General features: G+C 47.4%; 2 protein-coding genes across 5 annotated transcripts; one reads left to right on the forward strand and one right to left on the reverse strand.

Annotated features, from left to right (window-relative positions):
- Positions 1-25,521: 25,521 nt before the first annotated feature.
- On the reverse strand, positions 25,522-31,286 carry LOC147716766 (uncharacterized). Its single transcript, XM_086923717.1, has 3 exons — positions 31,179-31,286; positions 30,440-30,694; positions 25,522-28,825 (listed from the first exon to the last, which is right to left on the reverse strand). The coding sequence occupies exons 1-3, from the start codon at positions 31,198-31,200 to the stop codon at positions 28,800-28,802; spliced, it is 303 nt and encodes a 100-aa protein (XP_086779843.1). The 5' UTR covers positions 31,201-31,286; the 3' UTR covers positions 25,522-28,799.
- Positions 31,287-36,907: 5,621 nt separating this feature from the next.
- Positions 36,908-106,135, forward strand: NGDN (neuroguidin). Of its 4 annotated transcripts, none has more exons than XM_086923719.1 (11): positions 36,908-37,001; positions 80,084-80,137; positions 80,223-80,294; positions 80,737-80,874; positions 96,545-96,629; positions 100,360-100,412; positions 100,808-100,916; positions 101,302-101,470; positions 102,644-102,800; positions 105,554-105,614; positions 106,006-106,135. In XM_086923719.1, the coding sequence occupies exons 2-11, from the start codon at positions 80,087-80,089 to the stop codon at positions 106,023-106,025; spliced, it is 915 nt and encodes a 304-aa protein (XP_086779845.1). In that variant the 5' UTR covers positions 36,908-37,001; positions 80,084-80,086; the 3' UTR covers positions 106,026-106,135. The 4 variants fall into 4 exon arrangements, with proteins under 4 accessions (XP_086779845.1, XP_086779846.1, XP_086779844.1 ...); XM_086923720.1 differs by having other exon boundaries at positions 36,939-37,079; XM_086923718.1 differs by having other exon boundaries at positions 36,939-37,075.
- Positions 106,136-144,179: the final 38,044 nt, after the last annotated feature.

Here is a 144,179-nt window from a genome sequence, read left to right on the forward strand (position 1 = left end):
CCTTAAAGATCCACTGTGGGATCCACACCGGCAGTGTTCGAAAATAATAAAGCAGTCGTGGAAGCGCCACCATCTTCAACAGTGCCACTCGTCCCAATACCGACAGAGGGAGAGAGGCCCAAAATGCCATGCTGCCCTTCAGTGCACGAATGCAACGCCCTATGTTCCCCTACAAGAGGTCTGCCGCCTCGTGATAAATGCGCACCCCTAGGTAGGTGAAGCCAGAGGGCTCCCACACTACCTCCCTCGCTAGTGGGGGACAGAGCGTCCCCGCCCGCAATGGGAATATACAGGTCTTAGTCCAATTCACCTTAAGGCCTGACAACCGACCGATTCCAGCCAGCATATCCACTGCTCCCTCCAGGGACCGTTCAGCGTCTGCTAAGTACAGCAGCAAATCATCAGCATATAACGATGTATAATGCGACTCCGGCCCTTGCGCGATCCCACTGTACATGGTGCCTGACCTCGCCTGTGCCGCTAGCGGCTCCATCACCAACACGAACAGCAGGGGGGACAATGAGCAGCCCTGTCTTGTCCCTCTACAAACAGGGTAGGCCGAAGATACCAGTGGCCCCAGGCGCACCCTTGCCCTAGCCGACGTGTAAAGCACCCTTGTCCATCTCCGGAACCCTTCCCCGACTCCGAATTTCAGCAGCACCTCATCTAGATACTCCCACTCGAGGCTATCGAAAGCTTTTTCGACATCGACTGCCAACACCACGGAGTCAAGAGCCAAAGTCCCGGCACCATCCAAAATTCAGACCAGCCGTCGTATATTCATGGAGGTATTCCTAGTCGGGATAAACCCCGCTTGGTCTCTATGCACTAGTGTGGTCATGTGCGGCAGTAACCTGGTGGCCAGGATGCGACTCAAGATCTTATAGTCCACCGTCAGCATCGATAAGGGTCGGTAAGATGTCACATTCAACGCATCTTTGCCTGGCTTCAACAGTGGTATTACTAGCGCCTCCCTCATTGACTCAGGCAGGTAACCCAATTGCTTGGCCTCCGAATACACCACCAATAGTTTTGGTGCTAGGGTGTCAACAAATTTGGCATAGAACTCTATCGGTAAGCAGTCCACCCCTGGGGTTTTATTTCGAGCCATCTGTTTAATAGCCACTCTCACCTCTGCTAGCGTTATGGGACCTCCCAGTTCCTTAGCCTCCTCGCTGTCCAGCACCGGTAGTGGGATCAAGGCCAAGTGGTCGCCTATCTCAGCCCCCTACGCCTCCAGGTGGCATTTATACAGTTCCGTATAATAGGACTGAAAGCACGCCAGCACTGCTGATTGCGAGTAGACTACCTCCCCCCCTCTGTTCTTATACTCATGATCGGACACCCCCTAGGCTCCGGATCTGCAAGCTTGGCAAGGAGTGCACCCACTTTATCACGTTCCTCATGCACCTTGATGTTGTACAACTTATAGTCATAGCACCGCAGCCGTTCAGTCTCAGTCGCCACTACCTCCTTAGCCTCCACCAATCTCTCCTGTAGATCTGGCCGTTCAGGCCTCTGTCGTTCCAGGCCCCGCAACTCCACTTCCGCTTTCGCCAGATCATTCAGGACAGCCGTCCGCGCATTCGAGAATCTACCCATGCACACGCCTCTCACCACCACTTTCATTGCATCCCACTCTACTGACCGTGACCTAGCAGAGCCCTCATTCTCCGCAAAGTAGCGGTCAATGCCCTGTTGAACCGTGTCACTGAACACCAGATCTTCTAGTGTTTCAGGCCTCAGCCGCCATGACGGGACCGCCGACCTAGCCTGTTGCCACTGCACTGACACCAATAAGGGGTTATGATCTGATATGGTCCTGGTCAGGTATTCAGTATGAGTCACCACAGTCGCCAAAGTGCCACTACACAGCACTGCATCTAGTCTAACATGCAGTTCGTGTATTGTAGAAAAGTAGGAGTAATCCCTTATCTCAGGATGCTGCTCCCTCCACACATCAAGCAGTCCCCACTTCTCCTGCCAATCTTTCCTGTGAGCTGCCAGCCTGCGCACTGGGGAGTCGACTAATGGTGGATGCGACCTATCCAGTACCACATCAGTGATCGAGTTAAAGTCGCCCCCTAATAAGACAGGACCAGCCAGAAAATAGGCCAGCGAACTCGTTAAGCCGTCAAAAAAGCGGGCCTGATCGGAATTGGGGGCATACACACTACACAAGACCACCTCCCTACCGTAAAGTCGTCCCTCAACTGCTACATATCTACCCTCGGTATCAACCCGCTGTGTCGTGACTTGGAATGGTGTCCCCGCTCTTACCCATATTAGGGCCTGTGAGAAGTTGGCCCGATATGCAACGTTCGCTATTCTAGCGACCGCTATGTATCGTTCCAACGACCCTTATGGTGTTTGGTTGTAAGTCAACCTATAGACCAGCTATCCTAGTAGCGTGGATACGAGCAGTCTAAGGCTAAAGACTCGAGAGGGCGCGTTAAGCCAGCTGTTTACCACACATGTACCCCTTGAACACCCAGTGAAAGGACACCACACAAGTGTTATGAAAATAAACAGTATATTTATTAAGAATCACAACAGCCCTGTACTCTTTATGAGGACAGGGTACTTAGCACAAACCAAATCTCTTTAGCAAATACTTTAAGTGCACAGTTAAAACAAGTGTCCGAGGACACGGAAAGATTAAGGTCTCGGGCGGACCCGATAAGGCAAGTCGGAAGCGAGGGACTCAGGACCCTAGAGTAAGGAGGCTATGCAGGCACCGAAATGCCGAGTTACCTAGCCACGAGGGCTGCGGCTGCACAAGTCTTACAGGCGTCGGGGTCTTCGCTGACGAGCCAGGAGCCGGAAGAAAAGGAGTTGCTGGCCGGCGACCAGTGCTGAATAGTTCGTAGAGATCCAAGCCTGGATCGGAGATTGATGAAACCTGAAAGCAGAGGGGACCAAGTTCGTACTACTAGCCAGTAGTCAGAGGGTACCAGGAAGGCACCGGTTGGCCGTCACCTCGACCAGGTGAGTGGGCGACGCTAGGCTCTGCAGTCTCACGGACCAGGAGGCGTTGTCGACGACCACGGGGGAGGTGCGAGCTGTCCCACGAAGGATGATGCTGTCGGCGTCGCTGGGCCCAGGATGGGGCAACAAGCCTTGGCAGATCTCAGGGCCACGTGGTGGGCCTAAGATGGCGTCTTGAGTGGACCAGGAGGGTCCGGGGTGCTTCTCGCAAAGGTGGAAGCAAGGGCCAGTCTGGAGCAACCAGACCAGCAGTGATGATTCTCGGATGTCGTCACAGAAGGGCACAAGCCAGCGGCTAGTGACCAGACAACGTGCTGAGCAGCGAGCAGAAGGGCCCCACGCAGATCGTGGAGATGCTGGGAGACTGCACTTCGGTGCTGGAGCGGCTCAGGGTCGGGGCTTCTCGGACCCCAGAGCACTCACCAGAGAGTTACCTCGATGGTCGTGCTGGTTTTAAGAGCGTGCAGGTTCTGATGATGGCCGGTCCCTCGAGGTCTCGTCGCACCCACAGATCACAGCTGAGCTGATGACGTGGGTAGAGGTCAGAGGTGCCAGGGAAGCCGGTTCTCGTCGAGCTGGGCCGTCGGATTCCTTGAGGAAGGACTTACAGCAAACCGCAGAGTTCTTAGTTGGTGCCCGCTGATGCAGGGTGACTACTCCTTAGTCACAAGGGAGAAATCTTGAGAAGAGTCTTGAATGTCCTTTCGTAGAAAGTAGTTCTTGAATCAAAGATGATCTAATTTGGAAGGGTCCCCGCTCCGGTCTTTATTCTAAAGAAAGGGGTGGGTACATGACTAGGTTCTGCCCTAAGGGTGGGACCAGGAAGGGGGGTAGTTACACCCCTCTCCCCTGCCGGACTTTCCCCAGGCCAGGGCTGTCGCCCCTGGAACTGGTTCTAACCGGCAGATGCATAGTGAGCACCGGGGTGCCACTCCGCAGTCACCTTCTCGCCAAAGCCCTACCTACCTACCCAGAATACACAAACCCTGTCTGGGACGGTGCGAACACCGCCCTCGACAGGAAACCCTTTGTCCGAGCGCTCCTCGCTGGAAGGACTCCCAGCAGCAGGAGGCCAGACTCGTGTCTGTGGTGGCAGCATCCATTTTGTGGAGCTGAGGCTTCAGTTAACTTTAACCGGGGTTCACAGTTACGTACATGTCGTGTCCCTCTAGAAGGGTGGAATGCTAACCTCGTCGCCAGCATTGGTGAGAGGGCAGCACCCCGATTCGTATGACACCTTACTCGACATGCCTTGATAACGCGACACCGGAGTTACCGATATGGTACGCGTTATCATGGAACAGCTATTGGGTCTTGATTCCGCAAGCTGCAACCGGGCTCGGCTCGGGCCTGAACCTAGCTCACACGAGCCCACGCACTCTGCCTTCAGGATCGTTAAGGCCTGCCATAGGAGTGACTGATAGGAACTCGGGTGTCCATTGTATGGTTAGATATAGAGCTACTATACCTAAAGCGAAGGGTGGTTACACGTCTTCGCCCCAGCTGTCGTGCAGCCAGTTGTGTCAAATTTAGGAGGCCAGCCAGGGGTGGCATAATACATGCTTCAGCCCCTGGCGGCCCTGGGTACACCTATGCCCTGCGTTACGGGGTCTGATAAGGTGGCCCAGTACCAATTGGTAAATGCACCTAGGGTACATATCATAATTTAGAACAGCCAGGCTGTGGGTCTGATTAGCAAGCCCACAGCCAGAGAAAGTCGTAAACCAGTGAAACAAAAGCAAACAAGCATTAGAAATGCAATAGGTCTCGCAGCATTAGAGTTAGTGCTTTTAGAATTGTTAATGGTTTTTTTTGTAAATCTTTAGCATGAGGTTGAGGGTGAGTGAGGGTGAGGGTGAGTGAGGGTGAGTGAGGGTGAGTGAGGGTGGGTGAGTGTGAGTGAGGGTGAGTGGGGGTGAGTGTGAGTGGGGGTGAGTGTGGGTGAGTGTGGGTGAGGGTGAGGGTGAGGGGTTGAGGGTGAGTGAGGGTGAGGGGGTGAGGGGTTGAGGGTGAGTGGGGTTGAGGGTGAATGAGGGTGAGGGAGGGTGAGGGGTTGAGGGTGAGTGGGGGTGAGTGAGGGTGAGGGGTTGAAGGTGAGTGAGGGTGAAGGTGAGTGAAGGTGAGTGAGGGTGAGTGTGGGTGAGTGTGGGTGAGGGATTGAATCGTACGGAAATACAGTTTGCAAGAAGTCTTTATCTGAACTCCCCAAAACATTCCATACATGTTGATAAAGTGTAAGCGCGGAGATGTGGTTTTCACGAGGTCCAATGTTCACTGAACTCCCAACGTGTATCAAAGCCTATCTAGCAGGAAGTGCGACACCGCAGCATTCCTCACTGATGACTCACTCAAGCGGAATGTAAAATCTCGGTCATACGGTAATCTATCCGGGGAATTGACCTTTATAGTAAACAAAATGCACAATGTGGCAAATTCTGAAGTCACTCAGTGGTGCTCACCATGCAGGCTTTTAGGAGGAATGTGAGTCTTTGTAAATAATTTAGGCACAGGAAGAGAGAGGGGTAGAACTGAGCAAAAGAACAAGACGGACGGAGGAGAGGGGAGGGGGAGGAGTAATACGACACGGCGGGAAGGGGAGGGGGCGGAGCGGGTACGGCGCTGGTGATAGTGCTGTAAGCTGTTGGGGTGAGTAAGACTCGTAATTACAGTTTTCGGGGTTCTTTTAATGTTAAATTCGTTGCGAAACGTCTCCGAAACTCACCTCAGGGAGATGGCGGGTTCAAAGGCTTGTAGTAGGAGCAATGTGAGTCTTTGTAAATAATTTAGGCACAGGAAGAGTTACAACAACAAATGTGTGAGACAGCAACAGGGAGCGTTGCGAGTGGCATACAAGCCGGAGGGAAGAGAGGGGAGGGGGGAGGAGAAATGCGACACGGCGGGAAGGGGGCAGACATGGCGGGGAGGGGGCGGAGCGGGGGAGAGGGTGTGTGTGTGTTGTTAGGAGACGGAAGATTCCTGCAGGACTAATCTCAGCAAAGAAAGAAAAAAATCGGAGGAACGGCTCCATCATAACAACATACGATAACACTTCCATGGAGATACCTTGCTACCGCCCCGTTTACCCGCGTGACACGGGGCTGAAATATGCAGTCAAGATTTTTCTTTGTAACTCCCAGTTTCCGTACCAGCATGTCAAACTAGCAATTTACTTGCATTCACTTTCTGAAACTGATAAAATCGTACGGAAATACAGTTTGCAAGAAGTCTTTATCTGAACTCCCCAAAACATTCCATACATGTTGATAAAGTGTAAGCGCGGAGATGTGGTTTTCACGAGGTCCAATGTTCACTGAACTCCCAACGTGTATCAAAGCCTATCTAGCAGGAAGTGCGACACCGCAGCATTCCTCACTGATGACTCACTCAAGCGGAATGTAAAATCTCGGTCATACGGTAATCTATCCGGGAAATTGACCTTTATAGTAAACAAAATGCACAATGTGGCAAATTCTGAAGTCACTCAGTGGTGCTCACCATGCAGGCTTTTAGGAGGAATGTGAGTCTTTGTAAATAATTTAGACACAGGAAGAGAGAGGGGTAGAACTGAGCAAAAGAACAAGACGGAGGAGAGGGGAGGGGGAGGAGTAATACGACACGGCGGGAAGGGGAGGGGGCGGAGCGGGTACGGCGCTGGTGATAGTGCTGTAAGCTGTTGGGGTGAGTAAGACTCGTAATTAGTTTTCGGGGTTCTTTTAATTTTAAATTCGTTGCGAAACGTCTCCGAAACTCACCTCAGGGAGATGGCGGGTTCAAAGGCTTGTAGTAGGAGCAATGTGAGTCTTTGTAAATAATTTAGGCACAGGAAGAGTTACAACAACAAATGTGTGAGACAGCAACAGGGAGCGTTGCGAGTGGCATACAAGCCGGAGGGAAGAGAGGGGAGGGGGGAGGAGAAATGCGACACGGCGGGAAGGGGGCAGACATGGCGGGGAGGGGGCGGAGCGGGGGAGAGGGTGTGTGTGTGTTGTTAGGAGACGGACGTGCACGCGCACGCGCTTTTAAGGTCAATGCGCATGCGCATAAGCTCAATGCGCATGCGCATTGACCTTAAAAGTCACGGGCACTGCAAGGAATCGCCACGATTCCTTGCAGTGTGGATAAAGAGTGGATAACTCGCAATAGTCTCGCTTGCTCGATGCGCATGCGCATCGACAGGCGAGACCTAAAAATCTGGGTGATCATAGGATTGCAGACCCTACTCTCCTACAGGGCCCCTCTGGCAAATGCTGAATAGGTTGTGCCAAACACCTGACCCCGCCACCTCCTTTGTAAGGCTCCGCATTCTTTCCTAGTTAAATGAGTCTCTTGAAGCATTGCTATCTGCACTCCCCGCCTCACCAAGTATGCATGCACCTTATGGCGTTTCACCATTGTCTGAAGTCCGCGGACATTCCATGTAATACATTTCACATTAGGTAACGACCCCATTATAGACGTTTCTGTACAGTATCACCATCAAACAGTTGTTCCCCGCATTGCAGCAGTTGAGTTTCCCGTCCCAACCCCCCCCACAAAACACCCCAAACCCCACTCCCCAGGACAGGATCTAATAACCCAGCTTCAGCCCCGTTCCAAACCATCAAAACCACACACTTACACTAATCTGTGGTCGTCACCACAGAAGGCCTTAAGGGCCACAAGAGGGTGATAGAGCACCGATCCAGGGTAGGCAGAGCTCCCACCCCGCGCCCTCAGTCCCATGCTGCCTTCGCAGCCCCGTACCTGATAGCAAACCAAAAGTCTGGAGAGTCTGTCCCAACAGGTACCCCGGAGTTACTGGGTTCACCGAAACGTTACTCATTAAACAGTCCATCCGAAGTCTGTGGGGTAACCACTGATCCCTTCGCACTCTCTGTTTCCGATTCATCGCCTCCAGATTTCTCTCCTTCCTCCTCCGAGGCCGACCCCTCCGACGTTCTTCCCTGCTGTGATCCTGTAATGCTTGCCGTTGCAGCCACTGCCCCTTTCTTGTCATCCACCATCTGGGCGTCTCGCATGGCCCGCTGGAGTTTGTTCCGTGAGCGAATGCGCTGCGACTTCCTAATCCGGATCGGTTTTGGCCTTTCCCTTCCGCTTTTATTCGTGCGGTCCGTTCCAGCACGGTACAGTTCCAGCCATGACCAAGCTTCGTCCGGAGTCTGGAAGAAGTGTGTCCTGCCATCAAGGATAACCCTTAGTTTGGCAGGGAAGAGTAAGGAGTACTGAATCCCCCCTTCACAGCTGTATGCCACCATCAGGGACCCAGGCCACCCTCCAATTCCAGCCGCCCGGGTCAGCAGCGCCTCCCCAAGCAAGGAGGCGGGCACCCCCCGGAGCCGATCGCGCCGGCCGCCCGACCCAGTATATTGCTGCAGGTCAGTAGTGCAGGCTCACGTGTGCCCCACCTCCGCACTTGCAGTGGTCCAGGTGGGTGGTGTCCGCCGATACAGCAAGCCCCCGTGATCCCCACCGGTGTGCAGGGCGCCTCACACTCCCAGCTGCTCACAGATGTTGCTCTGCCCCCCCGATGACCAGGGTCCCTAGCTGTGCGTGTTCCGATCCTGTTTCCACTGCGGCTTCAGAGTCCGCCGCCTGCCCGCATTATCTGTTCCTTGGGCGGCCGGGTCTGCCCGCTCGTGCGGCCCCCTCCAGATGACCCAGGCCAGCGCTCCGTGCGCGCGCCTGCCGCCTGTTGCAGGCGCCGTAGCCCTAGATCCGCCCGTCCTGCACCAGCCTCCAGGTCGGGGAGCGGGGGTGGAGGGGGAGGGTAAGAGGGAGCCGCACTCACCACTATCCGGGGTACGATGTCTTCAGCCCCCTCGTTCGGTGCCGAAGGTGCCCTCAGGCGCGCCTCCGCTCCCCTCGCTCTGCCCGGCAGCCATCGGAACACCAGTTTCAAGCGCTCTCCGTCTCCGAGTCTCTCCGGAGCTTCATGCCGCCATCTTGTCTTTGTTCTCGGCCCGGCTCCTCCGGGTTCCGGGACTCAATCTCCGCTCGTCCCCCGAGGTCCCGCCAGCAGCCAGACTCTCTGCTCCGTTCAACATTCACCTCAGGTGGGGAATCCGTACCCCCAGAGGCACTACAGGTGGCAACAACAGGATAAATATCGGGACTCGGCGCGGAGCTGCACGCTCACATGGCCATCCCGGTCGGCGCTCAAACCACGCCCCCGCTGTTTCCTTCCCTTGATCACTTTTCCCCTATTTTCAAGGAATCTTTCCTTGCTCTGTTCAGAAAGGTCAAGTCAGGCTCCCCCACCGACTGTGGCCCGGCACATATCTTGAGGGAGTTGTTTTCCGGTTGCCCTGATCCTCCCCTGTCCCTTCTTAACGCTTCCATCTCTCAGGGCATAGTCCCGGCTTCTTTCAAATCGGCTACAGTCATCCCCATTCTAAAAAAAACTGGTACTGACCCCACTCTCCCTGTCAATTTTAGGCCCATTTCTTTGCTCCCTTCTGCAGAGCCATATCACTTCCTGTCTCTCGGCTTACATCGAGGCCAACCATCTCCTGGCCTCCCATCAAGCGGGCTTTCGTCCGGCCCACTCGACAGAATCTGTGGTCCTTTCCGTCCTGGACGAGCTGAAGAGCAAGGCAGACTAACTCTCCCCAAGCCTTGGTACTTCTTGATCTGTCCGCTGCTTTCGACAAGGTCGACCATTCCCTTCTCCTCGACCGTGTCAGAGCAGCGGGCATCCGGGGGACCGCTCTCACTTGGCTCGCCTCATTTCTTCAAGTCCGGATGCAGGCGGTCCAACTTTCGGGCTTTACCGCCCCTACCCGCCTGGTGCCTTGTGGGATTCCCCAAGGCTCTTCCCTTCCCCTCTTCTTTTTATTCTTTACATCCATCCACTTATTGTTTCTCTGCTCAACATGGAGGTTTCTGTATTTAATTATGCGGACGATCTCGAGCTTGTTTTTGATCTCTCCTCCTCCCCGGATTCCGTCCTTAAATTTCAAACTACACTTATCGTTATTTCTGATTGGATAAATCAAAATCATCTTAAACTTAATCCAGACAAAACGGAGTTGGTCCTGACTGGCGGCCCTACCAGCCCCTGGACCAGTGCCTTCTGGCCCTCCATTCTTGGCTCTCCCCCGGTTTCTTCTGCTTCAGTTAAAACCTTGGGAATCAAAATCAGCCAGAACTTCTCCATGCGTCCTCAGATTAGCTCTGTTGTCTCGTCGTGTTTTCTGTCCCTTAGAATTATCCGTAAGACCTCCCGTTTTTTCCCCTCGATACCCTCAAACTTTTTCATTTTTTTATTTATTTATGCAAAAAACACATGAGTCGGTTGGTACAGCACCAAAGAAAAAGCAAATAAGGGAGACATTTTTTTGTCGAGCAAATACAAATCCAGATCATATCATTTTGATACAAACAATACAGGGATATAAAAAGGAATTAAACAAACACCAGAAAAAGATACCAGTTGTTAAATATACATTTCATTAGGGCAGTCACAATATTGATCAAACCAGCCCCTCAAATCTCGCCTTACGTCTCAAGGTAATTAGTGACTAATCCCCAGATCTGTTCCCATTCCCATTCCTTGCAGCATACAGGCATAGTAATAAAAAGTAAAGTCTGGTACCGACCAGCCCCCACATTTCTTGGCAGAATCATAAAGCGTCTGGCCCTTCGTGCTTTCCCTCCAGACCACATATAGCGCATACATATTGCCTGTAATTGTTCTAAACTAATCTTAGGAATTTCTAAAGGTATACATCGGAAAAAAATATAAAATTTGAGCATTTTTAGTAGGTTACAACGTCCCACTAATGAGAGGTATAAGCATTCTGCCTGATCTAATTTTTACATTATTTTTGTAGGATGTTGGGGCATGGGCCACTGCCCATTTCCTGGCATATTAAATGAATTTGAATAGGATTAGAGAAGGCTGGCATAATGATTTCTTGCCCATGTGGGCACTCCCTGACAAATGTGGGTGGCCAGTCTCGTTCAGCTAGAAGAATGTCATAACCTTTAGAAAGTATCTCCCAAACGAGTGCTTTCAGGAGTGTTATTTCATATAACCTATGTGGATAGCTAACCCTAGTGCCTGCAGTTTCAACTTGAATTAATTCATTCAAGTCCACTGTCTCCAGAAGACCCTTCAGGTTCTGGCTATTGTGACTTCTGCTGCGCTGTCTAACACTGTCTGAGCCCATTCTCCGTTCTTGAGTTATGTCCTCAAGATCCTCGGCATGTCTGATTTTTAGACCTGCTACCTTCTTTTTGGTGAATTGAAGTTTCTTATTTTTCTGAACGTGTTGATCGTCATTGGACATTACACGTTCTTCCCTGTTTTCTGACTGTCCTCTTCTTTCAGATTTCTGTGACAAAGTCTGAAAGGTACGAGAGGAACGTGTATCAGTATCTTGATATCTATCAAGTTTTCTCAAATTATCCCTATTCCTGAGGGTATACCTCCTTTCGGAGAGTTCCTTTTTAGGAGAACTGCCTCTGGATTGAGAAAGCTTCTCTTTAGAAGTTTGTTTGCTATTTTCCCACTTCTTTTTAGAAGAGGTAGGAGTGTTTTTAGTAAAGACATGTTCAGGACTTTCAGACAGTGGGAGTTTAACTGTATAATTCTACTAATTTTGTATATTACTAAGTAATTCATCGCCCGACATTGCTTCAATTTCAGGGTCAGGTGTGTAGCCGGCTATTGCCTTCCATGTTGCTCCCGGTCTACCTAGTGGACAGAGCCTGGTAATGTGATTTAAATGTTTTAGGGCGCCTTTAAACCAGAGGTCATGCTCCTGGTATGTGAGTGGAATTTCAATATCCTCGAAAGGAATATATTCCTCTAGTGGTTCATCTTCTTTGTAGAAGTGAAACAAATGTGTTACTGGATTTGCTTCTAGGAAGATCATCCATGAATAGAATACCTCTGTCTGGTGATATTCATGTGCCTCTAACATAAAAACTGCCCTATCACCTATCAATGTTAGGCCATGTTTTATAGGTTTTATAGAGATGGCTTTCCTAAAATTAGGAGGAATGATTATAGCAATCTCATCGGTTTCTTGAAAACCTGTATAGTTAAAAGCTGCATCAGCTTGAACAGCCGTAGCTCCACCAGCTCCGGTGTTGTTATCCCCGTTTAGGGACATTTTATTTATTTTTAATGAAAACTGCAGAGCAAGTTTCAAGGAAATAAAGATAGGGTGCACAATATTTTGAAACACTGTATCCTTCAACGTTGATCAAACCAAAAAGCTAATACATAGGATTTTTCGCCCTACTCAGCTATGGCGGATATTATCCTTTACCCACTCCAGACGTCTATTGGAGTATTATGAGTAAAGGGTCTTTGAAAATAGCACAACTGAGTTACTTCAGTATCTAGCGTTAAATTAGTGACTTACCAAACGTTGGGCGCCATGTAGTGTAGTTCCTATATTCCCAATAGGCTCTGCGCATTGGAATAATATACACTATAGATTTGACATAGGACTGAGGTGAGTATGTCTCTATCGAGTATACTAAACTTAATTGTGTGTGTGTCAGCTAACTCAGAGGTCACTAGAAACTTTCTCGAATAAACAAGAAGGGATTAGTCTCTGACAACTCATAAACATGACAACTTTGTTTCCCCTAGGACCGGAACAATAGTCAGTCAGTCAATCGTGCATGCTTCGTTTCTACAGAGTTACAGAGAAATAGAGAGACGGGCTTTTCAATAAAAGGGTTTATTGAACATTCTTATTTCTCATGCGAGAGATATGAACTGCTACAATCTTTAGACAGATTAAGAAGTATAATGCGTACAGCGTCAACAGTAATATAAAATAATACTGTAATAGCATTGTCTGTTGCTATGACATATATAAAAATACATACATAAATAAATAACACAGGCTAAAATACTCAACTGTTTTTTCTAAAATACCCCCTACCCCAATGTACCTAACCTAGGTCTAGTACCAGGGAAGAAGAAGGTGCTGTTTAGCATAAGTTTTAGTTCTGCCAAGAATTCCCAAAGGTTTCTCTAGGTTCTAATCAACTCTATACCTTAGAATGAGAGAGGTTGGCATCTCTTTCACAGGACTCGATTTCCCAATACCCCACAAGAGGAGTCAGAAACACTGGAGCTGGATTCTCGGCAGAAGGATGTCAGCGTCCTGCCAGGGCATCAAGTGGAGAGTTGGCTTCACGCGGCACTTGCTGTAGCGAGCTGCCTCGTGCAAGTAGGTAGTCGAACTGCACCGAACCACACTGTGCTTTGCCATAGCAAGTGAAGGTATATTTATACCTTGAAGGTGTTTAGGAATGCCAGTATTGACATAAAAGTAGGGATATGTACATCATGAATGAACCCCTAAGGAATAGTTGTTCATGCATAATAATGAGTTTCTTGGAGAAATCAATTACCCGGCAAGGGGAAGTCCCTAACTGCTTACGAGTCTGGTTTTCCAAGAAATCATTTGTGACGTAGATGAATGGATGGAAGTAGCCATGCCTGTATTTAGGTAGCATGGGCTATGCCTAAATAAGGACTGGATTTCAATGCTCTGACGGATACAAGATCCAAAGAAAGGACCGCCCACACAGCCCAGGAGGAGGACTGGTCATTGCACACAAGACCCCCCTCCGACTCTCCACATCCAACACGAGAAACTTCCTCTCCAACACAGAGCACCTCCATTTCTAGATCCAGACTTGCCCCAGGACCACGCTACACGGCACCGTCATCTACAGGCCACCAGGACCTCGCACACCCCACGCAACCACATCGCCGAGCCCGCCACACCTCACACTATTACCTCTATGGACTATATTCTACTAGGGGACCTGAACTTCCACCTCGACAACAGCAACGACCCCGACTCCACCACGCTTCTCGACAACCTTGGACTGAAGCAGCTCGTCAACTCACCCACCCACAGAGCAGGTCACACCCTCAACCCCATCATTGCAGGAGGAACGAACATCTGCTTCTGCCCCACCACCCAGCCCCACTGGACGTACCACCACTGCATCCATTTGACTTTCAACACCACCACCGCACCCAAACCCGCCCGCGCCCACCACCACCACTGCAAATCAGTCTGACCCTGTGCCTCATGGGAACAGTCCAGCCATGTCTGAACTGGGGTGGCAGAGTGGGCTAAAGAACGGTGATGGATTAAACCCAGATATTTTGACTGGGTGTGAGTGTTTGATTGGTTCAGATGCTTCATCCATTACCACCCCCTTTTGTACCGCTTTTGGCCGCCATAAGTGTGGGAGGGTATGCTCAGACGTGAGTCCCTTGCTCACTTTGCCACTGGATTCAAGCAAGCCGGGCTGAAGATGGCTGGAATGCCAGAACATGTCCTCTGAAGCTTGTTCTGCTTCCAGGGAAGGCATGGCTTGGCAGTTCGGGCTGGACTGTTCCTATGAGGCACAGGGTCAGACTGATTTGCATATAGCCATGTCTGAACTGGGGTGGCAGAGTGGGCTAAAGAACGGTGATGGATTAAACCCAGATCTTTTGACTGAGTATGAGTGTTTGATTGGTTCAGATGCTCCGTCCATTACCACCCCCTTTTGTACCGCTTTGTAAATCAGAGCAGGGGTGTGAGTCATTTGCTTATCCAAAGATCTTTCGTGGTGGGAGGCACTATTCAGGACATAACAGAATAACGTATGGGAAGGCTTTTACAGTCGCCACGCATCTAAATTGCTTTCTTGCACACTTCCACACTTGCGGATTCCTATTTCATTGACCTTGGACAGACCTTAAGACCAATCAGAAATGCGGAGATTGGCAACTGCTTCCCCAGTACAGACGTTGTCAGCTTTGGCCCTAACTCCGGTTTACACATGTTCCAGGAGAGACTTGTTTATTTATTTTATGCGTTTTTATATAGCGCGGACTTTACCCGAAGGTGTCAGAGCGCTTCACAATAGGAACAGTAATGATACATGAGGAGAAAATTACAAGTGAACAAATTACAAAAGCAAACGTTAAATTACATGAGGCACATACGACAATTGTGAGCAAACAAAATACAAGAGGTAGCAAACGATACATTACAGGAGGAAAAAGTGATATGTGTTCAGGTTACAAAAGGATACAAAGTACAAGTAGAGGTATAGTACTGCAATAAATGGCAGACACTCCAGCACAAGAACAAACGTTACATGAGGCAATGGTGGCACTTGCGCAAGTATCTAAAGCAAGCAAACTGTAAGAGGTAGAAAACAGTATGTTACAAGAGAAAAGTGACATGTGCATGTTACAATAGAGAACCAGAACTGGACAGATGGCTCAGAGGGCTGTAGGCCACCGGTTCGATTTAAGGCAGGCTGTTGCAGCATGTAATCCCTAGGCGGTTGATAAAATGCATGCAGATTTCGTGCATGCAACCGTGGCACGCTAACCCCGCCCCTTGTTCCCCCTTAGCCCTGCCCTAAACTCCGCCCACTGCTCCTTTTGGCGAGTACCTGCACTTATTTTTTTCCATTTAAAGCACTAGGGCAAATCGCTTAATGTCCCTTTGCCTACCAAATAACGAATGTATCCGTGCATAACGTAACTAATGCCAATGCAAATAGCTCCAATACCTTCGATTTAAGTTCGCGCTATATAAAAAACTGCCCAAAAAAATAAAAAGAGAGATATGAAGCAGAGAGCTGGGTCCATATGCTCACGTCGAGAATTCAAAGACCAATCCGTCGCTCCCTATTATGACTGGGTGCCAAATCCGTGCTGTCCCTCCTTCCTTTTCAAAATAGCAGGCGGCAGCAGTACACCCTTGCCTGTCCAACCCTTGACAGATAGTCACAGTTTCTGTTCCCAACTAACAGAGCTCCAGCTCTTCAACGTGAGCGAAACCCTTAGTAAACTTAGGCTGGCTGAATGAGACAAAGGCACGTGCTGACACTACAGCCTCTGATCCTTTCCCTCACCAAAGACCCCAACACCGCCAAAAGGAATCTTCACGAAGGCATGAAAGAAGTAGCCGTATGGATGAAAAACAGCCACCTAAAACTTAACTCAGACAAAACGGAAGTGCTCATCCTAGGTTCATCCCCCTCTGCCTGGGACGACTGATGGTGGCCTTCGGATCTGGGCTCAGCACCCATTCCCACAGACCACGCACGTAACCTTGGTTTCATCCTAGACTCCTCACTCTCGATGACCAGACAAGTCAAGGCCGTCTCATCCTCCTGCTTCAACGTACTTCGTATGCTCAAAAAAATCTTCCATTGGATCCCCGCCGAAACAAGAAAGACGGTCACCCACGCACTGGTCACCAGCCTACTGGACTATGGAAACACCCTCTACGCCGGAATCACAGCCAAATTACAGAAAAACTCCAACGCATCCAAAACGAATCAGCGAGACTCATTTTGGACATCCCTCGCCAAGATCACATTACCGGCCACCTGCAAGACCTCCATTGGCTTCCCGTCAACAAGAGAATAACATTCCGTCTCCTCACCCACGCACACAAGGCCCTCTACAAACTAGGACCCCAATGCCTCAACACTCTACTATCCTTCTACACACCCACCCGCCAAATAAGATCCTCCAATCAAGGCCTCGCCGCAGTTCCACATATCCAAAGATCCACGATGGGAGGTAGATCCTTCTCCTACTTGGCGGCCAAGACCTGGAACTCACTCCCCACTCACCTCCGCCTTACACAGAACCACATCTCCTTCAGAAAAGAACTTAAAACCTGGCTATTCAAAAAATAATAATTCTCTCCCCTCTTCTGGTTCCTGGAGCTATCCCCCAGATTGCCACCCATGGCAGGTAGCGGCGGGGACGGTGGGGGGGATCTGGGGAGAAATGAAGGCGAGCAGCAGGGGTGGATTGGCAGAGTTTAACTTACAATGCCACTCTCTACTCCACTGCATAAGAAAGGGGGTGAAACTGTAGAGTAGGTGTAGAGCAAACCTCGAAGGTCAAGTCTCAGTTGATGAAGGCCCACCAGCACTAACATGGTAGCTAAACGCATAAGTAAATGTATCCCTTCCTCTTCTTTACACCACTCCAAACTTAACTGCTGCAACAAGACCACAGCGGCAAAACCACCCGCTAGACATCAAGCACAACACCTAAACAACTCCCACATAGGTCACACTCTACACACTCTGTACACCACCAGAGCAGAAAAAACACTTTTACACCCTAAGCAATGCTATTAGGAGTGGGGGAAGAAGGCTGGACGCCTTCTGGCCTTGCAAGCTCACCAACAGGAAGTATCCTGTGCTATACTGGCTATCCTCCACACAGACAGAACTCCCTGAACGCACCCACTGGACTTCTTGCAGGCCTTCCGCTCTTACTATGCAATCCTCTACACCTCAGAAACCGTTATTCCTACTACTGTCATCGAACACTTTTTGACATGTTCTACCTAATCTTTCCCCGACGCAACAGTCACAACTCAATCTCCTCATGAATGATGACACGGTCAGGGAAGTTACAAGGGGGAAGCCATACAAGAAGGCATTACAACATGCAGGCATAGGGCCCACTTTTCTAGCATGGGTGCAGAAGCTCTATATTCAGTCTGCAGCAAGGGTGACGTGTAATGGTCACGTATCTCCACCCTTCACTGCCCATAGGGGGACATGACAAGAGTGCTCCCTCTTCCCATTGCTGTTTATCATAGCTTTAGAACCCCTGGCAATTGCTATCCGTAATTCCAGCAACTTTCATGGCATAATGACGCAGGGTGGGATACACGAAGTATAATTGTATGCGGAAGACATCCTGGTTACCCTCTCAAACCTGACATCATCGCTTGATGCCATGACTTCACTGATAGATTTGCAGGCCTCTCTAGCTACAAGATGAACTGGAACAAATGCAAAGTTTTCGTGGACACTCGATTCATTGAAGTACCTGAGTATTATGACATCACTAGGGCTGACTAACATGGTTGAAAACAATCTGTGGCCCATTACACTCCTGCATCAAAGCAGACTTTCAGCGGTGCACTCATCTTAATCAATCCTTATGGGATAAGACCCAGTTACTCAAAATTAATGTTTTACCCAGACTCAACTACCACTTGCTGATGATCCCTCTCCAGATTCCCACTAAAATAATGCAGGCCATTAAAAAAAAAAACTTGCAACCTTTCATTGGGTGGACACAAGCCCGACGGAGGTTTGCTAAACTGCACACCTCAGTCGCTAGTGGTGTGATGGGTAGCATTGCAGACTATACTTTGGCCTTGCAACTCACACCCCTTAGGTATGTACTCATACCTCCCTAGACACTCCATGGTGAATCCACATGGAGGTGGAGCTGGCTGACTGCCTTGCAGTCCCCAGGAAATTATACACTAGCGACCCGAACCACTTCCTCTCCTCTCACCCAGTTCTAGTCACTATGATCTATGCCTGGAAAAGAGGCCATGTGCTTCTGAATGTCCACCATACACTTCACTCTCAAGCACCTCTATGGTGCAATGTCTCACTGTTAATAGATGGCAAAAAGCCCCTGTGGAATGCATTCAAATCAAAGGCTTATGCTCCCTTTCATTTGCCTCAAGCAAATATCCTTGATTGTAATGGAATGAGAACTAGACATATTGTGGTACAAATTAATGTATCATCTGAGCAAAGTGATAATCAGTATGCTACCCTAAGTGTAATTACAAGTGTCACAAAAAAACGACCTTAAAAGAAGGGTTACTAAGGCACTTATGGAAAACAAGGTTTACTATATTTTCATTGGCTGTATCTCCATCTACCATGATGTAAACATCATCACAAACTAAAATGTTTTGATCTTTTCTGGTTAAAAAAGCCAATTGCCTTTATACCCACCAAATGAGGAAACAGATTGCAGTTTGTGTGGCAGCTCATTTCTAGTAATAAAAAAAGTAATGTTGAAACTTTAGGTAGACTAAAATTATGGCTAAGTTGATTATTGGCCTCAGAAAGGGTGATCGTGTTTTGTAGCTTCGTTATCCCATCACTGGTTGAAAGTTGAAGCCTGGAACACCTTAAAGTGGCTGTGATTAGTTCAAAACTGAATGTGTGAACTGCTCTTCCCGTATCTTTAACACAAATTGACTTTGTCAAACACCAAGATTCGTTCTCTCATCTTTCACAGACGTATCTTGCCTGCCACTTGTCTGTGATCCAAACTCTCAGCACAACCACATAAAAAATCAAATCCTCTCATCAAAAATAGATTATCTTCTGGAAATACTATTCTCTTAACTCTTGGCAAACACTTACCTTTCATTCACCCCACACACGAAAGATTGTGTTCAGTACTAGAGGTGTTCTAGCATATAGCTGGACTAGATTAAATCTTTTAATGTATTCAGCTATCTATGATCCCAAGACATTGAGAGAAATGATTCATTAGTAAGAGGCATGGTAACAGTGACCTGAAGTGTAGCTACACTTAGCTGGATTAATACTGTGAGGAAAGCTCACCCACTTTGAAGTGTTTAAGTAGGTAGGTGGTACCATAATGTGCAACGATTTCTTCTGCCCAGGGGAAGCCATCAATGGTGAAATAGTCGTTAAAGACCAGTTCTAAAAGTTTAAAGGCAGAGGGAAAATGTCCTTGAAAGGGCATGAATTTCATGATTAAGAGCCAGATCTCATAGAAGATATCATGGAGCTACCTAAAGAAGTGAAGGTTGTCAGAATAGAAACTGAATTCTATGTTTGAAAGACAGCTGAGGGAGTCAGACAAAGGAATTGGAGAAAAGGTGGACCAGTCTGAAGCAGAATGAGAACTAGAAAGGTGAATTAGGGACGTGGGGGTAAGCTATGTTCTGAGGCTTTTTTAGGTGTTTTCTAAGGGGTTGGAAAATATCTTTCCTCTGAAATGTGATTTAGGCAAAGAGATGGAGTTATGTGGGTATTACATCAGCTCTAACTTAAATATGCTTTCTGAATGTCTAAAGGCAACGTTACCTTAGCTGTGACTCTCGCTGACAATTAGAACTAACTGCACAATTCATATGGAACTAGGCTAAAATGGCACCTAGAAGTGCTGAAATACGGCTGTTTGTGCAACTGTAGCCGCCCAAATAGAATAGCTACAAAAACAGAGCAATTTCCAAGGAAGGAATGGGAGCAGTGTGGAGGAAGGGGAGCCAGAGTAAGGGTCATGACAATAGGCAGTGTGAAGGAAATGATTGGGAAAAACAGTGTGAAGGAAATGATTGGGAAAAATTGGCAGACTGGGTCTTAGAAGGGGGCAGGCAGTGGCACAGATAGGAGACAGGGCAGGAGCCTGGCGCATCTATGTGTAGATAGATGGTAAGGGTGGGGACAGGGAGAAAGTTGGAATCAGTGTACTGGGAAAGGAAATAGTGGATAATTTGTAATTGTATTTATATAGCACTTAGTACCTCACACTAAAAGTTAATCTTACGAGTTTCAGTTTTCAGCTCCATAGTGGACAAAGAATGGGGACATGAGAGGCCAGTGACACTACTCTACCATATGAAGAAATGCATACAGAGAGCTCCAGTATTGAACCCCATAACACCACCTTAGTCAGATCAGATGCCCTAGCCAGGATCACTATTAATCATTTCAATGACGGTGCTCGCCCTTTATAATCCTTTACAAAGTTTAAGCATCGACAGGAGTGAATTTGATAATTACGCACACATATCGTCTTTGGTCTTATCCTCACACTCTATTCTTGTTGTAGCAACTTTCATACCCACTCACTATCAATCAATCAATCAATCAATCAGAGCATTTATATAGTGCACTACTCACCCAGAGGGTCTCAAGGCGGTAGGGGAGGGGGGTCCGCTACTGCTCGAACAGCCAGGTCTTGAGCTGCTTCCTGAAGGCGAGGTGGTCCTGGGTCAGGCGGAGGTGGGTCGGGAGGGAGTTCCATGTCTTGGCGGCGAGGTAGGAGAAGGACCGTCCCCCTGTGGTGGCTCTTCGGATTCGGGGGACGGCGGCGAGGGCGTGGCCGGTCGATCGAAGCTGGCGTTTGGGAGCGTAGAAGTTGAGGCGGCTGTTGAGGTATCCTGGTCCTTGGTTGTGTAGGGCTTTGTGAGCGTGGGTGAGGAGACGGAAGGTGATTGCTAGAAGCACTTTGAAGCAGTGGCTTAACCTAAAATGATGGGGCCCTCCCTGCAGAACGCGAACTGGGGCCCCTGAATCTCCTATCTCACAGATAGATATTCCTGGGCAGAATGGAGACCCTCTGAAGGGCTTGGAGGCCCCATGTGCTACAAGGGATGCAGTGGCCTGAGTTACACCCCTGGTTGTGAACAAGTACTGCTTCAGAAGGGAGGTGTGGACCAGTGCTTCATTTGTGAGGTGGTTTCCGGTGCTCAGCACTAGCACTTCATAGTGAACACCGGCCCTTGTGAGTCTGCCACATGGTGGTGTTGTCTGTTCAGAAAGGAGTACAACAGCAAGTCCTTTATAATTCAGTATACATTAAACATGATTAATAGTCATTCTTATAGCTTTGAGGTCCTGTAATTGTCTGATTGTCTCATTTGTAGGAGTATGGTGGTTAGTAGTTATGTTGGTACTTTCATTGGCAGTTCTGGCGGAGGCAATGACTGGTGCAAGCTGCAGTGGCAACCAGAGTCGGGCCCGGCACATTTATTATTGTTCATTTTTGTTTGCAAATTAAGCACTGGTGTGGACAGACTTGGTACAGCCCAGCTTCTTGCAGCTGCTTCCGGGGTGGTCAGCACCATCTTTTTGTATACTTGGCCTTGTTTAGGCTCTCAGTGTACCCTAGTAAATTGGAATAATAACACAAAGGTAATTTCCACTGCTGCAGGGTTTGTTATCCCAGGAGCAGTGTTACCGCCTCACGGCAGGTTCCACAAGTCGAAATAACAATGGATAACACTAAAAGAATGAATGCAGTTTGAGACTGTGCTCTGCTGAATGGAGACTTTTCAGCAAGCATTGCAAATTAGACAGGACACTTCCAACTATGTGCTCACTGGCCTGCTGTTAAAAATCTATAGCTGCTTGTGCGACAGCTACAATACAGACATTTTTGGCATTAATAAAATCGTGAGTCTCCGGCCTGAGAAGGAGCCGTTATGTGCATATATCAAATGCTTGGCAAGGTATGTTCAACAGAAACTCGGGCTGATTGAAGCCTCATAGAGCATGCAAATTACCGACTTTAGATGATGTGTGTAGCACCACAACAAGCACATAGGTAAAAACAATTCACTTCTACTTAGTAGAAACTTGAATTTATGCACCTCCGAAACCATTCCATTTACATATTTCCTCTTTTTGTTTTGCACAGCGACTTTTCTAATCAGCCCAGAGTAATTCAACTTCAGCTATGTTTCCCAGTACGTGAGGCCTTAGCATAACACATGTGTGGTAGAATGCGGGCACAGCGGCCATGAGGACATTGGATCTGCAAATCATTCCAGTATTCTAATCTGCCTCGGCCTAAAAACTGATTTTGAACAGTGCCACGTGACGTGACTGGTGCTACTTTAAAGCATTTTTTGTGGTTCAGGTTCGCACTGCACTTAGTGCAAAATACAGACTGTGGTGTTGCGCTCTAGTCTCCGGCGCCTGGAGTGATGACGTGCCGCGCCGGAGCAAGAGCGGAACGCCGGCGCATGCGCGCGAGACAGAGTGAAAGCGCGCGAAGGCAGCAATCGGCAGAAGCGACCGGAGCTGGGGACAGCTAGACGCTCGGCGCTCTGTTTAATACCGAACTTGCATTTATGGAAATAAATCCCCGTTCCTTCACACGACCTGTATCCTGTGCTCTGTGGGGGGAGTAATTATCAACTTTACAGTGGCGACGAGGACTGGGAGCACTCCACTAGCCCCCCTGCAGCCACACAGGAGAAGCAGATTCTGCACAGGAGAAGCGAATTCTGTGGACAAGACGCCTACAGCAGGTCGGAGACTGTTGACAAGGGCACCTCAAGGTGAGCTCGCCCAGAGCAGCAGCGCTATTCGCAACAGAGTGTGGCAGCAGCGCAAACCCACAGCAGCCAGCAACCACGTGGCACCAAACCACATCAGTGCAAGTCAGAACCAGCACAGCGCGCAGAGAGGCACGTAGCTGAGACCCTGGCAGAAAGAAGGGACAGTGACAGGGAGGAGGGTAGAGCACACCTCCCCAGCGCCACACGAGGTGGAACTAGCAGAACACCGGGCAGTCCCAAAAGCCAAGGCGACGACTCAGACAGAGAAGGGAACCCCAGCGCACCTGGTAGCCCAGGGAGCCGAGACGGTGGGCCCAGCACAGCGCCCAGAATGAGCAACCAGGCAACAGCTCTAACGGCACCCATCCCCTTCCTACCCAGACCAGGTGAACCCCTAATGAAATGGGAGGACTGGAGGGAGTATTTCAAGAACTATGTGGACGCCTTGGAAGATGAAAACGGCGAGCTATTCCCCAGTTCTAGGAAGAAGAAGAGGTTGCTACTGCATAACCTGGGCCCGGAAGGTGTACGTGTGTTCGCCAACATCGTGCCTAAAGAGAGACCAGACACGGAAGATGACGTCTTCAAGAATGCTCTGGAAGACCTTGACAACCACTATCGACCGGCAGTATGCGTATCCATCGACCGGTACAACTTCCAGCAATGAAAGCAGGAAGAGGGAGAATCGATAGATGACTACGTGGCAGCCTTGAGACGATTAGCCATCACGTGCAAATATGGGCAGCTACAGGACGAATACATCAAAGACCAAATAGTCATGCACACCACAAACAAGTCGGTCCAGGACAAGTTGTGGGCACAGGGAGAAGTGTCGCTCAAAGACGTAATTGCCATGGTGAAGAAAGCAGAACTTTCGAAACGCTGCGCGGACGCAGCCAAGAAAGAAAGCACGCAGAGGCAGATGGTCAATAAAATTGACGAAGCTCCTTCAGCTTATAAGCAAAAGGGATCCACGGGGGAAAGGAAGCAGGATTCTAGGTGGACTGGGAAGCAAACATCTCCAGGTAGACAGCCCACGGACAGTAAATTCTCTTGCTACAGGTGCGGGAGTACTGCACACTCTGCGCAAGACAAACGGTGCCCAGCGTTTCGCGCCAGATGCTCCTTCTGTGGCCTGGTCGGCCATTTTGAGAAAGTATGCCGCAAGAAAGGGAAGAAATCCATGGTGAAGTGCATAGGGCAGTCCCTGTCGGAGGACCAAATGGAGGAAGACCTGGAAGACGACGACATGGTTTTATGTGTTGAAGACCAGGTGTTGGAGGTGACAGGCAAGCGCTCCGACAAGCCGGGCACGGACATGCTCATAGGAGTGAAAGTGCACATTGCTATTGACTCAGGTTCTCCTTACTCCATAGTACAGCGATCGGTATGGGAAGAAGACTGTGTGCCCACCCTGGATCCGAAGTTAGACCCGCCAGACATCCGTCCCATTTCATACACCATCAACGCAATTCCCATGGTGGGTTTCGGCGCCTTGAAGTTCGCCAATCTACCTCTAAATTCGATCTGCAAGCTATATGTGGCGGAGCGGGGACCATCTGTGCTAGGCTGGAGGGACCAAGGTGACCTGGGAATCAAGTTGGATCCAGGGGGCAAGGAGCAGATCCTTTTAACCGAAGACAGCCGCTGGCCACAGCAAGACAAACTGAAGCGGGCCTTTCCTAAAGTGTTCGGAGGCACGGTTGGTAAACTGGATAAGTTCGTGCACAAGATACTCCTCAAGGAGGATGCCCGCCCGGTGTCCCACAAGGTCAGGAACATCCCCATTGCCGTCAAAGACGCAGTCCAGCAGGAGCTCCAGAGATTAGAAGACCAGGGGATAATTGAACCGATTGACAGCTCGGAATGGTTGGCCCCCTTGGTCGTAGCCAGGAAACCCAATGGCAAGGTACGTTTATATGTGGACCTCCGCGAGCTCAATAAATGCTTAATAGTGGAGAAATTTCCCCTACCAAGGATCGAAGAAATGTTGGCAAGAACAAAAGGAGTATCATGGTTCTCTACAATTGACCTAACATCGGCGTATCATCAGATTGACTTGCACCCATCGAGCAGAAAACTAACCTCGTTCATCACACCCTTCGGGTGTTATCAGCTCCGTCGAATGCCGTTTGGCCTGGCCTCAGCAGCCGCGGTGTTCCAGAAGTTAATGCACCGTCTGTTCAAGGACCTACCAGGCGTCCAGTACTTTCAGGACGACATCCTGATCATGGGAACAAGCCAAGAGGACCATGACAAACTGACAAAGGTGCTGACAGTACTACAAGAAAAAGGCCTCACCGCCGAGTGAAGTAAATGCAGGCTGGGCATGTCTTCCGTCACATACCTAGGTCATGAAATAGGGAGTCAAGGAATATCCCCCAAAAGGCAGAATGTGAAAGCCATTTGCGATGCCAGAGCCTCCGTCAACAAGGAGGAAGTGAGGTCATTCCTCGGAATGGCGGAGTATTATAGTAAATTTGTAAGACACTTTGCCACCAAGACTCATAGACTTCGTCAACTCATCAGGGACAAGTCGCCGTTTAAATGGGACGAAGAAGCATAGAGAGAATTTGAAGGCCTGAAGAACGAAATAAGTGGAGCAGTACCCCTACATGGATATGGCCGAACAGGCAACACCATATTGACCGAGCAGAAATATAGCGTCATCGAAAAAGAGATGCTGGCGGTCACATGGGCCATGGGAAAATTCAGGCAATTCATTTGGGGCACCCGCTTTAAACTACAAACTGACCATAAACCATTGGTTAAGGTGTTGACATCCTGCGGCCATGACACAGCCACCCCACGCATCGCCAAGATGACACTCAAGTTGCTGGATTACACATATGATGTGGAGTACCTGCCGGGCACACAGAACAAAGTAGCGGACTATTTGAGCAGAGCCTCCGCCATGGAGGACGCACCAGTGGCCCCACCTGACACTGACGAGATGGTGGCAGAAATGGCCGATTCGGAGAGAACGATCAGCAGGCAAGAATGGGCCCTAGCGTATGAGAAAGACAGCGAAATGGAGGAGGTCAAACAATACTTCGTCTCTGGGTGGCCAGAAAAACGGCACCTCAAAGCGGACCTGAGAAAGTACTATGAGATATGGGAGGGATTATCGATGAGCGACTCAGGCATTTTCATGTACCGAGGCGATAAGTGATACCTCCAGTGACTCTAATCCCGTTGCTACTGAACCAACTTCATGAAGGTCACCTAGGCATCGTGAAAACGAAGGTCAGAGTAAAACAAATGTACTGGTGGCCGGGAATGGACAGTCAAATAGAAAAGCAAGTCAGAGAATGTGTCCAATGCCAGGGAGCGGATAAAATACTGAGACCACTGAGGCCGGCGCTGGGGGAATTTGAGCGACCTCAGAACCCATGGGAAGACATTGCAGTGGACATACTAGGTCCTGTCCTCGACAACAGAGGTATAGCCAAATACTCGTGCGTGGTCATAGATAAATACTCCAAATGGCCCGAGATAGATGTGCAAGAATCCATGGACACGGATGCAGTGTTGAGATTTCTCACCTCGCTGTTCTTGAGGGAAGGGATAACGAGGACGATATTAAGTGACAATGGGCCACAGTTCACCGCTGATAAATGGAACAAGTACATGGAGAGGAATGGGATAAAGTCTAAACACACGGCAGTATACCATCCCGCATGTAATGGCCAAGTGGAACGGTTCAACCGCGTACTGATGGGGTCCATACAGGCTGCCATAATGCAAGGAAAAGATTGGGAATTGGAAGTTCAAAACATGCTGTGGGCATACAGTATCACACCGACGGTGCTAGGATACAGCCCCTTCCAAATCCTGAGAGGCAGGTTCCCATTTACAAAAGACAATGTGGTATGGAGAGAAAAAACAATGACAAGTAAATGGTCCCCAGCAGTGGTACAACACAACCTGGAAAAAGCCCAAAAAGTGTACGCTGCACATTACAACAAGAGGCACAACACCAAAGACACCATCCTGGAAAAGGGGGAATAGGTTAGAGTTAAGCTCCCAACGCTCCAAAAGAAAGGCGAAAGCAAGAACAGCAAACCTCTACAGGTTCAAGACGTGTAAGGTAGAGCGGCCTTGCTCAGCGATGGGAGAGTGTGGTCCCAAGACCGCATGGCAAAGATCAACAGGATCATCCAGTGGCCGACGGACAAGGAAGAAGAATCTGAGGATCAGAGGCAAACCAAGAGAGTGGAAGAGATGGAGATGAGTAAGGAGAGGCGGAAGGAAAGTCCTGCCCTAGAGGGCAATGAAGGGAATGATGAATCACGAACGGATGAAGGAGCAGAGACAAACATGGCCCCGGCTGGGGAGAAAGAAAAAAACACACAGAAGGACATAAGTCTCCCCGGTGAAAGTAACAGGGAAGAGCTCACCCCGGTAAGACAAACCCGTGCGGGAGGGCAGTCACCCTGCCCCCTCGTTTCAAAGACTATGAAATGAGTGACTATTGAACTGGAATTTTTATTGTTGTTGTGTTATTGGTAAAAGAGGGAGATATGTGGTGTTGCGCTCTAGTCTCCGGCGCCTGGCGTGATGACGTGCCGCGCCGGAGCAAGAGCGGAACGCCGGCGCATGCGCGCGAGACAGAGTGAAAGTGCGCGAAGGCAGCAATCGGCAGAAGCGACCGGAGCTGGGGACAGCTAGACGCTCGGCGCTCTGTTTAATAGCGAACTTGCATTTATGGAAATAAATCCCTGTTCCTTCACATGACCTGTATCCTGTGCTCTGTGGGGGGAGTAATTATCAACTTTACACAGACAAAAAAAAGAATGTGTTGTCAAGACACGGAATAGTTTTTTTTTTATGTCTACGAGAATTGGGATAGGAAGGCTTCCTTCGACTGTAATATCATGTGAACTAACTTATACAACAAACATTTGTGGGTATTCACGTACACACTGGTCTCTCCCACCTCGTTCGCTTCATAGTTAGGGCACTCGAGGCAAGATTTGCAGGTGTTGATTGTATATCAAAGTGCCCCGTTCGGCTGCCAAGGCACAGAGCGCGTTTTGCTGACTGCACTGTGACTGTATGGAAATCGCCCGCCCTTGCATGTTCTGGGAGTCCGTTCAGGGGGCCCATACAGCTCGAGGGTCCTGTGTTATGCCACTGCTTCGAGGCAGACACCAGTAACAATCAGCTTTTCGCAACTCAACATAATAAAGAGCAGACTGGCTGCAGGCATGTTCAGGCCGTGAGCCTGCCGCCCGGCCCGGCCCCCACCAGTGATAGTGGTGCTGGGGGGCGCTCACGAGTGGACGGTGCCGTGCTGCGTTACGTTTCAACGCGAGGGTTGGTGACGCGCGGCCGCCGTCCCCAAAAGAGTGCCGCCCCCCCTAGCTACGCCCCTGGTCTCAAATGATCCAATCCTGAGCCACTTTACACATTAACAGTACCGCTCCCTCCCAGAATGCGTTAAGACGTGAGATTGGGTGTTAAGTGACCGGAAGTACTAACGTTACGAACCAATAGCATGCGTTAAAATACCGGCTACGGACATGAGGCTAGATTCACGGATGGTCACTGTAAGTAGCTGTTTAGCTGCTAAATTTTCATTTGCTTATGTGACAATTTACTTGGTTTCCGTATTTTAAGTGTGAAATTTCAGTACCTTCTATGTGACACTGGTAATTTATAGCGTAGTAATATAGAAACTGCCCGATAAACGTTAGAAATGGTTTCTTTTTTGGACACGGTCATCTAGAAACTCCTTAAAAAAACACAACGTTCTGTAACTGCTCACAGAAGGTCGCATTTTTCCTTTTCATAGTACTAAAAACATTTGTGGGGCCATAACAAACAATATGCTTTGCAATCCCATGTCGAAAAGGAAGATCATCCTGGAGTCATTCTGGATTCATCTGATGATTACAGTCAGGCTATTCCTGCAATTATCTGGGGAAGTCATCCCAAGCCATCCTGAAGTATGCCTGTAGGACGAAAAATGTAAATGTGATGAGGAACCTAGACTCATCACAAAAACTACAGTAGGATGGTGTTCTGATGATGACTTCTACTGGCAGGGAGTGATTACCTTTTACAACTCCACGAATACTAATTGACAACTCAAGGATGGGTTCTAGCTAATTAAAGGATGACTGTCAATTATTCCAGGATGATCCTATAACCGCTTCAGGATGAAAGTGGATTACTCTGGAATGATCCCATGACAATTTCTGGATGAGTGTGGATTATTCCTGGATGATCCTATGACAGCTTCAGGATGGCTATTGATTACATCAGAATGGCCCCATTATATTTTCAGAAAGAGTGTTGATTACTCTAGGACATGGGTACTCACAAACTTTCTCCCGGGGGCCAAATTTACAGTGTGGTTTGTTTCCGAGGGCCGCACCGGTGGGGGTGGGGTCAGTGGGGGAGGGGGCGGGGCTAGATCAACAAAAAAACCTATGACCATGAGGTTGATCACAGGTCCCTGCAGCGGATGCCTTCTTCAACTGCACCACCACACCCGGCATACACACATCTATCTCCCTCTCTCCCTCGCTCCCTCTCTCTCCCTCCCTCCCTCTTTCTCTCCCTCCCTCGCTACCTCGCTCTCTCCCTCCCTACCTCGCTCTCTCCATCCCTCGCTACCTCGCTCTCTCCATCCCTCGCTACCTCGCTCTCTCCATCCCTCGCTACCTCGCTCTCTCCATCCCTCTCGCTGCCTCTCTCCCTCCCTTGATCCCTCTCTCCCTGTCTCTCTCACTCCCTCCTTCTGTCTCCCTCCCTCTGTCTCCCTCCTCGCCCACACTCCCTCGCCCACACTCCCTCGCCCACACTCCCTCCGTCACCCTCACTCCCTCCGTCACCCTCACTCCCTCCGTCACCCTCACTCCCTCCGTCACCCTCTGTCGCCGCCCTCCCTCTGTCTCCCTTTCTCTGTGTCCCTCTCCCTCCCCCTCTCCCCTCTGTCTCCCTCTCTTTCCATCCCTCCCTCTGTCTATGTCCCTCGACCTCCCTCTGTCACCTCGCCCTGCCTGTGTGTCAGCCCCGGGTGAGACAGCTTCCTGACACACACAGCCGCCCCCAAGCACTTCACAGGTCGTTAAAGGCCATTTGAATGCTAATGAGGCTTTGTTGTATTCCACCTCATCTTAGGACCCTGGAGCTCCACTCTGGCTAAGTGAGAATCGCCCGACCCTGGCCCCCACAGAGCAGCAGAGACTCTCAGAGTCGCGCTGCAGCAGACAATCTTTAAAAGAAAAAAAAAATACATTGGTAGGATGTCTGCAAGGTCGTGGGCCGCCAGGGATGGCTTGTCGGGCCGCCCCTGGCCCGCGGGCTGTACTATGAGTACCCATGCTCTAGGATGACGTGGTGAAAGGGAGGCATGTTTTTGTCCTTGATATTTGGATTCAAGCGGGGACACCAAACAAGTTCATTTTCGCGTTCTGATGCGTCATTTTTTGTTGTGGATTTTTGATGAAGGACACTAGCCATCCCTGCTAAAAGGTCCAGGTTTTCAAGTTTCTGCAAACTCATCCGCGAACTTGCATCACCAGGCTGAGAAGTTATGCTTTCAGCATGAGCTTTCTTACCAACTCTTATATAATCCAGTCCACTCTGCTTGGCTTTTTTGTCCTTGCATCTTTTCTCTGCAATTTCTTCCTCTTGTAGTTCGCGTAACCCACTCTTAAGTCTACCAGCGCTTCCCCGATTGCCACAGTCCATTAACATCTGCTTTTCCTCCAGTGCCCTTTGAAGTAACACCTGTTTTAGACCCTCTGTTGTGGCAGAATAGCTTGCAATTAGCTCTTGAAAAATATCCTGAATCATTAGACACTGTTTCTTCACTAAAAAAAAAGCAAGAGAAAAAAAATATTTACATATAAACTTCAAAACAGATAAAAACACATTGACCACTTGCAATATATATTCACGCTCTAGCCATAATATTTAAATAAAGAGGTATTGATAATAAAGGACAAATGTACAATCTATCCATAACCAAGTAAGTAAGTTTTCCTTAATAGACAGTACACATTGTAAGCCTGAACTTGAACCTCCTGAAAAAAAGTTGCCTAAATAAAATAGTTTATCCAAAAATGGCTGCCTTATAGTAGTGCCACAAGCTAAACGTTTCAGTCCTTTTCATAAGTGTTACATTTGTCTCTGGAGAGCAATCCAAGGCATATGTGGGGACATGCATGTTCATTTTTACTGTCCATTATTGGATTAATCAATCACAAATGTAGGTTTTTACTGAAACAGGTTGGTAATTTGTACCGTAATCCTGCAGTTGCAAACTTATTATAAAGATTTACTTATTGTGCTTACCAGATGATTGGAACAGAATCATAGCTTTAAAATCTCTCTCTTCGGTGATTGGCCGACCAGCTTCATCTAGATTTTCGACCAGCCATTTACAAAGAACTTCCCCGGGATTGTCCAAAGGCAGGAAGTCACCATCTTTTCGAACACACACAGAATGATCGCAAGTGAAACAAGCATTGGAAATGCAATAGGTCTCGCATCATTAGAGTTAGTGCTTTTAGAATTGTTTATGTTTTTTTTTTGTAAATCTTTAGCATTTTTGTTTCCTGTAGCCAATGCTAAAGAATTACAAATAAAAAAAGCCATAAACATTTCTAAAAGCTCTAACTCAAATGCTGCGAGACCTATTGCACTGTCGGCTGGGGTTTTTTGATGGTGCTGTGAGAGAGAGTGGGGAGGGGTTGGAGAAGGGAGGGGGCGAGACCTAAAAAGGCTTTTATAACCAGAAACGTGGATATAGCAGCATGCGTCCTCACCCAGAGTGGTTGGGAAGGGAAGTGCGAGTCTTAGCTCCTGACATACCTTATATTGGAGTGCTGCACAGTTACCACGATGTGGCACTGTTTGCAGTGTTTGGGGTGGAAGCTTTAAAAACTCCCCACCTGAAATGTGTAGTCATTTGAATTCATCAGAAGTTATAATTGTTACTGTTTAAAAAGCCTAATGCACGTCGGCCTTGCATGACTGTGACTACCTTCGCAAATAAGAGACCCCAAGAGATGCGTATGGTGCCAGACAAGAATCTCCTGCATTTAAAGTCCGAGAGTAAAGCGAAAGGCAGAACAGCTGCGAGGGGGTGGGGGTGGTGGAGGAGACTCGGGCAGAGACTGGGTTTTAAATAAACTCCCCAGTAGCTAGTGGTAAACTCTTTACGAGGCTTTTAGTTGCATCTAGGAGAGTCTTGGACTTACTGTCTTTTATATTTGTTACCATTTTTATTTGCTAGAATTCGAAGCATCCTAATAGGGCTTAACCTAAGACCGGATGTTCCCTCACATGCATTAATTTAGGTTGCATTGAGCAGTGCGTGCACTTTGCTTGACCCATTGAAGTGCCTGGGTAAATGCTCACGGGAGCTGTGTGCTGATGCACGCGATGAAAAACCAAAGCATGCACTTGCTTGATCCAAGACGCTGATTATGTCCCTGTGACAGTGCCACTTTGGCTGAATGCACACGTACTAGAGTTTCTCCTTTACCTGATGGGTAGAGACTAGTTAATAACGAGACGCACGGAAAACGCGGTGTTCAAGGTACAACATTCACTCATGATCTTCTCTGTCATAATAAACCAGTGACTGCGCGTAAACCGTGTCCTTGTAGTTGTGATCCAGAGTGGAGCTTTCACAAGGAGTAGTTCGTTGTCGGTACAGAGATCACACTGTGTTTGTTGTCTTGCACCCCTGTCTGCCTGTTGTTGGTTGGTTTGGTACTCATAAGGAAAAGCAAAAACCCGCAGATTGCGTACCGGCTGCTTAGTTTGTGGTTACTTTGTGTGTTCAGAGTCGCCTCGACAGATCTTTAAACAAATACCCGCTAATGAAAAGCAGAATCCACGCACTGCAGCTCATGACAAGACCTCAAAATAAGCGCATTAATGCTGCTTTATTATTAGCCTTGTATAACACAATAGCCCGAGTCACGGCAAATATTGGCAGAGCAGTGCTTCAACCCCATAAATGTGGGAGGCGCTGTACAATGTAGAAGGCAGGGTAAATACATTAATTTCAGTTTGTAAACCCGTGTGGGTGTCTCGTAAGGAGCTCGTTTTTTCCTGCTTTTGTAAACACTCCTATGCGAGGAGGAGGGGGGAGGAGAGTAGGAGGAGGAGGGGGGAGGAGAGTAGGGGAGGCACGGCCTAGCAACCAAGAAGTGAGGGGGCGGAGCTGGGGGAGGCTGTGAGAGAGAGAGTGGGGAGGAGAGTAGGAGGAGGAGGGGGGGGGGAAGAGTAGGAGGAGGAGGGGGGCCAAAAGAGACAAGACGGAGGGAAGGCAGAGAAGGGGAGGGGGGAGGAGAAATGCGACACGGCGGGCAGGGGAGGGGGCGGAGCGGGGTGTGGGAGGAGTGCGCCTGAGGGAAAATACGCGGCTGGGGGCATGTGCACGCGCTTTTAAGATCAATGCGCATTGAGCTTGAATTTCACGGGCACTGCAAGGAATCGCCACGATTCCTTGCAAGTTGGTTAAAAACTGTTTAAGCCCCCATAGTCTCGCAAGCTCGATGCGCATGCGCATCGACAGGCGAGACCTAAAACAGGACGTTGAATGAAACCATGATTATGTCCTGCTAGATATAAAAATCAGGAATTAGTTTGTATGTGGTTTCAGAGGTAAAATACAAAGCATATCAAACTGATTAACAGATTTAATTGTAGAAAAGCACCCCAAAAAGTACACTGACCTGGTGCAATTTCTATCTAATGTGCCTAGATGTTGGACTACAAAGAAGTGTTTGGGCATGCACTGAAGGCCATTGAGGAAATTACCTAATAATCAACTTTATTTTTGGAGAGCCAGAGTGTATGCTTAGGTCTTGCTGCTCAGGGCATATAGTAATAGCAAAGTAGAGGCATTGTGAGAGAAATAGAAGAACTATCAATAAGTGAACTTTCACACGGGGTTTGTGACGGGAAAGTTACCTATCCCCACAGATGCATAGGGAGTCAGATGCCTGCTACCATCTGCCCACCGGCACCCCAACATGAAAGGACAAGCGTTAAAAATGCAATAGGTTTCACCTTTTATTAAGCTAATGGTATTAGCTTTGCTAGTAGTACGTTAATTGTGCAATATGTAACGGCTTTATAAATGAAACAAAAAGACATTACAATGACAAATACATAAAGCAAAAGCATTGGCATAGCCAATAGGTCTCCCCTCTGGGACCTTATAAGTGTTTTGCCAGAGTGGCAGATGTAACAAGACCGGCTTCATTTATACAGAGATCTTAGCGGTCAAGGTAAATTAGCGCAAACAGGGAATACGTAATTGGCCCGGTCTCAATAATATATACAAACGAGTTAAAAACATTGCATGCACATGGAACGAAACCAGAATGATAGCCAGTTTTGCGAAAGTAGATATTGCAAGATGTTGGAATGCGTCTGACTACGTTTCCTAAATAGGGGGTAAACCTCAATCGCCACAGGCAACCAGCCCTTTCAATTACACAAATAGCAAACAAAATAAGGAACCAGCATTACAACGGCTAAGTTATTTGAAGCACTTATCCTTATGCTTTGAAACGCATCCATGAAAACTGCCAGTGTTTTAGAAGATGTGCTGCTCTGCACACTACAGAATTTGGGGAACGTGACCAGGATTCAACAATAGAGCACACATTCATTTAGTAATGAAAGCTCACTACAAGTTGAAAGGACACAAGTAATGCTAACAATATACAGTATTCACATAAATAAATGCGTTTAGCGATTGACAACTTTTCAGTAGATCGAAAACTGTTCCATTTGGTCGAGAATCTAGAATACACGCAGGTGCACTTGGAACCAACATGGGACCTACAATACACGGGTAGTGATTTATTTTTCCTTACGGCGAAGAACTTGCTGTAAAACACATTGTTTAGGCTTTTTGCAATTTTCCACAACTTACACAGGCACGCACTACGTCACACAAAAATACACATGCTCAAACACAAAAGGTGAATATTAAACAAGCAGGCAGGCTGATACAGACAAACATCAAACACACATAATGCACACACATTGCAGCACAGGCATTCGTTATAACACGTACGAAGCACACACATGCAGGGAGCTGCGTCTGAATTTGGCCCCTTAATGAAAACTCGTGCTTTCCGAAAAATGAGGAAGCTGGTCTGGGACGGAAATTGAGCAGCTGGGACCGAGAGCAGAGGATCGATGCTGCTCTTTTTTAAGAAAGGCAGCGCTATGCATGGGGGCTCTGACCCAGGATGGGCGCGTGCAGATAGCGTGGAGCTTGCCCCAATGGACTGCAGCACTTACCTGAGTATACGCTGGAATCGATTAAGGAAGTGGAGTTGGGAAAATAAAGAGACCGATGCCAATCCATCGGTCCCTTTTCCATTGCACTCACGACGGTCTTCGATCTTGCCGCAGAACAATGACGTCACTTCCGGCGCCCCCGGATGTGCGTAAACTTTTGCAAGAGGAATCCTCCGGCTTCAGATATATGCAAAGGTGAGAGAGCTGCTCTCCATTGAGGACCTGCGGTTCGAGTCCCTGCCAGCCGGCAGAATGTTGGTTTACAGTAGGTGATTTTGGTATTGTGTTCGAGGCAGCTGTGCTTTTTAAAAATGTATTGTAGTATTGTGATGGAGTGAATTCGGCAGTCACAATGACGACAAAGCTTGTTTTCCTTTGCAAGACCTATTCCTCGGGCCATGAGAAGGTCTGTCCGCAGTTGTTTAATGAGTCTAACAATTGGATTCCACTAAACTATGAGGCAGATTTACAAGAACCTTGCGCCACTTTTGCGTCACTTTTCCCATGTTAAAAGTGACGCAAAAGTGGCGCAAGGGGCTTGTAAATCTGCCCCTATGTGTTTATGGAAATACTCTATGAAGGAAGTGCAGCCTGGGGGTACAGAAAGTATCATTTGCAATCACAGCAGCGCCTCCCGGCTTTCCGCATTCATAAACAGTTTGGGGGTTTGTAGGGCTTTTGGATTTTAGGGCGTACATGGTCATTTTAGGGTTGAGGGTGGGTTTGTGTTTTGGGGGGCCAGGTGCAATTTAAGAGTTTAGAGCATGTTTGGGTTTGGGGTGCGAGGGTTAATTTTAGGGTGTGTTTGGGTTTTAGGGTACAAGGGTTAATATTAGGGTGATTTTGTGTTTGGTGTGTAGGGGTTAATTTGGGGGTTCAGGGTGTGTTTGGGTTTTGGGGTGCCAGGGTTAATTTGGGGGTTCAGGGTGTGTTTGGGTTTTGGGGTGCCAGGGTTAATTTTATATTGGGGATCAGGGTATGTTTGGGTTTTGGGGTGCAAGGGTTAATTTGGGGGTTCAGGGTGTGTTTGGGTTTTGGGGTGTAATGCTCAACAATATACAGTATTCACATAAATAAATGCGTTTAGCGATTGACAACTTTTCAGTAGATCGAAAACTGTTCCATTTGGTCGAGAATCTAGAATACACGCAGGTGCACTTGGAACCAACATGGGACCTACAATACACGGGTAGTGATTTATTTTTCCTTACGGCGAAGAACTTGCTGTAAAACACATTGTTTAGGCTTTTTGCAATTTTCCACAACTTACACAGGCACGCACTACGTCACACAAAAAATACACATGCTCAAACACAAAAGGTGAATATTAAACAAGCAGGCAGGCTGATACAGACAAATATCAAACACACATAATGCACACACATTGCAGCACAGGCATTCGTTATAACACGTACGAAGCACACACATGCAGGGAGCTGCGTCTGAATTTGGCCCCTTAATGAAAACTCGTGCTTTCCGAAAAATGAGGAAGCTGGTCTGGGACGGAAATTGAGCAGCTGGGACCGAGAGCGGAGGATCGATGCTGCTCTTTTTTAATAAAGGCAGCGCTATGCATGGGGGCTCTGACCCAGGATGGGCGCGTGCAGATATAGCGTGGAGCTTGTCCCGATGGACTGCAGCACTTACCTGAGTATACGCTAGAATCGATTATGGAAGTGGAGTTGGGAAAATAAAGAGACCGATGCCAATCCATCGGTCCCTTTTCCATTGCACTCACGACGGTCTTCGATCTTGCCGCAGAACAATGACGTCACTTCCGGCGCTCCCGGATGTGCGTAAACTTTTGCAAGAGGAATCCTCCGGCTTCAGATATATGCAAAGGTTAGAGAGCTGCTCTCCATTGAGGACCTGCGGTTCGAGTCCCTGCCAGCCGGCAGGCAGACTGTTGGTTTACAGTAGGTGATTTTGGTATTGTGTTCGAGGCAGCTGTGCTTTTTAAAAATGTATTGTAGTATTGTGATGGAGTGAATTCGGCAGTCACAATGACGACAAAGCTTGTTTTCCTTTGCAAGACCTATTCCTCGGGCCATGAGAAGGTCTGTCCGCAGTTGTTTAATGAGTCTAACAATTGGATTCCACTGACTAAACTATGAGGCAGATTTACAAGAACCTTGCGCCACTTTTGCGTCACTTTTCCCATGTTAAAAGTGACGCAAAAGTGGCGCAAGGGGCTTGTAAATCTGCCCCTATGTGTTTATGGAAATACTCTATGAAGGAAGTGCAGCCTGGGGGTACAGAAAGTATCATTTGCAATCACAGCAGCGCCTCCCGGCTTTCCGCATTCATAAACAGTTTGGGGGTTTGTAGGGCTTTTGGATTTTAGGGCGTACATGCTCATTTTAGGGTTGAGGGTGGGTTTGTGTTTTGGGGGGCCAGGTGTAATTTAAGAGTTTAGAGCATGTTTGGGTTTGGGGTGCGAGGGTTAATTTTAGGGTGTGTTTGGGTTTTAGGGTACAAGGGTTAATATTAGGGTGATTTTGTGTTTGGTGTGTAAGGGTTAATTTGGGGGTTCAGGGTGTGTTTGGGTTTTGGGGTGCCAGGGTTAATTTTAGGGTTTGGGGGTTCAGGGTGTGTTTGGGTTTTGGGGTGCCAGGGTTAATTTTAGGGTTTGGGGTGCAAGGGTTAATTTGGGGGTTCAGGGTGTGTTTGGGTTTTGGGGTGCCAAGGTTAATTTTATATTGGGGATCAGGGTGTGTTTGGGTTTTGGGGTGCAAGGGTTAATTTGGGGGTTCAGGGTGTTTGGGTTTTGGGGTTCCAGGGTTAATTTTAGGGTTTAGGGTGTGTTTGGGTTTTGGGGTGCAAGGGTTAATTTGGGGGTTCAGGGTGTGTCTGGGTTTTGGTGTGCCAGGGTTAATTTTAGGGTGTGTTTCGGTTTTGGGTGCAAGGGTTAATTTGGGGGTTCAGGGTGTGTTTGGGTTTTGGGGTGCAAGGGTTAATTTGGGGGTTCAGGGTGTGTTTGGGTTTTGGGGTGCCATGGTTATTTTAGGGTTTAGGGTGTGTTTGGGGTGCAAGGGTTTATTTGGGGGTTCAGAGTGTTTGGATTTTGGGGTGCCAGGGTTTATTTTAGGGTTTACGGTGTGTTTGGGTTTTGGGGTGCCAGGGTTAATTTTAGGTTTTAGGGTGTGTTTGGGTTTTGGCATGCAAGGGTTAATTTGGGGGTTCAGGGTGTGTTTGGGTTTTGGGGTGCCAGAGTTAATTTTAGGGTTTAGGGCGAGTTTGGGTTTTGGGGTGCAAGGGTTAATGTTGGGGTTCAGGGTGTGTTTGGGTTTTGTGGTGTAAGGGTCAATTTGGGGGTTCAGGGTGTGTTTGGGTTTTGGGGTGCCAGGGTTAATTTTAGGGTTTAGGGTGTGTTTGGGTTTTGGGGTGCAAGGGTTAATTTTGGGGTTCAGGGTGTTTTTGGGTTTTGGGGTGCAAGGGTTAATTTGGGGGTTCAGGGTGTGTTTGGGTTTTGGGGTGCAATGGTTAATTTGGGGGTTCAGGGTGTTTTTGGGTTTTGGTGTGCCAGGGTTAATTTTGGGGTTTAGGGTGAGTTTGGGTTTTGGGGTGCAAGGGTTAATATTAGGGTTAAGGGTGTGTTTGGCTTTTGGGGTGCAAGGGTTAATTACCGCTTTTGGCCGCCATAAGTGTGGCAGGGTATGCTCAGACGTGAGTCCCTTGCTCACTTTGCCACTGGATTCAAGCAAGCCGGTCTGAAGACGGCTGGAATGCCAGAAACCGGTCCTTGGAAGCTTGTTTCTGGTCCAGGGAAGACATGGCTTGGCTGTTCGGGCTGGACTGTTCCCATGAGGCACAGGGTAAGACTGATTTGCATATAGCCATGTCTGAACTGGGGTGGCAGAGTGGGATAAAGAACAGTGATGGATTAAACCCAGATCTTTTGACTGGGTGTGAGTGTTTGATTAATTCAGATGCTCCGTCCATCACCACCCCCTTTTGTACCTCATCATGAGTAGTAAGCACTATATACGTGCATTTACAATACAATAAATAATCCTTTTAGCCTACACTAATTGTAATACCATAACATTCAGTGGCCAGGTAGTAAATTGTAGCTCATACGGGCTGCATAATAATTACCTTATACCGCTTGACACTGTTGCACTCACATAAGATAAAACTGCTATGGTCATGTCCATCAGCCAGTACTTTACTAATCCACTGCAATTAAGCCACCTATCACCATCTGAACAGGCATGGAGTAAGTTAAGAGATCTGCCACATGCTGCTGGCCAATTGAGGGCTTTAATTTTAATCCACACTACAGGTCCCAACAACCTATGTGCTATGACTACTTTTCGACAACCCAAAATGACACCTAGGTATGGGGATGTTATTAACAAAGTGCATGCCAGCAGATCTCTCTCTGCAATTTTCTTCCTCCAGTCTATGCCTGTTCTGGATCATAAGCTTTAAACAAAATATTTCAGAACAGGCCCGCCTAGTTCAGCTAGGTGGACTGCAAACATTAGAAATACCTTATAGGCCTGCAGAGCTGCTAAAAGCTGCCCACTTACTTAAAACCATAATCAACGTGCCTGCCTCTCACACTTCTACAACCGTCACACTGCAGAGTGTTGCGTCCTAAAACATGATAACTGCACCTCAGTGATCATCACACACAACATGAAGACACTTCCCACCTAGGATCAAAACAAATACAACAAACTTTCAACAATAAACCCTACATGGTGTAGCATGCTATCCATGTAGGCAAGCACTTCATTGCCTTACATATGGTTAATACGTGCTATATAAATATTACAATACAATGTCATCCGTGGGTAATGTTTATTTAAGCTACATGTCAGATTTATACTTCAGTTTAATACTGACTGTCAACTATGTGTAATATTCATCCCATAACATGAAAAACAGAGAAAAAAACGAAGAACTGGTTTACCTCCTCATGTTGCTAACAATGGAGAGTTTCACTCACTACATGGCCTCGTTGCCTACATGTTCACAGATATCTTCCACTTGCTCTGTGTTGCACATATTAGAACCACTTCTTCTTTGTCCTTGATAGGTTTTCAGCATGTTACTTACTTGGGTTTTGATTGATTTTTAGCAGGTCTTTAGGTATTTGCATATCTTCTCAGTCGGTATGCACCTGTTACAACGCATTCGTTACTCCGCACTACCATTACAACGCGACTTTTACAACGCATACCATTACAACGCATTGCGCTGGGGGGCGCTATAGGATAGGGAATAAGTATAATTTACTATCCAACACCTTCCCTAGGGTCCACGGGGACTGGAGTTAGAATAGTAAATTATACTTACCACTATCCAGCACCCCAAAGCGCTATGCGTTGTAATGGTATGCATTGTAATGGTCGCGTTGTAATGGTAGGTAGTTGTAACGGTATGCGTTGTAACATGGTACATCCTTCTCAGTCAATTATCAATTCTCAAGCTACCCCAACCCCATATATATATTTTACATTCACGGGACCAACGCTATTGTAGTATTAAAATATTAGTGAAGATAGAACCATGGCCAAATTAGAGGGGTTCAGCCTAGTCTTAAATGCATGTAGTTCCAGTTTACTTTCATCCCTGCTCAGTATCCATTAAACAGTTGTTTAAGTTTGGCTAGCTAGATTCAGTCAGGCAGTCAGGGGTTGGTAAAGTGCAGCAACTCACCAGTGAGGGCCTCAAGACGCTGAACTGGGGCAGTGTGGGAGATTGATGGATGTGGAGGGGCAGGGTGTTCCAGGCTTTGGCTGCAAGGTAGGAGAATGAATTTTCTACCGTTCTAGTCTTGCTGATACGTGAGACGGTGGCTATAGAGAGCTGGGCTGATCAAAGGTGTCTTTTGGTTGCGTGGAAGGAGAAGTGACTGTTCAGGTGTGCTGGTCCGTGTTGCGAATGAGCTTGTATGCGTAGGTGAGGAGTTTGAAGGTTATTCTTCTTTCGACTGGAAGCCAGTGGAGATCGCGGAGGTCTTGGGTGTTCGGTGATATGGCTGCGAGGGGGGATGTCGAGGATCATTCTAGCTGGGGTGTTTTGGACAGTCTGGAGTTTGTGAACGAGTTTCTTGTTGGTTCCGGTGTGGAGAGCTTTGCCGTAGTCCAGTTTGCTGCTGAAGAGTGCGTGCATGACCGTTTTTCTGGTTTCAGTTGGGATCCATCTGAAAGTCTTTCGAAGCATGCAGAGGGTGTTGAAGCAGGTCGAGGAGACAGTGTTGATCTGGCAGTTCATTGTGAGCAATGAGTCTGGTATGATGCAGAGGTTTCGTGTCGGGGTTAAGGGATTTCTAAAGGCGGAGGACCACCAGGAGTCGTTTTTGTGGAGTTGGTGGTGCCAAGGATGAGGACTTCTGTCTTTTCTGAGTTGAGTTTCATGCAGCTGTTTTTCATCCGCGTGGCGACAGCTTTCATCCCTTCATGGAAGTTGTATCTAGAGATGTTGGGTTTGTTGGTGAGAGAGAGGATCAACTGGGCCTCGGCAGAGTAGGAGGTGATGTTGTGCCCGTGGTTCCTGATGATGGTTGTGAGGGGGTCCATGTAGCCGTTGAAGAAGGTGGGGCTGAGGGAGGAGACTTGGGGCACTCCAGAGTTGGTCTCTGTCTGTTAGGATACGTAGGGAGGGAGTCTGACCAGCTGAGATCTGCCGGTGAGGAAGGAGCGGATCCAGTCGTGGGCCTTGCTGCTGATGCCAGCGTCATGGAGTCCGGTGGCTAGGTTGTGGTGGGAGACAGTCGAATGCAGCCGAGACGTCCAGTAGGATGAGGGCTGCCTTTTTGCTCTGGTCGAGGAGGGAGCAGATGTCATCAGTGGCAGCGAGTAGGGCGGTCTCGTTGCTGTGGTTGCTTCAGAATCCGCATTGGGAGATGTCCAGGATGTGGATAGCTTCGATGAAGTTTGTTAGCTGGGAGTTGACAGCCTTTTCGATGACCTTGACTGCGAAGAGATACAGGGAGATGGGCCTGAAGTTCTTGAGGTCCGTCGGGCCCGCAGAGGATTTCTTCAGGAGACGGTTGGCTTTGGCGTGTTTGCAGTCTGGGAAGGTGGCAGTCTCGAAGGAGCAGTTAATTGTCCGAAGTAGTTAGTGTGCGATGGCCAAGATGGCTGTGGAAATTGTGTTGTGGGCAGGGCTCTGAGGGCGCTCGATAGTGGATGCTTTTTATGGTTTTGAAGGTGTTTTCTGTTGTGAGCAGGGATCTATTTGAACAGGGTCTGTTGGGTGGCGTCGCATGAGGGGGAGCTGGAGCGGTGAGGTGGTCTTGGTTGTCAAAGTGGTCGTAGATCATCTTGATCTTGTGGTGGAAGAGGTGCGGAGTCTGTTGCTGAAGTCTTGGGAGGTTGGGACGTCTGTTGTTTCATTGCAGAGCATGGCAAATTCCTTGAAGAGGGAGAAGACCTCTTTATTGTTGTGTGCGTTGGTGAGGATTCTGTCGTTGAGGGATTTCTTCCTTGTGAATTTGATGAGTTGGGGTGAGCGGTGGTGGCTGCTTTGTAGGCTGAGCGTGTTTTCGGGGTTTTGTTGTTCCTACATGTCTTTTCGAGTCATCTGCAGGTGGGTCTGGATTCTTGGAGTTTCTTGAGGGGGGCGAGTGTGTTGGCGCAGTTCGTGATCCAGCAGTGGAGGTTGTGTGCTCTGATGTTTGTATCTGACATAGTCGGTGGTGGAGTGCTGATGAGGGCAGAGGTGTGATGGTCTTCTGTAAATTTTTTCCAGCTTGTGCAGGGTTGGGATTGGTGTTGCTACTTAGTTTTAGGATACTTTCTGAATCCTCTGCATAACAATGACACTGAATTGCTCAACTTATATGGATGAAAAGGAGTTTCAAAGACATGCTAAGCAGGAGGTTCATCATAGGAACCGAGCAACCTTGCCCATTGACCTCCCTACTACCGAGGATGAAGTGCTACGGTGACTGAATATAAAGGCCTTTGTAATTGAGCTGGCTGTGCCTAGGCTGCCTTAAGTACATTATACCAACTTTACAGATTCCGAATGAGCAGATAATGTGTGTGGCCATTATTTATATTTTTACAAGATCCACTTATTAGGCTGTCTGGCTGACTATACCTCATAGTGCACAGTAAGTGGTTCTTTTATGGGACTATAGTTTATAGCACGATGCACATGCTGTACAAGGACCTACTGTTTAATTTCTTTCTATTGTAAAAGTAGATAAGACCGTGTGAATATAACTGAGTTCAAGTTTCTGAGATGGTGGCTAGTGGTACCCTGAGCTCATAACCAGCCAGATACTTGTTTTATTCGTTTTTAGGTCTCGGCCTATTTCCATTCCGCAGGAATGGAATAGGACGAGTCTATAGCAGTGAAACCAAGAGTTTCACCATGAGCCCAAAAAAGAGGTTTTTCACGAGTGCATGTGCTCTCGTGCACGAGCTTGCCTGAGCCTTCTGCCTGCCTCCTGCCTTGAAGGCAATCTGCTTCTCCGCCCCCTGCTGTTCCCTCCCACTCGCTCGCACATCAAAGGCTGCTCACTCAAACACCATATGCCTGCTCCCCACCCCCGCCCCCCACCAGACTTCATTGGAATGTGCTACGTGCATTCTCCCCTCCCTTTCAGCCCTTTTAGCCTCTTTCCCAGCCGGACCCTCCTTTCGTCTATCTCGTTATCTTCTCCACTCTCGCCTCATTTATTATCTTTATTTTCTCTCCCGGCCTTGTAAATATGCCCCCTCCCCCTGGAACTAAATCACACTTTTCTTTTGATCCACATACTTGTTATCCTATGTGGGGAGTATTTCCATGTCGCGCGTGATGACTACCGCATTGTACAAGCTCTTTGCGATGAATGAAGTGTGAGAGACGCCTTTTTAATTTATTTACTTTGTGTTTATTTATTTATTTATGTTTAGCAGAAAAAAATACTTCTGTCACAAAGTCCGTGTCAAGCAAGAGCTAAAGCGCGTGGAGTGGAACAAACTCCAGCCAAGGGTAGGCCATGCTGGATGCTTTGACACATTTTACCCTGTGTTATTGTTTGATTGGGGCTGGAACAGCTGCGGAATATGAACAACAGAGCATGTTTGTTCAACGCACGTGAACAATTGTCAGCGAGCATCTAAGCGCGGGTGCTATATCTTAGAGGCGTTGGATATGAAAAGAGGACTGCCCCTGCCTGGACCGTCCTCGCTCTGATAATGTTGATCTCTCATCAGGCCGAAGCGCGGCGGCCTTTCATGGACTGACTCCTTAGCAAATATTTACTATTTCACAATAACAGAGGCTGCAGTACACAGGCGGTTCGGGAAATTACGTTTGATTTAATTTGCTAAAAAAGTGTTTATGGTGAATCAAGCTGATGTAATTTCACCAACCTCGCCTGATTAAGAGTTTTTGTGTGACCTTTATTTTTAATTATGGGTTCTTACTTTATTTAAGTGGATTAAGATGCAGTTTGAATCTTTAACGCAACATTTTATGTACGCCTAAACTCGAACCTATATATGCAAAATTCGTATATATATGGCGTTCAGTTGCTAAAATGCACATGGATAGGGTGATACAGTGTTGCCCTACTTTGTTTTAAACTTCTCGTTCGAGGTAAGTGTTACAGACTGCACCCTTTATTTACAAAGCTTTACCTCGATAACTTTGTTTCCGCCATGTGTACGCTTGTTGTGTTTACCAATTAATTCGAAAGTATATATATTTTTTTCTGGGAGGGTCGTTTGAGAACTGCTCCGATGGCTTCTTCATACCAGGTTTCTAATGCAATTCGCAACTGTAGTCGGGCGTTTTGGCTATAGAATTAACACCTTTACAGACAGACTCTGGGCTAGAAAACGTCATTTTTTTCTGCCACCCGGCTTTCTTTCTATTTCGAATTGCGGAGACATGTAAAATGTACAGGAATTGCATTTTAATGAGTGGCTGATTTGTTAGCTTAGAAAAAGAACTGTCCATTTTAGAATAATTACACCGTTCAATGGTATTATAGATGGATGATTTTCCCAACCGATCTATTAAAAAATATTAAGGCTCAAAATTATCTTAACACTAGTGCGATGGAGCTACTTATCAACCATGTCTTCTGAGGCAATAGAAAATGCTACCTTCTCTGCCTGCAAAGCGCCTCTTATTATAAATTGTATCTGAAATTATCCAGTTTCTATAAATCCACCCATTCACACTTTCATCCATCTCTGTGTGCTGCCACTTCTACCCATCCACCCTCGCATGCAGGCACCACCACCACCACCACCACATCCACCACACCCACCACCACTACATCCACCACCCCATCCACCACCACCACTGCATCCACCATCACCACATCCACCGCATCCACCACCACCACATCCACCACATCCACCACCACCTCCAAATCCACCCCCACATGCACCACCACATCCACCACACCCACCATCACCCCATCCACCACCACCATCACCCCATCCACCACCACCACCACCCCATCCACCACCACCACCACCCCAACCACCACCACCACCACCCCAACCACCACCACCACCCCATCCACCACCACCACCCCATTCACCACCACCACCGCATCCACCACCACCACATCCACCACCACATGCACCACCACATCCACCACACCCACCATCACCCCATCCACCCCACCCACCACCACCCCATCCACCACCACCCCATCCACCACCACCCCATCCACCACCACCACCACCACATCCACCACCACCACCACATCCACCAACACCACCACCACCTCCACCCCCACATCCACCACCACCTCCACCACATCACCACCACATCCACCACCACATGCACCACCACATCACCACACCCACCATCACCCCATCCACCCCACCCACCACCACCCCATCCACCACCACCCCATCCACCACCACCACCCCATCCACCACCACCACCGCATCCACCACCACATCCACCATCAACACCACATCCACCATCACCTCCACATCCACCATGACATCCACATCCACATCCACTGCATCCACCACCACCGCATCCACCACCACACCATCCACCACCACATCCAACACATCCACCACCACTTCCACCGCATCCACCACCACCACATCCACCACCACCACATCCACCACCACCACATCAACCACCACCACCACATCCACCACCACAACTTGCACCACATCCACCACCACATCCACCACCACATCCACCACCACATCCACCACCATCACCACCATCACCACCACATCCACCATCACCACATCCACCACCACCACCACATCCACCACCACCATATCCCCCAGATCCACCACCGCCACGTGTCTGTGTGTGTGTGTGTCTGTGTGTGTGTGTGGCTCTGTGTGTGTGTAGGTGCAAATGCAATGTTCTTGGATTTTTGTCACAATAAAATACACTGAACATAATCTTCAAAAAAGTTATTTACAAACGTTTAAGCTATTGCCATTATAAATTACAATAACTTTTATTTAAGTATTAATTATTTACAAAATTAAAAGCCATTGTTATTTGTAATATCAATACATCTAAGTCACGTAAATACAACACACATTGCATTACAAATGCTGTAGGTGTCACATTTGCGAAAGTTAAAACTATTGACATTGTAACTGACAAAGCTATTAATTTTGCTATTTTCAAAACCAACACATAAATAATAAAAGTGTCATTTACAATACCAATCGCTCAAACTTTCCTAATGCGAGACCTATTGCATTTCCAATGCTTGTTATGTTTTGGGTTTCTTTTTTTTTAAATTGTTCCTTTTTGTTAGAGAATGTTTTTTTTTTTTTTTTTGTTAAGTCTCTGAAGACATGTTGGCCATAACTATTATTCCCAATACATTGCATACACACAGAGTGGGCTTTGGGTCAGACTTTTGTTTATGATTGGGCAACTTTTTTTGTTTATTTTGTATCCCTACTCATGATTAGGTGACGTTCCTCACTATTGTTTGTCCTGCATAGGAACATTTTGCTCGGTTGAGTTTTGCCAACTACATACTTGAAGGGACCCTTCTGGTTTGGCATGGTAGGACAGCTGTCTGCATGACATTACCAATACTTTAACCCATGGGTCTCCAAACTTTTCTGTGATAAGAGCTACTTATAAAAGTCATCCTGTGCTACTGATATTATTTGTGTTGTAATCATGACCACATCAGACAATATTACAATAGTGACCACCCCATGCACGATTCTAAGTAGTGATTACCTCGAAGCATCAAGCAATGTTGGGAGCAATTTGGGAATGTGAATGCCTTTACATTGTTAATATATCAAACCAATAGCTGCAATGTGCCTACCATCAAGGTAATAATATGAGTCTTCCCAATGCCACATTATTTATCACTAAACTATCAGATTTAAGTTCATTTTGGAATTCAACTATTTTTCCTCCAGACGTCAGCTTATGAATTCTGAAAATACACACATTTTTTTCAATTTTGTCTTACATATATTATTTCTACCAAGCCAGTTTCAAATTTAGTATGCTGTGCTGCACACAGAGAGCTACTTTCATGTAGATGGTGAGCTACCTGTAGTTCACGAGCTACTTGTTGAAGACTCCTGGTTTAACCTATAAATATAGTGGCCTTTGGCAGTTCTCCATCCACTGCTTGGATTGTAATGCATTGTGCGGTATTTTACATAAAAAAGCACATTCAATCACCACACATTTCCTTATTCAGAAAAAAAATCCTTTAGCTTCTTTTTTTCATTCCAATATGTATTTTTGTCAACTTTTGTCCGACTCCTGTACGAACCTGACTTTAAAATGGACAGTCTATTGGGTTGTCTTAGATGAAAATAGCCTGTTGCTTAGAAGGCTAGCCCACACAGTCATGCAAGAGCAATAAACTTCCTTTAAACTAGCAGAGATACATTGTAATATTGATGCTGTTTATGTGAGTCCGTTGATGGAATGCTGCTTGTTTGCAGGAGAGGTGTGCAAGCTTGATACTTTAATGTTTTATTTTGCACATTCAGAGTTAGACGCTGCTTGTCGATAGCAGCAAACATGTTGGTTACTTTCTTAGCCCCTCCCGTGGTTTGGATAAATGTTTCTGTAAGGTTGAACACCCCGTTTTGCAGTGTATGCAGTTCTATCAATTAAATAGTGCTAATTGTAACAGATACAAAGTGTGTAAATTTAGCCTCTTGTACTATATGTCGCAGTACATTTACATTGAAACAATCTCAAATTCACGAGGCAGTCAACCACAATATTTGGCTCTCAAAGGTGGCTACCATGATTGCATAATATAAAGGTTTGCAGACTTTTTAGCAGTCAAGCCTGTTTGTGAAAGAGCTATTGTGAATTTACTGTGGGCTCACATCCTACCCATTGCTTGGCTTAATTGTCACTCTCCTTAGTTTGCATCTTATTCAATAGCTTGCCTCCCTCTTCTTGTGTTTTTAGGGTTGGTCGATAAACTCCGCTCTACTGTCTGAGTTTTGCCCACTGAGAACTCAGCGAACCGCCACGCGGCAGAGTTTTTTTTTCTCATGCGCAGCTCACCAACAGCATCGCATACTCATGATCTGCGCAAACCGAGTCAGGTGAAACCTCCAATCGTTGTAGTCCCTGAGGAACCTGAAGTTCCAATCCACTACTTGATTGAGCTTCCCGGTAAGTATTCTGCTATGACAGTGATTTTGTGATCCAGGCAGAAGTGCCAGAACTCCTTCACTATGTTGACCAACATACGGGACCTTGTTCCCTCTAGGCGATTGATATATCTCAACCGCTGACACATTGTCCATCCGGAGGAAGATGTAACAATTGCTCTTCAAAGGAGATATTGACCGGATCGCAAATGACCCTGCTAAAAGTTTGAGGCAGTTGATGTGCAACTTTAACTCGTCTGCGGACCAGCATCCGCCTGTGGCAAAGTCTCCACATCAAGTGCCCCAGCCCCATCGGCTGGCGGCGGACTCGACCATCACGTTTGGGGTTGCCCTAAAGATTGCTCGACCATTCAAGCCTGTCATGTGTTCCAGCCAGCAACAAAGCTCCTCCCGAGCTTCTGGGGACAAGGGAGTGAGATGGTCGTAATGGAATTTCTTCTGAATGTAATAAATCTTGAGGCGCTGAAGGGCCCGGTAATGCAGAGGGCCTGGAAAAATGGCTTGGATGGAGGAGGCCAATGGGCCCACAATCCTCGCCAGAACCCTCAAAGAAATCATCTGTTTGGACAGAGTGGACTTGATTTCTCATCTGATAGACCTGATCTTGCTCAGAGGCAGATGTTGGGCAGAGACAGAATAACTGGGCTTTCTAATAAATTCAATCTGCTGACTATGGATTATCATTGACTTCTTGAGGTTTATGACGAAGCCCAGATCCTGTAATAGGGACATCGTCCACTCCAAGTGAATGAGGAGAAGAGTCTGATCTTACGCCAGGAGTAGCATATCGTCTAGGTTAACAATAAGGCGCACTCCCATTTCCCGAAGGCGGGAAACTACCAGTTTCAGGAGTTTGGTGAAAACCCACAGGGCTGATGACAGGCCAAAGAAGAGAGTGCGATAGCGGTACCATTGCCCTTTCCATTGAAACTGCAAGAATTTTTGATGTGAGGGGCAAACTGTTATCGTGAGATAAGCATCCTTCAGGTCCAGCCGGACCATCCAGTCCCTCTCCAGCAGGAGTTCTCTCAGAAGATGGGTACCCTCTATCTTGAAATGCCTGTAGACTAAATAAGGGTTGAAATCTCTTAGATTTAAGACTAGTCGCTGACCTCCTCCCTTCTTTTGAACCAAAAAGACATTGCTGCAAAATCCTCCGGGGATGAAGGGTCCTACGGCAATAGCCCGTTTGGCCAAAAGCACCTGCAGTTCGAAGTCTATAAAAATCTGTTCTTGAAGGGGAAAAAAGGAGAGGACGAGGAGGAGTCACCTGACAGGGGAAATCCAGAAGTTCTATCTGATAACCCTGAACAGTCTGAAGGATCCACACATTTGTGGTGAGACTTGTCCTATTGACAACAAAATGCAACAACCTGCCCCCTAGGGGGATCGACAAGCACACAGGACTTACCAGAAGACTGGGAGTCAAAGTTTTTGTATCCACGGTTAACACCTCTGTTGAAGCGACCCCTGTAGCCACGAGACCTAGAGGGGTAGAAGCCGGCCTGCTTGGGCTCCTGAGTGTAACCTCTGCGTCGGGGTGCAAAGCCTCTCTGAGGACTTGGGTTGGTGTAGCGGCCGGTCGAGCGTCCTCTGCCACGGCCGGCCCTACCAGAGAGCTGATTGAACACTCTTAAGGAAGGCCTGTGACTTATCCAGGGAAGCAAAGGTGCTCACAAATTTGGCCTTGTCCTTCACAAACTTTTCGCCAAAAAGTTGTCCTTCCGCCAGAGGCCCTGGTTCCGACGAGGCCAGCTCAACCAATTGAGGATCAATTCTAAACAGGACAGACTTGCGCCGTTCGGAAGCCAAGGTGGAGTTAGCATTACCCAGCATACATATGGCTCTTTGCGCTCATCCAGCCAGGACTTCCGGGTTAATCGCTGCCGCTGACTCCTGTGCCTGGAGGGCTAACTCAAGAATTTTGGCTAATGGGCCCGAAAGGTCCAGTACTTTGTCCTGGCATGCCCGAAGGGCACGGTCAATCCCTTTCTTTGGGTCCTTCTTGTACTTTTTAGGAAGGTGGTCATGGAGGCATCTATGTCCGGTGTGAGCGCCACCTTATGGGCTAGCTCAGGACGGGGGCGTTCTGATTTTAGGCGAGCCTTCACATCTTTATCGAAACTTTTGCGTAAGTGGACTTGCATGTAGTCTGCCACTGCAGGGGGGAACCCAATCTGCTGACCTAGGGTGGATGATATCTGAAGGGTCAAACATAAAGGGAGAGGGTTGGATGGGGGAACTGGAGTGCTTTCGCTTCTTTGCGCATTTGCGAGGTCTAGACTCCTGAGATGAGTCCGTGTCCGTGTCGGTCGTGGTGCCGGGGATTTGGATGGAAAAAGAGAGTGGGGGGAAAGGGCCGGGGCTCCGTCTTGGGCCTGCTCCTTGGACTTGCAGAGCTTCGAGTAGGTATGCACATGCAGCCAGGGGAGACCAGGGCTCTCATGAACTGGAAGAGATGCAGGAATAGACGGAGACCGCGAGGGAGGGGATTAGGGCGGACCAGCAGTTGCAACTTCTGTGTAATGGGTAACCATGCAGATGAAAGGGCCTTGTCCAGCTTAGCATCCAATTTTTTGTCAATCACATCATCCATTGACTCATCATAATAATATTCCTCATCACCTTGGTCCTCACACGCAGCTACCTCCTCCTGGTAGAATTCGCATTCTGCCATTTCTTCAGTGAATATATAATAATACTCCAATCAGAAATTCTCCAGTGGAAAGCACCATTCTCTGCCCACACAAAAGGTAGGCGTCGGTCGGGAGCAATGCCGGGGCCAAATAGCCAATAATATAATACTAAAATTATCAAATCCATAACCAAATCACCCAATATAAAGTCCAATCTAGGACTAATGGAGGGAATAAACCCTTATCTGCCAAGCAGAAAAAGGGTGCCAAAAATTACTGTCCAGATCGTCTGGATGCCCAAGGGTCAATGCCTAAGGAGTTTTGAGCGTGATCGCTGCCTTATCTGCTCGAAAATTGGCCCGTAATGGCTCCAGGGCCTGCTGCATGTTTCCCTGGTTCAGCCTGGGGCAGGGCGTCGGTTCGGCAATGAATGGGAGCTGCGCACGCACTAAGGCACGTGCTAGCTCCCGAGACGCACGTTGGAGGCCCGACAGGGCTCTGGCGTGCGACTCTCTCCCTGCGGGGGGGGGGGGGGCAAATCCCTCCGATCGCAAGCTGCGATCGGCAGCCAGCAAAGCCGGCAGAAGCGGGGGACAAACAGCGGGGCACTAATCTAAAGCGCAACACGCTCTTAAACCAAAGGGGAGATAACAAGTAAGAGCACACGCTGCAAGCATATCGAAGTAGCGCTTGGGGCAAAACAATTATCACGCATAGAAAACCACAATGCAAAGCATGTGACATAAACCATAATACACTCCCCAAAACATTGTATAAACTCAAAATATAGTAGTATAAAGCGCTTAACACGCACACATTTCTCAAGTAGATAAAATAGAGAGGCACTTACCTGGGCTACGGAGCAGCAACGAAAGAGGAAGCCAGGATGGTGCCTTTCTATTTCGCATACTTTGAGATGTTGCCATTGGCTGTAATAAGGAGGCGTGGTTCAAAGCCTCATGGGGTATGATGTTTTTTCATTGTGTTGTTTTACTTTTATTGACTGCTGTGAGTTCAGTAAAGAAATTGATACAGCTTAATCAGAAGCCTCTGGTCCTGCTATAGAATCCGCTCAGCTGGCGTCTGAGGCAGAAGCTGTACTTTGCATGTTACTTTTCCTGAAGGCCCTTAAGTAAGTTCCCTTGGCTGGTGCAGAGGAGCAAATAGTGCAATCCCGTGGAATCTTAATTATGCTTTGGAAGGCATTTCCCTTTATCTTCTGACACTTCCGTACTCTTTTTAGATCTCGCCTGACCCGGCTCAAAAAATGCTACCATGGCCAGCCTAGAACTACAGTGCATGTGCGCGGGTGCACGCTTAGGAGCAGAGGCGCCATATGGCAAACCTTGTCATGCTCATTACGTGCCCGCGATAACTTTCCTTTCACTTTCGCCCGTGATCACTTTTCGCGTAGCCCCTTTGATGTTCTCGTTCATAGGTTCCCTGCGTGTACATGACCCAGGCAAGCACTTTGCGGGCTATTGAGCAGATGCCAAGACGCGGACCAGTATCCCAAATCCTGAGTCTGCAACTCTGGCCACTGCACCACACCCTCTTCCCCTATAAGCACTTTATATGCTGTGCGTTAAGATGGTTGCTCGACAGATGTAACAGGATGATTGAGCTTTATTGTGTGTGGACTGAACGGCTTCTGACTGGCCCCATGGCGCTTTACCTGGTCAAGTGCACTTTTTCATTTCTTGTATTTTAATACAAGGTGCATTGTATTTTGTGTTGTTTCGGACATTACTGCCTAAGTTGGATGTCTTGCGTATCTGCAATATTTCAGATCTTGGCACTGAATTATAGAGTATTGCCTTTAGTATTGACATTACATATTTGTACTTAATCAGGTTTGTATATTCTCTGCAATGGAGCTTTGGCCTAGAATTGTCACTTACACAGACCGTTTGCTAGTTATGCCTATGAATTGGTGTATGTTAATTTTGAATGGATGAAATAATTGTATTATGGTATGGATATGCATTTTGTTTGACATTTTTCTTTTAAATGTTTTTCTAGTGAATGCTTTTATTGTTGTTGTACTGACGAGGAGGATGCATTGCATTCTTTATGTGGATCTCTGTTGAGTTCCGTACCATAAGTACCATAAAAAATAAAAAGTGAGATAGTACGGCTGATGTATACTTTCCTGGAGACTATCAGAGTGGATTTCTCCAATGTGGTCAGATTGGTGCCTGAACTAGAGGAGAGAGGCTGTACTCTGTAACTAGCATCGTAACCCAACCACCCAAAAACACCCACACACAACTGCACCCACAACCAAACACACAACCATAACCACACACACACACCAACACACAACCATAAACGCACCCACACACACAACCACACACTACAACAACCACACACTACAACAACCACACACTTCAACAACCACACACTTCAACAACCACACACTTCAACAACCACACACTTCAACAACCACACACTTCAACAACCACACACACACACAACCACACACACAACCACACACACCAACCAGACACACACACAACCACACACACACACAACCACACACACACACAACCACGCACACACACAACCATAACACCCACACACAAACCACACACAACCATAACACCCACACACAAAAAACACACAACCGCACACTACAACAACCACACAGACACACACAACCAAACTCACACACACAACCAAACTCACACACACAACCAAACTCACACACACAACCAAACTCACACACACAACCAAACTCACACACACAACCAAACTCACACACACAACCAAACTCAACAACACCTAACCACACTACCACACACACCCATACCCGCAACCACACCCACAATCTCACCCACAACTACACACACACACACAACCAAATACACAACCAAATCCAACACCTAACCACACCCACAAACACACCCACAAACACACCCACACACAACCACATACCACCACGACCACACACAACCAAACACACAACCCACACACACACCCTTACCCACAACAACCACACACAAAAACAACCACAACCACACACACAACCGCAACCACACCCACACAACCACAACCCAACACAACCACACACACAACCACGCACACACAACCAAATACAGAATATAACTCGGACAAACACAACCACAACACAACCACACGCAGCCACACACAACCAAACCCAACAGCACCCAACCACACTACCACACACACAACCACACACAATCATACCCACACCACACGCACAACCACACACACAACCACACACCCTTACCCACAACCACAACAACAACCACACACAAACACACACACAACCACAGGCACAACCACAATTACAAACACACAACCACACAACCGCACCAACAACACCCACACACAACCACACACAACACACACACAACACTCACAACCACACACACAAACACTCACAACCACACTCTCACAACCACACACACAACCACACACACAACTACACACAAAACCAAAACTACTAACACCCACAACCACACACAACAATAACCACACTCAACCACACCCACACAACCAAACACACACACAACCACACCACACACACACAGAACACACAACCACACACACACAGCCACAAACACACAAAACCTACCACACACACAACCCACCACACACACAACCAACCACACAGCTACACACACACAGCCACACACACACACAGCCACACACACACACAGCCACACACACACACAGCCACACACACACAGCCACACACACACAGCCACACACACACACAGCCACACACACACACAGCCACACACACACACAGCCGCACACACACACAGCCGCACACACACACAGCCGCACACACACACAGCCGCACACACACACAACCACACACACAACCACACACACAACCACACACACCCACACAGCTATACACACACACACACACACACCGCCCCACACACACACACACACACACAACCACACACAACCGCAACCATTTTTTTTTACTGTCAGATGTGAAAAATAGACAAATATTGCTCATATTTAATTATGCTGTATCCTCAGTTCAATACTGGGGTGCTTTTTTAACTTGTCTCTAGTTCAGTGCGAATCTTACCATTACCAATTAAAATTGTGTTAACTTTGGCTTCTTTTCAATGAAAACGTAATCTCAAAATGTTACTGTAACAACTTGCAAGTCCCCCAACAGAAGCCTATTTGTTTGCTAATTAATTTCAACATAAGGTTGCCAGACCATAAATTGGAATTTTCAGGATTTTTATTAGTTTCTTGTTTGAAGATGTTACTCTCTCCTGCGTACCCCACTCATGTACTAACGTTATAAGTAACCTGGCACCCACCTTTCAGAGATTCTTGCATCCAGCTAAATCGGGCATGGCACTGGAGCGTCCAAACCAGGTACACACTGGGTGATGATCGCCACACCTCCTTCTAGACCCCAAATCACTACTGTTTGCAGTCTGTCACTCACCCCTCACATCCCTGGCACTCACTCTTCACACATCTGGCCTGGCAGTCACTCCTCGCACCTGGCACTCACCCTTCTCCCTCTCTGGCACTCAGCATTAACTCTCAGTATCACTCAACTGTCACCTCCCTAACACTCACCCTCAACCCCCCTGGTACTCAAACTTCCCCTCCCAGGCACATATCCTTCACCTCCCAGAAAATCACCCATGTCACTCCTAGCATACACTAATCTCCCCCTTGGCACTCACCCTTCACCTCCATGCCACTAGCCCTTCATCCCCCTGGCCTGGCAGCTACCTTCACCCCTTGCACTCACCCTTTACCTCCCTGGCACTCACAATTGACCCTCCCTGCGCTTACGTCTGACCTCCATGGCACTTAACCTTCAACTCCCTGGTACTCACCCTTCATCCTCCTGACCTGGCACTCAACCTTCACCTCCGTGGCACTAGCCCTTCACCCCATGACCTGGCAGCTACCCCTCACCCCTGACACACATACATCTTCCCCTCTTGGCACTCACCCTTCCCCTCCCTGTAACTCACCCTTTACCCTCTTAACTCTTACGTCTAATCTCACTGGCACTCACTCCTCACCTCTCTAGCCCTCCCCATTCACCCCCATGGCCTGACAGCCACCCTTGTCCCTCCTGGCATTCACTACTCGCCATCCTGCCACTCACCATCACCCTCCTGGCACTAGCCCAGTTAAAAAAAATACACCCCTCATACCACTCAGTACCATACAATTACAAACCACATATTTACACACTAATCAATGCAACGTAAGGAATCCCCACATCATAACACTCAATACCACATAATTACACAACACATATTTACAACACATATTAACTCTCAACTCAATACAACATAACTACACTCAACAAAATACTATCTAGTACCACATATGCTTGCTTCAAAGGTTGTGATCAGTTTGATATCTTACTGCAGTTAGTTTTACGTACTGTGATCAGTTTCAGGTATTGTGGCTGATTTCAAGAACTGTGGTCTGTTTAATGTTGTGAAGTTAGTTTGAGGCAGTGATTTCGAGTGCTAGTGTTGCATTATTATTAGCAATGATACCTGCTCAAACTTTTATAATGCGAGACCTATTGCATTGCAAATGCTTGTTAAATTATGTTTAGAGGCTACTGAGTGATAAGTATTTAAACAAGCATTGGAAATGCAATAGGTCTCGCATTAGAAGAGTTGGAGTTATTGGTCTTGTAAATGACATATTTTATTAATTTGTTGCTTTTTAAAATTGCTAAATTGATGGCTTTGTCATTTACAATGCCAATAGTTATAACTTTTGCGAATGTGACACCTATAGCATTTGGAATGCAACATGTTTTGTATTTACGTGACTTAGATGGCAGCTCTGGTCGTTAGGCCACATCTCTAGAGAGCAGGAGAGTGCAGCAGGGGAGAGAAGCACAGCAATGCAATAGGTCTCGCATTATGAAAGTTTGAGCTATTGGTATTGTAAAGGACACATTTTTTATTTATGTGCTTGTTTTGAAAATAGCGAATTAATAGCTTTGTTATTTACAATGCCAATATTGTTATCTTTCGCAAATGTGACACCTATTGTAACACAATATGTGTTGTGAGGGTGAGTGAGGGGTTGAGGGTGAGGGGTTGAGGGTGAGTGAGGGTGAGGGGTTGAGGGTGAGTGAGGGTGAGGGGGAGGGGTTGAGGGTGAGTGAGGGTGAGGGGTTGAGGGTGGGTGAGGGGTTGAGGGTGAGTGAGGGTGAGGCTGAAGGGTTGAGGGTGTTTGAGGGTGAGTGAGAGTGAGGGTGAGGCTGAGGGGTTGAGGGTGAGTGAGGGTGAGTGAGAGTGAGGGTGAGTGAGGGGTTGAGGGTGAGTGAGTGAGGGTGAGGGTGAGTGAGGGTGAGTGAGGGGGTTGAGGGTGAGTGAGGGTGAGGGGTTGAGGGTGAGTGAGGGGTTGAGGGTGAGGGTGAGGGTGAGTGAGGGTTGAGGGTGAGTTAGGGTGAGGGGTTGAGGGTGAGTGAGGGTGAGGGGTTGAGGGTGAGGGGTTGAGGGTGAGTGAGGGTGAGGGTGAGTGGGGATGAGGGGTTGAGGGTGGGTGAGGGGTGAGTGAGGGTGAGGGCCAGTGGAGTGAACATGTCTCCTCTTCATACCTTGAGCGAGCAGAGGTGGCACGTGTAGCTGTCCTTGGGGCTGCTGGTAGGCGCCACCCAGTGGAGGCAGCACGCTCCTGCAGCTCGGGCCTGTGCAGTAAATATGCCCCCTGGCCTGTGAGCTGGAGGATGGGGTGGGGTGAGAGAGGCAGAGGTCAGAGTTGGTCAGGTCACAAACCCACAGATGTTTTCCCAATGAAACCAAGCTCCTCCCAGGGAAGTCACTGAGCTGCGGGAGGTGATAGATGGTGTTTTCATTTTTGTTACAAAAAGAGGTCAGCGTGGCATGGGGAGCCTGCGACAGTGGGGCAGGGAAATGTTAGTTCTAAAAGAAAATGTGTTTCATAGCCTGGGGAGAGGTTTCTTCGCACCATATATATAGATCGTGTCTGTTGGTGTGTAAAAATGTATTGTTCGCAGGAGGCTTCCGAAGACGAGCCCTTCGATCGGCTGCTTAGGCCCAGATATTAAACACAATGTGGCAGCATTAGAGGTTTGCTTGCTTCGTATTGATTTTGAGTGCTCGGGGTGTAAAAGGCTGCATGTGACCCTCCCTGTAGTTGAAATCCATTTCAGCTGAGAGGTGCTCTGTAACCAGGATTGACCCCCAGCATGAGACAATGCAGCACAGAGACCAGAATCCCATAGAATGTGTTTGTGGGCCGCATGAAATGCGACACGGCGGGCAGGGGAGGGGCGGAGCGGGGAGAGGGAACAGACGGAGGGAAGGCAGATAAGGGGAGGGGGGAGGAGAAATGCGACACGGCGGGCAGGGGAGGGGGCGGAGCGGGTAAAAGAAGACGGAGTGAAGAGAGATAAGGGGAGGGAGGGAACTGATGTGCACGCGCTTTTAAGCTCAATGCGCATGCGCATTGAGCTTAAAAGTCACGGGCACTGCAAGGAATCGCCACAATTCCTTGCAAGTTGGTTCAAGAGTGGATAAGCCCCCATAGTCTCGCAAGCTCGATGCGCATGCGCATCGACAGGCGAGACCTAAAAAGAAACTAAGACATTTACACAAATTGAAAACAATGAATTCAATGTACAGTTTTGATATACCATAAGGTTTGTGTTGGTTTTTCTTCCAGTATTTTAATGGTGTTTTTTCCCATTTTATTTTAACGTGTTTCAACAATGCTTTATTGATAAACTTTGGCAAAGCCAACAGTTTCAGCACACACATTATAAAGGTGAGATCTATTGGCTTTGCCACTGCTTGTTCTGTGATTCTGCTTCCTTCTCCATCAACATGCCTGTCCTTTAATCCCAGCTGTGCACAGCTGCTGCCTTTGGAACTGATATTCAGTGTTGAAATGTAAGATCCTACACTTTTGAAGGAGCTTGTTTACACCAAAGAGTTCTGGCCCAGGTTGGTAAAAATTAATGCCAACGGGGGTCGCAATTCTTAGAGCACATGCTGCCTAAGCACCAATAAGCCTTTTTCCCAAACTCTCCTGCTCACATACATCCCTTATCCTTTTAAATACCATATTAGGGAGTCAGGCTATTGGAGAATCGAGGACTGTTCTTGTGATATCTGCAGCAGAACTATAGTAGTGTACTGTAAGCATTGCCAAGCCCAGAGCTTTAAATGCATGCTGCATATCTGTGGGCTTCCATACATGTGACTAATGGTACCTGTACTGGGAGCCCAGTATCCTGCACATCAATCAATCGGGGAATTATAAGCGCTCTACTCACCTGTGAGGGTCTCTAGGCGCTAGGGTGGGGAGGGAGCAGCAGTTCTGTTCAGATAAAGAGCCAGGTCTTGAGAGCCTGGGAGGGGGTGCGTCTGATGTTGATAGGGAGCTCATTCCAGGTCTTTGCCGCAATGTAGGAGAAGGCTCTTCCCCCTGTTCTGGGTCTGCGGATGCGCTGGGATTTGGCGAGGGCCAGGTTGGCGGATCAGAGGTTTCTGTGGTGTGCGTGGAAGGTGCTTGGGGTCCTGTGTTGTGTAGGCACTTGTAGGCGTGGGCAAGTATCTTGAACGTGACTCTTTTCTCGATCGGGAGCAGGTGGAGGTTCCGTATGTGTTGCCTGATGTGTTCGTGTCAGGGGATGCCGATGATGAGTCTTGCTGCTGTGTTCTGAATCATCTGGAGCTTGCAGAGTAGGGACTTGTTGACGCCGGCATAGAGGGTATTTCTGTAGTCCAGTCTGCTTGTTATAAGTGCTTGGGTGACCGTTTTCTTTGACTTGGTGGGGAGGGCGGGGGGAATCCATTTGAAGGTCTTTTGGAGGATGCGGAGGGTGTTGAAGCAGCTAGAAGCGACGGTGTTGACCTGTTTGTTCATGGAGAGGGAGGAGTTGAGTAAAATACTGAGTTTTCCGGCGTGATTCCTGGGGGTAGGAGGGCTGCCGAGAGCTGTGGGCCACCAGGTGCTATCCCATGCTGACTGGGTGGTTCCGAGTATGAGGACTTCTGTCTTCTCCGCGTTGAGTTTCAGGCAGCTGTTGCTCAGCCAGGATGTAATGTCGTGCATCCCTTCTTGGAAGTTGAGTCTGGTGGTGGTGGGGTCCTTGGAGAGAGAGAGAGAGAGGATGAGCTGGGTGTCATCCGCATAGGATACTATGCTGAGGCCGTGCTGTCTGACGATGGCGGCGAGGGGAGCCATGTAGATGTTGAAGAGGGTTGGGCTGAGTGATGATCCTTGGGGTACTCCACAGTTTATTTCTGTTGGTTCGGAGAGGAAGGGTGGCAGTCTGATTCTTTGGCTTCTGTCGGTAAGGAATGAGTGGATCCAGTCGAGGGCGGTTCCTTGTATGACGGCGTCGTCAAGTCTGGCAGCGAGTGTGTGGTGGGAGACAGTGTCGAAAGCAGCAGACAGGTCGAGTAGGATCAGGGCTGCAGTGTGGCCTTGGTCGAGGAGGGTGTGTATGATGTCTGTGGCGGGTGTAGGGCAGTCTGTGTCCTGTGGTTGCTCCTGAATCCGGATTGAGAGGGGTCGACGATGGAGTTGTCTTCGATGAGCTTTGTTAGCTGTGCATTGACGGTCTTCTCAGCGACCTTTGCCGTGAAGGCAAAGAGAGAAATGGGCCAGTAGTTGTTGAGGTCCGTGAGATCTGCTGAGGGTTTCTTGAGCAGGGGTCTGACTTCTATGCGTTTCCAGTCGAGGATGGTGCTGGTTTTGAAGGTGATGTTGATGATGCATCGCAATTCTGGTGCAATAACGGAGGTAGATGTGCTGTGGGCAGGGGTACTTGGGGGCCCCTGAGTGGTTGCCTTTCATAATCACAGTGGTCTCTTCGGTCGTGACCGGTATCCAGGTGGAGATGTTGGGCTGGCTGGTGTTGCCGGAGGGCGTGGTGATTGCGGAGTCAGGAGTGTGGTCGCTGAAGTTTTAATTTTCAGATGGAAGTACGACCCGAGCTTGTCACAGAGGTCCTGAGATGGGGTGATGTCTGTAGTTTTGCTGGGGGGTTTGGTGAATTCCTGGATGATGCTGAAAAGCTCTTTGGAGTTGCCGGCGTTGGTGAGGATTTTGTTGTGGACGAAGGTTCTTTTGTGGTTCTGATGCAATGGTGGTATTCTGTCATGGCGTTTTTGTAGTGGTGTGGTTCTCAGCTGTCTTGTTGTTTCTCCAGTTCTTCTCGAGGCGTCTGCAGGTGTGTCTGGCTTCTTGGAGGTCGGTGGTAAACCAGATGGCTTTCCTGTGGCGGTATCTGTCGGGAGTTGGGAGTGGAGCGAGCTGGTCTGCATTGTTGGAGATCCAGGTGTGCATCACTGTTCTGCACATTAGTGGCCCTTGAAGATCAGTGTGCTCATAGCTGGAGTTCTCCCGGAGGCACATCTTTGTCGGGGTGCTGCTTTCTCAGAAGACAGAAATCCGGACACTTGACCCCAATCTTTCGCTGGCCCCAGCAGGCGTCGGCTGGTAAATCTTGTTGCCTTTCAGCCTATGGGACCAGTTTTGATGCCCTCTATCGCTTGTCTACTGCTCTGCCTAAGCCAGGTATAGCATTCTGACAACACATTACAGCAGACAGGATTTGTTTTCTCTTTGTTATCCTGAGGACACTAGAACAGAATCTAGAAATTAAAGTGGGGAAATGACCTTAATAAAAATCAGCTTTGACAAAGTTGGAGGGCTCCTTGCTTAATGCTTCCATCCAGCTCTCAGTGTATTATTTTCATAAAAGTTGCATGCTGCTTACCTAAAGCTCGTGTGGGTTTGTCTGTGAATGATTTGCAGAGACCCAGAGCAGTTGTGTTCTGTATATAGTGTTAGTACTCAATTATGTTTTTTTTATTGTCGTATTAAATGCGCAGGGAGCTTTGTATAAGGCGACACTGAGGCCTTTTTCTGAAACTGCTACTGAACCGCTGCTGCGTCTTTTCCACTGCTTCTGAACAACCCAAAGAGCATTCTGAAAGAGTATCCACCTTTCTATGTGGTCACCTTTTATTTTCACCTTTTGCTGGACCCTATAGTTTTGCTCTCTGTAAAACTATGTGCACTTTACCCCTCCTAACCAGTGATTAACACCTTGGCTGCTAGGGAGACTTTTCTCCTGTGCGGCACTCAATGAGTTCCCATTATACATGACGAGCTCAGCTCGTCATAAGCACAGCTCAACCGTGCCTCATGAAGAGCTCAGCTCGTCATGAGCAGGGAAGGGGTTAAGCGCCTTTGCTCCCCCTTTGAACCTGGTGCAATATGCATACTCTCTAATTAGCATATTTACATTCTCTGTAAGTCCCTAGAATATGTTAGAAAGTATACCCAGGACATCTAGGTCAAATGTCACTAGTGGACTGCAGCACCCATTGTGCCATCCACTAAAATGACTGTCCATACATGACTGCAGGTCTACCATCATGTCCTCCTCCTTTTAGTGCTTTAGTACAAATTAAGAAGTCTGAAGGACAATCTTCAGGTATAAGCTAAATATTGGCACAAAACAGATGGTGACGAATGCACTTACAATCGCATCAGATCCTCATTTAATTAAACCAGCAATATTCCTGGGAGTTCAATTAGCTATTAATATAGAAGACAATATGTGAAATCACTCAAGACTGTTCAAAAATGGGTTAGACTCGGTGTGGGGTTAATCAGACGAGGATGTCATTAAGACAGTTATCTTGCCCCAATATCTCTACTTTTTTTTAATATTCAAATGTTACTGATTTTAAGTACATCCGAAAAATCAGCAAAAACACGAATAGCAGATATTTATTTACGTCATCAAAATCCATGTGACCCCCATTCTGCACCCCATGGGGTGTACAACCACAAAAAAAATTAGAATATCAATCACTTTCTGCGAGAGCACCCAACCATTTACCCCTCACTCTTTGGTATTTCTTGGGGCATTCACATGCCGCATATTGAGCTTTCTCTTGTCCCGCACCAGTCCATTCCATTGTGCCACTTTCCCAGAGTTGGTGGATCTGGACAAATCCATGCTGCCGCTATGTCACGCTTGACAACTATCATAGCTGTGTTAAAGAAGGTCTTATTGTTCCGGGACCCATCTAGCCCATCTGTTATCCCCAGTAATGAATGTCGTGGGTCATGAGGAACTGTCCACCCCAAGTCCTGTAAGTTCCTCCTGAACGGCTCCCCAAAAATTTGCCAGATGGGGACATGTCCAGACCACCTAGTGCAGGACGCATCAGAGCATAGGCCCGCTCGGTGAAGGTGAGATAAGCGGTGTGCAAGTAATATAATTGGATTAGTCTAAGTTTGGCGGAGGCGGTAATTGTTTTGGGGGCCATGAGTGCCGCCAGTCCTCCCCTGCCAGCGGCCCCACCCAATCTGTCCATTGGTCCTTCAGTCTGTCCAACGAGGTGGGAGTGTATATATGGGAGATTCCCCCCTTGCCCAAGTCCCCAAGCAGCGTCTGGGCTTCCGTGGGGCTGTATCCCGGGAGCCGAGTGTTGTCTATCATGTGTATATGAAGGGCGTGACTTAACTGTAGATATTTATAAACTTGGGAGGGGTGCCGAGAGTAACGGGTGCGCCCCTTCCAAGGAAGGAAAGCATGTGGCCCCTAACCCAGACGTCCCCAAGCTGGGTTATGCCTATAAGGTCCCAAGCTCTGAACCCCCGTAGACCTCTCACTTCCCGGAGCGAAGCCCCTTGCCAGAGTGGGGTGCATTGGGTCAATTTGCCGGTCCAGTCGGTATGGCGCAGCAAAGCCCTCCAAGCCAGAAATACCGAACGTGTCACTTCTGGCAGCTGGATCGGGACGGGACACCCATACAACATGGCCTGTACTTTGGAGAATCCCAGCTCGCAGAACTCCAGCTGATAGCCGGGTCAGACTATCCCCCGTTGAACCAATCGTGGACCACCAGCAAACGTGTGACTATAAAGTAGAGGTACAGATGTGTCATGCCCATGTCCCCGTCAAAGGAAGGAATCGACATGTGGAGAGCCAGACGTGACCTCCGCCGCCCCATAAAAATTTGGTAAGTAAGCCGTCCAACTCCTTAAACCAGGATCTAGGGAAGCAGGACAGGGTGTTCTGGAGGACATAGAGGAACCTGGGGAGGATCAACATTTTAAACCAGGCGACCCGGCCCAAAGGGTTCAGGGGCAGTGTCTTCCATTTCTGAAGGTCTTCTTTGGCCTTTTGGACCAGTGGGGTGACGTTGAGGAACTACCCCAGCTCCGGGAGCATGATAAGCCTCATTCCCAGGTATTTAAAGGAGTTGTGCCGGATCTGAATATTTGACTGCCAATCATAACAATTCCTTGACGGGTGAAGTGGGACCAGTATTGATTTCCCAGGGGTTCAGCCGAAGACCTGACACTCGCCCAAACGCCCGCAACAACCGGAGACAGTGCGGCCCCAAGGAAGCGGGCTCGGCCAGAAAGATCAGGACATCATCCGCGTGAAGAGCGATTTTGTATGTCTCGGTGCTTGGCCACTCTTATCCCTTAACACGGACGTCAGCTCGCACCAGTGCCCCCAGGGGTTTTTATAGCCAGGGCAAACAGAGGCGAAAGGAGGCAACCCTGCCGCGTGCCCCAGAAATGGGGAAGGCCTCGGACAGGATGCCGTTCACCAACACCCGTGCCCGCGGCTGCGCTAGAGTACTCGGACCAATGCCCGGAACTGGGGCCCGAATCCCATCTCAGTCAACACGTCTTGAAGATATTCCCAATGGAAAGCTTTTTCGAAATCTATAAGGAGGAGGGCCAAATACGGAGTGAGTAAGTGTCGGTGGGCCAGAGCCAGTTGTACCCTCCGGAGGCATTGTGTGCACGCAAGTCATACCGGAGGCATACCCTCCGCGTGCGGGCATAAAGCCACATTGGTCTGGATAAACCAGCATGGGCAGGTACGGCTTTAGCCAGGATGGTGGCATAAAGTTTGATTTCTGTATTGAGGAGGGATATGGGACCGTAATCCGCGCACTGACGGGAGGGAGGCAGGGATTTCGGAAGGACCAAAATAGTGGCTATGTCTGTCTCCGGCGGGAAGGAGCCCTGATCAAGGGCTTCTTGAAAAAGGCCAGCCAAGTGGGGCACCAGTGTGTCACAGTAAGCCGAGTAATATTCTAGGGGAAGACCATCTGGTCCCAGAGTCTTGCCCGGGGACGTGAGAGAAATGGCCTCCTCAATTTCTGTTGGGGCGGTCCAGGTCTTTCGGGGCTACCGTCTCCAACCGACGGAGACTGACGCAGCTCCCTCCGAGAAGATCATGGTGTGACGATTCGTGAGTCTGTGCAGCATACAAGCTCCGATAGTAGCTGGCAAATGTGAGTGCCATCGATAAGGGGGGGGTTGCATACCGATCCCTGGTTGTCCACCACTTCCCGAATTATACTGTTCGGCCTGTGCAAAATCGTGCCATTTTTGTCTCCCCAGCCGTAGATTCTCACCATCGAGGACCTCCATAGGAGCTTGGCCGATTCTATAGATAATTGTCTAATCTCAGACCGATAATGGCTAGTTGTCGGCTTTGGGCAGCGTCATCAAGCAGGGAAAGGGATTGTTCCAAATGAAGCGCCTGCGCTTCTTTCGCAATGATTTCCCGGTGTTGCTTCTGCCTCTGCTTCTTGAGTTGCCCTTTCACGAAGCCCCGAATGGTTGCCTTCCCAGCCTCCCATGGGGTGCCCGGGGGGAAACGGAGCCCTTGTTGGTGAGGAAGTATTACTCTAGTACCTTTCCTACCGAATTCTTGAATTCTTAAATTCTTTCTTGGAGTAACCATGCATTCATCCTCCACGTTTGGCGGGCTGAGGGAGGGAAAGTCCCCGTACTGAGAAGCACCGGGGAGTGGTCTGAAATTCCCCTGGGTAGGATACGAGTGTCTACAACTGTTGAGCAGTCCGTGGCGGGGAGAAAGATTGGGTCGGAACGCGGGTGCCACGTGCGCCTTCACATTGCAGCGGCCCAGTGACTCGGACCAAGACCTCAATTGTTTTGCCTGCGCAATACGGACATCAGAGGGAGGGCCCGTTGTGTCCAAAGCCGGATTGGAGACCGCGTTGAAATCACTGCCCACTATTGTGGCGCCTAGGGGGAGAGTGGCAAGGAGGGCGGAGGTCTGTGCCAATATAGAGGTAAGCACAGAGAGAGTCAAATATATGGACATAAGATGGAGAGGGGAGCCGGCCAAATAGCCACACACCGTCACAAATGTGCCTTGAGGGTCATGGATCACCCGGGACCGAACGAAGGGTAAGTTGCGTTGCATGAGGATGGCCACCCCTGGAGAAGCCGGAGTGCCACACCCTGTCGTACCTGTAGCGAGCAAGAAAGGGGCAGCAGTTACCCAATAGGTGTGTCTCCTGGAGGAGAAGGATGTCCATGTGGAGGCGTTGCGCATAGCGCAGGACACCAGTGTGTTTCAGCCTGTCCAGGAGCCCGTTAACGTTCCAGGACAGGGGCGGCTCTAGGCTCATGGCGGCCCTGGGCAGGGAGCGTAGGAAGGGGGCCCCTGAAGAGGGGGTCTGAGCAGGACGGAGCGTGGAGGCCAGTGAAGAGGGGTGGTGTCAGGGTGTTTGTAAGTGGAACAGAGGCGGAGGCCGCCAAATCCCTGCCGGGGCTTGCCAAATCCCTACCGGGGCTCGCCACGCACATATGTATCCATCCTCCGAGGATTATTATATCAAGAATATATATTGGCGTGGTGGCCCTGGGGTTTGGTGGCCCTGTGCAGGTGCACAGCTTGCACATGCCTAAGGCTGCCCCTGCAGGACAGGACGTGGAGGGAAGCCCTAGTTGTGGTGTCGTCAGTCAAGGCAGGTGGTGTCTGGGGCTAGACCGCGCCGCCCCATTGGGCGGTGTGAGTGTTTGCTCGGACCTATATGTGTGCGGTTGGTCACGCGCACTAAGAGATAGTGCAATCTTTGCAGATGAGGCATGTACCTGTCCGTGGAAGCTAAAACAGCAGAACAAATAAAAGAACAACATGTGAAAAAACCAATCCCAAACCACCCAAATCCCCCTTCCCTCCACCCTACACTTCGAGAACAGAAGCATCTGTCGACCCCTCTTGTAACTAAACCAAACTAAAACGCTCGGATCGGTAGCGTGGAAAACCCCACCAGAAGAACCCACCAGCCGGGTCTGGTGACTCAGTGGACTAATGCATCCACTGCAGGGGCCTGTGTTCGACCTCATGATCACAGGTTTAAATCCCGGCGGGTCCACTCAGCCTTCCATCCAACTGAGGTCGATAAAATGAGTGCCACTGAGTTGGGTAACAATAAACATCTGTTATTCAATGCCAAGAGACCAATCGGTGAACGTGCGCTTTACAAATACACATGTTACGTTATGTTATGTTATGGAAGTGCATCAGCTTAAAGCAATGTAAAAAAACATGTAAGTCTATCAGAGTCTGACGACACCCCGATGGTGGTCCTATGCCCAGAACTGACCACAAGGCTGCTAAAGAGTGGCAGTGCGAGAAAGGTCTGAGTCCAACTGGGCCTGAGGTAGGGACAGGCCCATTAAATTCTCAGCGGAGCGGCGTCTGCTGTGTGGTGGAGAGCCACACTGAGGGATCTGGATGTCGAAGCACTTGACTGGTGCCCATTATGAGACCTTGTGCGACGCTGTCCTCCCGGTGATCCCGGCCTCACAGGCTGCGACCCTGTGTGTTCTGTTGAATCTTCGTGTCGGGGGCAGAGGGGACGCTCCTCTGTCAGCCATGTCCGTGCTGTTGTTGGAGACTCAAAGAATTATGTTTTTCCCTGAAAAATGACTGGAAGACGTGCCGGAAATTGGAGCTGATATTGCAGGCCCATGGTGCGTAGCTTCTTCTTGACCTCCGTGTAGGAGCGCCGGAGGTCCTGGACTTCCCTGGTGTAGTCTGGGAATACCTTGATGATGTGATTTTGGAACCTGAGAGGACCTCTCGCCCTGGCCGCCCGTAAGATGGCATCATGGTCTTTAAAGTTAAGGACTTTTAGGATGATGGGGCCGAGGTGGGGCACCAGGAGGAGGCTAGGGTGCCAAGGACTTATGGGCCCTCTTCACTACAAACCATGCCGACATAGCGTCTTCGGGCATCCAGGACTTAAACCATTTTTCAACGAATGCGGCCGTTTGTCCCGCTTCCACTCCTTCGGGAAATCCCACCAGGCGGAGGTTGTTGCGACGTGCGCGGTTTTCAGCATCTTCGGCGTGCCTGTGAAGCTCCTCGGTACGAGTACGAAGTTGGGCCACCTGATCCTTAAGTTGATAGATGCCGTCTTCGGCCGTGGAGATGCGGGATTCAGCCTCTGTCAATCTCGCGGTGGTGTTGCAAAGGTCCTGTCTGAAGAGGGACACGTCTATCTTGATTTCCCCGATCTTCCCTTCTGCGGACACCTAAGAGGCACTGATAGCCTGGAGGATGGTAGCCAGATCCTTGTCTAGCGGGTGAGGTCCCCCCTCCCACCCCCCCAGACCCCAGGAGGTTCCGACTCAGAAGTAATAAACCGGTCCATTTTGGTCTGTGTGGAGGCCGGTGTAGGTTTGGGGTCCCTGTCACGTGGGGGCGAAGCGAGAGATGGGGCAGCAAGCAGAGTGGAACCACCCACACTGTTGCCCGGGCACACACACTCACCGCAAGGTCTGCCACAGGTCCCGCTGCTGGAGGCTGCCCGGCCCTGCGTCTTGCAGATCTCCTTCGCCGCCACCTCTGCCCCTCCTATTGTTTCTTATACACATCCTCCTGCGCCAGCGACGTACTGGCTGATCGGGTGGTGGTGGCCACGGAATGTAGGAGAATCGTAGCGCGGGCCTCGCGTCACCCCCCCAAGCATCTCTGGCCGCCTGGCCCCGTCAGCGTCCCCGCTCAGTGGGCGCCTCGGCCCCGCCAACAAAAGGGCCGCAAGGACAAGTAGGCCGCAGCAGGCCGCTGCACTCAGGCAAGATTGCAGATGGGCACCGATGTCCGTGGAATCCAAGGCGGATGACGGAGGGGTCCCGAGCATCTCTAAAGTGCGACCGCCATCCTAACGCCTTCGGCCACATCTCTACTTTTTTAGGTCTATCAAGCTCTATCTTCTAATAGCATTGTTTTAAAACGTGGAACCAAGCTGGCAGTATAAGAAAACTGCGCTGTACAATTTGTTTTCTCCAACTCCCTCGCAACGTGGGTGGAGTGTCTCTTCCATTTATTATAACTCTTCTAATATTTCTGGCGGTTAGGTGAAAGTACGAACTTCCTCTTAGGGATCTCTTTTCAGATTATCTAGATAGCATACATGACACCAAGCCCTTCACTTCATTAGTACAACCTACTTTAAACACACCAGATGTAAAACACTTATAATCTTTCATAAAATATGTTAGAATCCATGGAACCTCTATGATATCTTATTTTAAGGAGCACGCTTTGTTAGGCCATCATCCTAATATGCCACCATCTATAAAATGGGTAAAGGTACCCGCTTGGATTCCTCCCTCATTCACCCTTCTTGGTAAACATGTTTCAGCCCATCTAGTATATCCAACACATACCCCTACTTTCCCCCAGGACTTAACGTTGCATCCCTCACATAATTCTAAGTAAAAGGAGCTAGAGGTTGTTTACCATAACTTTTTTGTGGCTTCTCGCACAAACAATCAATAGACCTGGAAAGCAAGTGATGAACATTTGCAAACATTAACTTTAATGCTGTAGTTTGAGCCTTATTTACCAACCGCCAACCCCAGGTCAATGGGGTCACTATCATGCTTACAGAAACAAACATCCTTTATTATTTAATCCCGAAAGAAGAAGAATTTGGTTTTTGCAGGATTAATTATTGAAAGGTGAGGAAAGGACATATAGGCAATTTGGAATCGTTTTCTTTACTACCTAGCACAGTAATGTCTGTCGTATTAAGGGAGCTGTACAAATATGTATACTGAATCGTAGGTTGGTAGTCTTAAGACACAGTCAGTTACCTCGTTCTTCGATACAATGGGGAGCATTTCGCTGCGAGATGAACAGAGAGAAAGGATAATTAATCAACATTCAGCAAACGTTTTTAAACCACAATACAGTGGCATCCATCTTTAAACCCACATTTTAGGAGCCCAAGAAGGGTGATTCCTTTATTACACATCACCTAAACGCAGGTGGTTTATAAATGCGTCTCTGGCCCACATACTTTCCATCTTTCTTAAGTAGGAGAGAAGGGAACATGTTAAGACAATCAGCAGTGTAAAGAACAGCCCTTTTTCAAGTTTTCCTCTAATTTTTCTTACGATCTGTTCATTTTTAGGGCTCATTTCACAACACTTTTTAGGTTTTGCCTGGCGAAAGATGCGCTCTGCGCATCTTTTTCGCGCAGGCGAAAACCTAATGACTATAGTAGGCGAGACAGGAACGGCCCCCGTCTTCTATTGGCTAGCTCCATAGATGGAGGCTAGCCATTGGAAGACGGGCCTATCCGTCAATGCCGGACCAGATTCGGGGGCGTTCCTGAGAATTTTTGGCTTTTGGCTACGTCAGCCACAAGCCGGGAACGCCCCCGAATCTGGTCCAGCATTGCCGGCACCCACCTTCCTGCTCGGGCCGTGAGAAGGAGCCTCGCTTTGAGCGCGTGGAGCGCTTTTGCTGACCTCTAAAGCCGGTGCCCACCCGGCAGTGTCCCGTTGTTTCCCCGCCGCGGCCCTGAAGCCGAGTTCCCCAGAAGGAAGCAGCCGTCCGCCTCCAGCCAGGGATTGGCCCAGTCGGCCGAGCCTCCGCCGCGTCATCGGGAAGAGGAGTGGAGAGCGGGAAGCAAGAGATCTGCGGGAAGCTGTCCAGGTATGTGTTTTTTTTTTTTTTGTTTTGTTTCTTACGCCTGCCCTGACTTACTGTGTATCTCGAACGTTGAGGGCACAGTGACCTCTGACCCACTGTAGGTATGGCAGCGACTTTAGTCACGGTGTGCACGCGCCATCTTAAAAAGTCACTCGAGGACGTAGCTGGCGGAGGGACGAATTGAAACGTGTCTGTATGACAACCCTCTTGCACACGTATGACACCGCTACCTGCACCAAGCCTATGGGAATCGGCATTTTTACTCGCGCCGTTTCCACATATCATTTTTCCCCCTCATAAAGTTGACTTCTGACCCACTGTAGGTATGGCAGCGACTTTAGTCACGGTGTGCACGTGCCATCTTAAAAAGTCACTCGAGGACGTAGCTGGCGGAGGGACGAATTGAAACGTGTCTGTATGACAACCCTCTTGCACACGTATGACACCGCTACCTGCACCAAGCCTATGGGTATCGGCATTTTTACTCGCGCCGTTTCCACATATCCTTTTTCCTCCTCATAAAGTTGACTTCCGGAGAAAAAACAGGAGTACAAAAATTAATTGGCTTGAAAGCTTTGTAAATTAATCTAGAAAGAAGGAAAACAGAGCAGTCAACGCTAAACAATTCCAGGAGAGTCCATTTCCAAGCACATAAATTAGATAATCAAATGAAAAATGTGTGAAACAAGCATTACACAGACAACCACTGGTAAAATTAAAATAACATTCGCAAAGCCAATAGGTCTCACCTATGCAAGAGCTATTGGCTTTGCTAATATGTTTTAGCAATATTGTACACCAGCGTGGGTGCTTTTCACCATGGCTAAAAGTTAGTGGCATAAAGCAGAGTGGAGTGTCGTAAGGAGGAGTAGAACGGAGTGGCATAGAGTGGTGTAGGGTACAGTTGAATGGTGTGGAGTGCCATGGAGTGGCAGAGAGTGGAGTGGTGCAGAGTAAAGTGAGGTAGAGTGCAATGATGTAGAGTGCAGTGGCATAGAGCGTTGTAGAGTAGAGTGACAGAGCGGAGTAGATTGTTGTGGAGTGGCATAGAGTGGAGTAGTGTAAGAGAGTGTAATGTATAGATTGTAGAGTGGAGTGGCATAGACTGTCAGAGTGGAGTGGCATAGAGTGGAGCAATGGAGTGGAGTGTTATAGTGGTATGGAGTGGCGTAGACCATAGGCGTAACACAGCCCCCCCGCAGCCCCCGTGGTGTGGGGGGCCCCTAAGCTGCAGTTCGGCCGGAGAGTAGAACGGAGTACTGTTGTAGAGTGTTCTAGAGTGAAATAGAGTGGAGTAGAGTTAAATGGAGCAGTAGAGCGTCATAGAGCAGAGTATCGTGGAGTGTCGTAGAGTGGACTATAGGGAAGTGGAGTAAAGTGCAGTGGTACAGAGTAGATTGGCGAAGGGTGCATTGGGTTTGAGTAAGGTGGTGTAGAGTCCATTGACATAGAGTGCAGTGATGTAGAGTACAGTGGTGCAGAGTAGATTGTGGTAGCATAGAGTGTAACATCATGGAGTGGAGTGGTGCAGAGTAGAGTGCAGTGGCATAGAGTGCAGTGGCATAGAGGAGATTGTTTCAGAATAGAGTGAAGCGGCGTGGAGAGGTGCAGGGTAGAGTGCAGAGGTGTAGAGTAGAGTGGCGTAGAGTGCCGTGGCATAGAGAGGGTGTTGTAGAGTGCAGTGGCTTGGAGTGCAGTAGTACAGAATAGATTAGAGCGGCATAGAGTCAAGTGATGCAGAGTACAGTTCCAGCCAACGGGCTAACTCAATAATAAGATCTTCCAGGTCTACCTCTTCACAACCGTGGTCTACAAAAGATCTCACGAACCAGAAAAGAACCCTTAACAAGAAGAGAAGATCACTCAGGCAAGGGTCTAACTCCTCTTCGCTTGCAGAAATAAACACTTTACGCAGTCGGTCTAAAAAACAAATTTGGCAAGCAAATCAAAAGTATGAGGAAACAATCCAGACTGAAGTTTTCTCGGCCTGCCGAAATAAAAACCCAAGGGATTTTTGGACCATTATTAACCATCTCAGTAGTGGGTCATACACCATCAATATAATTAATTGGGAATAATGCTACATCAGAAAATTAGATTGCACATATCAGCTTTTTGTATAATGTTTCAACAAAATCTCCCACCCAGTACTCCTTTATAGCAAACAAAAACCTGTGCAAGGAAGGCCTGAGGCAACAGAAGTGCGAATCCTTCAACATGCAATATCCTCCAAGGCCACAAGAATACCAAACCTGATTCAGAAAAGCAGAGCAAATAGAGCCTCCAGTTCAAAAGGCTCCTCTTCATCAGTATTGTAACAAACAGGATTCAGAATTTTGGTCTATGTTTCTGGAAAAAACTTTTTAAAACTTGAGCAGCCGCGAATCTTCTACAAAATGTCTCTTTACAAAGCTGATTCCCACTCTGTTATCAGCCTTGGGAGAAAAGGGTACCTTCCACCCCCACCCCCTCACACACATCTCTTTCACCCTCCAACATCGAGGCCTCAACCCCACATTGCTCTGAGAGGTTGTATAAAAAAAAACAAGTTTTAGCCCCAAAAAATGAATGTAGCCCTAAGTCAGCCTTCCCCCCCTTGCCCCTCCACTCGCTTTCTTCTGTCCCGTGGCAGTTCAGCACACGCCTCCAGTAAAGAGAACGTGTTCAGCGATTCTGCAGCAGCAAAAACAGCTTATCACATTTTTACATTTCCGGTGCCTGCCTGAATTGAGGCTCACCCCTTCCAGGACTTTGACGTTTCGTGTCCACCCTCTTTACCTTCACCTCTGCATTCCTCCCATGCTGCGCTTATAGGGAAGGTGCTGAACTCAGTCCTTCGCATTATGTGGCTGTGTCAGCTGCTGGCATTGCCACGGTCCCCCATAAAGGCTTTTTAACCAGCTAAAACCTCTGGAGAGCGATGTGGACCACTCCAGTGTCGCACTGTATTTGAGAATGTGAAAAAGTCTGTCTTTGGCTACTACATCCTGCCTTGGCTTTCTAGCAGGGTATGTGTATAAATGCCCAGTATTGACATTTGAAAGTATACTTCAGGGGTGCGTGTATGCATGTGCAGCAGGGTATGTGTGTGCTTTGAAATCTGGGTATCTTTGTCTTCAAGGTGAGTGTGTGCGTGTGTCAGCCTACTGGGAGTATGTACTTTTGTCTAAAGGGGATCTGTGTGTCTGTACATGCGAACGTCTGTGCATGATAGAGTTTCGCCATTAGTGTGTCTGCACTGTGATGTGCCTCTGTAGGGAGGGCTGTGTGGTACTGTGCAGGGGTGGGTGCATCTGTGTAGTGTGGTTGTCTCTGTGTAATTGGGTTGTCTGTATTTCCAGTGGTTAAGCAATAGGCGAAGACAAAATGTAAATATCCATTGGTAAAGAATTAGGAAGACAGCATAGAGAATTTCCAGGTTTGAGCTAATAAGACAGAATCAACAATATTTTGGCGTATAGACTCAGTAACAACTGGTGAAAGAGGTAATGAATGTCCGTGCTGGAAGCGAAATTAGTGCACGCCCATAAGGCCTACTACCACATTCAAAATAAAAGCAGTTTTTTTATGGACTCTGCTTGTGCCTCTGTGTGCCCCTGTTGCCTGCTTGTGCCTCTGTGTGCCCCTGTTGCCTGCTTGTGCCTCTGTGTGCCCCTGTTGCCTGCTTGTGCCCCTGTTGCCTGCTTGTGCCTCTGTGTGCCCCTGTTGCCTGCTTGTGCCTCTGTGTGCCCCTGTTGCCTGCTTGTGCCTCCGTGTGCCCCTGTTGCCTGCTTGTGCTGTGTGGGTGTGTGTGGAGGGCTCTGTGTGTGGGAAGCTTTGTGTGGCTGTGTGTGTAGGAAGCTTTGTGTGGCTGTGGGTGTGGGGGCTTTGTGTGGCTGTGTGTGTGGGGGGCTCTGTGTGGCTGTGTGTGGGGGGCTCTGTGGGTGTGGGGGGGGGCTCTGTGTGTGTCATTTGCGGGAGATAAAGCTAGTGGCATTGTAAATGACAATGCCATTTATTTATGTTAAAAAAACATTAATAAAAATGTCAAGAGCAATGCCAATAGCTCTAACTTTAACAAAGGCAAAACCATTGCATTGTAAATGCTTGTTATCACATGGTAATAGTACAAAGAAAAACACGAAGGCCTAACACCTTTTCCTCTTATTTTTCCCATGCATTCCCTGTTCCAACTAGTACAAATCTGGGTGTAAAAGTAAGTTTGGATCCCAGCCTATCTGTGAACACTGCTGTGATCAAGATCTGGAAGTACAACTTGCAATTTCTGCACATATTAGAAGTCCTGGAAGAATAAGATTTTGCTAGTTTGTCCCTTAGATGGATAACTACAGTGTTTTATATCTAGATCAGTGATTCCCAAACTGTGGGTCGGTCGCAAGTCGATGTTTGGTGGGTTGAAAAGCCAAGCAATAAATAAAGATGCCTTTAAATATGGTATTTATCTTGTCACATTAACTGTGCTTCAAAGGCAGAGGTTAAATCTCATGCTATGTCTTCCGACAGATTCCTACCTGATTCTTCACGCTCCAGACCCCGGTCCGCCTCGGCTGAGTGCCGCTTGTGCGGAGGGTCTCCTGCAGAGCGCCATTGACCCGCCTCATTTCCCCACTTCCGCCCTGCCTTACACAGTGCAGGTCAGCGGGCTAGTGGTTAAACGTCCCTCCCACATAAAATGCCGGAATGGCGGAAGCGCAGCGGACGAGCGCAGCGGGAGCGCCGACGTCGCGCCGAAGTCAAGCCAAAGTCCTGCCCGTCTGCGCCCGTCCGCGCCGGGCCGCGCCCAGCGGTAGCTCACCCTGCCCCCACGCTCCGCTACTCTTCAGCGGACCTATGCTCTCTACAACACCCTGTTCCGCTGCCCCCTGAGGCCGTCAGGAGGGCTCAAGATTGCAGTATTTCTAACTCCCCCTGCTCGGCGCCCCCTTCCTCGCTCGACCCCGTCCCTTCTCCTGCCCCCTCTGACTCCCTTTCCCCCATTCCCACTATCGCTACTCTTAAGATCCTTTACCTCAATACGCGCTCCATGGTGAAACACCAACTCGAGATCTTCCACCTATTAGATGACACCAAGGCAGACATTCTCTTTCTGTCAGAGACCTGGCTGACGGAAGACTCTGTACCCGACATTTTAGCCGCTCTTCCTAACGGCTACTATATCCTGCACGTTAATCGGCCCGGAGGGCAAGTTGGCGGCGGGGTCGCTGCTATCATCCGCAAAGAACACGTCTTTTCCATGCTAGATTGCACCCCTATCCCTCACTCTCAAACCCTTGTCATCCTGCTTCGCTCACCCTTCACTTCCCTTGTCTGTGTTCTTATGTACAGACCCCCCATTTATATGCCCTCCTTTGCTCTTTCAGTTGGGGAACTCCTTTCTCAGCTCCTTATTAACCACTCCAGAATTCTTTTTCTGGGTGATTTTAATTACTGGCCTTCTGATCCCCAAGAGAGCCGACTGTCAGAACTGTTTACGGAAACTCTTACCAGCCTGAATTATCAGCAGTCGATCTTCACTCCCACTCACTGTAAGGGCCATATACTTGACCAGGTCTGGTTGGCTAACCTTGACTCTTCGCCCCCCCTGGTCACTCCTTGTACATGGTCCGACCATTATCTTGTTTCTTTTTCTGTTAACCTGCCCAGTTTTCACCGTCCTCTGCGCCCTGCTGGCATTATGGCCCGCAACTGGAAAAATGCCAATATGACTACTTTCCATTCGCCCCTGGCAGCTTCAACCCCTCCTGCTCTTGAATCTGTTTCCCTTCAAGCTTCCACTCTTGAGCGCTGGCTGAAGGCAGCTGCCGATGTTGTAGCCCCTCTAAAGTCCATCAAAATTTCTCGCCCCCATGACGCTCAGCGATGGTTCTCAGACCAGCTCAAACTCGATAAGCTGGCCCTTCGCCAGGCTGAACGTCGCTGGCGCCAGAAGTACGATCCCGTACTCAAGACTGAATTCACTACTCTCCTAAATAAATACAAATCTTCTATTCTTGAGGCTAAGACCTCCTACTTTTCATGCAGGATCCTGGAGTCGGCTTCAAAAGCTAAGGACATCTTCTCTATCGTTAATGAGCTCTCCCTCCCTGACCGTATCACCCTCCCGCCTGCTCCCACCCAGGCTCTGTGTGATGAGCTCAACTCTTTTTTTCGGGACAAGATTTCCACAATCAAAAATAACATTCCCCCGCCTACTCCCTCCAATTCTTTCCCTCTCCCTTCTGAAAATGCCCAGACCTTCCATACCTTCCCTCCTATTTCTATCACGGAATTTCATAGCCTCCTCCACAAAGTTAGCTCTGGCTCCCCCAGGGACTGCTGCCCTCCTCACATCTTTAAAGAAATCTTTAGGCTCTGCCCTGATCCTGCCCTGGCCCTCCTCAACTCCTCGTTGACATCAGGGGTTGTTCCTGAGGCTTTTAAGCAGGCCATTGTGTTACCTATCCTGAAGAAGCCTAGCGCAGACCCCCTTGTGATGAGTAATTATCGACCCATCTCTCTCCTTCCCTTTTTGGGAAAGATCTTGGAGACATATGTCACCAAGTGCCTCAGCTCCTTTGTGGAAACTTCCTCCTTCCTGGACCCTCATCAGGCGGGCTTTCGCCCACTACATTCCACAGAGATGGTGATTGCTGCAGTGATGGACACTCTTAGAACCGGCGCCGACAATAACATCCCCCAGGCTCTTGTCTTGCTAGATCTGTCGGCGGCTTTTGACACGGTCGATCACACCATCTTGATCGACCGTGTCAATAACGCCGGCATCCGTGGGATCGCCCTTGAGTGGGTTCGCTCCTTCTTACACGGCCGCTCCCAGGCTGTCCACCTCTCCACTTTCTCCGCCCCTTTTTCTCCCCTCACTTGTGGTGTTCCCCAAGGTTCAGCCCTCTCCCCGCTCCTTTTCAACTTATATATGCAACCACTTCTGGCATCCCTTCGTCACTCCCCAGCCACTATTTACAACTATGCTGATGATTTGCAATTGATTTTTCCCCTGGACACTTCCCCTACCTCCCGTCTTAACATCCAAACCACAATGTTACGTATTTCTGACTGGATGGCTCATAGCCAACTTAAGCTGAACCCGTCCAAAACGGAACTCGTTCTGGTGGGCGGTTCCACTAACCCCTGGAACGACAACTTTTGGCCATCTTCCCTTGGTGCCCCCCCTCGTCCAGTTAGTACTGTGAAAAGTCTAGGAGTGATCATCTCAGAGGATCTATCCATGACATCTCAGATCTCTGCAGTCACATCGTCCTGCTTCTTCCAGCTGCGCAGGATTCGCAAGATCTGTAGATTCTTAACCAGAGAGGCACTCATTCTTACCATCTTAGCCTTGGTCATTTCCAGGGTTGACTTTTCTAACATCTTGTATGCGGGGATTCCAGCCTACCAGCTTCAAAAACTCCAGCTCATCCAGAACCAGGCGGCTCGCCTGGTGTTTCGTCAACCCAAACATCAGCATGTCTCCCCTCTCCTGAAGAGCCTTCATTGGCTCCCTGTGGCCAAACGGTGCTCCTTCAAACTTGGCTGCACCGTATTCAAGTCCCTTCACAACCACGCCCCCGAGTTCATTTCCTCCAAATTCAGGCGATACCTCCCATCCCGCAACCTTCGATCCTCTGCCGACAATCTCCTTTGCATTCCTTCGATTCGCCGAAAAAAACACGGTGGCCTCCGGTTCTCCTTTCTGGGCCCCACTTTTTGGAATTCCCTTCCTGTGCCCTTCCGTCACTGCCCTACTTATGATTTGTTCCGCAAAACCCTGAAAACCCACCTTTTTAAGCAGGCCGTTGAGTAATGCTCCCTGCCTCAGTTTGTTATGTCTGTTATGAGCGCCACGAAACCATCTCGGTGTACGTGCGCGGTACAAATTTTTTAACATAACATTTTAACATAACATGACAGATTGCTGCTTATTTTTTTTTTAACATGGAATTGCTGTTGACAAACGCCTCAAGTGAATTATGTGACAATCTTGCTGCGGTAGAGACAGTGTGAAAGGGACGGGTGTAAGATGTCATCACAACACAATGTAAATATCTGTAAATCAACTGTACACATTCCGCAGTTAAGAGAGAAAAAAACTAAGCACATTATTTTCTGCAATTCTGAAGTGTGATGGAAACAAAGATTGTAATAGTATTAAAACAATTCAAAAACACTTTGTTTGGTGATGCCCAAATTATAAAAACTCACTCAAATTATATATACTCACTGAAATCTGATTGACACCCACCATCCGTGTGCAAAACAGTTTTATCAGTAAAACTATATGTCTGCAAATGTAGTGGCCATTTCAATTGAAAATGTGTTGTCTGTAAATGAGTTTTCTACCACTGGATGCTTTAGTTACATTAAAATATTGCCCATCTTTCCTTTAAAGCTACGTGTATGTCCCAGAAGTTTACCTTTATAAAGATTAAGTTGTGGTTCTAAAAGGTTTAGGAAGCACTGATCTGGATGTTTCTTAAAAATAGTCTATGCGGCTGCAGAGAATTGGAGAACCAGCAGCAGCAGCAGCAGCAGTCCGGGCTAAAGTACCTTTTTTGCAGAGATTACTCTGGTAGTAATCAAACAGGTGTTTAAAAGATCCATCAGAATGCAGTAAGGAAAAAAAATATTTTACTAGTAAAGCTTTGGCGGATTCATGTGGTCACAAGTGTAACACTGCCCAATAATAACAAGGTTGGAAAAATCTGTCCTGAACAACAAACCTCGTTGTGTCGGTTTCTAAAATATGGGTGATAATCTTTGGATTTCCATCTCCTGTTTCAGTTTGCTTAAGAAATTGAAAATGTTGCTTTTTCTTTGCATTCTCACCCAGCTATGCTCGTGTACGTAGATTTAATACCTGTGAGGCTCCGATTCAGTCTGGGGCTAAATTGCAATTCCTTGTCTCTTTCCTAAACTCCTCCTCCTCTGGTTCTGTAGGACATGAACGATGCTCCAGCTGCCGTGCAGCTTCTCAACTCGTTACAGGACCAGGTGAGTTGGCGTTTCCTATCCCATTTACAAATAGCTTCACCCATGCCCTCACTTGACAATCTTGCGTCCTTTTTTTACTGTACAGGTGACTGGCATGACTGCCCATGTGCAGGGCTTGGTACAGCGATTAAGATCGGGTGCGTTGCCAACCGAGAAGGTAGGTGAAGTCAGACAAGGAGGTGGGCATATGTTGAGCAGTGGATTGAAGTTTAGCTTTAGCATGGAATGTACATGTATACTAAAACTCCATTTCACCCCAAGCTGAGCCAGGCTTGGATGACTAGTGCATACGAGAAGAAAAGTTCTGGTACTAAATTAACATGGAGACCTTATGCCCTCTCCCACTCAACTAGGGCTCATTCCATAGCTGGGTACCATTGATTGGGCAGTGCAATGTGTAAGTGACAATGTCCATACCCGAATTAACATGAACACGTCATTCCCTTGTCAAGACAGAAAAGAGAGGCTTGTCTAAAACTGAAATATTTAGCGAATGTTTGTGCAAATATGGAGACTGAATACTTCACTTTGATTTTGTACCTCCTGGTCCCACTCCACATCTCGCTTTAATTCCCTTTCTGTTCTTACTTCATCTTTAGGGCCTCAGCTTCTTGGAGGTAAAGGACCAACTCCTCGTTATGTACCTCATGGATCTTGCTCATGTCATATTGGAGAAGACATCAGGCCGGTCCCTCGCAAATAACATGGGTATCCTGCGGCTCGTGGAGATACGCACAGTAGGTTGATGAAGCCATATAATATGGTAAATCGCAAGTTTCCTATGGGCACCTTGTATTCTTCATACCTGTTCCATTATGAAGTTTTCACCCGGGTCCAAGCTTTCATGCAAGAATGTCTGCAGAGCACGAGCCGCTAGGTTTGTGCAGGGACAACTGATCAGCTGAATATTAGGTTGGCTGCCCAGTGAAGGCTTGGAAGAATCACTAAAGTTGCATATTTGGCTGTTAGTGCATCGTTTTCCAGGAGAATTATTTGTTACATAGAAGCTCCATCTTCCGGTAGGTACCTGTTTGATTTAGGGATTAGCGCTCATGGTTTTGGGTACAGATTAATTTTTGGGGAATGTTAGAACCGGCTGACTCTAGTTGGCAGAGGTATGCACTTCTGTCAAATAGGGACACACCTTTTCTAGTCAGGGCAAGGGGATCACACCCTTTGATAACCCCTGCTCACCCCCTTAGTAGCTTGGCAGAGCAGACAGGCTTATCTCAGAGGCTGTGTGTTAAGTAAGCATTTATGACCACATACAGTAATAAAGTGGATACACTACAAATGGACACGACACAGTAGTATTATAAAAATAAGGATTTTTATATAAGGCTTAGCACAAGACCAAATAACGACAAAAATATACCACAGTCTTAATAAATACTCTTGGAAGGGAAAATAATAGCTCAAATGTAGTTTCTTCTTTAGCACAAAGTCTTTCGTATCAAAAGCAACTCTTCTTCCTGGAAACACAGTTCTTGGCAACAATGTGACCCACACGGAAGTCACACGACGTCGAGGCAAAGTTAATCCAAAGGGTTCGGCGTCGACAGCGAGGAGCGCTACGTCGAGCCCGGGGTCACACGGACCCCCAACAACACAGTACCTTAGGAAAATGAAGCACACGATGATCAGCGGCGTCGAGCAATCCGGCGTCGCGTCTTCGGTGTCGATCAGGCCTCAATACTTAACTCAGCTAAGACAGAAGTTATGCTGTTTGGAAATATTCAACCTGTGTGGTCCCCCTCATGGTGGCCTGAGGAATTGGGAACTCCACCACAACCTGTCAGTAAAGTTAGAAATCTGGGAGTGATATTCGACAACAAGCTCCTTTTCCATCATCATGCGAATTCGGTAGTGTCATCTTCCTTTAACATCTTAAGGAAAATAAAGAAACTTCTACCGTACCTTCCCATAGCTATGGGAAAAACACTCATATCCACACTGGTGTTTTCTCGCATCGATTACTGCAACGCCCTCTTCCTCAATGCCCAAAAAAAGGTTATCTCCAAACTGCAACTAATACAAAATGCCTCCGCCAGAATTCTACTGGGCATTCCCAAATACAGCTCTGTCTCTGGACATCTAGACCAACTGCACTGGCTTCCAGTCAGAAGTCGCACGAAGTTTAAGACCCTCTGTATTGTCTATAAGGCAATAAACAACACGGGACCTAGATTCCTGAGAAGTTACTTTAAACCTTTGGCAACCCCCTGAACGTTGCGCTCTAACACGGCTCACATGCTTCAGATTCCCAGAACAAGAAAAGTGACCTGGGGAGACAGATGTTTCACCATAGCAGCGGCGAAATTGTGGAACTCCCTTCCCCTTAACATAAAGATTAGTCCATCTTTGACTGTCTTCAGAAAGCAGCTAAAGACTTGGCTGTTTTCTCAATGACATTCCTGTAGATCACTTTTATTCACTGTTTCAATGTTTATTATCTGGTTAGTTAGCCTTTAGCTGCTAGCGCCGAGACACCTACGGGTAATTGCAGCGCTTTAAAAATTGCCAAAAATAAATAAAATAAATAAATAAATAGTCGTCGATGTCGATGATGATGTTGCAAGAGTGAGCAGCGCTCACGGCGTCGAGAGGGCACGAAGGCGATGCGATCAGCAGCGGCGCAGACACGAGGTCCCTTGGAGCTGGAGCCGAACTCACTACTCACTGGCGTTGCTGCTGGCGTCGATCGGGCCCGGCGGCCGGCGTCGAGGAAGCGGGACACTGGAGCCGTTACTCACGATGTCGAGCTAGATTCGGCGACGTCCGTCGGCGTCGAGATTGCTGGTTTCTTCAGAGGTGCTGGATTCACAGGTTCCAGCAATCAGCACTTTAAGCAGATGAAGTCCTTTAGCCCTGTGACTTCAACAGGAGGCTGGCACTCTTCCAACCCTTGGAGATTTTCTTAGCAAAGTTTGAGAGTACACACACAGTTCCTCTCTCCTGGTTCCTTGGCAAAAATAAAGAAGCAATGCAGGACTCCCCCCAGCAAACAGCACACTGGCAGAAGGGGTAGGCAAGTCCTTGGATCAGCAGGCTTCTTGTCCTTGGTTTCAGGGTTCCTTGTCAGAAGCGATCTAAATTCTTTGTTCAGGCGTCCTTCTCTTATACCCCTTTTTGGCTTTGATCCCTTTGTCCATGCAGGGGGATTTCCCAACATCCTGGGTCTGTAGTGGGTGGAGCCGGGCAGAGGCACCTGGCCAATTCACTGAGCAGGGCTGGGTCCTCAGAAGCCCAGCAGGAGGTGGAGCCAGCATTGTCACTGGCAGGAGCAGAGCTATCGGCCTCCTGGTAGGAGGTCGGGCCAGGATCGTCCATGGCAGGCACAGAGCCATCAGTCGCTTGGCAGGAGGTGGAGCCAGCATTGTATCAGGCAGGGCAGGCTATCAGCAACTACTCTCCCTCTACTCTCAACGCAAATGTCCCACTCATCCCACACTGACTCATTCAGACCTCTGGAGCCACCCAGCTCCTGTCACACACACGCAAAACCAGCAGAAACCAGAAATGGTTAGACAAGAAAATAGACACTTTCTAAAAGTGCTATTTTCAAACCCGGAGTCCAAAAACCATCCACCCAAACGGATGCGTTATTAAACCCCGAGTTCAGGGATACCAAACTCGACATTGCACCATGCTCCCCGTGCCAGCTAGGATCATAGCATTAATAATCCTGGCGGCCCATTCTAACTAATGGAGAGCAGGTTACCTCGCAATAGTGAACAACGAATATGGCTGCAATTCACTATTAGGACATGCCAACTTGGTCAGGCCTGTCCTACCTTATGCTTACAATGCACCCTGCCCGTGGGCCTACCATAGGGGTGACTAACATGAAGCTAAGGGAAGGTTTAGGGACTGGCAAGTAGGTGTACTTACGCAGTCAGCGTGACAGTACTAGACCGCACGTGGGTCTGGCAACGGCAGACCCTTAGACATACTTTTACTAGGCCGCTCTTGTGGGTGGCACAACGTGTGCTGCAAGCCCACGGGTAGCATTTGTATTTACAAGCCCCGGCACTCCTGGTGCACTAGACTAGGGACTGACAGTAAACCAAATAAGCCAAACATGGAGTTCAATCAATACAGTAATTTAACATCGGGAGCACTTGCACTGTGGCACTGATCAGCAGTGTCACAGTGCCCAAAGCAGTATACCAGCAAAAACATTGTAAAACAGTGGAGGCCAACAGAAAAAATGGAGAGACTCAAGCCAATGATGCCAGGTCTAACACGTGTCCCCTCCAGCTGAAATGTGGGGAGAACTACCCTTGACCTAGGGAGTCCTCATCACTAAGGCGGAAAAATCTGGACAGACCATCAGCATGGGCGTGATCTGTACCAGGGCAGTGTTCCACCGTAAAGTCCATCCCCTGTAGGGAAATGGACCACCTCAACAGTTTTGGATTCTCACCCCTCATCTGCATCAACCATCTGAGGGGCCTGTGGTCTGTCTGAACCCGGAAGTGAGTCCCAAACAGGTAGGGTCTTAGCTTCTTCAGCGCCCAGACCACAGCAAATGCTTCTCGCTCTATCGCACTCCACCTCTTTTCCCTGGGAAGTAACCTCCGACTGATGAAGGCCACAGGCAAGTCTCGGCCCTCTTCATTCACCTGAGCTAGAACAGCCCCCACGCCATGCTCTGAAGGGTCTGTCTGGACAATAAATTCTTTCGAAAAGTCGGGTGCCTGGAGTATAGGTGTTGTGCACATTGCAGTTTTCAGGGTGTCAAAGGCCGTTTGACAGGCGTCAGTCCAGATCACATTTTGTGGCTGTTTCCTGGAAGTCAGCGAAGTCAAGGGGTGCACAATGTTACCGTAATCCTTGACAAACCTCCTGTAGTAACCCGTGAGTCCTAAGAAGGCTCTCACCTGAGTTTGGGTTTTGGGCGGTGCCCAAGCCAGGATGGTATCAATCTTGGGTTGCAGGGGGGCAACCTTGCAGCTCCCTACTTGGTGCCCCAAGTACACCACAGAACCCTGCCCAATCTGGCACTTACTGGCTTTGATTGTGAGGCCTGCTCTGCGCAGGGCCAACAACACTTCCTAGAGATGGCGCAAGTGTTCCTCCCAGCTGGCGCTGAACACTGCGATGTCGTCCAGGTAGGCGGCACTGAAATCCTACAGTCCAGCCAAGACCTGGTTGACCAACCTCTGGAAGGTGGCAGGGGCATTCTTCATCCCAAAGGGCATCACCCGGAACTGGTATAGCCCATCTGGTGTGGAGAACGCGGACCTCTCCTTTGCCCCATCAGTTAAGGCGATATGCCAGTACCCAGACGTTAGATCAAACGTGCTAAGGTACCTGGCAGCCCCCAACCGATCTATGAGCTCATCAGCTCTGGGGATGGGATGCGCGTCAGTCTTGGTGACTGAATTGAGTCCTCGGTAATCCACGCAGAACCGAAGTTCTGGTGAAGCACCAGGCGCTGCAGCCTTCGGGACCAATACCACTGGGCTGGCCCAAGGACTGCTAGAGGACTCAACCACCCCTAAGGCAAACATTTTGGAGACCTCCTCCTTAATGTATGCTCTGACCTTGTCAGTCACCCTGTAAGCCTTGTGCTTCACAGGAGGGCTGTCTCCGGTGTCAACATCATGGACACACCAATGAGTGACACCCGGAACCAAGGAAACAGATCAGGGAATAACAGTTGGCGACAATCCTGCTTCTGCTCAAGGGTCAGTGTGTCAGAGAGGACCACACCATCCACTGACCCATCTTGCTCTTTAGCCCACAGGAGGTCAGGAAGAGGCTCACTCTCCTCCTCCATTCCAGCATCTGTAGCTAGGAGCATGCCCACTTCGGACCTTTTTAAGTGGGGCTTCAAACGGTTGACATGCAGGACCCTCAAGGGGTTCCTGGGAGATTTCAAGTCCACCAAGTAGGTGACATCGCTCTTCTTCTCCACAACCTTAAACGGTCCAGTCCACCTTTCCTTGAGCGCACAAGGTTCCACGGGGGACATGACCCATACTTCCTGACCAGGCTGAAGCTCTACCAGAGTGGCATTCCGGTCGTACCAACGCTTCATCTCCTCCTGGCTGGCCTCCAGATTTGCCTGAGCAAGTTCTCTGAAGCGCCGAGTCTGGTTCCTAAAGGCCAGCATGTAACTGTATACATCCTGGGGAGGTTTCCTGGGAGATTGCTCCCAGCCTTCTTTGACCAGACTCAACGGCCCTCTTACCGGGTGACCATACAAAAGCACAAAGGGGCTGAACCCTAGAGACTTCTGCGGCACCTCACGGTAAGCAAACAGGCATGGCAAGAGGACGTCCCATTTCCGCCTCATTGGTTCTTCAAGACCCATGATCATGCCTTTAAGGGTCCGGTTGAATCTTTCAACCAGCCCATTACCTTGAGGGTGGTAAGGAGTGGTGAACTTGTAGGTTACCCCACACTCCTTCCACAGAGACTTCATGTAATTGGAAATGAAGTTGGTGCCCCGGTCTGACACCACCTCTCTGGAGAACCCCATTCGGGAGAAAACACCCATCAGTGCCCGTCCCACCACGGGGGCCGTCACTGTTCGGAGAGGGATGGCTTCCGGGTACCGTGTGGCATGGTCCACCAAGACCAGGATGAACCTGTTGCCCAGGGCTGTCTTGGGGTCCAGGGGCCCAACAATGTCAATGCCCACCCGGTCAAAGGGGGTACTGACCACTGGAAAAGGTTGGAGGGGAGCCTTCTGCTTCCTTCCGCTTTTCCCACTTACCTGGCAAGTGTGACAAGTCTTGCAATGGATGTCTACATTCCTTCGCATCGGAGGCCAATAAAAATGGGTGACAAGCCTGTCATAGGTCTTGTCCTGCCCCAGATGTCCAGCTAACGGAACGTCATGAGCCAAACCCAGTAGGAAGGCTCTAAAGCGCTGGGGTACCACCAGCACACGGGCTGACCCAGGCTCAGCAGCCTTAGGCTCGCTATACAGGAGGTCGTTCTCCCAGTAAACAAAATGTGATCCTGACTGATCACCTCAGGTTTGGGCTGAGGCCTGCTGCCTCATACCCACAAGAGAAGGGCACACTTTCTGTTCTGCACAAAATTCCTCCCTGGAGGGACCACCATCCTGCTGCCAATGGGTCAGCTCGGGCAGGTCTCCCAGTTCAGCAATTTGTTCCCCTGTGGGCTCCAGAGCATCCCCCTCAGGGTCTACCTCCTCCGGGGGCCGGTTTCCCGCGCCTCCTGCCTCTTCTCTTCACAGCTGGGTCCTGGGCCGTACTTTCAGGCTCCGGGACCCCATCAACACCCTTACTCGCTGTCATGGATCGAGTGGTTGCACACACCCACTCTGGCACACCCAGCATTCTCAAATGCGTCTCCCTCTCCACCTTAGCCCAAGGGGAGTCTTCCAAATCATTGCCCAGGAGACAATCGACAGGCATGGCGGGCCTCACAGCAACCTGAAGAGTACCTGAAACTCCCCCCCCCCCCCCCCCCCCCCCCCTTCAAAGGAAACTTGAGCTACCTCACACTTTCTGGGAGTTGTCAGCAGCTATCACGGGGTAGAATGCGTGGGGCACCACCTGCTCTCTGGACACCAAGTGACACTTGACAGCTGTCACACTCGCTCTGGTGTCTGAGAGCTTCCACTCTATGGCCGTTAATGGTCACCCACTGCCTATATTTACTAATGTTACTAGGCAGAGGGGGTGGAGGGACCATTTGCATGTCTCCTAGCGAGACCAGGGCCATTTCTGCGGGGCCCCCTCCCACCAGGGACAACCATCTCCTCCCCTCCCAGGGCTACACTCGCCAACTGACTGGGGGGGGGTGCACGCGGCGGTGCGTTCGCATTCGAATTCTTCATGGGACACTGGGGGTCATAATACCGGTGTCCCACCTGCCCACAAACGTAGCAGGTCAGGGGGCCCCTATGAACAGGTTTACCCGTCGGGGCCCCTGGCTTCTTTTCAGGGGGAGGTTGGGAACCCTTCCCTTGGTTCCCTTGGGGATTACTTTGGGGCCCTTTCTGGGACTCCTTCTGTTTACCCTTGTCCCCCCCACTCTTCTGCTAGGGACCCTGCCCACCTTTGGCTGAGTCTCCCACTGGACCCTTGTGAACCCTGGTACTGACCCAGCGGTCCGCCTCCTCAGCAAGTTTTCTAGGGTTAGATATCTTGCTATCAATAAGGTGCTGGCGCAGCTCTGGAAAACAGTTATTAGACAAATGCTCCCAAGCAAACAAATCATAAAGAGCTTCATAACTTTCCACTTTGCTGCCCTTTACCCAACCATCCATGGCTCTGCAAAAATAAGACACATATTCAACCCACGTCGTACCAGGCAACTTCTTACATTCTCTAAAAGCTTGTCTGTACTTCTCGGGGGTTAGGCCATACCGCAACATTAAAGCATCTTTCATATGAGCATACGACATCCTATCCTCAACAGGCATGTCTAACAGGGTATCTCTTCCCTCATTCACAAAGCGACCCCACAACCCCGCTCCCCAATCCTTCTCAGGGACCCGGTGGGCCAACAATGCTAACTCATATGCTTTAAACCACTGGCCAATATCCTCATTCTTATGATAATCCTTGATCACATCTTTGGGGAAATAAAACCTACTTTCTGCAGGCACAGATGGGATGCTGCCACCAGAGGGATTCAATTCTAACTTCTTAGCTTGGATGTCCAATTCCCTCAACTTGGTATCACGCTCCAAAGCTAACCTCTCTCTCTCAAAATCCAACCTTTTGGTCTCCATATCAGCTTCTCTCCTACCTCTTGCATTTTGTAACTCCAACTGCCCATTTATCTTTCGCCTTGCCATTTCAATGTTGTATGCACTCTCTTTCGCCCTTTATTCTCTTTCTTCAGGGGAAAGACCTTTGGAGGAAACACTGCTTCCGGGAGAGAGCACAGGCCCATTCACTGGCGCCTCCTCATCCCCTTCCACTGGCGGTACCACCACCGGTTCAGTGGGATCTCTGGACTCCAACCAGGCCTTCAATGCTTTGAGATAGTTTTCCTTAATCTTGAGACCTTTGGTAGGAACTTTAAACTGCTTGCAAAAGGATTTCAGCTGATTTAACGAGTAATCCTCGATCTTGCTTCTATCGAATTCCTCCACAACAACAACAGGGGCAGTGACTCCGGTGTCACTCATGGTCAAAACTGGCAGTGTTCAAAAAATCAAGCTTCAGAAAAGCAGAGAACCAAAATGGAATCCTTCCAAATTAGATTGTGGCTGCGCTATGGTCTGCTTTCACTATGTAGCGCACACTAATCACTGCACATGGGTCATACATGCAAGGTCCAAATCCTCCCCGCTGCGACCAATGTTAGAACCGGCTGTCTCTAGTTGGCAGAGGTATGCACTTCTGTCAAATAGGGACACACCTTTTCTAGGGCAAGGGGATCACACCCTTTGATAACCCCTGCTCACCCCCTTGGTAGCTTGGCAGAGCAGACAGGCTTCTCTCAGAGGCTGTGTGTTAAGCATTTATGACCACATACAGTAATAAAGTGGATACACTACAAATGGACACGACACAGTAGTATTATAAAAATAAGGATTTTTATATAAGGCTTAGCACAAGACCAAATAACGACAAAAATATACCACAGTCTTAATAAATACTCTTGGAAGGGAAAATAATAGCTCAAATGTAGTTTCTTCTTAGCACAAAGTCTTTCGTATCAAAAGCAACTCTTCTTCCTGGAAACACAGTTCTTGGCAACAATGTGACCCACACGGGAGTCACACGACGTCGAGGCAAAGTTAATCCAAAGGGTTCGGCGTCGACCGCGAGGAGCGCTACGTCGAGCCCGGGGTCACACGGACCCCCATCAACACAGTACCTTAGGAAAATGAAGCACACGATGATCAGCGGCGTCGAGCAATCCGGCGTCGCGTCTTCGGTGTCGATCAGGCCTCAGTAGTTGTCGATGATGATGTTGCAAGAGTAAGCAGCGCTCACGGCGTCGAGAGGGCACGAAGGCAATGCGATCAGCAGCGGCGCAGACACGGGGTCCCTTGGAGCTGGAGCCGAACTCACTACTCACTGGCGTTTCTGCTGGCGTCGATCGGGCCCGGCGGCCGGCGTCGAGGAAGCGGGACACTGGAGCCGTTACTCACGATGTCGAGCTAGATTCGGCGACGTCCATCGGCGTCGAGATTGCTGGTTTCTTTAGAGGTGCTGGATTCACAGGTTCCAGCAATCAGCACTTTAAGCAGATGAAGTCCTTTAGCCCTGTGACTTCAACAGGAGGCTGGCACTCTTCCAACCCTTGGAGATTTTCTTAGCAAAGTTTGAGAGCACACACAGTTCCTCTCTCCTGGTTCCTTGGCAAAAATAAAGGAGCAATGCAGGACTCCCCCCAGCAAACAGCACACTGGCAGAAGGAGTAGGCAAGTCCTTGGATCAGCAGGCTTCTTGTCCTTGGTTTCAGGGTTCCTTGTCAGAAGTGATCTAAATTCTTGGTTCAGGGGTCCTTCTCTTATACCCCTTTTTGGCTTTGATCCCTTTGTCCATGCAGGGGGATTTCCCAACATACTGGGTCTGTAGTGGGTGGAGCCGGGCAGAGGCACCTGGCCTATTCACTGAGCAGGGCTGGGTCCTTAGACGCCCAGCAGGAGGTGGAGCCAGCATTGTCACTGGCAGGAGCAGAGCTATCGGCCTCCTGGTAGGAGGTGGGGCCAGGATCGTCCATGGCAGGCACGGAGCCATCAGTCGCTTGGCAGGGGGTGGAGCCAGCATTGTATCAGGCAGGGCAGGCTATCGGCAACTACTCTCCCCCTACTCTCAACGCAAATGTCCCACTCATCCCACACTGACTCATTCAGACCTCTGGAGCCACCCAGCTCCTGTCACACACACGCAAAACCAGCAGAAACCAGAAATGGTTAGACAAGAAAATAGACACTTTCTAAAAGTGCTATTTTCAAACCCGGAGTCCATAAACCATCCACCCAAACGGATGCGTTATTAAACCCCGAGTTCAGGGATACCAAACTCGACATTGCACCATGCTCCCCGAGCCAGCTAGGATCATAGCATTAATAATCCTGGCGGCCCATTCTAACTAATGGAGAGCAGGTTACCTCGCAATAGTGAACAACGAATATGGCTGTAATTCACTATTAGGACATGCCACCTTGGTCAGGCCTGTCCTACCTTATGCTTACAATGCACCCTGCCCGTGGGCCTACCATAGGGGTGACTAACATGAAGCTAAGGGAAGGTTTAGGGACTGGCAAGTAGGTGTACTTACTCTCTTATTCCCAAAATAAAGTCCCTTCCCTCTTCTCCCCTCTCCTCTGGATAATACAATCAATATAGCGCGGGGATGCCTCCGGGTCACCAGGCGCTCTACAAATCGCTAAATAAATAAATAAACAGTCAGCGTGACAGTACTAGACCGCACGTGGGTCTGGCAACGGAAGACCCTCAGACATACTTTTACTGGGCCGCTCTTGTGGGTGGCACAACGTGTGCTGCAAGCCCACGAGCAGCATTTGTATTTACAAGCCCCGGCACTCCTGGTGCACTAGACTAGGGACTGACAGTAAACCAAATAAGCCAAACATGGAATTCAATCAATACAGTAATTTAACATCGGGAGCACTTACACTGTGGCACTGATCAGCAGTGGCACAGTGCCCAAAGCAGTATACCAGCAAAAACATCGTAAAACAGTGGAGGCCAACAGAAAAAATGGAGGAGAGACTCTAGCCAATGATGCCAGGTCTAACAGGGAATGACTGAAGTTAACCAGATTGTGGTCGGAGAGCAAGGAGGGTAGTTGCTGTCACTTTCAAGATTAACTGGAATTGTTTTGCATTTGTTTGCCGTACAGTTTCCTCCAGTTCAACCTGAACATGTTTATATATTTAAATGTTCCTATAGTGTGTGTGCACCCAGGAGTACTGGAGTGCTTTAGAATGTACTACAAGATTACAAGAGCTGTTGTCCACAAACAATGAGAATCAACGGAGACGAGAAGCGAAATGTGCAATAATCGGTAAATGTCATTTTAATTAATTTAAAGAACCGATTCCACCTGGTGAGATAAAGACTATTAACAGAAGATGGTCTCATTGACTCTTTCAGCCCTGCAGCCTGCACAATTCATTCCTTAATGCTTGAAATGCATTCTGTTTATTTTTAATGTTTCCTTTCCTTCCAAAGAGGATGCTGTACCTGAGTGGCTCTTGTGTTTTTCATCTTTGCTGATGCACTTTTTCTTTTGCCATTGTTAGAAAATTTTTGATTTGTTTTAAAGTTTATTACACCAGCGTTATTCAAAGAGAAAAATACTCAAGGAACTAAGGAAGAGGGTTTGCTCATAGCTGACATCCATGATTTTGACAATGAAAGATGATGGTCTTTATTTCCCATCATCTCAAATTAACCCCATCCCTGATATCCTCCAGAAGCTTTCTCATGTGGCTGCTGCATACCCTTCCTTCACAGTACTAGCATCAACACTGGCTAAATTATACGTACCAAGCCATCTTTCTGCGGTGGTTTCAACCGCAAGCCGGACTTTGATGTAGCATTTTTCACCAGTGAATTTTTTTTCAAGATTGAGATCATTAGCATTGAGAGATTCGAAGGGACAGGTCCGAAGTCGAGGACACGTGTCGACTTATCCTCTTTTCTGTAGCTTGAAATTACTGCTTTAGTTGCACATCCAAAGGAGCAGATCTTTGAGACCTGGATCTGAGCATTTACATTGCGCTTGTACACCTAGTTGGCCTCGGAATTCAGTTAGTGTGACTGGGTCACATACTCCAAAGATCACCATCATAGGCAGTTCTTTCCAACAGTAAGGAGAAGGAAACCTCACCTAGAATAAAGCTCAATCTAATGCCATATTTTAAGGTGTCTGGGCTGCCTGCCATTTCCATCTCCATTATTACACTGGAAAGTTTTGAGACTTAAACAGCTTCTTCTGTATCTTCCAGGGTTCAATCAAGCCTAATGTTGTTCTTCCTATCTGCAGCTCTGACAAAATGTTTTCGTTAAAGGTCAGAAATAGATCTAAAGTTCCTCCAGAGAATCTATTTGTTTTGAGTGGTTGCACAGTGGCAGCTTCTGTTCGTCTATATGCAGCTAAGAGATAAGGGTTAATGACCAATGTCATTGGGCACCACCATAAAAAGAAAAGTTATCATCGGGGTAAGGACGTTTTTAACACCAGCACCTTGACTTTGAGGGCTACTGGTTCAAATGCACTCTTCTGCCACAAAGATATGGAGGTGTTTATTATGAGCTCCCCAAAGAAGATGGAGTCTGTGAATGTATATGATTAGGCTGTATATGACCACACATTTTCTGATTTCGCTGGCTTGGTGACAAGGTGTTAGTTATACATAGACTCTATGGGCAGTAGATCAGGAGAGGGAAAAAAGCTATTAGCAGCCATTACAGGAACAGACAAAAACAACAATGGGTATGGCTCTAATCAGTAAGGCTGAGCCTGCAAATATCAAAAAAGAGAGAGGTTTTCAAAGATTTAGACGAACTAGGGGGGCTCAAACCAAACAATGCAAAGGTTCAATATGAAGGCTTGGCCGTGCACAAACTCTTGGTTGACAATCATAACTTCGAAAACAATTTGAACAACGCACAACCAGCCCTATCTGTCAAGACAGAGCATTAGTTTGATATACAACTTAAAACCAAAGGACCCCCTAGTTTGTCTAAATCTTTGTAAACCTCTCTCTTTTTTGTATATGGGGTCATGAGTATGTGTGCTAATGTTGAGCAGGATGATTGATAATATGTGGTATGAAAGATGAAAGTTTTGGGTGATTGAATTGGGTTATGATCTTTCAGATCTTCTTTTTGTACATAGATCAATTTTGTTTCAACACCAGCTGTAGTGTCTATATTTGTCTAACACTTTTTTACATTTCTTGTTAAAACTGGTGTCGTTTGCTTTGAGAAAAAGTTTATTAAAAAGTTGACCGTGCTTTTCAATTAAATAAAGATTATTGATTAATCGGGACACAGACTGGCCAGTTGCTTTTGTGTCCGGTATAGTTATTTGAGTAATTATCAGTACTGGCAACCAATACAGTAGTCTAATTCCTAGGAAATAAATACATTCAAAACCATCACTTTGTGAGAGAAAAAACAAAGGCACGGAATATTTTTTAGCCTTCTGAGTTGAAAGAAACGTCAGCTGACCACCGACTTCACATCTTCAGTCATAGATATGATGGAGTCGAATTTTACTCCAAAATTCTTTACAGTAGGAGCTGGGATAGGCCATGGTCTTACTCGAGGTGCCATAAAGGAATGTTCCAAAATGGTTATGGTTGGAAAGGCATTAGAACCTCCATTTTACTCCCATTTAGCATAAGGTAAATTTTGGTCACCCATTGTTGAACCTGGAGTGTGCAAGATTGGCATTGGGCAGTTACTGCCTCAAATCACTGGCTATTTTTAAGACAATCTGAGTGTCACCGTTATACACGTAAAGCTCAAACACATAGCACTGGATTATTTGGGGGATGGAGGCCATGTACAGGTTGAAGAGCAGAAGAGACAGAAAAGGGCCCCTGAATAGTAACTGTACTGTGGAGCACTAAGCTCCAGTAATGAATTGAAATGTCATGTTTAACAGAAAGCTATGTAACCAGGACAAGGCCTGGTGTCTTAACCTATCAAGAAACAACTGATGAATAACATTAGTGCTGCAGTAAGGTTGGTATCTGCATGTTGGTGCAGATCTAATGCTAGAATCACTCCTGACTCCGTGCTAACCAGCCCTAACTTTCGTGCACGTGCAGAAACAAACATGGAGAGGATGCAGCAACCATTCAATTCAAATTTTATTGTTTGATTACTAAAAATCATAACAAAAGGTTAAAACTATATGACTACCATAAAAACAGTGTCTGCAAAAAACTGCTCTCTATTAAAGTTTTGTCAAGTAAGGAAGTTGGGATATAGGCTAGTAATCGGACATAACTTGATCCAGGAAGGCTTTCTTCAACAACGGGGAACTGCGGTGACTTTAAACTCTTGATGGACTCTGCTTGTTGAGGGCAGATACCAGTTTACAGAGACGTCTAAGAATTCTTGCAGACACCGAGTGTTTAGGAGAACTAGATCATTTTCTTTCACTCATTATTGAAGGAAGACATCATCAGTTAATATTGGTGAAATTACTTTCACTGAATAGTTCTGAATAGTGCTCACTTCAATTTCCTCCACCTTAGCAGAGATACAGACAGTCGGGCATATACAGTAGGCTGTTTCCCCACTAGTGTGAAAAGAGACAATTGACACATTCTCCATTTGTTTACAGGGATTTACTTGAGTTTCTTTGATATAGAAGAAAATAACTGATCTTGCAGATGTGACATATCCTACGAGATAAGCCAAATAGGCAGTCTGTTCATCTTCAGCATAGATTTATGTGTAATTTGCAGGTTCCAAGTTTAAATCCAGGAAGAAACTGGGTTCAACTGTCAGCATCCCAAAGCGGAGAACATTAGTACCACTTATTTGGCACGTATTTTAGTGCATACCTTTCCCCAAGAGTCAGTATGTTTATGTTATGCTATATAAATTCAACTAATATTGAGAGCAGGGGTTTGAACGCTGGAATGAAGTTGAAAGTAGTCGGATATCACTGAAACGTAAGTACTGTTATTTCTATTTTATTTCTATTTGAGGTCCTACATTAACAGAGTTTGTGACTTCTGTTGATGTTTATTCTCCGACCACCTTTGGAGATTTAGATATGCATTTGAATGAACATATGGGTTGTAGCACAGCCTGTTTGTGTCATGGTCTTGGGGATGGAAACGAAAGATTGAACACTGCAAAGCGCAGCCGATTCTGATACTTTGATTTATTAAGTTCTAGATAGTTGCACTACAATCTGAGGACTAGACCCCACAAAAACGTTGGCTAAATCCTTCTAGTCACCTTGCGTGATCTAATGCTGTTCCCTTTATCTCTATGTTCTAATTTGGGTACGTCAGTTTCAACAATAGGGCATGTCATAATTATGTCACAGAATAACTATAGCCCCCTCTCTGTACTTCTAATCACAGAATAGCTTAACCAGTTGCCAGTCTTTGCAGTTAGCAAACATATAGTCAAGAATAATCGTTTCACCAGCCAAGCATTGCGTTCCTGCAGTGAGGAGCGTCCGAGTTGTTGAAGACTCCTGTAAACCTCATAAAAATTCCACACCGGAACTCATGAGATGTATTTGCTTGTAGCCCAGCAATGGGATTCAAAAATATTTTCAGGTTTTAGCTGTGTTCTAGATCTAGAATGTGGAAGCCTATTGCTTTGACACCACTTGGGTACGCTTTTATTTTGTATGTTAGCAGAGCTGTATAGGTATAGAGGAGCTTGTCTCCAGTATGTGTCAAATTCTTCATTACTGCTCATTCCACTCACTCCCTTTTCGCTGCAGATTTTGGAAAAGATGCGACCAACGGAGCAGAAGCTTAAGTACCAGATCGATAAGCTAGTGCGAGCGGCCATCACCGGCAGTGGGGGTGAGTAGGCTTTGGGGGGCTAGTCCTTTTTGTTCTAACACTCCAGGTCCTCCTGAAAAAAGGTCTAAATATTTCCTGCTGCCACACCTTTGCAAGCTCCATAACACAAATTCTCTTGAACATGTAGCTTTGGGGTTACCCACTCTCTGATATATGAATCTGGGTGTGATAGGTACAAATTATTTGTTTGAAATGTCTTTGTCCTTTATATTTGCATTAATGCCGGCCAAAAACCCAACAACGTTTCTGAGTTTTGCAAACAATTTATATTATTCTGTTGCTTCACCACTCTTAGAGTGAAGAAGCCTGCTTTTTTTTCTAGCCACTTTCACTCTGTTCCGTTCTAGTTGAGATACAATAGCAGGCAGGATGTACTAGAGAGGATTGCGCCAAGATGGCATAGGGAATAAGATTGAACTTCTCCCCCTCTTTTTTATTTGTAATCCACCTCTCTGCTGGTTATGGTTGCAAATAGCACCAAGACAACTTTTTAGGTAGGAGACGAAAAATGGCTTTGAACTTCAGATAGTTCATGGTAAGCCTAGTCTGTCTCGATCCCTACAGTTTGGTGAAAATGCGTTGTTATTGGTATTCATGGGTCCCGTAAGTTAAGGAATTTTTCAAAAGATTGCTCTCCCAGGTTCACTGCAGAAGGGTTCCAGCATGGACCCGGTGATTCTGTTGGCTCTGTCTGATCCCCCTGGAAAACCACATATTGTCAAAAAGGTAGTTCATAATCATGCCACATGAACCCAGGAGGCCTAATGCTTTTAAAACCACCATACTGTGTCAATGTACATGTGCTTCAATGCCAGCATACTTTCTGGGGCCATATCGTTGTGCCCTTTGAGGTAAACGCTGGATATGGAGTAGGCCCTTTGAGTGCCTACCAGAGGAAATAAACTTTTATTGTAAAAGGAGCTTGGACTTATTAGATGAATCAAGCCATCTTGAGTCTGGAACATTCTAAGCGATCTTTTTAGCTTTTATGATTTATATCACTGCTTTATGTTATGATTGCTCCCTCATCCTAAAGTTCAGTTCTCAGTTGGAACTGCTAAAAGCTAGGGGTTCCATTTGGGGCCCAATTCCTTGGTGTCCCTTTCACCATACATCCTCGTCTCGAATGACCGTTTTTAAGATGCAGGCTCCAAATATGTATTTTTAATTTATTTCATTCTCTCAGGGCACTATAGTAGGCATTACATCTGCCCTCAATAAAGATACTAAGACTGATTTATTTCTTAAACCTGTCTTTAGAAACTTGAACTGCACAACCATAGTTCGAGCATGGGTTACCAGATCCTCCTGTAGTTTTGAACTGAACTCTGAGACGCTTGGCTCCCTAAAATTTCTCCAGTGATTTTACTGGTCTAGGGTACTTGTTTTTTTTAATTAATTTTTTTATTGCATTTTACCAGTAGTACCTCACATATTTGAGTGTTCCATGACTAGTAGTCCATGATCATCATACATGCAGTTAAGTGTACCAGGCATCTATGGCTCCCGCCTCCTAAGCTTCCTTTCAGGGACCAGCGCAGGAAAGGCAGTGGCTTGTTAGTGATGACGGAAATATATTTTTTATGAGGAAAAGAGAAAAGGAACATTAGAACAGTAACTTCCGCCTGGCCCGGTAATGGAGAGATGTGTACTGTGAATGATGGAAATGCATCACGTATACTAGTGACAGCAGCCCAACTAGTCTGCTTCTTTCAGCTCGCTTCTGGGGTGCAGCTTGGATGGCATCACAGGGGGTGGTTACTGTGTATCAAGTGTAATTCAGCGGGGCATGCTGTGTGTGTCTACAACAGAGATCCTTTAGTTCGCTCCAGAGGTCCACTATGTGGACTAGGATCCATGTTTGTGTGGTTGGATTTTGGTTTTTTACTAGAAGATCAGCAGATGGGATTTCAGCTATGTGTGTTGCCCACCATTGAACCCGGAACCATTGAGGTGGGGTCAGATGCAGGGAGGTGCATTACAATCTTTTTGTCTGCCACTTCTCCCCATTGGCCAATATATTTTGCTTATCAACACTGTAGTAAATTCAAATTCTTGAAGTCACCTGGCCCAAGATAACATCAGCCCCTTTTTAAGAATTCCATTCTTAATAAGTCCTATTTTATAATGATTAGTACTACAAGGTCTGCTATTGAAAAGGAGGCATAGCATGTGTTGCATACCCAAACTCTAAAGGCAGATGGACTCAAGCAGCCTACAAAGCCAATTTGTTTCTGAGACGCCAGTATGATCTCAGTCTGCAGCCTTTGTAGAGCAAGCATTTGCAATGCAATAGATCTCGCATTTACGAAACTCAAAAATGCGAGATCTATTGCATTGTAAATGGTTGTTTTCAAAAGCGCCTCAAGACACACTTTCAGTTTAATGGTGGCCGTGCCCCTTTCTTTAGACACGGCTCGTCTAAAGAAAGGAGTGTGGCTGCCATTAATGTGACAGTGCGGCATGGGGTGATTTACAAACAAAAGTTAAATAAAAAAGGGGGGGGGGCAGCCATGTTCGGCGTCGCAAAGTGGCCGCAACTAAATATAAAGGTGCAGCCGCCACTGTGACTTGCTGTGTTATAAGAAAAAGAAATAAAGCCTCACGAACGAGCATGGTGAATAGCATTGAACAAAATACAAAGCACCAACCCACGTAACAGGGATGTCTTCATGGGAGGTTACAAATGAAGACAAGGCAGTACTAAGGAGGGACTAACAAGCCTCTTAACAAATTAGAAGCCAACATTTACCAATGACATTGACACAAGCCAATGAAAAATGATGGGCTTCAAGTCCATATCTCAATATAGCATGCCTCGCAGAGCAACGCATGCGCTGCCCAGGCTCAACCTAAAAACAACCACTTTCCTAAAACTGAAGATGCTCCTACATTGAGACAATGTACTTGTGATTAGTTACGTAACATGAAAAGATAACTTGATAAATGTTTCACCATTTTACACAGTTTTCCTATACTGGTATTTAAAGCTATCCATTACACAAGTATATGAAGATTAAAACAAAAAGACCTCTATCAAAATAAAAAAAGATAAATGGTATATGTCTGCTGCCTATCAGGATCACTGTGTGACGAGCGAGAGGAAGGGCTGAGGAGTGTAAGGGAACTGTTGAAGGAAGTGGGCAATGTGTGGAGGGTTAGGGAGCAGCCCCTGCTGAGGAGAAAGCTGGTCTGCTGCGGTACAGGGAGTGGGTGTCGAGGGAGGGAGCTTCACATGATCCTAGGAGGGGCATTTAGGAGTAGCAGGAACTGCTGAAGAGAAGACAACTAGAGAAGGATCTGGTGAATAGTCCTGGTCTAAATAGTTTGTCCAGACCCATTGACTATTTTGATGACCCACTTCAAAGCCCTCAGATCTCCTTAATTGAGAATGTTGTAACAGCACAAGGAAATTCTACACAATGAGTCTGCCTAATCAACAGATGTATTAAATATTTTTTTTAACTTGCAAGTACAGGTTCTAGATTTGAATATAAAAAATATTTGAGTTCTTCAAAACTCAATTGTACATAATTTAGTTGATTACATTTCAACACGCTTCGTTTGTACCAGGCCCATGTGGATTGTAGAATGTAGGAGAGCAGGGTCTTCAAAGAAGGGAGAGTGTCAACTACTGAGGGAAGGAATATAGTTCAGCCAGATCTGAAAGGGAGGGCACAGGGAGAATATTGTCCCCATTGTTGGTTAACTGCTCCATTCTTTATTACAGGAGAAAACGACCCACTTCGATTCAAGCCAAATCCAGACAACATGACGAGCAAGGTAGGATGTGTTGAGAGAAAGGGCAAAGTCCTTTGGGGCGTAGAGTGCAGAACGGGGCTAAGCCGTGCAGAAAAAAACCCTATGAAAAATGACGGGGCTAAGCCCTGTGGGAGAAAAAGTCCAGTACCCTGAGGGATTAGAAGGGTCGATACTAGGAAGATGTTCCAGAACACTAGTGGAAGGGAAGGGCTGGATCCTTGAAGGAGAAGGAACAAACGCCTCGAAAGGGTAAGGGATGTGAACCCTTGACTGTGGTCTGTAGATGAGGGGCTGAAGACTGGAAGGGTAGGTGTACGAGCCTATGGGGAGCTGGACCAAAGTCATGGAAGTTGGGCAGGGGCAGCAGTGAATCACTCTCTATTTGTGGTACTTTTTATTTTTATTTTTTTTTGTAGCTCAATGAATCTGATGAGGAAGATGAAGGTGGCACTAACGAAGCTGGCAAAAAATCATCTGGGAAGTTCCGAAAATATATCCCCCCACGTTTAGCCCCAGTACATTATGGTATGTTCCCAACTAACCACACCAATTAACTGTTAGTAAATGTAGCTGCACCCACAGGTACGATTTTATATATTTTTAAGCCAGCCATTAGCCAGACTTATTATACTAGTTTGACAGTGCTGTGGACTGAAGCACTCGCTTCCGGGGTCTGTGTGTAACATGCTGCCTGCAAGTTTCAAACCTGGTGAAATAGAAGCGAGCAAGTTACCAGCTGAACTAAGATCCATGTGTGCTTTTCAAGGTTCTAGATTCTGAACCCAGTGAAATATGTCAGTGGATTAACAGGTGTGTGGAGAGCGGAAACCACAGGAGTGTGGGTTTCCTTATGTGAAATGGTTCGGTGACCGGTGCAATAACTCTAACCATCTCTTGGGTGATCCACCAGATGACACGGAGGCAGAACGCGAAAAAAAGGTGCTGGATCGTGCCAAGAAGCGGGCGCTGAGCAGCTCGGTGATCCGTGAGCTCCAGGAACAGTACTCTGAGGCTCCTGAGGAGATCCGTGAGGGGCGGAGCTATCACATGATGCAGCAGGGCAAGGACGACCTTCACAGGTGAGGTGATGGGAGTAGAGAGGGGCCTCTGGTGAGTGAGGACCATGGTCAGGAGCACAGATGACTGCAGAGTGGAGGGGTGCCCAGGTCCGTGAGGATGTGGTGGAGGAGAGAGCTTTACTGGTGAAGGTTGGGAGCAAGGAATAGAGAGGGTTAGAGCGGTGCTGGGACTGGAGAATAAAAGAGCAGTATAGGGAACTGAGTAAGTGAGTTAGAGGGAGAAGCTGTAGAGGTGATTGATGGATTAAAGCACTTAATAGATGCTTCAATCAGCTGCAGGAGCTACATATGTGAATGAGGGAGCAGGGAGTTGTTGAGGCGAGAACAGCCTAGTACCTGTTGTTGCGGTGGGTGGGTAGCAGAGGGAACTCAAAGGCTGAGGCAGAGCCTCCATATTGTGCATGCATTTCCTGCTTTGTCCATCTCCCCCAGTCTTCTGTCTCCCATATCCACAGGTTATGCTCTCCACCATTCTGTGCCTTCTTTCTCCTGCATACCAGTCTTTCCTTCTTTATATCGAACTCTTCCCTTCCTTCTTTCCATTCCCTCGTAGCCCTCATATTTTTTTCTCACAGCTTTCTCGCACTCTTCTTGTTCCCTTTTCTTCATGATCACACCTCTTTCGCTGGGGCATCTTTCTCTCAATTTCTTTATTTTCTGCTGTAATCTTTGACTTTTTACCCTTTCCCCAATCCTTTTGAGCCGGTCTGATATTTGGCTGATGCCACTTCTCTTTAGCTATTGCCCATCCATGATTCTTGCCTTTGCTCTTTAATCCTCGCCACTCCAGCTATTTGTCCTTTGACCCTTCCTGCTTTATTTTTCCTACAAGTGGCGTTTCCCCTCAATACTTGAACTCTATTTCCTCTTTTCTTTTGACCACCGTTTGCCGCATTTTGACCTTTTGTTTTCTTTTTATTTTGAATATGTACTTTGACATTTGTTCTTCCTTCTTTTTGACCCTTCATTTTGAATGTTGCACCTTTCCTTTGACGTTTACTTTTCTACTCTTTAACTCTTTCTCCTATTACCTTTGCCTTGGCCCTGCTGTTCTATATCCTTTGTGCTCCGGAAATTTTGGTGATCCTTAACTGGCCCTTTCCTTATGGCCCTTTGCTTATATTATGTGTTCCTTGGTTGTATGCTTTAATTCTTGTCCGATAACCCACATAGAACACGCTACGAAGAGTCTATGATGGTTCGGCTAAACATGACCCGGAAGGAGAAAATTCAGAAGAGGCGAGCCATGTCCATGACGTCTCAACTGCAATCACTGACACACTTCAGGGACATTAGTGCACTGACCGGTGGACCTGGAGGCCCAAGCGAGGTAAGAGTGGTGTAGAGATACTATTTAGTCAAAGACCAATAGTAAAACCAAAAAAAAGACTCTTGTACAAGGGCCACCAGTTTGTCAAAAGTTTTAAAAATTATGCACGTGGCTATGAGCTTCACTGTTTGAAGGAGATGACCTACATGGTGGCAAGCCAAAATACTGTTTTGAGGAGAGCAAAATAATATTGGCAAGGAAAAAAATGAATTCTTATTTATTTATAAATGTTATATAGCGCGAACATGACCCAAGCAGGTGTTAAAGCGCTTCACAGAAGAACAAGGATAACAGAGAGGGAGACAAGTAGATAAAACAACAATCTGAGCGTGCAGGATAAACGAGTAAACAAAAGTACCGAAGTATCGCAACACCACATAAATACAGTAAATGAGCATACGTGCGAGGAGGAAGATTTCAGTGAATATTTATCATTTAGACATCACCAAACAGTGTCTTGAATGAAAGGTGCGGTTAGATGTAGCAAGTTTAAAGTTCTGTCCAGCCTTATCCTATATGTGCAGAAAATGCATGGAAAATGGCTAGATTAGAGTTTTCTCATGTACAGAGAATGAGGAAAGAACTGTAATTGGGAAGTGCTGATGGAAGAAGATAATTGCGATGTTGGCTGAATCAGGTCATCTTAAATTACCACCTCGGGTCATGGGTGGTTTTATTCCTTTTTACTAGCTCTTAGCAGCAATTTCGGCTTCCACCTGCTACGACCTCGCCTTTAACTCTTAATTGTTGGGTTCCCGAAGGAAGTGTTCTAACCTCTTCACTGTATATGTTAGCAAACTCCTACACTCAAAAGGTATGAATTTCAATGTTCATGCTGATGATACCTAGCTTATAATTAGACTGTGCGTGAAACCTGTTGTCGGCTGCACAAGTCTAAGAATGTTCAAGTTCAGTCTAGGAGCAGAAAGGGGCCATTGGCTGAAACGTAGTGTAGATCAAACTGTATTTATCCGAAATCTGCTTGAAAACTAATGGCCTAGGCATAGGTAAACTACCAATGTCTGTAAAACCAGATTGTAACCCGGGGTTAATTTGATTCCTGCCTCATCATGGCTATTAGAGTATCAACCTTGATTTCATCTTTTTCGTTTCCTCAAGTGCGCTGCACAGTGGCCACCTCAGCAGGCTCTTACAGAAGGGGAGGGTGTGATGGTGGCAAGCACCACGTTGGGCAGATATTCACCACCACCACATAGAGAGCAGGGGTGATGCTATTTCAGTCTCATCCTGAGGAACATTTCTACTTACTCTTTGGATCAGATAGACAGCAACTGTTTTAGCTTGACAATTCCAGAAGATCTACTACGGTTGCTGTCAAACTCAATATTTTGACTTTCCTCAAGGACGTATATATGCAGTAACATTTCAAATGCTGAAGCACAGGGCTACATTAAAGCACTTGCCCCTTTTGTTCCTGGTCTGATGAATCCATTATAGATATTCCTCAGCTCTAGCAGCAAATATGTCAACAGTGCCAAGAATGTGAAACAAATGCAAGCCACCAGATCAGCATCTGACTTTCTTGAAGCTGGATCCCGCTGTAGATTTAGTAATTGTCTGAAAAGCGAAAAAGAAGTATTGTAACTCTCCTTCAGCCAAAATCAGACGGAGTGTGAGATATGGCACTACTCCATTACAGCCCCAACAGTAATTAGTTTCATGGTATTGGTGGGGCATTTTTATTGTTCTTCATGGGAAATGGTGAGGAAATATGCAGATGAAGTATCAAAAAGAAAAATTGCAGTATTTTCTGAAAGTCCTAAATGTACGCATGCTGGTGTCGACTCGATCATTAGTGCACTGGCTGACACAGTAGGTTTGGCAGCCTATGGATGCTGTCACTTCATACCTATGAGAACATCATGGTTGGATTCGTTTAAATCCAGACTGGCATCAGCAAATCCTAAACCTCCCGTTCTACAGACACACAAAAGATGATGTTTAGAATGTATTCAATATGTCTATCCTCTGGCATTCGCTCAGGGTAGCATTCCAAGCTATAATTTAATATTTTCATTGAACATGTGAGGGAGAGAGTAGTAAAACCTTGCAAATATGAAGGCAATGCATCAAGGTGCTTTGTCATAAGCTAAAGGAGACCAACAAAAGAGTTCAGATCCATCTTGGAACCACGAGCAACCAACAATTGGACGAAGAAAGAAAAATTCTGATTGTTGGCACTGAAGTCTCTTTCCAGATCTTTAACAGCGAGATCACACATGCGCCCTAGATCTGCAGAATATATATTTTCGCATCCCTTCAAATCACAAGAATGGCCTATGATTGTCGGTGCAAAAAGTTTTTATTTTCAATGCAAGATCCTTCTATTGAGCCTAGAACCAGTGCTGAGGGTGTTTTCCACGTGCATGGTAGTGGTAGAAGCCCAGGTCAGAAGATAACACATTTATGTTTACCCCTAGCTAATGATTGGCATCTCAGAAGAAGTCCCAAAACGAAGCTGTAGCAAATCTTTCAGACACACTGGGACGACCAACACATGCTGGGACTGCATAGTAACTTTAACATGTCACCAGCCTTCCCGGTACGGGTTATCCACTACTTCGCAACTGTGATACACCTTGAGCAGGCAAAAGTGTTTCTTTGGGAAGAGGACCCAGGGGATTGGTCAGATTTGGAATGCTGTGTGTTCAAGTGCCCTGTATCTGAAAAGGAGTTGTTAACCAATGTAAGTTACCTTCCTGCTGGGTTCTAATCTCTTCATTTCTTTGCAGGACTTTGTGCCATCTGTGAAAAAGAAGAAGACCACACATACACGTAAAGGGAAAAAGAAAGGTATGTTCTTCCCCTGCACTCTCACCACACTCTCATCTCGCCCAGTTCAGTCCTATCTCCATATTAATCCACTCTGAGCCGCCACCTACCTTGGCCATGCATCTTACACCAGATTAGCTCCCACCTGTCACCCCCATTGTATCCCTTTACTTACTCCTACGCTTCCAATGAACACCAATCTCCTGTTGTAACTCCCACAAGCCGCCACTTTCCTCGATCCTGCCAGGGAATTATCAACTTCTTCCTTATTCACATAAAAAATAAAATCTGCACACTGTACGCCTCAGTTTACTGTACACAATCTCTCCCCTTTCTTCTCAAGTGATGTCTGAACACATGTATTTTTTCCCTTCTAGTCTCTAATATGTTTTTCCTGGTTTTGTCCCATTAGGTTTCCGGAAAAGAAGATAATCTTTTTTCCTCCTGTCGATAATTTGTTCCTAGAAATGTTCTGTACAATATACATTTAATTAAAAAAAAATTAGGGCAGCTTGACTATAAATAAACTGCTTCAGAAAATGTATTGCGTATTGTTTCTTTGAGCAGTTTTGAGGAAGATGGAAAACCTAAATATAATAGGATTCGATTCTTGATCTGTAAAACAAAAAATAAATTCTCTTAATATTGAAAACCTCTGCTAGCATGCAGAATCATGGAACACTTTTAAAGTGGAGAGAAACGATCTCTTCAATTGAACAATAATGGATATCTTAAAATATTTTCTGTAATGCCTGCTTTAATAGATGTTAAAAAAGGAACTTTAAAGAAGCAGTTCAAACACATATGGCAATCATGCGGCTTCTCTATTTATCGTAGAAATTGTTTCCATAGCCTCGTAGCTTGCCATAGAGGGCACTACATAGCTATTGCTCAGTTGCAGAAAGTCCTCCAAGGAGCTCCACAGTCCCAGCAAAGAGCACGTTGACCGTTTATCCATCGGTTATTTTTACATCTCAGTAAGTTTCCTGGCTCTGCGATTTCACTTTTCTTCTGTCTTTTTTTTTTTTATTTTTTTTTATTGAACCTTTATTTGTACTACACGCAGTTACAAGTATGGGCCTACAACCATCCCGGCCGGCTGCTAAACCGAGCGAGAATACTGCAAGCAATATGTATAGTTATAGCAGTTCGAAACCCGGGGTCATAAAATAACAGCACATAGCTTGTAATCAGACACAACAGCTTGAAATCAGGATTTAAGAGGTTCATTTTCAAATAAGGAACTAAGGAAGAGGTGTCGCACAGTCGTACACAGTCCCGCAATAGTGTGCAAATCAGGATATCTACAAACTGTAGTAATACGGAGGAAATATCAGGGGGTAAGATATACAAAGCAGAAGAAATGCAGGCGCAACCCCAGCGTGTAGCAAGTCTAACCCCCGCCCCTCAACACCAAACATACCGCAAAGAGCATGAGCGACGACGACACTAAAAAGAGAAGAAAGACTAAAGGCCCATATAAACCAATATCGATCAACCACCCATCCCGCAACCCCCCACCCTGCACACCCGCAGAAGGCCATGGCCTACCCCCCCAGCAGCGTGCCTGTCGCCCTAATAGAGACCCGAAATGAGGAAAGAGGAAAAGAAAATAAGCGGAGGAGGGCCCTCATCGTGCCGCCCGGCCCCGCCCTTCGCCCCTACACCTCAGAAATCCCAGAAAGGAAGTAGTACTGTAATGAAGAATAACAAATCCCAAGCACAATAGCGATGAAATATCGATCGAACATACCCACTGCACCGTCTGCCAACAATAAAGCCAATAGACCATGAACCACTTCATCCCTGACCCTGTCTGGCAGCGGTACCGCCAGAAGTCCACACATTAATCAATTTAAAGCCCAGTCCTGAGGGTCCAAACAATATGGGTGGGTCCGGTTGGGGCGCAGCCCCAGAAGAGCACAACAACCCAAGTCCATCTAAGTATAGACAGCAAAGATCAGGCAACATCAGCGCCGGTCTCGGGAACTTCCCAAAGCTCACAGATAATAACACCATCCAGGAGAGGAAAGTCACACAGTTTGGCCAGCGCCGCGACATAACCAGACCAGTCCAAGAGGGAAAACAGCGCTCCATCCCCAGCCGCCAGTTGGACATGTGTCCCAAGGAGACATCCATACGAGCGATCAAGTCGGTCCGCGTGGGCACGAGAGCCCGGACCTCAAGCGGCTCCCGGTGCCTCTGCGGAGCTGGAACTTCCTCTATGGACTCAGCAGCAATTTCATCGGCAGCCCCCTGGAATCGGACCGTGGCCGCTAGAGACGGCGAGACAGCAATGGCATCCATTCTTTCACCCAGGTCCCAGGCATGGCAAATCATGGTCTCGTGCAAAACTGTTAGGGCAGCCAACACGTCCCAGGATGTAAACTCCTGCGTATGTTGCGAGCATCCCGGCCCCATCCGTGCAACAGCCGCCTGACGTGGACGCGGGCCGTAAAGGAGGGCACCAGCCGCCATCTTAATCCCGTCGGCCCCGTCCCTCTTCACCACTGTCAGGGACCAGGCCTAACCTCGAGGGCGCCACGGGATGCGACCCCAGGGCAAAAAGCTGTGAGGCAGGCTCCTGATGGGAGAGCCACCAAAAGGCTACAATCCCTGCCGGGCCCTGGGAATCGCCCGCCTATGTCGGGGGCAGTCCTTGGCTATGTCCGGGCAACAAAGTTTGGGGAGGGGGCAGGAGGCATGCGCCCCCTCCGATCCTGTGCCACCACACTGCCCCTCAAGGGTTACCGCCCAGCGACCTGGTCTTCACCGCTAGCAGCGGTCCTTCATGTCAACGGCACCCACCGACAGGCCCCCTACCGCCATCAACGGCCGCCGGAGCTGCAGCTTCGGCCGGAGGCCCTGCCGAGTCAACGCCCCGCTCTCATCACCGCGTGGGCCGCGGAGCAGTCTGGGGCGGTTCTCAGGATCTGCTGCACGCAGGAGCTTCGGGAGCAAACGGTAGGTGCTCGTTTTCTTTCTCCTATTAAAGTATGCCTTCGTGGCTCAGGATAGACGTGTGGGGCGAAAGGGCTCACGGAGCCGAGCGACTATGCGGCCATTTCAAATGCCTGCTTGGCTCCTCCACATTTTTTCTGTCTTGATTTCGTTCAGGAAATATTTCACTCAACGTTTGTTGCATTTTATTTCGTACCAAAATAATCTTCTTGTTACTAAATATAAATTTCAACTTTGTCCCCACTTTTCATTCTTTCTCTGGAGTGGCTCTATCACTGCAGGACTACACTGCTTTAGGGTTAAGCCACAAGGGGGCAATGCACCAGAGTGCTTGGCTACTAGAGGCACAGCCCAAGGGACACCACTGGAACACTTTGCAAACAGTTACCTATTTGGATATGAGAGAGCGCAAATTTGAATAAAAATTATGTATAGGCCATATTTACAAGCACATCGTATAACGTAGGAATGAAATGTATATCGTAATGTGAAGTTGACACTTATAGCATATAGATAACCGATATAATCCAAAGTAATATAGGAAAGGTAACTGTATTCACTTTAGAACATGTATTAGATTTAGAAGGCCCGTATATGTAGTGGGCTGATGTAGAAATGGTGTAGAAATGCTTACGAAATGTAGAACGTGCAAAGTAGAATTCATGTACGTGTGTAATCTTAAACGGAGAAGCGGCGAGAAATGAAACGTGAAGAAATGTGTAGACCATGTATAAAACGATATAGCGAATGAGAATATAAAGTTATGCTTTACGTACAATGTATTCACATATATGTAACGGACTTTTGCTAAATACGAATATATATGTTAAAGGTTATACTGTGTAGAAGGCTTTTTGTAAGAATGTTAGAAAGGTTTAGGTCATTTGTGATTTTAACCTGACTGACCAAGGGTTCGCAGGAGCACAGTCCAATGTGTGTAATTTAGTGGACTCACAGGAGTCGTGAATAGCTTGATGTGGACGTGAGAGCCAAGAAGTCTAGCACTTGTTAGATTTAAGGTGACAATGCCGGACGGGGCTTATTGCCTGAACGTGTTAAGAAGCTCTTGGAATTTGAGACTTGTTTTTGAATGACCATTCACAGGACCTAGAAGGGTCAAGAATCGCAGTTGTAAGTTAAAGTCTTGTTTAAGTTCATATGACTTTTGATCTGAAAGTGTCAGTAGAAGTCACCAACAAGAAGACGAAGATGACATCTAAAGAAGAAAGGTCAACTTAACGGACGGCGAAAGAGGTGAAGCAATGGAAGAAGCCAGAAGCTGACATCATCGGGGAAAGTCCGTGGTGGGCGTCAAGGGGCGTTCCACCCACACTGTGATTGTGTATTTTAGGGACAGCACCCCGGGGGATAAGATAGCGAAGGCGAGGGCGAACAGCTCCGAGCAGAAGCCATCATAGAGAGCAAGAGCGTAGATGACTTGAGCAGATGCACTGAGAGAGATCAGAGCGCAAGAGAGCAGTAGGCCGAGGACCCTTAGAGAGCGGATGGGTAGGCAGAGAGGGTACTGCTTCTTAAACTTAAGTTGCCTTTAGAGGCTAAGAGAGTTTGAACTTCTTTGGGAGTCAAACTGCTGACACCTTTTTAGGTTAGGAGCTTGCGAAATAGGGATGTCACATAGTATAGAGTAGGGACAGATTTAACTTGATACTTTTCTCTTTCTGTAGATGACGCAAAGGAACCACTTCACATCGATGCTTTAAATTGCTGATTCTGGAAATTGATTTTGTATTCTTTTGTATACTTTGAGGTTTATCCTGAGAGGATTGTAAATGCATCTAAATTTGACTTTTATATAAAACTTTCAAACTTTATCAGTTGTAAGTGGTTCTTCAGAGTGGCGTCAGTTTATGGGGTTTATCTAACCTATGCGGGGTTTGTCTTTTACTCAATGACAGATACCAACGGTCCAAAATTGATGAATGAGATGTTATTAAATTGATCATAAATTGATATCAAAATCTCATTCCCCGCAGATACTTTATAATCTGACAACCTTGAATCTGATCTAGTTTTAGTAGCTTGAACTAAGTTACTCCTACAGAGGGCTGTGCCAAAGAGCAGTTGTATTGCCAGGCTGCTGCTCTTGTAGAAGACTACACCTCCATAGCACATCCCTCGCGAGGGCCATCCTGCAGATAGCTTAAGTACTGGAACGGTGCTCTTCTGGAGATTAAGTTGCCAGATGAACCTGATGCAAGATATCTGCAGTTCCCTAAGGAACATGTTGTATGTGATAATGTATGTCTAGGAACACTGAATAGCCGATGGAGTCACATGCCGTCCTATGTTTGAGGGCTCATATAAGTAATGAGACTCTTTTATTGGAGGACCTTACTATCATGTAGTAGTTCGGTCCATTGATGCCTGGTGATTCTAGGTTCCAAAGTATCAGTGACATGGGCAGGCCATGTTCCTTCAAAAATATAGAAATGAGTTCCAGTCTCGACTTCTGGAGCGTAATATCGGTGCAGGGCATATATCAAGGATGATGGACTGTAATTCTCCCTTTCGTTTGAAATGTAAATGTAAATGTAAATGTAAGGTGTTTTGTAGCGCGCTCAATTACTACCGGAGTATCCTGGCGCGAATGACCGCTGGGGAACCCGTCCTGGCTTTCCCTGTGAGATGGTCCCATGCTGGGTATCTCCAAGGTGAAGCCAGGCATCCCCGGCGTCTGTGGGGGGCCGTTGTAGAGATGAGGCAAGCTTAATGCCCAGAGTTACCGAGTGTGATCACTGCCCAAAGTGGGCACCGTGGCGAGAATTATCAGTCCGCTGACCCTGGTCCTCGACCCTGCCGCGTCGGGAATCGAACCCTGGTCCCGGGCCGTTCTCAGCCTCCGGGTCTGCCGCCTCTAACCAGTGAGCCACACCTCTCTACTGAGCCACACCTCTCTGAACATCATATTTTATGAAGCCAGTGTTCCGATTGTTCTCTTGGTTCCAGTTGTTCTGGTCAATAGGCCACCAGGCGCTGTGTGTGTGGCATCTAATAGGAATAATCAAGGCCGTCTTGTATCCTTTTTTGAATACGATTGTTTTTCCTGCTGGAAAAGTCCTTATAAGGAGGACATTTGTGACTCGAAAAATGATCTGTTCAATTATTTATTAATTTCCTTTTGAACTCTATTGATCCATAGAAAGGTTCCATCATTAGTAGTTTCCCTTCTGTTGCAGAGGATCATAGTTCATATTTTTCCCAGGGGATCTGTAAAAACGTTATGCTTTGCCTCCGATCCTGACTACTCACAGTTAGAATCATGTCCAAGCTACTATTTATTTGCAGTTACTAGGTTGGGTCTACCAACATCTTATCTTTTGATACTTTTATATTCCTCAGGAATTCGTAATACAATCAGGTGGTTAATGTGCCCTTGTGATTTGGAGTGCTCGGGAATCCTCCTTAGTCTAGTATGTATGGAGCCTCCAGCGGGTGGGACATCTGCCGTATTGAGTCGCAAATGCCCAAACCTAAAACTTCCCTACTCCCAGGTATCCATATTCTGTGACTCATATGTTTTCGTTTTATTATCACAGTATGAACTTAATCTAGAATCACATACTGTACATTCCTCCACCATTTACCGGTTGGTCTCAGAAGCACATATTGAAAAGCCTGTATGGTTCCTGATGTTTACCTGAAGTCTTTAATGTCTCATCTTCACATTCAGTTTTCCACCTTCTGGTTTAGAAGCGACCTTATGGTTGTTATTGAAAACAGTCTCCGGTCAGATGGGGAGTTTTAGCGCAGGCAGTGACCCCTGTATTCAAATAACCAACTGTGCACTGCCTTTGACCATGTGCAAGCGGATGGTTATCGAGACTTAATTGCGGGTTGCTTGTGAAAGCCATGCAATGTGAATATGGGGACCGAACGCTCAGAACCTGCAGTACATGGGCTAAGGTTGTGTGCAGCTGGTTCAGCAACTGTAGGTGGTGGCCGAAGGCCACACATTGAGCCTTGTTTCCACTGCCTACAGCTGAAGGTCATGCTCAGTAGGCTCTGAACTTGCGGTTTCCACAGTCATTGCTGTTTCAAACATTACCTCCCACACCAGATATGCATGCCCGAAGGTGGGTTGTCAGGTACAGGGGTTACGCAATGGTCTGTGCCTAAGACTTGGATACATTGCCAAAGGCTATGTGCTGCTAGTAGAAGTGGGGCTGGGACTGGTGCAGTGCCTGGTCATAGGCCAGGCCTTCATCCAGAGCCTGCATTGCAAAGCTGTTTCAGAGCTGCTGGCAGAAAAACATTCATTAACTGAGATAGTTTGTGTTAATGTATGAGCAGAAGATGCGAATAAAAGAAGTGCACAAATCCCTTCTGCTGGGGTGCAGCGTAGACAACAGCATCATGACACAGCCCCAGAGCCACAAAATGAACTGAACGCCCACCTATCAGTGTGTTTCTTGATTGTTCTGAGAAACTTCTTGACAGCCTAAAGCGATAGTTGGGTTTTTACTCTACATGCTTCTAGAAGCAATTCCCTTTCAAGTTTTGATTTTTGTTAAAGGAAAAGATTGAAAATGGTTGTCTGGATGGCTGTTGTGCTTTTTAAAGTTTTAACATACCATGTTTTTTCAAAGATACAAAGCAAAAATATAAAATGTTGCCTTTACATCTGCATTGCATTGTATTGCTTTAATGGACGCACCTTTTTATCTCCATTGTAAACTTCTACTGGGATCCCACACATGGGTTGAGTTAATCCGGAAAATATATGAATTTAATAGATACCCATGATGAAGAACTAATTTTACAGTTAAGTAAACTTTTTGTAAAAAAAAATATATATTTATATAATCATCTGTGACCATAAAAATAGATTTCTATGGAATATTCACAGTTCAAGGACTTTATATTGCCTCTTGGATAATGGGTTGTATACTGTTGTTGCTTACATGAATCTTTGCCCCTGGAAGGTAACCAGTGATCTGAGAGCTTTACGCTGTGTCTTTGTATAATCTGTGTGTACCAGGTATATATAATTTTTTATTTCAAATCCTCTTCCAATCCATCTTAAAACCCCTACTAGACCTTACCCACCCCCGAGCCCTACAAAGCCTTACTATTACTACCCATTATCCCTACCCATCCTTGAACCGCTATAACTCTTTACCACCCCTTTCCCTGCCCCTCCCTGAGCCGTTATCCTTTACCACCCCTAACCCCTGCCAACAAACCACGGCGTCACTTGTGTGCACTAGTGCAAGCTTCCTCTCCAAAGCCCCAGCCACTGATGAATGATTAAGTTTGGGGTGGCATTTGCTATACGTCCTTTCTGTTCCTGGACGGTGAGTGTAACTGCGTATCGGGGATATTAGTGTCCTTCTGGAATGATCTCGGCTGTTTGAGGATTATTATGTGGTTGGTCACAGCATACAGCAGTTGACCTGTCGCGCCCCTTCAAGACCATCAACAATACCGCACAGGAACAGAACCTTGAGTCTCACTACTGCAGATGTGTATCTGCTCAATCCTTGACCTTGGCCAGTGCCATACCGTGATTGGCCACTATGTTTCTTTTTCGGCAATAGGTTGAGAAACGTTTGGTCGTCTTTTCTGTTTGTTTTGTAGGCGCCTGAAGGGTTCTCTGATCCGCTGTGGTTCTCGCCCGGTGCTATACCATGACTGGCCACTAGATGGAACTGTCCTCTCTTCAATGTTTCCTTGTCCATTATCTCAGTTAATGAACACGGGCGATCCTGTACCCTCTTCGTACACTTTGCCTTTCATCTGCTGTATACCCCTCCTGCACATCATGTTGACATTCCATATCTTTCTTTAGGCATATTTGTGGAGAGCTGAAGTAGATACGCGAACAGTAATGGTTCTGTGGATAATTTTCTGGCACACAATATAAACAATTCGCCTCACTCGCCCCCTTGGACTAGGAACATAACATAAGCGGGTGTAGCATCACATCATACTCTGCCCTCACTGATCAGCTCACACCCCTGCTCCCCTGTATATCTGACTTGATTCTTCCCAGTGACTCCCGCGATTTAAAAACCAGGACGCCCTTGCCGACTCTCAAATCTCTCCGCCGAAGTGAAACCAGCTCGTTCCTGTGCTGTCCATACTCTCCCGCCGCCGCCCCCATTGGTTCAACCGCCGTCGATAGAGCTTCATGGTGGTGATAATCCAACAGCTCCTTGGTAAACCGACGGCCTTTGTGAGGAGTGATCGCACGAGGTTAGGACTTACCTCACCCTGCAACGGTGGATATTAGATCCATTGGTGGTTCTTCCACACTTCTTGCCAAATGTCATCTGGGCTGCCTGGATCCGAAGCAGGGAGGTGTTCTCTGGTGTCAGCCAGTGCATACCCCTTCACCCGCAGGTCAGATACATTAGCTGAAAAATGCTATTTCTCTAAGAACATTTTGGAAATACGTCCAGAAATTGCTTGGATTGTATTTAACTTATTCCCAGAACCGGGTTTGTATGTCCTTCCAGCTTTGAAGAAACCCGTCTTTTACTGCCGCAGCCTCTGTATTTGAGACCGGGTTACTGAAATTGTGCGGCAAGAGAGGGCCAAATTATGTGGCAGGGCTGCACAAATTATGTAGCAAGACGAGGCAAATTATGCAACGTAATACAGCATATTTTGTGATAGTACCGCTCCATTATTTTGTGTTGGTGCATATGGTAACACTAGGCGAATAGTTTGCATCATTTGTACCAGCTTAACAACCAAACAGTAATAAACAAATGAGAGTAAACAAATGAGAGATGACCAACCTTTACAAAGGGCCTTCCACTACACAGGAACACATGTTGTGACGGTGGTAGTAAGTTTTGATCCGATTGAGATAGAAACAATTATTTAACCCGCTGTATGGTTTTAGCCTCTTGGGCTTGTCTCCCCTCACAAGGGCCTGGGGATTAAGGTGTCCCTATCCTGCCTTCTTATGCTACATTTTCGGAACATTTTCAGGACACACAATCCGTGTCCCCAAGTTCCGTAATAGTGGATGCAAATTTTTCTTCTGAGTTACAGCCACCCAATCGGATCGGTCAGTACTGTTGGACCATGACCACTCCTGTGGTACCGAAATTGCCAACTTTAGAAAAAGCTCACTCTGCCAAAGGGCCTTATGTTTTAAAATTTTCAGTACCACTAAACTACTGCAGGACCAACCATCAAGATAAGATATACCTAACTTTTTAACCCCATCAACTCCAACCTAACCACCTCTTTAAACACACATTTCTCGAACAGCTGGACAGATTTACATTGAGTCACAGCAAGCATGCTCTTTTCAGTAAAGTTCACATTTTTTGCTAAATTGTTCAACCATTGTTTTTTTCTCTATCAGAGAGAAACGTTTTCTATAGGTACTAACATGGGAAATCAACCTTTTAGGACCCCACCCTTGTTTCTTAGCCCCCGCTTGATGGATGGCTGTACAACTTTCCATGAAGGACCTAAGGTGGATGATTTTTTTTTATTGGAAAGTTTTGTGCAGATTTGTTAAACTGTGCCAAAGTTATTAGCAAAATAAAAACGATCTTCCCATGGAAACTGTGACCCAATTATAACTACACACAGGCAAGCGCCACTGTGTAATAATATATATGTTCCTGCTGTTTATTGTGGGGAAACCCCCAAAACTCCCTTTTTATACGAATAAGTGTTTGTATTTTTTAAGATGGAGGACCACATACCTCATCTAGCATGTGTTTGTGTATTTATGTATGTATGTGTGTATGTATATATAAATACTGAAAGAACAAAGTTTAAAGTAACGTTATAGTTAGGTGAAAATTTTAGTGACTATGTAAAGTTTTAAACAAAGAAATTCACCAGTTATAGTTATTTCTAGTAACTATAACTTGTGCCCTAAAGTAACTATAACTCGCACGCCCATGCCAGGCCCATTGTTGTCAACAATGATGTACTTTCAGATGGTGCCGTGATGTCATTAATGAAGTCATAGAACATGTCCTGAATTATGTAATATATGAGGTAATTAACAGTGCCTGCGGCCGGAGCCTGCATCCAACCCCTCTGAGGGAAACAACCTCACGCTGCGCAGAGTCTCTCAAACCCAACAGTCCAGATATACAAATATTTTTGTATGTTAATTTCTCCTAAAGAACTGAACAGATTTATGACTTGTACAGTCAAACAAATAACCCTTTGGGACTCAATTGAAGCTGCATCAATTCAAACAGTCATCCACTAAGAGGACATTTTTAGACTCCTCAGGCTTCAGTAGTGAGGAAGGAGGGATGAATAGAGATGAAAACAGAGGACATAGCTCCAACAACAAAGATGTTTTTTTAAGAACAAAAACCGAGGAGAGGATAAAGGAATGTTAGATTTGGGGGTCTCTAGTTGGCAGAGTACCTTTGACCAAATAGGGACCCTTGCGTCCAGGAAGGGTAAGGGGGTAAACTTCTAAAATAACCCCTGCTCACTGATCACCCCCTCAGAGGCAGTGGGTAAAGCATTTTTGAACACATACAGTAACCCAGTGACAGCACTACAGATGGACACCACACAAGTTGTAGTATAAAAATAAGTATTTTTTATATAGACTAAACACAAGACCACAAACAACAAAAATCCACAATACTGTACTTCAAAAAAGGTAGAATTAGCTTAGTTCTCTTAAGATGTAAAAATGCAACATTTTGAGTTCAATGTACCTTATGATGCGTAACGCTATACAACGAAAGTGTTGCAGGGAAGGTGATGCATCAGTTCCTTATACGCAAGAACAGTGATGCGTCGGGTCCCTACTGATGCATAGGGGATGCATTGTTTTTTCTCTGCGAGGGGAGGTGATGCGTTAGTTTCTTACTGCGCTTCCGTGGCGATGCAACCAGCAGCGCTGTGATGCGATGAAGATCCGGTGCAATGAACAAAAATGGCGTCTTCTCTTGGATGCGACACGATGTGTGCATGCCCGATGGCCGTGCGGCGACTCAACGATTCTTCTGAGCCGCGACAGGCCCTGCGACAAGCTTCCCGGTGATGCGGCAGTGTCTGGTGCAACGTCGATCCTCTTCTTCGGCAATGATGCGACCGCTGCAGCAGTGGCGATACGCTTCTCCGTTGATGCGGCGGAATCTGATGTGACGTCGATCCTCTACGGCGATGCAGCGGCGACACACTTCTTCGTGAGTCGCGCTTCTAACTCCTTGCCACACGTAGTTCCTCAGAAAGCTCAGCACAACTGTAGGAACTTCCAAAGAACTCTTGGGAAGCTGGTGGTTGAAGTCTGTTGTCCCTGAGACTTTAGCAGGAGGCAAGCTCCATCTCTAGCCCTTGGAGATACTTCACAAGTTGAATAAAAGTAGCACAAAGTCCTTTCTCCTCTCTATGTCAGTCAGGCAACCACTGTAGGCCAATCCCTCACGCTTAGGAATAGTCTCTCCTCCGTCTCTCTGGTTCCTCTCCTCAGCAAAGGTTTCTACTTGTTTCCCAAAAGTGACCTAAAGTTCTGGGGTCTGGGTCCCCCTTTTTGTACACATATTCTCTTTGTTTTCTGAAGGCAGAGAGGCCTTTGCCTAGTCCAAACCAGTTCTGGTCAGTCCTGGAGCACTCTGCTTACATGTCTCCTTCTTTCCTTTCACAGTGCAGTGCAGGGCAGGGCAGGGACATAAGACACACCACAGGAGGGGGAGCCAGCATTGTGGAGAGAAGGCACATACCTATTCAGGTCCCAGATGCAACTCCTCCCACCCATCTACATGCAGATCTCTCTAATCAGCCCTGTGCTGACTCACCCTGTCTCCTGGAACCCCCAGCCCCTGTCACTCAATCTCCAGACAAGGAATACACAACCTAGCAGAGGCAGGCTTGGATGGTTAGACAAGAAAATACCTACTTTCTAAAAGTGGCATTTTCAAACACAGAATGTTAAAACCAACTTCACTAAAAGATGTATTATATAATTCTGCGTTCAGGCATACTAAACTCTACTTTCTAGATTTTTATTTGTACTACCTGATTGCACAATGTTGCTACGCGTATGTATGGTTTCACCCGGATGCACGCGTTCCGTATTTAAAGCCGGAGGCAGACCTGGTACTCCCGCGCCAGCTCGATACTATCCTCCCTACGGGATTCCCCCGTGATCTGCGAGATGTTCAACCGGTCTCTACCACCTGTTGGGCTTGGGACAGGCTATGCAGGTTGTTGGGATTTGAATCATTATACTCTCCTGAGTTACCTCTGCCTAACCCTTCTCTGCTCCCAATTGTGAGCAGTTGGCCTGATATATAATGCTCACTAGTTCTAGTGATCACCTTGTATCAGTCCAAACAACCCTTATGGTGATTGGTTGTAAGTCAACCTTATAGACCAGCTATCCTAATGGTGGCATGGACAAAGCAGTCTTAGGCTAAACTCTTTTGGCATGTGAAGCCAGCTGTTTACCACATATAACCCCTTGAATACCAAGTGAAAGGTCACCACACAGGTTGTTATAAAAATAAACAAGATAGTTATTAACACCTTGGCTGCTGTGACTTTTCCCCTCCTGTGCTGAAATTGCTTGAATACTATGGTTTCATGACGAGCTCAGCTCGTCATAAGCACAGCTCAACTGTGCCTCATGACGAGCTGAGCTCGTCAAGAGCATCAAAAGGGTTAATAACAAACACCTCTAATCTCTTTATGAGATCAGAGGGCTAAGCACATGACAAGACTCTTAAGAAAAATATGTTTAAGTTGCACAAATTACAATGGTTCCCTAGGGGCACGTCAAACCATATACTAAGTAAGTGGGTTGAGAAAGTCGATAGAAGGAATGGAGCTGTCCAGAGGCTGTAGGATCGCTGGGACTACACTACCCTAACCTTAGGTAAGTAATAGGAAGCCCACAGGACGCGTGTGCAGAGTGCGAACTCACACGGGAGATGCTTAACAAAGTCAATGGACAGTACAATTTACGAAGGACTAAAACGGCTCGAAATCTGGACACTAGGAGAGTTGATCTACCCTTGAGCACCGAAAATGCTCTTGTTACCTCACCCACGGGCTGCGGGTGCATAGGTGTCAGTGTGTCGGGTTTTCGCGTTGAAGTCTATGGAGCCTTGAAGAAAGATGCCGCAGGCGACCAGGAGGAAGCTGTCCGGAGTGATCCAACTGTGGATCAAGGAAGATGAAGACCTGAAAGCAGAGGGGACAATGTTCAAAGTCACTAGCCAGTGACTAGAGTGGAACCAGGAAGGAACCAGATGCTGTCGTCGCGATCAGGTGAAGAGTGGACGCTTGACTCTGCAGCCACGTGGACCAGGAGGTGTCTTCGTCCAGGATGTAGGCACGAGCTGTCCCACGCACGCTCTCGCTGTCGGCGGTGTTGGTTCCGGATTCGGGGTCAACAGGCCTTGGCAAAGGCACCCCACGCGGTGAGTGGAAAAGGCGTCTGGTGCGGACCAGGAGGGTCCGGGGTGCTTCTGCTTTGCAGGGAAGCAAGGGCCAGTCTTGAGCAACCAGACCAGCGGTGTAGATTTCAAGGATCGTCGTCTAGGAGGCCACTAGCCAGCTGGCAAGTGACCAGACAACGCGTCGACAGCAATGAAGCAAAAGGGCCCCACGCAGATCTCGTGGATGCTGGAGGGCTGGTCTTCGGTGCAGGAGCTGCTCGGTGCTGGGGCTCCTCAATCCCCAAAGCACTTCGTCGAGGATGCCTCTGAAGTCATGCTGGAAGCGAAGTGCAGTTTCTTCAAGATGGCCGGTCCCACGTGTCTCGTCGCACCCACGGATCTCAGCTGTGCTGCAGATGTGAGTTGAGGTCGGAGAGGTCTGGAAGTCCGGGTCTCGTCGGGCTCTGAAGCCTGGATCCACCAGGGAAGACGACAAAGTGAACTGCTAGGATGCTTGATGGTGCCTGATTGTGCAGGGTGGTCACTCCTTGGCCACAAGGGAGATTTCTTCAGTCTTCTGTGGAGCAGAACGTCGAAGTCCATAGTTTCTTCTTTGTAGTTTCAATTCAGGATAATCTAATTTGGAATGGGACCAGCTCCTACCTTTATTCTCCTAAAGGGGGCTGTACTATCACTAGGTCCCTCCTATGGGTGCGACCAGGAAGGGGGGTGGTTACACCCCCTATCCTTTGTCCGGTTTTGCGCCAGAGCTGGGGCTGGAGTGCCCCAGCAACTGGTTTGAGCCGGTGTATGCACAGGGCACCTTGTGTGCCCCAGGCATGTCTCATTCCTTTCAGGCCTGTCCTACCCAATACACAAAATCCTGTCTGGGGTGGTGCTAACACCTCCCAAGGCAGGAAACCCTTTGTCCAGGCCTCCCTCGCTGGAAGGATTCCCAGCAGCAGGAGGTCAGACTCGTGTCTGTGGTGGCAGCATCCATTTTGTGATGCTGAGGCTCGAGACCACTTGAACCGGGGTTCACAGTTACATAAATGTCGTGTCCCTCTAAAAGGGTGGAATGCTACCCCCGTCGCCAGAATTGGCGAGGGGGTAGTATTCCAAATCGTATGACACCTTACTCGACATGTTTTGATAATGCTATGCCAAAGTTAGCAATAACCGCGAGGATTATAATGAACATAAGAGTTTATGGTATAGCGTTATCATGGAAACAGCTAAAGGACTCGGTTCTGAAAGCTGCAGACAGGCTCAGCTCATGCCAGAGCCCTATCTCACATAATTCCAAGCACTCTGCCTCCAGGATTGTTAAGGCCTGCCATAGGAGTGACTAATAGGAGTATGTGTCCATTTTAGGTTTAGATATAGGTATACTATATCTAAAGCAAAGGGTGATTACACCACCTTGCCCCAGCTGATTGATCAGCCAGTTGCGTCAGATTTGGATGGCCAGCCAGGGGTGGCATAATACATGCTGTAGCCCCTGGTAGGCCTTGGGTTCACTTATGCCCTGGGTATCTATGGTACACTGTACAAGGACTACAAGAGTGGCCCAATACCAATTGGTAAATGCACCTAAAGTACATGGATGTCAATTTAGAGAGAGAACAGCTAGGCTGGTGGTCTGATTAGCAGGCCCACAGCCAGGGAATGTTGTAAACCAGTGAAGGAAAAAGCAAAAATCTGGGGTGACCATAGGATTGCAGACCCTACTCTCCTACACCAATAACGGGGGTAACCTTGGTCCAACGCACCCTGGAAAAATTTCAAGTTCGTACACTCGGAGATTTATTCCCTGATGGTCACGCCTTTTTCGATATCGGAGGAAGCATGCTTCTGTGGTCGCACACTTATGGACACCTTTGTCCTGACTCGTGTTCGCTCCGCACTTCGAGCCATTTTCCCTTCCTTTCATTCTGCTCCTGAGCCGACCCCTCCATTGACGTTGTTGATACAGAGCCCTGCTGGTGCACATTTGATCTCAAAATTATATAAACAATGTTGTGGCCAGTATCTGATAACCGGGTGAGAGCGGCCTGGGAAGTAGATTTGGGTAATCCTATTAACGACGACCAGTGGGAACAGTGTTGTAGGGCTACTAGGGAGGTCTCAATGAACAGCAGACACAAACGACTCCATTTTAAGTTCCTTCGCAGGATGTACCACACTCCCGCACACTCCCATAGAATAGACCACACCAGGCCACACCACTGCTAGAAGTGCTTGTCTCCCTTTGCCGACTTCGCCCACCTCGCCTGGACGTGTCCTAAAATACATCAATATTGGACTCTTGTTCACTCTACACTGGGGGACATACTATCCATGCAGTTTTTGCCCACTCCAGAGATTGCTCTGCTGGGTTATGTGTCCAACTTCCCTCGGAAGGTTAGAAAACTGGCTGCCTTGGGCTTTCAATTGGCCAAGCGTGAGATTGCGTTATTGTGGGGTAGCAGTAGAATCCCCACTCTGCAAGCCTGGCTCAGAAGCTTGCCGTTTTGCAATGTAAACTGTGAGGAGTTTTCCACTTCAATTCCTAGTTCTTTCAGACCCGTTGACATATGGGGCCCATACAGAGACTCCATAGTCAGGCACAAGGTGACTCAGGGCTCACAGGCAGGTTGATGGCATAGTCCCTGAGGGGGTGGGTTAGGGGTCCACCTTTAGGTACGAGTGGAGGGTATTATTTGTCATTGCTTATGGACATTATTGCCTCACTGATGCAAGGTGTGGTTTTCCTTACTGTGGACAATGTGATCTTCTATTTTGAACTACTGTGTTGTAGGGTCTCTTATGCATTGTATGTGTTCAATATTTGATCATACTTCACTCGAAGCCCCAGACTCTTGCTGGGGCATTTGTTGCGATGGGAATTGGACTACAACGCCCAGGAGACCCTCAACCGCCCTCACCTGTGCCTCTTTGTTCCGCTACTTAGCGGCTCGCGGCCCCCACGTCACATGACGCGCGTGGCCAAGGGCGGGCCCGTGTGTGCCCGTTGGAGACCGGGCAAGGCCGGGCTGGGCCCCCCTCTGACATTTTGCCATACTACAAAACCGGGCTCCAGACGAAGTAAGTGGATTAATGATATAAAAACTATTGCCTTCTGCAAAGATGCCTGCACACGAGGGAAAGGGGAAGAAGGTTACAGGCGCCGGGTACGTGGCCGGGACCTTGGACCAATTTATAATAAGAGCCTCGTCTGTTCTAGAGCATGAAATAGCTATCACAGAACGGCGCCTCTTTATGGACCCAATTTTTAACAAACGCTCATCTCTGGGGGGGAGGGGGGGGGGGGCTAGTGAGTGCGCGAACCCCAGATAAAAATTTACAATTGGCCCCCACTGCCTTAGCACCGACCACAGGTACTTGCGAACTGCAAACCTCGGATATTGGAGCATCAAATTTAGTCGAGGTATCGGTACAGATAGCTCCTCTGCCGAGTGGCTCATCATTTTAGCGGACTAGTGGCCCTGCCACACGAGCAATGGATGGTGGTAAAAGTTTATCGCATCCCCTCGAGCAGACGCAGGGTGCAATTGCTAAGAGTAAGCGAGCGTGTGCCCAACAGAAGGGAAGAAACCCAAAAGCCTTCAAACCAAATAAATGCAGCTCTGTGGCTGCAGTGTACTCCCCTACCACACAAACGGTCCAGGACAGTCGCGCCACCGCTGGCGCATTAAATGAGAGACTCTGTCAACAGAGCACCTCAGACAGACGATGTCTACTGGCAAAGAATTAGCGCACCCATTACCTCATCCTTGAAACCTATAATGGATAGACTCATTAATTGAAAGCAAACTGTTAAATATTGAAGAAATTATGGTTTCTACTGTGGATGACATTAAGAACACTATAGCGAATCTTGATAGACCACACGATGTAGCGAATAAGGGTACAAAGGGTATTGGGGTGTCTGTTGGAGCCAATTCTAATAAGAGCATGCAACCAATGGCCCGCATTGTAGGGAGAGAGGAAGTACGGGATATGAATAATTCACTAGTCCCAGAGGTGCCTAGTGACAGGTCCCGAACCCACGGGGGAACACTCCCGGGAGCCCCTAAAACACAGAATGATTACTGCCACCAAGGGAACTAAAAAAGGGTCAGCTGTAAAGAATATCCATTCACACCTAGATTTACCCCCAGAGTGTGCACCGTATGTTGCAATACTGACTGGGGTTCCAGAACTAGACCAAGGGAAGGTTGAATCACATGATCAACTCAAAAATAAAACGATCCACTGGCTAAATAATAATAGACTGCTCCAGAGAGAACTTCAAGGCCAGATTTTATGTGTGAGAAGAGTGAATTGGGTGGGGAGCAGATCGAGACTGTATTGTCATAAACTTCAAGGATCCGAGAATAGTGGGTCACGTGTGTTTGGGTTCCATGAGATTTTCAGGTTCCATCATTAAGGCCCACACCCTAGGCCATTTTTACCCCCCACCTCACCACATGCTCAACTATGGACAGCCCGAATGGAATAGGGGTAGCTATAACGGTCAACAGTGCTCTGTCCCGCTCAGTAACAGATTTAGCGTCCTGGATTTGGTAGATTAACTCCCACCTACGAGTACTACTTCGAACGCTCCACCAAGACAAAGTCTAACCTGTAGTGAGGTAGTGGGCGGGGTTCTAACCTCCCAAACCCTTTCAAATGTGGAGGAGTGACGGTTGATTGATGGATCTCCATTGACGCCCAATTTAGTGGGGGTGGGGGAGATCCCCTGCTGGAAGGGGGTGACCTCAGGGGTCAAGAGTGCTCTCCTAACCACCCGAGACCCTCCTCTCCAACAATTCCTGTCGAGTCTTATCGAGGGATGGTCCCCGCCGGGGAGGACTGATCGTACACACTGTTGGCACACCACACTTACGAACAGACACCACACCGTGAATCTTTATCAAGTATGAACTTTATCACAAGTAAAAAGGTAGCAATATACAGCGATCGAGGGATCGTAAAAGTCTCGTAACACAAGGGGACCTGGAAGCGGGACAGTCTCAAGGGCCGGCCAGTACGTAGCGTACCCTGCGCACAGTTCTCAATCCTCGAACTGGGGGGGTACGGAGGCGGCGATGGTTCTTGCTGCCCTACTCACTTTGGTTCGAGGTAGTCGTGAGGGTAGCGTTGATGGTCCAGCCGGACCAGGGGACTCCTCGAGCCGCGACGAGGTCAGCAGGGCTCGATCCGGAGTACACCGTAGGGCTCGTAGTTCAGGAGGAGCCGCGACAGCGTCAGCAGGGCTCAGGATGGTAGCAAGAGTTTCTTGTTCACAAGAGGGGGCCGCGACAAGGTCAGCAGGGCTTCGATGGTTCAGTTCCGTAGCCTCGAGGATGAGCCGCAACAGTGTCAGCAGGGAGTCTGTTCTCCTCAAGGTCAGCCGCGATCAAATCAGCAGGGCTTTCTTGTCCAAGATACAACTGCCGGCTGGATGGGAGGCAGGCTGTCTTATAGTTCAGGGGCCCTTTGATGTCCGGACCCTCATAGGCAGGGGGGCGGTGGTCCGAGGGCCAGGCGGCCGTTTGTCTGGGCGGCTGGTTCTTTGATGCTTTGGACCGTGCGTCCAGGGATTCCCAGACGCCCATCAAGGTTTGGAGCCAGCTCGCTAGGATGCCAAAGGTGTGATCGAAACCAGCCCCCAGGGATAGTTCAGAGGTGTGAGGGGAACCAGTTCCTCGGGAGGGGGCCGGAGGTGTGATTGAAGTCTTGGTCTTGGGTACTTGGTGGGTTCTTCACCCCCCGGGCGCGCCGGACGCGCACGCCTGTCTGCAGCCAGGGTTGTCCAAAAGCTGCCGCAAGGGAAGAAGGCGGCCGGCTGGCCGGCCGGCGTGGCCAAATATGGAGTCTGATGGTCACGTGCACGGGTGCAGGTACGCGGTCTGGAGATCGGCTCAGATACGGGGTAGGGGGGTCGTGTACAGTTCTGGGCGGGCAGGGGTCAGGTCCACCCGTAGTTCTCGGGTTGCGGGGATCAGAGAGGACCTCGCCACGAGGCCGGGTCCAACAACTCCATTAATATAAATGACCCAAACTGCGACTGCTGTTCTGGAGCAATGCGCAAAGGAACCTTTCCAGAAAAATGCTGGGATTGCGGCCCAGGGATTGGCTGAGACGTTCAAGGGAAATCCTCGCTGGGGCAAACGTTTGGTGCCTGGAGGCTTAAGAATACTATTGTGGAATATAGCAGGCTTCGTGAACAAAATGGATGAACCCGATTGGGGGGGGTTACATCGAGGGTCACGAGATCTGCCTATTCCAGGAAACTTGGGCCGTAGACCCTCAGTGTAGAGCAGGGTATGTGGCATACTGTGAACTGCCTTTAAGGGGCCTATGGGTAGACCTTCGGGTGGATTATGCATATGGGTGGGCTCTCATCTAGGATGCAAGATAAGGCGAGTAAACACGCATTCTCCAGATATCATGTGTATTCTCCTGTCACACAGTAACCTCCCGAGATTAGCTATTATTAATCTCTACTCCAGGCCAGCACAGTACGGTGCCACTTCCGCTACCCTAGACTCTTTGGCAAGTTTTTTAAGTACACTTGAGGGGGGTACCCACCTTGTAATTGGGGGGGATTTCAACTGCCATTATGAGCCCCTCAATGGCCTTGCTCAAATCCTAAGCAGTGATGAGGATGAAGCGTGGTCAATTCCCCCACCTAACATCTATCCAACTAGGGGGTGGACACCCCTAGTTCTGCAGATAGCAACCTTAACACTGACCTATTCCCTAAGGCAGAGTTCTTCAATCTGTGGGGCGCCTAGGGGGGCGCGACACCGTCTCAGGGGGGGCGCGCACTCCACCCTAAAATCTCACCTTTGTACTCTACTGTCCCACATCGGCGCAATTCTACTTTACATGCAGGAAGAGTTGCACCTAGAGTCAAATTTCGGGGGGAGGGGCTGATTCTTGAAGCAAACGGCAGAGGCGAGCTACAGGGGCCCTAAGAAGGGGTGAAAACACCAAAGCCTCATTAACAAGAAAAAAAGGTCTTTTAAAGACCTGCGAATTGCTCAGGTGCGGCTGTGTGTGCCCTGGAGCTGTCTTTCCAGGACTGACACACAAAGGAAGGGGTGGGGGTGGAGGGGGGAAGTGGGGGTTTGAGGGGCTGAAGCCCTTGAAGTCCAATGGGCGTTTCGTGCCTGAATATATATATATATATATATATATATATATATATATATATATATATATATATATATATATATATATATAAATTTATTGCTCCCGTTACACCACAATATTTACTTTTTATTTCACCCCGACAATCCTTAGTCCAAGATGTGTCTTGAACAGAGGCTTCATATTTAACCTTTCAAAACGCAGTGGAATGTCCAACTGTTTCCTTATATATTCAGCGTATGCCGGGATGCACCCGTCAAGCCCCCAGATGCATTGCCACTGATCACAGAGAACGTCACTGCCAAAATGATTTTGCTAAAACAATTTAGATGTGGCATTCAGATAATGAGGCTTTTGTGCGTCTGCAATTAAACATAAAGAAAATACATGTAATAGATACTGCGTCACGCTGGTGAGTATTCAGTTTAACTCTTCTACGAGATGGTTCTTGCCGGAGAAATAACCACCAAGCAGGTGACTCGCACAAGATGTTAAAGAAAATTTAACGTTGAGGCTGGAGAGTCCACTGGGACATGATGGAAGAGCATTTACAAATTAATGTCTTAATAGCATTGCTTTTCTACTGAAATCCTGAATCTGTGACGCACGGTTAGAAATTTACTAAATACATTTATTTTTTCGTGAACCTAAATTCAACTTGGGCGAACAAAAAAAGATAGTGAATCGGTCATCAGATCTCATGTCACCAGGGAAGGGGGCCTGTGGCAGTCACAGGTAAAACACCAGCCTGGAGCCTCAGCACCAGCAACCCCTGCACCGGCCCTGTAGGTTACATGCGTCATTCGTCCCGTCTAGCTCTAGGTAAGATAGCTTTTCTAACATTGCTGGGCCATTTGGTGCTGCGCAGTTTCCGGGGCGGGTATAGGCTTCTTCGGTGGTAAAGACGAAAAGTTGGAGGGGGAGGGAAATGCACCCTGCATTCAGACAACTTGCTCCTCATTCTCGCCCTTCACTTTCATGCTCACCCTGCACTCACAGCGATCACAATGCCCTCACACTGACCACCATGCACTCACACCATTCACCCTGCACTCAGTGATCACTCTGCTCTCACAATGCACTTGTGCGGTTTTCCCTGTACCTCAACCTGCAGCCACACAAACACACTGCTCAATCTGCAATCTCATGCAAACAAGCCCATCACTAACTGCATTCATTAGTCCCACTCTGCACTAAGATGCACACCCAAATTCATATGGTCACCTCACTTACTCTGCAGTCACTCCACTTACCCTACTCTCACACTGTCACATACCTCACTGTGCACTCACATGAGCACTCCTGCCACCCTCACAGCACAGAGGGTTAATGTGCCTGCTACAAAGAAGGTGTACCATGCAGATCAAAGAACTGAAGGGCATATGTTCAAGGAAGTTTCGGAGTGAGGCCTCTCTCCACCACTTCAGAAACGGAAAGCTGCACGGTATTTACAACAATATGGTGCAGCCTTGTGTTTCCCCTGCGGGGGCGCTACACTTAGCAGTGTAGGGCCAGCGCGGACACCATTGCACCGTAGTGCAAGGGTTTCTGCACGCAGGGGAAAGATTGTTTATGTACAGGAGGAGGACCTTCCTGTCCATAAACAATCTTTAAATGCCATTTGTCACAATTCCAAGTGTGCTGCTGGATGCAGCACACACGGAAAACACAAAATTGTTTTTTTTTTTTAAAGTTTACAAATACAAGGCATTTTGCTTTTTCCTTGTGTGCTGCACAAGGCAGCACACATGGATGAAGCAAAAATGAGGAGAAATAATGCGTTTCTCCTAATTTCGCCAGCTTAAGACCAGGTTTTCCCTGTTCTTAATTTTAACACTGCCTCCCTTTTACTCTTCCCTTGTAAATAGGGCGTAGCATCAAAATCAGTACCTGTTGCAGTGGAACGCCCACCGCAACACGCACTGCCCACCCTTTCACGCTAAGCATAGCATGAAAGGGGGCCTTATTTACAAGGCAGCGTTAAGCCAAGTTAAGTGGCTTAACTCTGCCTTGTAAATGCGGCAATGCCCCCATCGCCACCACAGCGTCTTAAAAAGTGACAGTGTGGTTTCTATAGGGGCTTGTACATATGCCCCTGAGTATGATGAAACTATGAGTAGCGCTATAAAAAAAATTATATGCTTGCCAGAAAGGTGCTAGAGAGAGGTGAGGTGCATTGCTGGTGAGTGGTAGGGAGGGAATTCATGGAGAAGGAGGAAACACTCATTGTTTTGAACATTATTTGATGGCTATGGCCCGGGATACGCGGGTGGCGATCGAATATGTAGTGTACCAGATTCCAGAAATTTGTCAGGCGGGGGGGGCAACATCTAAAAAAATTCAGCTGGGGGGCTCAACGTTCAAAAATTTGAAGACCTCTGCCCTAAGGGCTTGTAACGGGCAGTTCCCTGGAGATAGCCCGGGGCATCCCACTTTTGAGATAGGCGGCCGAGCTTCAACAATTGATTACTTAATGCTTAGTTTGGAGATCTGGCAAAATGTAGTTGATTTCAGCGTCAACATACGCTGCAAAAGCGACCACAACCCTCTAATCATTCTGCTGGACTTCCAGTTGGGGGGAGCGGGCACTACTGGAGATACCTTGAAGCATAATAATCTGGTAACTGTCCAAGGAGGGAGGCGGATTAGGTGGGCTAAAATTAACCAATCCCCAGAAATTTTGGCCGAGCTCTACACAAGTATTATTCCACTAATGGAGAAGGCAAGCCGTATAACGCAGGACAGATTGAGCCTAAGCCCTAATAGTGACCTCGGGGAAATACACCTGGAAATGGTCCAGACCCTAGGAGAGTTCTTTTTCAATAGCGGGCCGAATAAATACAAATCCGGCAGTGATAAAAAAAATCCTGGTACAATAGGGATTGTGGCGCAGTAAAAAGGGTCTTGTTGCTTGCACTCAAGGGGAGTAACAATCATTGCATTAGGGAAGCAAGGGCTGAATTTTGGAAAACCATAAAAAAAAAGCCAAAATAGACTGGGAATCAGATAGATGGCAGGCTATCAAAATTGCTTTAGACGCAAAGGACAGTAGATCCTTTTGGAATTTGGTGCACTCTGTGAAAACCAAGGGCAGGTCTGCTACTGATCCTAATATTGATGAAGAATCCTGGCATCTATATTTTAAAGAATTATATTCTTGCTCGAGTGACAGTAAGGCACCACAACGCAATTTTATTTTTGAACCCTCACAGGAAATACCTCAATGTACAATGGGCGAGGTAGTATCAGCCTTAGTAAAGCTCCAACCAAATAAGGCACCCGCATTGGACAGGATTCTAGGGGACCTGTATAAAAACGAGCAGACAGTGTGGGCACTGTATTTAGTATTACTCTTTAACGGAATCCTCCATGGCCTCCCAGCACCGCCGACCTGGGCAGGCACGGATATTGTCCCTATCTTTAAAAAAGGGTCCCCGATTGAGCCTGCGAACGACAGGCCTATCATTCTTATTGATGGCACGCAGAAAATCTATGGAAGAATACTATTGGGCAGATTACAGGAGTGGATGGAAGATCGAGATGTATTAACTCCACTGCAAGCTGGATTCTGATCTAAAATTTCAACTATAGACCAATTGTTTAGGCTCCAGTTAATTTACTGGAAGCATGTAGTACTCAAAGGGGGGAGCTTGTATCTTACATTTGTGGATTTGAAGTCAGCGTTTGATATGGTGGATCGTGACCAGTTGTGGAGTATTTTGCTGGACATGGGAGTTTTGCCATATCTTTGCCACCAACTGAAACGCCTCCATGAGGATACATATGCCAGAGTAAGATATGGCAAGAATGGCCTACTAACAGCACCCTTCCCCGTTGGAAAGGGAGTTAGTCAAGGCTGCGTATTAGCCCCAACCCTTTTTTCCTTATTTTTAAATGGTCTTATTGATGATCTGCTTGCTGCAAAGGACCTGGATTCCTCGAGAATAGTGACTTCTAAATTCCCCGCGTTAATGTTCGCGGATGACACCCTGCTCCTCTCAAAGTCATCAATGGGGATGCAGAGAGTGTTGAAGGAGTTTGACCAGTTCTGTTAAAAAAGAAATCTGATAGTTAACATCAATAAAACAAAATATATGGTCTTCAATACCAACTCCACTAATTGCCCTCATAGCGAGTTAACATCTTTGATTATTTGGGGCTATCTATGATAAGATGGGTTGGGGCCCCCAAATTGAGAAAGCCAATCTAAAACTAGCCCAGGCAATAGGGGGAGTAATGAAAGTCCACAAGACCTTTGCAGTGAGAACCATAAGCCCGCCGCTTGAGATTTACAAAGTGCAGGCTAGGTCTGCCGCCCTATATGGGGCAGAGTTGTGGGGACATTGCCCCTTCAATGCCCTATCACTTACTGAAAATAAGCTTATCAGAAACATTCTGGCTTTGCCAGTATGTACGTCTCTAGTTCCGTTACGGTTGGACCTGGACATTCTCCCAATAGTGGACTTACACACGACCGCTGCTATACTGGTGGGGATTGTGGAGTACACCCGAGTTGAGACACTATAGGGAAGAATTGAAAGCGGCACTGTCACTACTGGGAACAAACAGGGTTGACCCACTAAAGTCAATAGGACCTGGGTAAATTATCAGTATAAAAGGAAGGGGTCCAAGACCAAAAGTCAAAATGATTCAGAATTAATTGCAATTATTATTCAGTAAACTCAAAGAGCCAAGCTATTGTATGCAAATGAATTTAATTCAGATTTGCATATCCATTCCATTCAATGATCTAGCTCAAAATACATTTCATTACAAACATCATAGGTTTAAATATACGTGCCCACATACACAACAAGAAAAGGGAAGGGGGTCAGTGAGGGAAGTGTCAAAAGGGGTAGGGGTAGTTCGTATCATTCAGTGACAAGTCATCATTTTTTAATTTTCAAGACTGCGTATATATGGTCCTTTTAAATAAAAGGCCACACAAAAGGCTCATCAGAGTCCTAAAATGTTGATGATAGACAAATGCCTAACTCCGTAGAAGCTGTTATTGCATTGTTTCGGATCTTGGACCCCTTCCTTTTATACTGTCACTACTGGGGGCTGCCGGTAGTATACCCTGGTTGTCGTTTGTCAGGGATTGCTTCCGTGCTATGGGGAGGGAGGACCTATGGACTAGCCCTGAGGAAGTATGTGCAGCTACTTCCAAAAAACAATTAGCTAAAGCCGTGAAAGATCACAAACTGACCAGCCTAATTCAGGCAGTAAAAACTACTAGCTTACCCTTAGGGTTCCTTGATTTTAAGTCACTATACCAATTTGAACAGGTATTAGATCGAATTCAGCTGCCTTTAGCTAGGAAGCTGTACCTTCAATTCAGATATGGGTCACTCCCGCTGTATGCAGTAACTCCTTTTGCCCAGGATGCATGGTGGAGGAGGAAACAGTGACCCATGTAATGTTATTTTGTCCAGCATATAAGTTGTCAAGGACAAAATGGATCATTCAACTGTGCAGAAATCTGGGTATTAGAAATTACTGAGACTTACTAAGGATCCTAAAATCTGATACAGCACCAGTATATGTTGTGACGTGTGCAAAATTCCTTTCGCCATGTGGCTTAAAAGAACGGATTTGCTAAAGAATGTAATTTAGCTATTGGTGGCTGTCTTCGATCAAAGTTGAATGCCTTACTGAAAACGGATGTTAGTTTTAAGCTATTTTTAAGAAAATTCTTATATGGTTTTAACCTTAAATTATATTTTTAAATACTAGGTTTTAATCAGATAAACTGATTCCAATGCCTTTCTACTCTGATGCCTGTGTAACCTGTGTATGTTAATAATTTGTATTCCCTAATGCTGCTATCGATCACATTTTATTAAATTGTAAAAATGTTATATGTGCTTTTATGGCTGAAATAGCCGCAGTAAAGTTTTTCTGATGAAGCTGACTTCACCACTTGCTTTCATTGCCATATGTGACTGTATTATGCTTGGTCTGTTACATGTGCATTCTGACACCATTATTGTTATAAGCTGCGTTGTACTATCGTTGCAACGCTTATGTGTGAAAACCAGAAAATAAAGTTTTAAAAAAAACGTGTTGGTACCAATGTATAGAAGACTTCTTTTTAATTTGGGAAGGCCCTTTTGAACAGCTGGAGGAGTTTTGGACCTGGCTGAACCTGAGAGACCCCAATTTAAAATTCACAGCACACATTAGTGAAAATAGGACGGAATTTCTTGATGTTTCCATTAAATATATATTAGGTCATTTAGAAGTTGAATTTTTATAAGAATCCAACTGCTAAAAACACCCTCCTTTATTACTCTAAATCCCGAAAAGACCGCACACTCTTTGGTCAATTCCTCTGTTGCAAGGATTCTGCTCAGGAACAGAACTATGCTTGGGGCCACAGAGCATCAGCATGTAGGGACTGTGGCACCATACCACATCAGTATCTTTAGGCCCAAATCAAACTAGTTTATAGTGCCTCACTTGCCTTCCTAACCTTCCCAGAGAGACAAGTGATTTTTCACCTCCGAACACAACACACTCTACCCTCTCCGGGATCGCGGTAGCAGGTCATACCCTTTCGTTCTCTCAGTCATACTTGTCCACAATAATAGAAAAGAGGGACTAAGGAAGCTTACAACATTTATTTAAACTATTGCGTTCTAATATGCAATATCTCGCAGCTTTGACGTTGGGTGAGATCTGAGCCGCGATGGCCGGCCTCCCGAGGGCCAAATCACCGGGGAGTGATGGCTTCCCCCCAGAATTTTATCAGGCGTTTGGTGATACCCTTGCCCGTCTCCTATTGCAGGTATATGTTGAGGCCTTTAAGAGTGGCGCCCTACCGCCTAGTATGAATCAGGGCGAAATTTGCATGATTCTGAAAACCAGAGGGGATAAGTATGACCCGGCAGCCTATGGCCCCATCACTATGGTCAACACGGACGCGAAGGTTTTGACCAAACTTTTAGCGGCCCGGCTGGCGCCGCATATGGTCCATTTGATACACCCGGACCAGTGTGGGTTTATCCCGGGACGAAACACCACCATGAATCTGTGGCGGTTGAACCACATTCCCCATGAGGTCCGGGAAAGGGAAGAGCACTTGGTTATAGTGTCAATTGATATAGCAAAGGCGTGTGACACCGTGGACTGGGGGTACCTCCTGGAGGTCCTCCGTGTGGTGGGGATGGGCCCACATTTTTGCCGTTGGATCCCTCTATTGTATACGACTCCCTGTGCCAGAGTGAGGCTGTGAGCGGGACGCTCGGAGGAGTGGCGCTTTGGTCGAGGGACGCGGCAGGGGTATCCCCTTTTGACGCTCCTCTTCGCGCTGGCGATAGAGCCTTTGGCAGTACGTATCCGGTCGGAGATGGGGCAATGGGGGGTTCAGGTGGGGGACACCTGCAATGTGGTGTCCTTATATGCGGATGACGCCCTCTTTTATTTAAAGGCCCTGCGAGACTCCTTGCCTATATTATTGCAGCACCTCGACCGCTTCAGGGAGGCCTCGGGACTGAGGATTAACCGTGGTAAGTCCTTGATCTTTCCCCTGGCAGGATACGGTGACGGACCGCTAATGGACCTGCCGGATCTTGGGCTGCGATGGGAGCAGGAGGCGTTCCGGTACCTCGGGATTCAGGTGGCCCCGACCGATGCACAGGTCCTGGCCTGGAACGTGGGTGGGATGCTTGCGTCCCTACGGCGATCGGTGACCTTTTGGAACACCTTACCGCTCTCCCTTATGGGGCGGCTGGCTGTCGCAAAGATGGTTGCGCTCCCCCGGACGCTTTATTTTCTTCAGAACTTGCTGTGCCCTATTCCCCCACGAATATTTCGCAAACTCAACTCGCTGCTCATGGATCTGTTTTGGGCGGGACGTCGTAGTAGGGTTGCACTACTCACCGTGGTCCGCAGCTGGGAAGAAGGCGGGTTGGAGGCTCCGAGATTTGACCTGTATTACTACGCGACTCAACTGCTGCCGGCAGCCAGGTGGTTCGCAGAAGCGGACAGTTGGGAGATGCAGCTCTTGGCCGGGAGGGCCAATGAGCGGACACTACAGATCGCATTGATGAAGGGAAGGGGAGCGGATGTGTCCTTACCGTATGTGGTGCGACACATGGCCAGCATCTGGCAGAGGTTCGTAGAGAGGGTATTTAGACGGGCACCCTTTCACAGGGAGTTGCCGGTTTGGATCATGGCACTTTTAGTCGCTATGGAAGAGCACATGTCCTTTAGGGATTGGCGGGCGGGAGGCTGTGCACCCTGGCTGACCTCTACCCGGGTGACTCATTTCGGTCCTTTGAAGAGGCCAAGGAGGCCTTCGGGTTGGGTGGGGGACAACACTTATACTACAGTGGCCTTCAGGAGGTGGTGAAGGTGGCCTGGCCCAAGTTTCCTGAGACGCCCCCGATTTTCCATACCCTGAACATCATTCTCTCCTGTGGTAGGGGTCGTAGATTGATTACCATGCTTTACTCCGCCATGCATCAAGATTCTGTCCCACCGGACCAGCCCTCCTGGGGCGCCTGGGAGGTGGATCTGGGCACGACCAGGGGCAGCGCAAGTGCATAGGGAGCCTCACGCGTAAAGTATCGCGTAATGCACGGTTTAAGCTCACACACTTTAACTTTATGCATCGTACATATTTGACCCCGGTGTCATTGCAGCGCATTTCAGGTGACAGGGAGGACACTTGTCCCAGATGTGGGGCGGAGAGGGCGGGGTTCTTACACCTGGCCTGGGAATGTACCTTGGTAAAGTGCTTCTGGACGGACGTGGTGGGACGTATAGCTGCCACTACCGGCCTTAGGATAGACCTGACACCGCTCCACTGTCTACTGGCTCTGGTTCCTAAGCCTAAAAAGAGGAATCTTTCCTACAAGCTACTACAGCTCATGTTGGTCTTGGCTCGACGTAGGGTGGCCATTACCTGGATGGGGCGACGGGCCCCGGAAATCGCCGCATGGCTAAGGGATGTCCCCGAGTAGTCTCTGGCAGAGGAGACCCATATGCAGTGCACGCGTAGGGATGTGAAGCTGCAAGACGACCTGTTGGCCTGGAGGGTCATGTGTAGTGCGGGACTGGCCCTGAGTGACTCGGAGGGAACTAGTGAGGAACTGTTCATGCCGGAGGGGTCGGGGAATGATGGGGAGGGGATAGGGGTCTGTTAGACTTGATTGATCTTTTTGCTGATTTCGCCTGCTTACTCATGTTCACATGCTTCATCTCCTGATTCATTATGCTGCTTTCTTTTCCCATGACCACTGCCTCCCCGATGATGCCTATACCCTTAATTGCCATAATGAGGTCATCGATCTGTATGCAATAGTTTTTAATTGATGCCATTTGTGGGGGGGGGTATGTTTTTACACTTGTTGTTTAACTCAAAAATAAAGTTTACAAAAAAAATATGCAATATCTGCGCCACAATTTGAAAAAGTATATAGGTCAGTAATGTCATTATCATGAATAGCAGACTGTATACAATGAAAAGCCCTGTCATTAGCTGACAGATTTGCCTAAACCTACACATGCTCATATAAGCAAAGTGTTAAATTAGAGATCTCCGGGTTAAGTGGCGAAACCCATACCTAAGCATACATAGATAGTTGCTCTATATCTCAGCCGACTAAGCCCTCTCCTCGTAGGACCTTTGCTCTGCCTGCAAGTCTCTTCTCTGTGTGTTTTTAAAAGTACACGTCCAGAGTTACATGGCAAAACGTGTGTTCAAAAACAGCAGCTGGGTTCCTCTATTAGGTCTAGGTGCCAGTGTCCGACCACAGAGAATAACAAGGCGCAATGTGGTTTGACCTTGCATGGGCTGTGCAAACTAAATCCCAGTAAAATAACAAAATACCAAAACATTTGCTGACTGTGTGAAAATACAGGGTGGGACAAAACAAGCGTGATATTTGGTAACGTGCAAATCAAATGTGGCTTACGGTGAGCATAATTAAGATAACATAGGCAAAAAGACAATGGGCTATATAGGGAACATACCACACCCAACCTTTGGTCTGGGCAATATCATGACAAGTAACTAAATAATATGAATATGATCAAAAGATAAGCAAATTCAAAGCATGTCTACTCAGCATGTTTATAAGACAGATTACAGATATATAAAAAACGAATATGTCAATTGTGGTGTGCCGGAGGTATTCATGACGTCACTCGCAAATTCAAAGGACAGGAACTGCAAAAAGGAATCGGTCATCGCAGAAGACAATTGATAAACAGCCCAGGTCAGAACTTCCAGAGAACCGACATGATCCTCGGTCTCAGCTGTTTCTGAGATCGCTACCGGGTAACCTTCATGTTAGTAGAGCCTGTATTTAGTGATCAATGTGCCATTGCACACATCTAAAAAAGGAGTGGCTCAAACCTCACATTGCCAAGAAGCTGTAAACCCAAGGGACAGCCCTGAAAATGGGTCGCTAAGGGACTCCTTAGCAGTTCTATGTTTTAGGAGAGTAGGGTCTGCTTCCTGTGGTCACCCCCACTTTTTGCTTTACTTTACTGGTTTATCGACTTTCGTGTGGCTGCGGGCCTGCTGATCAGACCCACAGCCCAGCTGTTCTCTCTCTAAATTCATACCATGTACTTTAGGTACATATCCAATTTGGAATTGGGTCACCTTTGTGAGCCCCTGTATAGTGTACCTTAGGTACCCAGGGAATAGGTGCATCCAAGGCCTACCAGGGGCTGCAACATGTATTATGCCACCCCTGGCTGGCCATCCACCCCTGGCTGGCCATCCACATTGACACAACTGGCTGATCACTCAGCTGTGGCAAGGTCGTGTAATCACCCCTTGCTTAGGTATAGTATCCCTATACCTGCCATTACATATAGACCCATACATACCTAAAAGTCACTCCTATGACAGGCCTTAACAATCCTGAAGGCAGAGTGCTTGGTTTTATGTGAAATGGTGCTCTAGCATGAGCTGAACCTGTCTGTAGCTTTCGGAACCATGTCCTTTTAGCTGTTCTATGATATAGGGCAGAGAGGGCTGAATGAAATGAGACACTGCCTGGGGCACACAAGGTGCTCCATGCATAGTCCGGTTGAAACCAGTTGCTGGGGCACTCCAGCCCCAGCTCTGGCACGAAACTGGACAAAGGGAAAGGGGTGTAACCACCCTCTTCCCTGGTCCCACCAATAGGAGGGACCTAGCAGGTAATCCAGCCCCTTTGATTAGTATATAGATAGGAGCTGAGTCAAGAGACTTTAGATTTATCCTGAACTGAAACTTGAAGCGAAACTCTGGCCCTTTGACATTCTACTGCAACTAGAAGACTGAAGAATCTCCCTTGTGGTCAAGGAGTGACCACCCTGTGCAAACAGGCACCATCCAGCGATCTGCAGTTTGCTTTGTCGACGCTCCCCCGGGAGCCCGAGCACAGAGCCCAACAAGAACCAAACTTCCAGACTTCTTTGACCCCGATCCACAGCCACAGCAAAGCTGAGACCCGTGGAGGCGACGAGAAACGTGGGACCGGCCATCATGGAAAACTTGCTTGTTGCTACTTGTGCAGCTCCCGAGGCACCCTCGAAGTTATGCATTGGGGATTGAGAAGCCCCAGCCCCAGCCCCGAACACCTTCTACACCGACGCACAGCCCTCCACACTCCACGAGTGCCGCGTGGGGCCTGCTAGTGTTTTTGTGCTCGACGCGTCTGTCCGGTCACTTGCCCGTTGGCTAATGGCCTCTGTGACTACGAACCTTTAAACTTGCACTGCTGGGCTGGTTGCTCCAGGCTGGCCCCTGCTTCCCTGAAAAGGAGAAGCCCCCCAGACCCTGCTGCTCTGCAACAGAAGCCATCTTCAATTCCTGCGTGGGTTACCTTTGCCAAGGATTGTTGACTCCAATCCGGAAGCCGACACCGCCAACAGCGAGATCCTTCGTGGGACAGTCCGTATCCAGCTCCTGGTCGTCGTCGACGCCTCCTGGTCCACGTGGCTGCAGAGACAAGCTTCACAACATCACCTGATTGCTTCACGACATCGCCTGGTTCCTTCTGGTCACTGGCTAGTGACCCAGACTCTGTCTCCTCTGCTTTCAGGTACTCTTCATCCTCGATCCGCCCTTGGATCCAACCGGACACTTCTCTCCTGGTCGTCTGCAGCATCTTTCACAGGTCTCCATAGGATTCAGCGACGAAACCCGACACAACTTGACACCTATGCACCGGTTCTTGTCGTGAGGTAACATGAGTACTCCGGTGCTCCTGTGGGTATTGACTATCCAAGTGTCCTAGTTTTCAGTAGCTTTCTCCTAGTCCATGCGGAAGTGTCCTAAATCAACTAGTTTCGAATTCTTTCGTTCCCATTGTATTCCTATGAGAACTTGCGTGTGTGTTAAGACACTGAACACGCTTCCCGTGTGCCTCCTGCTTCCTAACCTTTGGTAGTTCAGTGTAGCCCCAGCGATTCCCTAGGCCTACTACCTTTTCGTGACGAGGTTCTTATACCACAATTTTAGTATATGGATTGCAACGCCCCTAGGGCTCGACTGTATTTTGTGCAACTTATTGTATGATAATTAAGTTTCTTGTTATGTGCTTGTGCCTCTGACCTCATAAAGAGTTCAGAGGGGTTGTGTTAGTAATAAATACATATATATTTTATATATAACCTGTGTGGTGTCCTTTCATTTGGTATTAAAGGTGTTACATATGGTAACACTATACAAACAAAAGAAGTATCTGGGGGTCAGAGAGAGACTACAATCCTACTGTGAAAACATCAAAAAGGAATGTTGTGAAATAAACCATTTAATGTGACTATGTGTCATGCTGTACTCAAATTCTCAAATTTTGAAAATAGTGCCCATCAGCTCCTGCCCGGTACCGCCCTACATAATTTGGGCAATCCTTACCCAGGAGAAGGTGCAGTATGTCGATCAGTGTAGTTTTGATAGAACAATAACTTCAGAAAAATCCAGAGTTGTGCTTAGAGAACCGGAAAGTTATTAGTTGTGGGTAGCTGAATTACAGTGCCAAAATTAAATTTGTGGAAAAGGTGCAATGTTAAAATTAGGTAATTATTGAGTGGATAAGCGAAAATTCTTTATTAGTTTCCCTCAATACTCCTAATATTAAAAAGTGAGAAAACAGGCAGATTTAACATAATATCTGCCAGTCAGTAGGGTCAACATGTTTCAGCAATTGAGACTCTAAATATGCCACTGCTTTCTTCAGGACCTAGATGTAAATGGCTACTGTACAAAAAGGAAAAATATCACCTGTATATTTTTCTCAAATTCGTTCAATCTTCTCCCCTGTGAATGGTGAAGGGAAAATAAAAACACACAAATACAAGTAAAAAACACAGTAGAAACGTAAAGAGGCATACACAATTTGTTTAGCCATACATTTGCTTGTATCTATAGAGATGGTCACGATCTCACCATTATCTCAAGACTGATTTTCTGTCCATCTTACCTAATTTAGTAGGAGGAATAGCATCACCCCACCTGGCTGCTGCTCAGGTATGAGGAGCACCGCTCTGGTAAAAACACAAAACACGACACTTAAACTCACACCAACAGGTCACGCATCTTACACAAATCCAGTTCAGTATTTTATATTTAGTTCACTTAAGATGTGTTCGGGTGAAAAACAAGTTAATCGGCTCATGATCAGCCTCATAATGATGCTAGTTTAACATCAAAAGTATTTCATTGCGACGCTGCTTGTTTGATGTAAATCAGCGTCCACTCTTAGCTGTATTCGTTTATGTTCCGCGTGCAGCTTCGTAGGTATAAATGCGCGGGGCTAGGAAATCGTTCAAACGCATGTGTACGCTTACGAAACTTGAGTGCGAATTTGGTAAACTGCGAGCTCGATTGTGGTAATATTTAGCGGACAAGCATTTCGCCTAAGTTAATTATTATTGCACATTCATTAAAGTTCCCGGCCGGAAACCCAGAATATCTTGTTATATTGCGCACCAATTGGTCAACAACCATTATCCGGCTCTCACCTTTCCGTCGGTACACCAGGCGTCCCTCTGGGCAATATGGGGGGGCGCCGGTGTACTGCCAGAGCGCCATTATGTTCTTCACAGAGTCACGTGACAATTCGAGCACGTGACCTGGGGGACTACAAACAAAGCCCAGAATCATGGGAATTGTAGTTTTTCAAGTGGAGTATTGTGAATGTAATGTGACAATTTGATCGTATGGCTTCAAAACTACGATTCGAGCTTGCAGATATGGGAATTGTAGTTTTAAGTAAGCGTAAGTAACAATCCTTTTTTCCGCGGAATAGTTTATTTTTAGGTGTAAATTATTTGTTTATTCCTGGTTCTCGTTTTACGATATGCGCACTGGGTAGGATTCAGACGCCTTAGTGGTAACCAGTATTATTATCTTTTAATCTGACAACAAAATCTGCCAAATGAATAGTGCTCAGAAGAGGAATTTCTCATGGCTAAGAACTGGAACTCAAAAGGAAAAGGGGGTAGCAGGTTCTGTATACCAATAGACTATTTGGCTCTTTTATGTTTGGCATATCACATAGGTGTTCATAGTGACATCCAAGGGATTTCTTCATTTAGACCCATTTTATCACTATTCAGACGATAAACCCACTTTGTTCCCGTCTAAATAGGTAATTTGATACATCCACAACGTGTTCTGGTATCAATGGTTGTTCTAAAACAGTCCATTGGAAATCATTTGGACCATGGCCCTTTTCTAAGAAATGTGCCGTTAGTCTTGTTGCTTGTCTCCGACAACGTATGGTACTTTTATGCTCTGATATTCTTACTTTAATGCGCCTGGTCGTCATACCGACGTAGCGTAGTTAGCAAGGGCAGGTAATCAGATATATAAGATTTTCGCTATTGCAATTGGTAAACCTGCGTTGTTCCCACGCTCTGCTAGTACCAATATCAATAGAGGTTGATTTACAGGTTTGGGGACAAGCAGCACAAGTGCCGCAAGGGTGATGACCTACAACTGCAGGTAGATCCCAAAGTGTCCCAATTTGACGAGTTGTTTTACTTTTAGGTCTGGTATGGACTAGTTTATCTTTGAGATTTGGTCCCCTTTTAAATGTAAAGAGTGGTCGTGCTATTTGATCTCCTCCTGTGTTGAGAATAGACCAATGCTTATATACAATGTTTTGAAGTTCATTGCATCTGATATTAAAGGTATTAACAAAAGTTAATCGGTCCATTCTCTCCTTTTCTGGTTGTTGTTCCAATAACGCCTCACGGTTGTTGTTAGAGGCGCTTGTTTTTGATTGACGGATCACCTTCTTGGGATAGCCTCTATCCAGTAGCTCTTCAAGTTTGGAGGCATGTTTTTCAAAACTAGGTTTGTCAGAGCAGTTTCGTTGGACTCTTAAAAATTGCCCAAATGGCAAATTATTCCTCAATGATCTTGGATGACAGCTGTCATAGCTGAGAAGGGAATTGCGAGCCATCGTTTTTTTGTACAATTCTGATTGGAGCCCATCTGGTTTCACAGTGATCAAAAGATCTAGAAAAGGCAATTCAACTTTATTGTGTTCAACTGTAAATCTCAAATATGGATTCTGAACATATAAATAAATATCAAATTAGATATATTTATTATTCAAAAATATAATATTCAATATATGCTTAAAGAATGAATAAATAAATAGCTTACAATACATCACAACATTACATAGCATTATTGTTTCAACCATACAATATCATACCCTCTCGTCCATCGACAATATACATCAAAACAAAAGCACAAGAAATTATTTAGATGACAAGGTTCATCCATTGTTGAGTGCAAACAATAAACCGACCAACCAATTCAGAAGATATCTTACATTAATAGAGAAAAAGAAGAGAGATTACGATGAGGAAGGCGCCTGACAAACGTGTTGAACAATGCTAAGACATGTTTTGAATACTGAGAGAATAAACCTCACTAAGATAACAAGCATCACCCACCCAAATTTTGGCTGCAATATGCGAGCTCAGTATATAACTTTTTTTCATTGGATGCTTGAGGCAATGCAAAAGCACATGAAGCGGGTACTCTCTCATCTATAAATAAACTCAAAATGAAGGCGTATGTTATGTATTTACAGATGCTCAAACTACTTAGACAATCCAGCGCTCTACATACCTGTTAAAGCTTATACGTGGGCTGCACTGATGCATAGCGTCCCGCAACAATCGGATGCCGAACCGGGACTGCACTCTGCATTCACCATAAATAAATCCAAAACCCGGAAGTAGCTCATGATTCATGTGCCACTCTTAAATGAGGCGTCTCTACTTTCTGTCTACAGGTGCCTGCCGTATTAGGAGAGCATTTACCGACACTGGCAATAACAGCGTGCAGTACACTGTATATATAGTTGATAAATAAAAGGAATATGGGCATATGTCAAGAAATTTGGTATTAAATAATGCAAACATAAGGCGGCTCAATAAATCTTTGCTGTAAGGGTACATAACAAAGTTCTGAAATAGCAGCAATTATTGCACCCTCCAGATACCAACCATTTTCATAAGATGATATCCCGTATAAAAACAACGAGAATATATAGCTTAGATTACACAGGGTGCTCAATATAAGCTTCCTCGTCTTCACCGCACATGTCTCTCACTGAATAGTGTGGAATATGAATATAGCTACTTCAACAGATATACTTGGAGGGCAAGGTGCATGGCCATCCATCCAATTGTAAACTAAAAGCTGAATAGGACCATACATGTAGGAATAAAGAATCTGGCAAATAGTATGTCATTTAGAACTCGGTTAGGCACTAAAACCGATAGCATGGTCCCATGGAATTTCACTGTTTAGTCCCTTAGTGTATGTATTAAGGGTAAAAATCCAGGATACTTCCCTACGTTACGCAGATTTCATTACTGTTAGTCTACGATTTGGCTTCTATCTTCTGTAAGATTAACCATTGAATCTCTTCTAGTTTGTGGTATAGCTCCAAGTAATGTTTTACAAGAGGCTCTACTACTTTTTTTGTTCTGATAGCAGAACTATGCTCTGTCAAGCAAGTAGATAATGTCCGGAAGGTTTCTCCTATGTCTGCAAAGCCAGGCAAATATATAGTGCCCATTCGAAGGGGCACGCGATGCAGTGGCCCATGGGTTGCATGCAGGTAAACAAGGCAGGTCCGAATGTTACTACCGATCAAGG

This window comes from Lissotriton vulgaris, chromosome 5, assembly GCF_964263255.1.
Source record: "Lissotriton vulgaris chromosome 5, aLisVul1.2, whole genome shotgun sequence".
Taxonomy (NCBI): domain Eukaryota; kingdom Metazoa; phylum Chordata; class Amphibia; order Caudata; family Salamandridae; genus Lissotriton; species Lissotriton vulgaris.

Excerpts from the sequence above, each read along its gene's own strand:
- LOC147716766 (XM_086923717.1), bottom strand. The coding sequence starts at position 31,200 with ATGATTCTGTTCCAATCATCTG. Across the intron at positions 30,695-31,178 it reads GATTCTGTTCCAATCATCTG|TGAAGAAACAGTGTCTAATG; the intron begins GTAAGCACAATA and ends CTTTTTTTTTAG. Across the intron at positions 28,826-30,439 it reads ACTGGATTATATAAGAGTTG|GCATACTTCAGGATGGCTTG; the intron begins GTAAGAAAGCTC and ends TTCGTCCTACAG.
- NGDN (XM_086923719.1), top strand. The coding sequence starts at position 80,087 with ATGAACGATGCTCCAGCTGCCGTGCAGCTTCTCAACTCGTTACAGGAC. Across the intron at positions 96,630-100,359 it reads GGCCATCACCGGCAGTGGGG|GAGAAAACGACCCACTTCGA; the intron begins GTGAGTAGGCTT and ends TCTTTATTACAG. Across the intron at positions 101,471-102,643 it reads GGCAAGGACGACCTTCACAG|AACACGCTACGAAGAGTCTA; the intron begins GTGAGGTGATGG and ends TAACCCACATAG.